Here is a 105,493-nt window from a genome sequence, read left to right on the forward strand (position 1 = left end):
ATTCCTTCAGCCAGAGCTTGTATGGCCTATATGGGTGTTGCACCAACCCTTTCTTGGTGTTGTGCCTGTGGACTGTATAGCGGACTTCCTTGTCTGCTGTACCTGAACCTGTTGGTCTGCTATGACCTCCTGGTCTGCTACACTTCTAATGCTCAAATTGTATGTTTTAACCAGGGATGCCTCCCTAGCCACCATGTACGTCACTTACACGCATGTACCTCACGAGAACTCGACTTTTCTTGTGGTTCAACCTGTAAAATTGTATACAACACACTCACTCACCACATGTACACTTTTGTTTCTATTTCTATTTCTGCGCAGAAATTTCTCTTTAGACCAGATGTGTTACAAATTAGGAGAAGGATCTATTAATTTAAATTTCGAATTTAAAATAAATTTGTGCGATTTATCGCCTTGCGTTATTTATCGCGTTGAGAAGCGAAAAAAAAACTTGTGATTTGAGTTACGTGGGCGTACCCGGACGCTCCGCTGCGTGATATACGCTGCGTGCGTCGGCCTTTGGTTTGCGTACGCAAGTCTCAGTCCTTTGTTAGAGACACGTGTACGCAAAATAAAGATCCACCGTAACACAATTTATACGTTTATCAATGTAGATGATCCTTGATCATCTACCGCGCACCACACTGACTTCGCCTTGTCTCTCAGGCAGAGCTGTGTGTTTGTCTATACTTTAACTATATTACCTTTACTTTTAAACTATGAAATAGCGGCAAATCTCTCTTAGCACGTTTATCAACTATACAATAGCAAACAGGAGAGTGATATATGAAAATACACGAATGAAAAGAAATGCAGATATGCGTGCGTGTGTACGCAAGACAGAAAAATAAACAGTTTTAAAAGAGACTAGCGTGTTGTTCTTACCTCCGGTTCCCGGATTCCTTCAGCACCCTTTACTAAGAGAAGCAGACGCTTATCCAAACAGCACTACGAGGAATATGATCTCCCGCCCTTTGCTGCTGGATAATGTCTGCTGTAATTACCTAGTGCAGATATGTGAAGGACAGGACGAGCCCGCAATTGTTAAAGCAGATTATTTATCTTATATAATACCCTTTATGAGGTCTAAGAACACTGTACGCTAACTACGTATGAAGTACCGTAAGGGTACGCACGTTGCATAACAATCGCTTAGCCGTGGTCGAGACGCTCAAGCGTTACGTTCGCTCAAGGCCAAGAGATCACTGGCAGGCACGCTATTGGCTGCCGACTACCGTAATGATTCGCTATAGCGATGCGACCGCTCGAGACCACGAGGAGATCACCAGCGGCGCATACGCTCACAATGTAAAACCTTTATATCTAAACCATAAACAGTGTATTATGCAGTAAACCCTTTGTGTAGTGATATGGTGTAAATGCAACACAGTATAACCTTACTAGCTTAAAAGCAGTTTGAGCGTCACCGACGCTCTGAGAATACTTAACTCTATAAGAAATACACAGATACCTGGGCTTAGGGTCCAACGCCTAATATATATATATTTTGAATGATATACTTGCAAAAGAATTAATACAAATACAAATCATACACTACAATATAACATAGACTAACTAACCAGTTAACTACACAGTAAATACAATACAATTAAGTTTAAGAGAAAAATGAGAGAAAGAGAAGAGAGAGAAAGATATGGCCCATAATAACAAGAGAGAAACAGTATGATTACGGAGAAAAACTTACGCACAAAGGAAACGATCGCATGCGCCTCTGGACATCCAGCTCCCGATTTTCAGCAATGATAACCGTTGAAGAGTGAGAGCTGGATGTGATCGGCCTTTCTATTTATGCCCCACACACAATGCAATTCAATGGTCCCTACAATCTCATTGTTCATTGGACACAGGAATTCCTCCTTGCATTATAACAAAAGGTCATAGGTTGATTCATACAGGTGGGCTGTGACTATTTCCAACAGCTCAGGTGGGAGGGAAACTGGGTTTCCCGCCGCATGGGTAATAAAGTGCAAATAAAGTAAATGTTCATAAACTTCTTATGTCCATAACTATTCGCACGAGCGATTGATCTGCTTCAAACCAACACCGGAATATTTCTAATTAAATATTCTTCCGATGGATACTAAACACCACTGTATTACTCCTGTCTGACCCTTCGTATCAAACAAAGAGGGATTTCTCTGTTCATGAACATTCTATATTAACCAAACTTTCAGAATCTATCAAAGGGACCATGATCTAAAAAATACATTATATAGTGAAAATATGTAATGATTGAGTCGCACGCTACGATCACATAAACTCTACCGTAAATACGCATACCGTGCGCCTGCGGGTGCCCGCGACTGTGAGTATGCGCACGTACGGGAGAGCGTACGCATGCGCAGCACGGACCCGTGTGAGGTGCAAATATGGTAGTGTGCATAGAGATATTTTTCTGACTTTGACAGTATTAATTGATAAAAATAGACTATTAAAACTAATATTTTGAAAGCATTCTTATTTTGCAGCATTTCTACACCACCACCTAAAACTTTTGCTCAGTACTGTATATATATATTTTTTTTAATGTGAACGTTAGATCACGATTAATAAAATTCCTTGCCACTAACTCATCTGCAGTTAATAAAGGCTTTGGCAATTGTGAGATTTTTTACAAAAATTCTGCTGTAGAATGAACTGCTGATAATTTTACAAATTATTGATTTAAGTCAGTGACTTTGGATCTGGGATGGATTTTCACAGAAATATGGCAGTGTGCAGTCTGCGTAAGAACAACTTTCCTGATATTCAAGAAAAAGACAGAGCTAGTTCGCCTGATGTTCTCTAGTTGATGCAGAGCTAGACAATCCCAGCAGGCCCCGCCAGCCCTTGGAGAGCCACAGGTTGCCTTACCATAAAGTATTAATCATATTTATGTACTGTGAATCCGTTTAGCACCTGCTCACCCATACACGGAATAATTAACCATCATAGGCAAGTAAGTGATCGCTTCTCATTACTATGAGCCAGCATGGAGCCAGGTGGCAGCAGAGTCTATTTGCACGCTCTGTGATGTGGGTGCCAGTTGTTTTGCTTTGTCCGTTTCTCAATCTGTTACCAGCGGATAACACTCCTCTCTACATCACCCCCTGTCCCCTGGGGGATCCCCGTGCGTGATTACTTACAGGTGTGGCTGCCTCAGCTGTCTGGTCTTTTCTCCGTCCAGACACCTGCACATAGGCAGCTAAGAGGCCAGGAATGTGACACAATAAGGAATTAGCATGGCCTCTGGGGGGTCAATGCAGGGCAATGGGGAAGGTTGGGGGGTCCCAGGTGGTCCCTTGGTGCCGGGAATATTGAGGTCTTGTTTTTTTATTTCTTTTTAATAATGTCTAGATGTGCCCATATGGCTGTATAGAACTTTTGTGATGCAGTGCAAAAGATAAGTGCAAAAATACAAAAAGGGGTAAGGGTCCGGTCAAGCTTCAGACCTGACCCCTCCCGAGGCCAGTAAGACCCTTAAAGTGGCAAGGGTCCATAATCTTCTGCCATCCCCACCTCCCGCAGAGAGGGGACGTCAGAGGTTCAAAGGGATGGAACCTCAGGGCCTAAACTTCCCACCTCCCCATGTACTCCCCATGAATGTTGTGAAACAAAACAACAACAAAATGTGATTATAGCCCCAACACAAAAGTAAAAACTCTCCTGCCTTGCCCACTAGTCACGTGAGCTGCCTTCCCCTAAATACCTCAGATTTCCAGGGTATTTTGGGGGGCACAACACCCTGGGGCTGCCTCAGGGTATAGTCTTCCACTCAGGCGAGCAAAGCTAGACCCTCCTGATTAGGCCATTGATTATTTGAAATCATTAATGGTTTGTGGGCGATGTTTAATACTTTTGCCATTAATGGGAGAGAACAAGATGGCTTCCCACCATCAATGGTACAGAAACACCCAATGTTTTTTTTTTTTTTCTTCTACAAGGTGCCGGGACACTGAGCATAGCTCCACCCCCATGATACCTACGAAGCCCTGCCCCCAGGTTCTCATTAGCCCACAGGCCAGTCAGTGATAGAACATTGGTTGTTGAAACCATTGATGGTCACTTACCACCTCTCCATCGATGGTATCCATCGATGGCAAACAAATGGTCATCCCTACTCCTGATACTACCCTTGGGGGATGAATATGCAGTGAACAGAGCGGAGAATTGGCCCAGAGCAACTAATCAGCATCCAGCTATCATTGCGGTCCAAAGTGGGCAAAGGGCAGGGCACATGGCCCAAAGACTAACAGGGCATTTAAAATAGGGGTAGTATCTGTTAGAAGACACAAGGTGAAATCAGGAAGAACTATGAACATTCCATATGGTGGTCCTCCAAAATGAATCTAGTTTCATGCCATAAGTTTAACCCATTCTAAAGACGAAAAAAAAAAATAGTTTGGTTTTTAAAGTGGTTAAGGTAGGGGGTAGGTTTTGTATCCACATCTGGAAGATGTTTTTTCAAGCAACTGCAGAGATGATTAAAAGCAGCTTTTTAGCACCCAGACATGCGAGAAAATGAAGAGATGGAAGAGAGTTGATCGCTAGCTGCTTTCGGTCGCTGCGCAGCGATCAGGCAAAAAAATCGGCACTTCTGCATATGCGTATGTGGCGCAATGCGCACGCGCGTCGTACTATTAAAACGAACAATGTAGTTTCACACAAGGTCTAGCGAAGCATTTCAGTCGCACTGCTGGCCGCAGAGTGATTGACAGGAAGAGGGAGTTTCTGGGTGTCAACTGACCGTTTTCAGGGAGTGCTCAAAAAAACGCAGGCATGACAGGAAAAACGCAGGCGTGGCTGGGCGAACGCAGGGCGTGTTCGTGACGTCAAAACAGGAACTGAATGGTCTGAAGTGATCGCAAGCGCTGAGTAGGTCTGGAGCTACTCTAAAACTGCACGAAATTATTCTGTAGCCGCTCTGCCATCCTTTCGTTCACACTTCTGCTAAGCTAGCATACACTCCCAGTGGGAGGCGGCATAGCGTTTGCACGGCTGCTAAAAACTGCTAGCGAGCGAACAACTCGGAATGACCACCAATGTCCATTCAGGGGAGAGAGGGACATAGTTGAGAAGGTAATTGCATAGTTATAACCCTACCACTAGAAACGTTTAATCAACGGGGCATTCAACAAACAGTGGAACGAAACACCAGCAGCACCACATTCAGACATACATCGGAGTCAGATAGTCCCATGAAACTTCTCCCTTCTTTTCACTGCTTGATACACCACACCCTTCATTTTAGACAAAAGCCAGAGATATCTTACCCAAATCTTTTTACACTGGGCCATTGTTCTCTCTCAGCCACTCTAGAGTGTAAGCAGTGAAGAGCACTTTGGGCCTCAATGATGTCATTGGATCCTAGTGATGTCATCGCAATTCATCCTCCAAGCTGCCCTCTATTGGCTGGACCACCGAAACATGATGGATGAATGGAGTAAAGGAAAAGATCATTGGAAAATGGTCTAACCATAAGGTATCTCATTCATTCACATCCATTCTGTGCCTGGGAATCTACTTTAAATGGTCCCAGGTAACTCCAATGTCGGGGAGGGCGACAATGCACAACTTGATGAAAAAGCAGCATTTTCGGGGTAGGGTGGGACTGTGACGACATGATCCATGGCACTACGCCACTCTTAGTTATCTCTGGGACCACCCCCTTCAGAGTTTCCCAGAGGGGTGTCTCACACAGTTTGCAACTTTGGCGCATCGTACAGACTTTACTGCAGGAACTATCCCAAGAAACCTAGGAGTCTATTTACTAAGCCTTGGAGAGAGATAAAGTGGAAGGAGATAAAGTACCAGCCAATCAGCTCCCAACTGCCATGTCACAGGTTGTGTTTGGAAAATGACAGGAGATGATTGGTTGGTACTGTATCTCTCTCTGCTTCATCTTTCTCCAAGACTTAGTACATATGCCCCCTAGTTGCCCCACCCTAAAATGTCTTCTGCAATCACACCTGCAGAGAGAATGACCCCTTTGTTGCCACCACTCATCTGAGCATATCATGCCCCTGCTCTTGTACAGGAAAACCCGCTCATATACTTCCTGAAACACTTCCCCAAACCCTAAGGATACTCTGATAAACAAACACAAGAGGTGGAAGGCATCAATCACCGAGCTGAGAACATGATCCCTTCTGTCTGTCTCTCTCTCTCTATCCTTTAGCCCCGTCTGGACCAAGAGGTCAGAGGGATTTATTTTAGGAAGCTGGATAGTACAGATCAACAGGTCAGTCTGTCCTACTTAAACAAAAGTTGTTTTAGTTGGTGTAACAAGACCTGTCAAGAGCCTCTTGTTTGGACTGGGCCTCTGTCCTCCATAATTAGTCTGGGCTCTTAATTGCAGCAGAAACTGGTGTTAGAGGTAAAGTGGCTGTTCATGACCTCTGTAGACGAATGTTTACACCACAGGAACCTTGGTTATCTGCGCCATGGTCTACAACCGATGCCGACATCACACCATGGTGTGGTGTCGGCATGTAACACGGACTATAACGTTTGGCCAATCATCGTTCTCCTATATTATCTTGTTTTTACGAATGAATTCCAGGTAACAATCCAAAACGGAAGTAGTATGAAAAGTCAGCATTCAGAACCGACGTTACTTCGACGAGCAAAATGTCAACATTCTTGCATCGTCATTTTAAATATCAACATTAACATATTTTAACCATGCGGACATGTTAATTGTTCAGATTACTAAAAAAAAATTTAAATTCTTCATGTGCCAATAGTTATTTATTTATTTATTAACAGTTTCTTATATAGCGCAACATATTCCGTTGCGCTTTACAATTAGAACAACAGTGATAGAACAGAACTGGGTAAAAACAGACAGAGATAAGGGGATCATTCCGACCTGATTGCGCGCTAGCTTTTTTTTGCTGCGCTGCGATCAGGTAAAAACTCGGCAAAACTGCGCATGCGTATGCACCGCAATGCGCAGGCGTGTCGTACGGGTAAAAAGCGGATCGGTGATGGATTTAACGAAGAATCCGTTCGCACAACCGATCGCAAGGAGATTGACAGGAAGAAGGCGTTTGTGGGTGTCAACTGACCGTTTTCTGGGGCTGGTTGGAAAGACGCAGGTGTGTCCAAGTGTTTGCAGGGCGGATGTCTGACGTCAATTCCGGGACCGGACAGGCTCAAGTGATCGCAGCGGCTGAGTAAGTTCTGGGCAACTCAGAAACTGCACAAAACTTTTTCGTACCGCTCGGCTGCACAAGCATTTGCACACTTGCAAAGCGAAAATACACTCCCCCATAGGCGGCGACTATCTGATCGCAGCGCTGCAAAAAAATAGCTAGCGAGCGATCAGCTCGGAATGACCCCCTTAGAGGTAGGAAGGCCCTGCTCGCAAGCTTACAATCTAAGATGCTACCTATTGCATACTCGTCCACCAGAATGCTAGGTTCTAAATGGGTTGTATGATATGATCACCAGAAATGTTGGCCAAGGGTCAGGCGGGTGTGACAGTAAAGAAAGACAAGATATGTGAGGTTTTGTGTACTATACAGACTAGAGAGGATGTAATTAGATAGGGAAGCACTGAAGGTTATGTGGGTGGGTCTGGAATTTGATAGGCTTGTCTGAAGAGGTGAGTTTTCAGGGAACGTTTAAAGGTTTAGAGACTAGAGGTGAGTCTTATTGTGCGTGGGAGGGCATTCCACAGAGTGGGTGAAGCCGGATAAAGGGACTAATTCAGACCTGATCGTAGCAGCAACTTTGTTAGCAGATGGGCAAAACCATGGAGGTCATTCAGACCTGATCGCACGCTAGGATTTTTCGCTGCGCTGCAATCAGGTCAGAACTGCGCATGTGTATGCACCACAATGCGCAGGCATGTTGTACGGGTACAAAGCGGATCGTTGCTGTGCGATGGATTGTACAAAGAATCCATTGGCACAGCCGATCGCAAGGAGATTGACAGGAAGAGGACATTTGTGGGTGTTAACTGACCGTTTTCAGGGAGTGGTTGGAAAAACGCAGGCGTGTCCAAGCGTTTGCAGGGCGGGTGTCTGACGTCATTTCCGGCCCCGGACAGGCTGAAGTGATCGCAGCGGCTGAGTAAGTTCTGGGCAACTCAGAAACTGCACAAAACTTTTTTGTACCGCTCGGCTGCACATGCGATCGCACACTTGCAAAGCGAAAATACACTCCCCTATAGGCGGTGACTATCTGCTCGCAGCAGTGCAAAAAAACCCTAGCGAGCGATCAGGTCTGAATGACCCCCCATGTGCACTGCAGGGGGGCAGATGTAACATGTGCAGAAAGAGTTCGATTTTGGTGGGTTATTTTGTTTCTGTGCAGGGTAAATACTGGCTGCTTTATTTTTACACTGCAATTTCGATTTCAGCTTTAACACACCCCACCCAAATCTAACTATTTCTGCATGTTACATCTGCCCCACCTGCAGTGCACATGGTTTTCCCCATCTACTAACAAAGTTGCTGCTACGATCAGGTCTGAATTAGGCCCAAAGTCCTGTAATTTTGAGTGTGAACAAGTAATGCGTGTGGATGAGAGACTTAGATCTTGTGCAGAGCGGAGAGGTCGGGTAGGGAGATATTGTGAGATGAGTGAAGAGATGTACGTTGGTGCAGTTTGGTTAATAGCCTTGTATGTCAGTAAAAGTATTTTATATTTAATACGGTAGAATACCGGTAACCAATGGAGGGACTGACAGAGCGGATTAGCAGACAAAGAACGTCTAGCGAGGAAGATTAGACTCGCAGCTGCATTCAGAATGGATTGTAGTGGTGAGAGCCTACATCTAAGAAACATATCCAAAATACGACCATATCTTACACAAGACACAGCAAAAAATGCTCTCATCATCTGAGACTATTACAGTAATCAATGCAGGAGATGATGAGAGCATTTTTTGCTGTGTCTTGTGTAAGATATGGTCGTATTTTGGATATGTTTCTTAGATGTATGTAACATGATCTTGAGATAGATTGAATGTGGGGAACAAAGAAAGGACAGTTCAGAGTCAAGAATGATTCTCAGTTGGTCACCCGTCTCATCAATGAAGAACAAGTCGATCAGGGTGGCACATTTCTTTACGGTGTGTATTGTCGTTTTACATATATATATATAAATCAAGGTAAAGACTTGTTAATTAAAGGAATGCAGACAGACAGACAGAGCGGTGAAGGAATGGTCGGTGGTGGTTTGCATTTGGGGAGGTGCAATGTGTTACTTGTTTAATGCTATGCTGGGTACACACCTATACAATCATACCTTTGATGCAAAATGATTGTAAAGTCCCGACACAGTGCCGATACGTGTGTACACAGCTGTACAGTGACACTTGCAATCTTCACTCCCCGTCTGACCAAGATATCGGAAAGGACTGTAGCACCGTACACACTCTCCTGACTTCAGGCTGCACACTGGCAGCTCTACACAGAATTACCAGAATGGGCTGGAAAAGGGCGAGATTAACAGCACATAAACAAACATACAGCAAGAGAACAGAGGAACTGCAAGCATCCCACTACCCCACGTTATTTTCACTCACCCTTCATAAGTTAGAACCGATAATTTATTGTAGCTATAGTGACAGCATTGAAAGCAATTAGAAAAAATGAAAAAGAGGAGCAAGAATCGTACTCTCTGGACCAAAGATTGACTGCGGAGGCAAAACACCTATTCCCACACGCCAATGGTATAGGAGATTCAGGAGAACAACCCAGAGGACTTCAGGAATTTCTTGCTTTTCGGTGATCCTACCTTCCAGTTTAAGGAGGATTGGCATTTTGGATAGACTGGAGTATATCAGATTTAGGGGGAGCTGTATCAAGCCTTGAAGCGCAATAAAGTGAGAAGTTGCCCAAAAGCAACCAATCAGGTTCTAACTGTCATTACAAAGACCGTGCTAAATAAATGACACAAGCTGATTGGCTGGTTTGGGCAACTTCTCCACTTTATATCTCTCTGAGGTGTAGATTTATTAAAACTTTTCAAACATACAAGTGGAGGTGCTGCCTATCCCAACCAATCAGATTCTATTATTTTCTAGAATGCAAAGGATAAAATTACAGTCATGATCTGGATTGGTTGCTGCGAACAACACTTTTCATTTTCAGAAGCCTCAGTAAATCTACCCCCAAGGCTTGATACATCTCCCCTATATTGAGACAGAGCAATATGAATAGGCTAGAATTTGGTGGCAGAACAGAAGCTACAGGAACATCTTAGGGGTTTTTGTGGGTTGGGTTTTTTTAAGTGTTGACCATAGGCACATTTATTTTATCCCCCAAAGGAACTGCTATGAGACTATTCCATTGATCTATCGCCCTGGTAACATATTCTTCCTGGTGTTACCTGTCACTGTTCCTCCCTCTGGTATCACAGTGTGCACCGCCCCTTGCTCTAGAATTTTTTTGTATCTTTATTTTTTTTAAATCCGGATCTGTAATTATTCCCTTGCTATGTGAATGCTCCTATTGTATCACCGTTCTTCTATGCTGGCCATGGCCCGGGAGGGTAGACCAGCCTCCCGGATCACAGGGAACAGTAGCGATCCAGAAGCTTAGGACACAATTAGCAGTGAATGATGTTGAGGCACACTGCAGCGAATCGCTGAAATGCATGGAGGGGGAATGACACTGCCCCCCCATACTACACCCCCCAAATATCATCTGATGCTGTATCTCCTCATTACATTACCGGTCACTCTCTATCAGTGCCACATCTGCATTGTTCTACTGTGTGTTCAATTTGCCAATCTGCACTTCATCCAGGGCCCTCCTACCTCTATGTCTGTCTAATTTACCCAGTTTTGTTCTATTACTGTTGTTCTAATTGTAAAGCGCAACGGAATATGCTGCGCTATATAAGAAACTGTTAATACATAAATTTACTATAGATCACTACAACTTAAGGCCCGTACACACTGGTCAATATATCGGCCGTTCTCTTGAACGGCCGATATATCGCGGGACCGTCGGCCAGTGTGTACGGCCGATACGTCTGTGATCTCCGTCGTTCACAGACGTATCGCGTCGGGCGCGCAGCACAGCCGACGACCAATATATCTACCGATATAATGGCGCGTCGCTGTGTGTGTACGGGGCGGTCGGCTGACCGCCCCGTACACATGCTGCAGCGGCCGGCGGTGATTGACAGCTGAACTGGGCGGGCGTGTGTACACGCCCGCCCAGTTCATGACGTCAGTCCCCGACGGATCAGGCAGTGTGTATGCTCAACACACTGCCCGATCCGTCCATAGATATATCTGCAGATCAAATGATCTGCAGATATATCTACTAGTGTGTACCCACCTTTAGTTCTAGCCCTTAAGTATCAAATCTGTTACAAATCTTTGTATCATCTGCAGACACACCTTCCCATTGTATTCTACAGTGTTGGCTGACAGGTGAGCATCTGTATCCCAGCAGAGCATGTTATTGTACATTGTATTTGGAGTTTTCTCCCCTCTGAATCACCAAGCAAACAGATGTTTATAATGTAATGCGCCCTCTTCTGGTCACTTGATGGAATTACATGCACGGTAATCTCAAATCCTTTGTTCTTGTTGGACAAAATAAATGCTGGATGCTGAACGTACGTGTCTACGTGTGTGTTACACATATAAAATATATAACAATCAGCATGATATGAAGACAGAAAACACAGACACGCAACAATATCACTATACAATTTTTATATTGAATTGTTTGGAATATACAGAAATCTTATAAAAATAACAACTACAACAAATTGAGGGCCTACTGTTGTGAAACCATATAGTGGATGGAAATGAAAGAATGAAATGCTGCTGCTGTACACACAATGACCACAATGAAAGAGAAGCTACAATACAGCCTCACTCATGTGACATAATGATCCGCTTTCTCTTTTCCCACTTATTTTCCTTTTGCCGTACCTGAATAGAAAGACTAATGTTAAATGGTTTTATTTATTTAAAAAAAATATATATATGTTTTAATCCAACCCAGTTTATTATGATTAGAATGAAACAGTTCAGCTGTTTGCTATGCCAATCCAATTTAATTGAAACACGTTCCTTTATTGGCAAATAACAAATGTACAGATCATTCCTGTTACCTATGAGACTGCAAATGTCTCCGTCTGATAAAGCTGCCCTGCCATACCGCTCAACTTGTCCATGAGTGAGATTTGGACAATGGAGCCGATTCTGAGGCAGGTGCAATAGGCACCCCACGCCTTCCACATGCAGACGCACAGATGTGAACGGGGAAAATAATTAAACAAGTACAAGTGGAGCGTCGCTCACCTAGACTTCTCTGGTGCACCAAGGTTTATTAGCATAAGCCTTTATTCTACCGTTCTCAGGTGCAATACAATACAGAGAACAATACAGCAGGGGATTAAGGCCCTCATTCCATCCCGATAACACGCTGCGCTTCTTTGCAGCGGTGTGATCGGGTCTGGATTACGCACGCGCGATGTTGCCCGGCGCAACGATCCTGACAGCGAAGAAAGCAGTCGCAGCGGCAACCACAAAAAGATTGACAGCAGGAAGGCGTTCCGGGGCATCAACTGACCTTTTGTAGCCGTTTTCGGGGAGTGGTAAGAAAAACGCAGGCATGTCCAGGCGAACGGAGGGCGGATGTCTGACGTCAAAACCGTGGCCATCATCGCTGGATCCGTCGCACGGGGTAAGTAGGTCTGACCCTGGTCTTGTTTTGAATGAAACTTTTTTAGCATAGCAGGGCTGCACAAGCGATCGCAGCCCTGCTATGCAGAAATGCACTCCCCCATAGGCGGAGATTAATTGATCGCACCACCAGCTAAAAGTTGCTTGGTGCGATCAACTCGGAATGAGGGCCTAAGTACGACTGCCCTGGCTCAATTAAGCCTATTAAAGGGATAGATGAGCAGGGCTCCATCTGTATTTAGCATAACGTTGCCAATGGGATTCCACTGCGTCTGACTCAGGATAAGCTCCATTGTGCAAACAGCACAAGATAACAGCATCATGTCCCTCGGAGAGCTTGTCCATTGCCTTAATTTGGGAGTGTCCACGTTAAACTGGGACAGTCAGGAGTTATACCCCTCCTCCCTTCCCTATGACAGAATAATATAAGGCACAGATACCCTGCCCGTTTAAAGAGGTACCAAACTAGTGGATTTCAAGAAAAGTAATTGCACAGACAACATGAGCAGAAGATGGAGACGCTATAAAACACTCCAACTATTTTAGTTTTTTTTTAAAAATGAATAGACTTTGCACATACAGAAGGTTATTAACCATTAATCCTTTTACACACATTTAGGAATGGTCCAGAATGCATTTTGTGCCATCCAGCCATACAGGCTGCGCATAGGCGTTATATTGGGTAAACCTGGAACAGAGACTGGAATGACAGTTCAGTATTCAATGTGAGGCCAAATCCCAGTTTTTTTAAAGTCGGATTGACATTGTCGAAAACGAGGACTAAAACCTGTCGGATTTGGCCGCAAATCCGACAAAACACGTGGATCCGTGGCTAATCTGCCGAGCCACGTGTTTTCCGACTTGGCGGAGAAACGGCAGCCCCACTGAATAGGTTGAATCATGATTTGACATAAAAAAGTTGGAAACTGCTTTCTTTCCGACTAGACGGCAGTTCCGACTTCAATTGAATACAGCTCTTATTCTCCAACGTTCTATCTCTCTATATATACATCTCTCTCTCTCTCTCTCTATAGAAATATACAGTATATTCACGTGCCTATATTGAGAAGGCGTGACCAGTGCCACGTGGGCGGGGTCAGCATGTACCCCTCTACACGATCAGCCCCACTGTCTCCCTAAATATATACAAATTGAAAACTTGAAAACTTGCAAAATTTTGTGAAAAAACAAACTAGAAATACAATTTTAATATGCTCTACAGCCGACCGTGTGGCCAGCTGATCTTCATCATGCAGCCAATGTATTTGTATTTGGAGGCCTGGAGGTATAAGCTCTATCTGCCCTATTGGTAATCTGGCTCTGTATATGTTTATTTAAATGCTCTAGATCCAATCATCCCTCCGCCTACTGCTAATCCTTCTGTCTCTGCAGCCCAGAGTTCTGCTGGCCTTACACTCTCCTCTCTAGGATACACACAAGTTCTTCCCCCATAGCTGCAGACATCGTACAGCACTCACAAGCCGATTCTCCAGATTTTTATTTTACAGTTGCATCTATCCTCCAATTGCTAAGGATTGGTCACTTTATAAGCCCCTCTTGGAGTATCATTTGCAGCAATCTGCAGCCTACTGGTACACAGCGACTCTAGGCTCGGTGACATCACCAATTCCTAGCGAGCGGCACTTACATGAAGCGTAGTTGAGTCAACAAAATAAAACAATAGGTTATGTGCAACACAGCAGCAAATGAGTGACATAGCAGATTGTGTGCAGGCACTGACGGTTTGCAAACGTGACTGTTCATTTAGGAGATTTGTCACCTCATTATGTGAACAGTGGGTGGGTGTAACTCTAGATCTTAATAACGTTGATTTTCTTCTAACTAGAGTTCTTAACTACTGAGTCAGTTTGACATAATGAGGATATTGAACGACAAGTCTATGGATAACTATTTTTATTGGTCCAAAGGGGTCTTACACCCGTTTGCAGCTTTTGTTTTTATCTTCTTGGAGTCCAGAAAGGAATAGTAGGAATTCATTCCCTTATTATTTCTGTGTAAATGAGGCCAGTACCTACTAGATGTAAATGAACAAGTTTTACATTTTGAAGCAAACACAGTACAAATGCTTTGTAAAAAGAATACAACATTCTACAACTATACAGATTGTCTGGTAGACCTCACATATATTACCACACAGTGGTATAGGGCCGGTGGCCGGTACAGAGGTATAATACACAACCGATGATAAATCTGCATTCCCAGCTGGGTATAAGATGCCCGCTCCCTCCTGGCCTGCATCCATGCGGCAGCTATTGTTCCCCCGGGGCACTGCCAACTCCGAAATACGGCCCCAGCGCCAGGCTGACTTAGCGAACCAATTTAAATGGCTGAGGAAGCGCGAGTGGTGGTCGCAGAAGTCACCGTTTATACAGATATTTACAGCAGTTCCTAATACAAATATAATAGATAAGAGATACCAATATGTATAGACTCCCGCATACTTCAGTAGAACCTGTTGTCATCCCATCAGATAGACATTACTATCATTATATTAACATTCACACGCACTAGTCTAATTAGAGAATACTACAGCACCTATACAGAGAGGACAAGCGGAGGTGTCGTACAATCAGATTCTATCTATCTCTTATCTAGTACTTTCTAAAAAAGACAACTGAGATCCGATTGGTTCCTAGGAGAAAGCTGTCCACTTGCGCTCTTTACAAGGTCTGATACATCTCCTCCCCTTGGCCTCCTATATTTGGCTATTCCTACTATATTTTTCATGTATATTAACCTGTTAATTATTCCATGTATAATATGAACCTCCTCACTGTGATTTACAGGGGAAAAAAATTGCATTCCCTTATGAACGAAAGAAAAGGCAGTCTAATTTCCCTTTAATTCCATCTATTCATTTAGTGTCATTATCACATCACTTTCCATGTGAGATATATTCCGGCTCTCCCATTAGTCAATACAATAGCGCTGGGTGCCTCCACAGTAATAGGATACAAGCTTCGTCGGGTGCGGCACTCCAAGCGGCGGGAACAAAAGTAAACTTACATCCAAAGTGAAGACAACGTTTCAATGCGTTTTACTTGTGCACTTTCATCAGGACCTGATGAAAATGCACAAGTAAAACGCATTGAAACGTTGTCTTCACTTTGGATGTAAGTTTACTTTTGTTCCCGCCGCTTGGAGTGCCGCACCCGACGAAGCTTATAATATATATATATATATATATATATATATATATATATATATATATATATATAGAGAGAGAGAGAGAGAGAGAGAGAGAGAAAGGCAGCAGACGCGGCACTCCAGATACACTGTCTCATGCAGTATCTACCATTCACCTTTCCTGCAGACGTGGCATCTGGGGGGTAGGGGGGGGGGGTCTGGGTGTATGCAACATGGTCCAGACAGGAGCACCTTGTGTTTGAGTTGAGTAGGTGGGCACCAGGCCTACACATAGGAACGCATACGCCCGGCTCCTGGAAATGGGGATGCTGCCAATTCCGAAATACGGCCCCAATTTCATTAGATGGTCTGCTTGGTAAATTGTAATCTCTCATCACGAAAAGAGAAGTCCACAAAATGTGGACAATTTCTACGACGGCTGTACATACAGCAATTGATAGAATATTATTCTGCATCTATTTAATAATTAAAGAAAATGGGAAAATAAAAGTGTTCCCTGATTAAGGCTGGATTGCGATTGTAGATGGAGGAGCCCCACCCTTACTTCGGGCGCATTTACAACATTGCAAACAAATTAAGTCAGTTTCCATGAAACCGTTGGCACAAGTGATGGATATCCATTGGTAGTTTTCCAAGAACAAATCCAGCAAGAGGACCACTTAAATAAGCAGCTGGAGGTGACCGTTATGCTTCCGAGATGAATATCAGCGTTCATTGTCGGTACCAGACACCTAACATCAGTAGCGGCCCATATGAAGTCATCCGACCTTTTACATACAGAAGAGCTTCTTAAATATGGAATTAATTCCACCACGGTGGCACAGTTGAAGACATCCAGTCTCACGCGGCAACAGCCAGATTCAGAGGGCTTAGCGTTCTCAGTAGCATACCCAGTTGACAAAAAAACAAATTAGGGACCATAATCTGGGCCCATCGCTGCACCACTGGGCCCTAGCTTGCCTGTTGATTGCTTAGGGAACGATTAACCAAGAAGAAATTATTAATTCAGCTAATTAAAAACTTCCCTTTAAATGCAGGCTCTCCGTACCCGTGGGTGATTGTTCTTGGAAGAGTTGAAGCATTCAGAGGATTGTGGGTAGAAATATGCAAATTATCACCGTTTAAAACAAAAAATGTCACCATCACCTTTTCAACACAGACACAAGCCGCGAGGAACGTCATCCACAACGCTAGACTTATATCACTGATGTCAATTTATCTTCTCAGTTCATGTACTTCCCTTTACGTTTCTTTTAGGCACAGTAAATGTATGAACATCTTTCAATAAAAAATTTTTGGAGGCGATAAAGCATTGCCGTAAGTGTTTTGCCAATGTTTTTTTTTTTTTGTAGTAACAAAAGTTTTTTGTTTTTCTTATTCACAAAGTGTTTTGTGCATGTGCTGGAAAAAAAACAAAACAATAATAAAAAATCCTGAACATAAAAATGGAGACTGTGAAAGACAACAGGTAAACCGATCCATTTTTGTAAACCGTAGAAATGTCACGTTTCATTTTGTGAAAGCCCATAGGGCTGCAAAATAGGAATACAAAAATACACGTTAAAAAAAACAAAAACACACCAATAAAACGAATAGTGTTAACTTGCTTTCAAATGAACCGGTTGAAGGATTTGCAAAAAATATTTTCCAAATATGGCCAATGTTAATCCACAATTCCTTGTTCTCGTGCTGCTCTGTCCTCGGTGTTTGTACTTTACATTCCCAAATCGGATTCAAGTTGGGTGTAAACAGGTGTCAGTAAATTTAATTGTCACGCCGCTATTCGATCTGTTCGTCTGTTCCTCCCCGCTGGCCTGATCTCCCGCACAATGAGTGGAATGATGAATACAAGGCTCATAAGGGTCTGTTGGGAAAGAAACACACGCTGTTAGCAATGGATTTGACTATTTAAAATACCACATAAGGGTTAGGCAGGAAAAGTGAAAGAAAAACTACTATTCAAAAAATTCCCACATAAATCTATCCATTACCCCATCACTTCTAACCACAAAAGCTAGTGAGGTCTGTGACCTGATCTTACCATAAGGATGAAGAAATAGAAGACCCACATCCAGTTCAGGGCACCTTGGATCACTGAAACCAGAACCTGGAAAGTAAAGACAACTAGATTCAGCTATATTCAGTTAAAACTACTACAGCATTTATGATTTTCAGCGTATCCTGAAAGCTGGCTGCCTTATTACTGAGCTCAGGGTGTTAAAGTCCCAAGGTAGAGAACCTGATGCGTTTCGTTGAGGGATAAACCATAGCAGATCAAGTTGTGGGTTAGGTCACAATGAAACGCATCAGGTACGTTACTTGGGACTACCACTGGACCAATCCGTATAACATCCTGAGATTAGTTATTACACAGCGCATGGGGAAGTTGGGAAATAAAAGGTGTTCTGTTATCATGGAAACAGATTTGCCTTCAATTCAGATACGAGAGGCTTGGTTTTGGGTCTTCCAGCCAAGTTCAGGTCAGAGAACGAAGGCAAGCATCATAATTCCAGTGTATTGGATCACATATACAATACACCCTATACACCCGAGAGCTTGTATTTCCGGAAAGATGACGCGTGTCCCCGTTCTCGGGTCCAAACTTGGGGAGAAAATCAGAGCTAAAATTAAGCCATCCATCTCTACTGCCATGTACTGTTCACCAGAGGTTCTAACTGATGGTTACATACACGCCTTATCTGACCTTATTGGCAAAACCATCTGCACCCCACTGGGGATACTTAGAGAATTTCTATACGAGGCAGCGGGAAGAGCAATTACTGACCCAATGAAATAATTCACCAATACATTCTTAAATAAGCCTCCAACAAGCATCGTCGGAAAGGATCCGACAATTAACTTTTTTTTAAAGTCGGATTGACATTATTGTCGGAAGGGACAGACAGACGCCCTCCCCGAGCAGGTCATCGCAGCGGGAGCGGAGAAACCCCGCAACTGCAGCAGCGTATCCGGAGGATGGGGCACCACAGTCAGACCTCACGGCAGCGTCCACCCGCTTGCTGGAGCCGGGTGGATGCTGCTGTGAGTGGCGGCGGTGCCCCATCCTCCGGCTACGCTGCTGCGGGGTTCCTGCTCTCCCCGGTCTCCTCTTCTCAGCTCCCTCATCTCAATCCGACTTTTTTTTTTAAAAGTCGGATTGAGATTGTCGGAAAGGGGGCCAAAACCTGCCGGATTTGGTCCCGTTTCCGACAGAAGCACGTGGATCGGCGGCTATTCCGCCAATCCACGTGCTTTCCGACAAATTCAAATTCCCGACTTGTCGGAAAATTCAGGGCTCTATTGAATAGGTCAGAACCGCTTCCGACCTAAAAAAGTCGAAAACTGCAGTCTTTCCGACAGACGGCAGCTTTCGACTGCGATTGAATATACCCCATGACCTGTTGGGGGTACATGAGGGTTTTAGTATTATCCACAAAAGATTTTGGTGAATGAATACCGGATTTGAGTACCGTGCGGCTCTATATTAAGCGCACAATCGCCAATTCTCCTGGGTGCTCGCACGTTATAGGATACAGTGCTGAAGCCTTAGCGTACACATTACTAAGGCCTAAAAATATGTGCAACGCTACTCTTAATAACACATTATTTTAATATACATACATACATTATTAATACATATCGTTTTCCTACTTAACTCTTAGTCGGCATTACATTTTACAGGACACAGCATAAAATAATGTCAGACATACGTTGTTATTTAAAGACATTTAAAGAAATAGGGGCAGATGTACTAAACCTTGGAGAGTGATAAAGTGGAGAGAGATAAACTACAAGTCAATCAGCTCCTGTCATTTTTCAAACACAGCCTGTAACATGGCAGTTAGGAGCTGATTGGCTGGGACTTTATCACCCACAAAGGCTTAGTCCATCTCCCTCTTGGAGAGAGAGATAAAGTGAAGTTGCCCAAAGCATCCAATCAGCTTGCAACTGTCATTACAAAGACTGTGTTAGATAAATGACAGTTAAGGTGGGTACACACTATTAGATATATCTGCAGATCAATTGATCTGCAGATATATCTATGTACAGATCGGGCAGTGTGCTGTGCATACACACAGCCCGATCCGTCGGGGGACTGACGTCATGAACTGGGCGGGCGGGCGCTCGCGCCCAGTTCACCTGTCAATCACCGCCGGCCGCCGCAGCATGTGTACGGGCGGTCGGACGACCGCCCCGTACACACACAGCAACGGGCCAATATATCGTTAGATGTATTGGCTGTCGGCTGTGCTGCGCGGCCGACGCAATACGTCTGTGAACGACGGAGTTCACAGACGTATCGCCCGTACACACTGGCTGACGGTCCCGCGATGTATCGGCCGTTCAAGAGAACGGCCGATACATCGACCACTGTGTACGGGCCTTTAGAAGCTGATTTGTTAGCTTTGGGCCACTTCTCCACTTTCTCTCTCTCTCCAAGGGTTGATACATCGCCCCCTAATTAAGAATAGGAAGTGCAGATGCTAAAGAGAGCAACAACTCATGGAGGGGGTTCACCAACACAACTCAAGGTGCAAAGCCCCAGTTTTTAGGGCAGGTTGCTGTTTGCAAAGAAACCTCAATGATTTTCCAAGCTTCCAATCACCGACAATTTAGGATAGAACATCACGCGGGTAAGACGAGCAGTCAGGGCATTGTAGAGTAAAGCCGGTTAACGCTTAATCAGTATTATATTCAGCAGCGAGTGCGACTAGATCACAGACCTCCACAATGCACCTGACCCCCATCATCCTGGTCGGCACGAGATGTTTCTGCCAACAAACCTCATGGTATAACGTTCACCTGTCAACGCAGATCCTTCTCTACAGACTTACTTGTCCCAGAGCGGCGCCGACGCTTCCTGTACCATCCACAATCCCAGTAACTGTGGCCAGAGCCTCACTGCTGCCTCTCACCATCTCCTGGCGGCCCAGGTCTGCAGAGATCGCCGAGCTGATCATGTTAGAGGGACCGCCGATGAAGAACCCTGGAAATAAACACGTCACCCGGTGCTCGGTTGGTTGCCTTTTACATTTGTATGTATATATAATTGATTGACTGTGTACAGTAGGTACGCACATACACATATTGTTATTAGCAGAGGTTGCAGCTGGTCGATACGGCACGGCTGTCTGCACTGAGCGGCCAATCAGAGTTGCGCAAAAGCCTTCCCGTAATTGCACTGACAATGCACAGAAATACATGCAGATAATTCACACATCTGTAGAGTTGCACACATTGGTGCAATGACACTACTCTCATCCACCGACCCTGTACCTGGTGCGGGAGAGCAGGCTGAAATCAGCTGCAATTCCGTCTACGCGCCTTCAGAACACCTGGCCTATGTTCCAATGCCTGGTATCACCCAGTTACGCCCAAGTGGCGAAAAGACTGAGCTGTTTACGTCTCTGGATCACCCCCAGTTGCTGCTGAGCGCGGGCGTGCTAAACTGCACAGCCATCCTGCAAAGCAGACTTTGTCGCAACTCTGAAAGAGCCGTAAAAGTGCACCGGTCTACGCCTTTGTGCCAAGTGACCACAGATACAACTGTCTGGATCTATGCATCAGCGGGGACATTTCTTTAAAAAGACATTTAGGAAATGAATTCCCAATAGACGGTGGCAGAAAGTATTTTCTGTATATAAAACAAAGAGAAGAAACCAAAACTTTGTAAGCAATGTGTTTAGTAAAAAGTGCAGGAATCAATAAAGTGTAGTTCTATACAATGGGATGTAATTGGCATCCAAGCACTTGGAATCTCGGCACCGGATTCCAAAAGGTAAGGATGCTAGGGAGTGTGAGGGTTGGGCTCTGAGGGAGGTGAAGGGGGTGTTTGGAGGGTTAGGCCTAGGGAAGGGAGGGATAGGATTAGGCTACGGGGAATGTTAGGGTTCGGGCTGGGGGAGGGAGAGTTAGGGTTAGGCCTGGTGGGAGGAAGAGTTAGTGTTTGACTACGGGAGGGAGGATTAGGCCTGGGGGAAGGGAGGGATAGGGTTAGACTGCGGGGTAGGAGGGTTAGGGTGCGAGGAATGAGGGTTAGGGACACCTGGAGAGGGTTAGGCTGCAGGGAAGGAGGGTTAGGGACTCCTGGAGAGGGTTAGGCTGCGGGGAAGGAGGGTTAGGGACTCCTGGAGAGGGTTAGGCTGCGGGGGAAGGAGGGTTAGGGACCCCTGGAGAGGGTTAGGGTGCGGGGAAGGAGGGTTAGGGACCCCTGGAGAGGGTTAGGCTGCAGGGAAGGAGGGTTAGGGACCCCTGGAGAGGGTTAGGCTGCGGGGAAGGAGGGTTAGGGACCCCAGGAGAGGGTTAGGCTGCGGGGAAGGAGGGTTAGTGACCCCTGGAGAGGGTTAGGCTGCGGGGAAGGAGGGTTAGGGACCCCTGGAGAGGGTTAGGCTGCGGGGAAGGAGGGTTAGGGACCCCTGGAGAGGGTTAGGCTGCGGGGAAGGAGGGTTAGGGACCCCTGGAGAGGGAGAGGCTGCGGGGAAGGAGGGTTAAGGACCCCTGGAGAGGGTTTGGCCTTGGCGCAGGGAATGATAGAGTTAGGCAGCGGGGAGGGATTAGGATTAAGGTTCCCTTACATCGGTGCACCTGTCGGCTTTTCAAGCTGCCGGGAAGCTGGCGTCGGTATCCTGACTGCCGGTCTCCATACAACAGTACTTTTAATAACACGGTGTTAATAGGACCTATGTTGTAACCCAAAGCAACCTATTAAATGTTGATTTTCCATGGTCTTGTACTAGACCGATGAGTGCAGATATCTAATTAGCGTATATATTACTGCGCTGAGAACCGTACTCCGCACATAATTCAGGAGGCGCATTAAAAAAGGTCAGCAAAGCCAAAAAAAGCTACTGCAGCATTTGCGGACGTGCAAATATTTACAGGGACTGTACGATACCGATCCCAGAGGACACACAGTACCTGTTATACTCATGAGAAATGCGTTGAGCGGCTTGTTGTTGGGGGAGCCTGGGGAAAAAAAACAAAAAAAATTATGTCAATTCCCAATTAATATGTGATATAAACACCAATGATCTTGAATATACTTAAAGGAAAAAAGTGTGCTCTTACTAGAGCTGTCTCATTATTAGACTGCTGCTCTCTGGTTAAAGAGACCTTTGGATGCGAATCACTAAACTGTTAGTCTGCCAGCCCAGCGAGAGTTCCTGAACGTTTCCCACGGCTGTCACACAAATCACACTGCAGTCACTTCTAATCTCTAGTGAAACCGCAAACACAGCAATAGAACCTATCTACTTCCTCTTTCTCCTTCCCGCGACAAACACACACGAGGTCAGATGAGCGCAGCTGTGAGAGTGAAACCGTGGTTTACACCAATGCACACGTGAGTGACCTGCCGGAAAAACGTCTCTGTCACCAGTACCGTGCGAGATGCAACAGACACAGTTCTAAAGTATTACACCAGGATCGAGACAGACACATTTTGCATAACAACTCACGGCTGTATCCGAACAGTGCGCCCACGGCACACACCAGACTGACGGCCAGGACGGGGGATCTTTTCTGCATCAAGTCGGATATAAACCCCTGGATGGTGCCACCTGCAGGAAAGTGAGGAAATTAAATCTACAAAAGAAACAATACAGAAAACGTATAGCCAAGGACTATAATAATAATAATACTAGTAATAATTTTATTTATATAGCGCTCTTTCTCCAACAGGACTCAAGACTAGGGTGTAAACAAAGCTCTGAAAAAGTGTCACCAGAGGCAGATAACTCGCTAACCGTGGGGAACCTGGGTACCAGACCGCTATGAATCTAAAGTTAATAGAGTTCTTTCAAAAACATAGCTACATCATATCTTCAGTGTGTGTCAGTACATCCCGAATCTCATATTGGGGGTCATTCCGAGTTGATCGCTAGCTGCTTTCGTTCACTCTGCAGCGATGAGGGGAAAAAAAATGGCACTTCTGCGCATGAGCGTCGTACTGTTGCAATGAACTGTGTAGTTTCACACAAGGTCTTGCGAAGCTTTTCAGTCGCAATGCTGGCCGCAGAGTGACTGTCAGGAAGTGGGCATTTCTGGGTGTCAACTGACCGTTTACAGGGAGTGTTCAGAAAAAAAACGCAGGCGTGCCAGGGAAAAACGCAGGCGTGGCTGGGCGAACGCAGGGCGTGTTCATGACGTCAAAACAGGAACTGAACAGTTTGAAGTGATCGCAAGCGCTGAGTAGGTATTGAGCTACTCTAAAACTGCCCAAAAAAACTTTGCCGCCGCCGCTCTGCGGTCCTTTCGTTCGCACTTCTGCCAAGCTAAAATACACTCCCAGTGGGAGGCGGCATAGCGTTTGCACGGCTGCTAAAAACTGCTAGCGAGCAACTCGGAATGACCACCATTGTTCCCCCACAATCTCCTCTATTACATAGAAGCTGCGTGTGTGAATGAGCCTGGTAATGCAATACAGCTCATCTCGGCTGTCGAAAGCTTTGATGTGCGGCACGTTCTACAAACTTCAAACGGTGACGACAGGAGTCATTATCCCATTACTGTTTATTGCCGACAATTAAAGTCACCTAGGCCAAGAGTTTCACACCCTTTTCTGTGAGATGACACAGCTGCCACGTCAATGTTACAATATAATAAGAGAGAAAAAAAGAATTGTGAATATAAATAGGCTTGAAAACCAAAATGGTTTCAACTTTTTACTTATTTATTTGTAGTTAAACGGCATGTCACTTATAATACCCACTCCATGTCTTCACCGTACAGCAAAAGATTTGTGTGGGTCGCAAAATTCTACTGGTAACCGAAAATGGGTTTTATCATCTAGTATGATGTATCTGATATACGTCTGCACCCGTATATGAAGTTATTAAATATTGTACAAGTCCCCATATTGTTATGCCCCCTTATAGTGATCCATTATTGGGGTGCTACCAATGATATCAAATGTAAGCAGGTAGGAGGAAAGGTGTCGGCTTCAGGTGGTGTGCAAGAATAAATGTAAAACATAACCTTTAGTATATTCATTTGAATAAATAATTGACAAAACCAGCTAAATAGAAAAAAAAAAGGGGGCACAATAAACTTTTGTGAGAAATAAAGAAACTGTGGTTAAAACCGAAATGTGCGGCCGGCTGGGCAGTCCCGGGAGACTCGCCTTCTTTTCCTGGTGACTAGGAGTGTTACACGATTTTCGGGAGCCTCCCAGCCGCTGGGAGAGCAGACAATGACTGTGTGTGGGAGCTGTGTGCCCGACTACCCTCAGCTAAGGTGGGCAAGTGGTGCCACCCATCCAGGTTGCAGGACCTAGGCAGAAGTACTGTCTTTGCCCCATGGCACCTGCATTTGGCTTCCATGGTGCCTGGAACTCTAGGCACTCAGCTGCTTCCTGGTCAATGTGGGGCCACCCCTTGACATGACATCATTAGTATGGGGGGGGTGACAGGTACAGGGTGCCAGCCCACCATACGTATCTGGGATATCCTTTCCCAGAGGATTCTGAAGGAAATTGCACAGGCCATAGCTGATGGGGCTTTCAGAACCAGTGCTGACCTGCTACAAGAGTACCACCATTTACTGGCTGATGAAATTCACTGCTGAATCAGGAGGCTACGGGCCTAGCGGCACCTGTCACGCTGGTGAGTGAGGAAAAGATTATGGTGTCAAACGCTCCTTTATACAAACAGCAGTGCACCCATACACGGATACCACAGATATAAGTTCTAGTTTACACTCTGGGTGTCTGGTGAAGACCACTAGTGTGTGAGTAACGCACTGCTCACCTATAATGCCGCCAATGTCGTACCAGATAGACAGCTGGTCCGCCTCGGCCTCCTTCCAGCAAAAGTTGATGCTCAGGTAGAAAGGAAGCCAGAAGAAGAAGGAGTAGTTCACCAGCTTCAGACAGGCATAGGCCAATGAATACTGCAGGCACATGATAGCGGAGGTTAGAATATGACCTAGAACCACATTCACCGTCCATAAAAGTAAAACGAGCCCTTGTGAGCCCCACAAACATCAGCAGCGGATTCAGTATAACCGAGGTTCATCAAATGTGGAATGATAACTGTATTAGCGAGCCAAAGTCCATTAATGTTCCATAGTAAATTCGTACAGATGGGAAAATGGCCATAGAGTAGAAGCACTGCCATCTAGTGGCCCTAAAAAGGAAGGATTCTAATATCTGTGCACTGAGCAGTTACAGTTTTGTATTTTTTATTTTATTATTATGGAGACAGCTGTTGCATGCAGATAAAACAGCATTAGTGGAAATCGGCGTCTCATTCTAGCTTTATAGTCTATGGACACCCAATAGGAAGCATCTCCCATTTAGCATTAGTGACAAGGAAGATGATAGGTCACACAGAACCCCCACCTATACCTAGTGGGTCCTCACCAGTAAGACTCCAGGTAAGCAGCAGGCCTGCACAAATCCAATGGCTTTGGTAGAACCGTCGTTGTCGGCAGCCTGTATAGAATAACCCGTTTCATTGTCTGCGTCGTTATCCTCACTCATGAGGGGTCTATTCACCTCCTCCGCTTGGCCTTCACCCTCACGCTCTTTTTCCCCGGCGTCCGATAGACCTGTAAGAGTGAACCCGCTTATATAATGAAACTTTGCTCCACAGAAGGCAAACAAGAAAACTAGATATTAATATCAGTACAACCCAATTATCAGAACGTTTCACATACCCAGCTCTTTAGGAGAGGTCACCAGGCCAAAGAAGATAATTAAACCTCCAGCAAACTGCACAGAGGCGGTGACCAGGAAAGCGTACTAGAAACAAAACCACAAAATTAACAACACATTTGAAGAAAGGGACAAACACTTAAAGTCAGGGAAACGAGCATTGAGATAGCAGGACCTCCTGCTGGGTCATGTTGGAGTGAGAGGGGAGCAAAAAGGGGCCCCCACGCATGGCAGAAGATATTAGCCAAATTACACAGATCTGCCCGTTTGGTGCTTGGTCAGAACGGCTGGGGGCACAACTAGAGTAGCGTACTTCCGTTCCCCAGTGATCCACATTAAACAGTACTTGCAACAATACCTGAAAACTATATGGTAATAGAAATTCAGAGATATTTGTTGCATGCATTTGCAAACACACGGGAAGCTGCCGGACCCTTCACGATCAGTCAGTCATACCCGTGTATAAGGTAAATCTAATTTTTGGGAGATTTCCGTTAACGCTAGCAACATACCTCATATCCATATTTTAACACAGAAGATGCAAGAAAGGCTCCTAAAATATTCCCAACAGATGCACAAGCACTCCACAGCCCGAATATAACGCCCCGTCTGCAGGGAACAACAACAAACAATGAAAGAATTAGTACTGGAATTTTCTCAAGTATTTCAATAAGACCGTTCGGCTACTGACATTAAAGGCCGGCATATTGAGGAGACCGCAGCCTATGAAGTCACAAGCAGCTAGTGACACCACTGAGGCACTGCCTGACTAACATGCATGAGCGCCGAATAATATTCATGAAACACTGGATTCTGCAAATTGATAGGATATTCAATAATGAATATTAATTCAGACCACAAAATGGCTGCCTACAATCTGAACGGGTGACATGGGAAATGTTAAACAGCTGCATTGACAATATATATATACACACACACATACATACACACACACACACACACAAATATATACACATACATACATACACACACGTACGTACGTATACACACACACCCACATTATATATATATATATATATATATATATATATATATATATATATACACACACACTAGGTGCTTCATCGCGCCCTACGGGCGCTCTTCACACCGTCGCAAGGGGCTACGCCCCCTTAACCCTTGCATGCCTTTCTGGGGTTTAATATTTGTATTATATGGAGTATTACCTGCATTCCTTTGTTAGTGGTTAAATATTGCACAATGAAAGGACGTGCGATGGTGAAGGAGGCGTAGCCCCTTGCGACGGCGTGAACAGCACCTGCAGGGCACGATGTACAGAATGTAGCGGGTGCGGGGGGGACTGCGGATGGTGTCTGTAGATGCTGCGGGTGGAGGGGAGGCAGAAGTGGGGGTGGGGCCCGGATGGGGAAGGTTCGGGAGGTGCTGCGTGTGGGGGAAGGGCAGAGTAGTGGGGGATGCAGATGGGGGAGGGGTCCGGAGGCACTGCTGGTGGGGGAGGGGCAGGGGTGCCACGGGTGGGAGAGGGGCAGGTGTGGGGATGTTGTGGATGGGTGAAGGGTTCCGGAGGTGCTGTGGGATGGGAAGGGACGGGAGTGCCGGGGGTTGGGTAGGGGACAGCAGGCACCATGGGTAGCGGCAGGTACGGGTGTTGCGGCGGATGGGAAAGGAGGTCCGGAGGTGCTGCAGGTGGTGGAGGGGCAGGTGCGGGGGTGCCATTGGTGGGGGAGGGGTGGGTGTGGGGGGGACCGCTGATGGAGGAGGGTGTCTGCAGATGCTGCGGATGGAGGGGGGCAGGTGTGGGGGGAGACATATAAGGGGGGTGAATGGTGGAAGGGGCCAGGAGGTGCTGTGGGTGGTGAAGGGGTGGAGGAGTGGGAGCCACGGGTGGTGTAGGGGGTCTGGAGGCACAGCATGTGGGGGAGGGGTGGAGTGCCGCATGTGGTGGAGGGGAAGGTGCGGAGGTGTGGTGCATTGGGGAGAGGTCTGGAGGCGCTGCGGGTACTGTACATGCCCTAAAAGGTAGTTGGAGGGTATGCAGTAACAGGGCCAGGACAGGGGTGACAGGGTCAGGACAGGGGTGACGGTGCCAGGACAGGGGTGACGGGGCCAGGACAGGGGTGACGGGGCCAGGACAGGGGTGACGGGGCCAGGACAGGGGTGACGGGGCCAGGACAGGGGTGACGGGGCCAGGACAGGGGTGACAGGGCCAGGACAGGGGTGACAGGGCCAGGACAGAAATGATAGGGACAGGATAGGGGTGACAGGGCCAGGGTAGGGGCGGCAGGACCAGGACAGGGGTGACGGGGCCAGTATAGGGTTGACAGGGCAAGCACAGGGGTGACAGGGCCAGGATAGGGGTAACAGGGCTAGCATAAGGGTGACAGGGCCAGGATAAGGGTGAAAGGGCCAGGATAAGGGTGGCAGGGCAAGGCCAGGGGTGACAGGGACATGACAGAACACAGGGCACGGGAGAGATTGGTATTAGGGACAAAACAGTGGTGACAGACAGATGTGTCTTACCGGAGTCACTGCTGCTGGCTGCTGCTGTTCCACTCCAACCTGTTGGGATCTGCTGCTGCTGGAGACTTGGCATGGCTGACTCTCTCAGGCTGGAGTCCTGCTTTCTCTGCCCGTCCGCATCACTCCCCCCCCTCCTCAGTCACACACCGCAGACCTCGCGCAACTGCCGGGCACTGTGGTAAGGTGAGACTGGAAATGACTGGTTAGCCCCCTGGAGATGCTGCGGCTGGAGGGAGGAGGGGGTCATAGCATGCACGTGGCGCGGACCTCACGGCTTCCGGGCACTGTGGTAAGGGGAGACTGGGAGTGACTGGTTAGCTCCCAGGAGACGCTGCGGCTGGAGGAAGGAGGGGGTCATAGCATGCACGTGGCGCGGACCTCCCGGCTTCCGGGCACTGTGGTAAGGGGAGACTGGGAGTGACTGGTTAGCTCCCAGGAGACGCTGCGGCTGGAGGGAGGAGTGGGTCAGAGCCTGCAAGCAGCTCGGATTTCTGCAGTGCTACCCGCCAGCTAAAGTGTGTGAATGAGCTGGGCGCACTCCACTGCGGGTGGCAGCGCTGCAGCTAGCGGTGGGGTTGCCGGGGCTGGAGATAACAGAGGCAGTATGGAACCTGCACAGCGGCAGGTGCCCCACAAAACTGCAGCTAAGAAGCGTGGAGTGTGCCAGAAAGTGACGCTCCTCTGCACCAGAGAGACCCTGCTGAGTATGCCGATGTGGGGGGTCAAGCACACAGTGAGCCGGTGCCCGTCTGTCTGTATGACATACCCCCTCACACAACCCCATACCTGAGTCTCAAATGTCCCGATTTTTGCGGGACAGTCCCATTTTTTGGGGTCTGTCCCGCTGTCCCACCCGCGGGTCGCAGTGTCCGGCGGTGGGGGGCATTTGGAAAGCTCCTGTACTCGCTGTTCTGCTTAGCAGAGCAGCGGTGAATAGTGGAGACAGAGGGAGAGGGGGCATCAGGGGGTACGGATTAATGGGGGGTTCCAGCAGCAGAGCCGGATTAAGGGGGGGGGGGGCAGGGGATACGTACCGTTGGCCCCACAGTTTTAGGGGGCCCCCCGGCTGGAGTAGCTCTGTCCCAGCTCAGAAGCTCCCCCCGTACTGCCAGCAACAGCGGCAGCATTGTGCTACAGTCAGCACACGCTGCTGCATATTGGCAGGTCTTTGGTGTTGCAGGGAGGCAGCAGTCTCCCTGCTTTCTTCTCCCTGTGCGGGTGTGTAAGGGGGAGCGACCACCCCCTCTGGATTTAGCCCTAGCTGAGGGGCCAAAATCCCATAAAAAAATATATCGGAATTTGCATAAGGGGGCGTGGCCGCGCGGGGCGCGATTAGGCCACGCCCCCAACACCCAGCAGGCACAGCAATGAGATAGGGCTCCCCTGTCTCAAGTGCCCTGGGCCCCCCAGACTCATAATCAGCCCCTGGGAGCATGCCAGCAGCTCACAGAGCGCTGGGCATGCCCCCTCACTGACGAAAACGGGGACCCTCCCGTGAAGCCACGCCCCCTTTTCGCCGAGTGTGTTTCCCTCCTTCTGCCTGGATAAAGCTCCTGCAGAAAGCTGGGAGGTCTGCACCCCTGCCTGTGACATGCCCAATGCCCATGCTATCTGCTTCTGCTCCTAGTCTCCTGTAGATTTGGCCAGATCTCTGTGACTCATTTGACTAACTCCGCCCACTGTTGACTCCGCCCAGCGTTAGCAAATGAATCACAAGGTCACAGAATAGGGCTATTATATAGGAGATTATAATAAGAATTTACTTACCGATAATTCTATTTCTCGGAGTCCGTAGTGGATGCTGGGGTTCCTGAAAGGACCATGGGGAATAGCGGCTCCGCAGGAGACAGGGCACAAAAGTAAAGCTTTCCGATCAGGTGGTGTGCACTGGCTCCTCCCCCTATGACCCTCCTCCAAGCCAGTTAGGTACTGTGCCCGGACGAGCGTACACAATAAGGGAGGAATTTTGAATCCCGGGTAAGACTCATACCAGCCACACCAATCACACCGTACAACTTGTGATCTAAACCCAGTTAACAGTATGATAACAGCGGAGCCTCTGAAAAGATGGCTCACAACAATAATAACCCGATTTTTGTAACTATGTACAAGTATTGCAGATAATCCGCACTTGGGATGGGCGCCCAGCATCCACTACGGACTCCGAGAAATAGAATTATCGGTAAGTAAATTCTTATTTTCTCTATCGTCCTAGTGGATGCTGGGGTTCCTGAAAGGACCATGGGGATTATACCAAAGCTCCCAAACGGGCGGGAGAGTGCGGATGACTCTGCAGCACCGAATGAGAGAACTCCAGGTCCTCCTTAGCCAGGGTATCAAATTTGTAGAATTTAGCAAACGTGTTTGCCCCTGACCAAGTAGCTGCTCGGCAAAGTTGTAAAGCCGAGACCCCTCAGGCAGCCGCCCAAGATGAGCCCACCTTCCTTGTGGAATGGGCATTTACATATTTTGGCTGTGGCAGGCCTGCCACAGAATGTGCAAGCTGAATTGTATTACACATCCAACTAGCAATAGTCTGCTTAGAAGCAAGAGCACCCAGTTTGTTGGGTGCATACAGGATAACAGCAAGTCAGTTTTCCTGACTCCAGCCGTCCTGGAACATATTTTCAGGGCCCTGACAACATCTAGCAACTTGGAGTCCTCCAAGTCCCTAGTAGGTGCAAGGCACCACAATAAGCTGGTTCAGGTGAAACACTGACACCACCTTAGGGAGAGAACTGGGGACGAGTCCGCAGCTCTGCCCTGTCCGAATGGACAAACAGATATGGGCTTTTTTGAGAAAAAACCACCAATTTGACACTCGCCTGGTCCAGGCCAGGGCCAAGAGCATGGTCACTTTTCATGTGAGATGCTTCAAATCCACAGATTTGACTGGTTTTAAACCAATGTGATTTGAGGAATCCCAGAACTACGTTGAGATCCCACAGTGCCACTGGAGGCACAAAAGGGGGTTGTATATGCAATACTCCCTTGACAAACTTCTGGACTTCAGGAACTGAAGCCAATTCTTTCTGGAAGAAAATCGACAGGGCCGAAATTTGAACCTTAATGGACCCCAATTTGAGGACCATAGACACTCCTGTTTGCAGGAAATGCAGGAAACGACCGAGTTGAAATTTCTTTGTGGGGCCTTCCTGGCCTCACACCACGCAACATATTTTCGCCACATGTGGTGATAATGTTGTGCGGTCACCTCCTTTCTGGCTTTGACCAGGGTAGGAATGACCTCTTCCGGAATGCCTTTTTCCCTTAGGATCCGGCTTTCCACCGCCATGCCGACAAACGCAGCTGCGGTAAGTCTTGGAACAGACATGGTACTTGCTGAAGCAAGTCCCTTCTTAGCGGCAGAGGCCATAAGACCTCTGTAAGCATCTCTTGAAGTTCCGGGTACCAAGTCCTTCTTGGCCAATCCGGAGCCATGAGTATAGTTCTTACTCCTCTACGTCTTATAATTCTCAGCACCTTAGGTATGAGAAGCAGAGGAGGGAACACATACACCGACTGGTACACCCACGGTGTTACCAGAACGTCCACAGCTATTGCCTGAGGGTCTCTTGACCTGGCGCAATACCTGTCCCGTTTTTTGTTCAGACGGGACGCCATCATGTCCACCTTTGGTATTTCCCAACGGTTTACAATCATGTGGAAAAAACTTCCCGATGAAGTTTCCACTCTCCCGGGTGGAGGTCGTGCCTGCTGAGGAAGTCTGCTTTCCAGTTTCCATTCCCGGGATGAAACACTGCTGACAGTGCTATCACATGATTTTCCGCCCAGCGAAAAGTCCTTGCAGTTTTTGCCATTGCCCTCCTGCTTCTTGTGTCGCCCTGTCTGTTTACGTGGGCGACTGCCGTGATGTTTTTCCCACTGGATCAATACCGGCTGACCTTGAAGCAGAGGTCTTGCTAAGCTTAGAGCATTATAAATTTACCCTTAGCTCCAGTATATTTATGTGGAGAAAAGTCTCCAGACTTGATCACACTCCCTGGAAATTTTTTCCTTGTGTGACTGCTCCCCAGCCTCTCGGGCTGGGCTCCGTGGTCACCAGCATCCAATCCTGAATGCCGAATCTGCGGCCCTCTAGAAGATGAGCACTCTATAACCACCACAGGAGAGACACCCTTGTCCTTGGATATAGGGTTATCCGCTGATGCATCTGAAGATGCGATCCGGACCATTTGTCCAGCAGATCCCACCGAAAAGTTCTTGCGTGAAATCTGCCGAATGGAATTGCTTCGTAGGAAGCCACCATTTTTACCAGGACCCTTGTGCAATGATGCACTGTTTTTAGGAGGTTCCTGACTAGCTCGGATAACTCCCTGGCTTTCTCTTCCGGGAGAAACACCTTTTTCTGGACTGTGTCCAGAATCATCCCTAGGCACAGCAGACGTGTCGTCGGGATCAGCTGCGATTTTGGAATATTTAGAATCCACCCGTGCTGTTGTAGCAGTATCCGAGATAGTGCTACTCCGACCTCCAACTGTTCCCTGGACTATGCCCTTATCAGGAGATCGTCCAAGTAAGGGATAATTAAGACGCCTTTTCTTCGAAGAAGAATCATCATTTCGGCCATTACCTTGGTAAAGACCCGGGGTGCCGTGGACAATCCAAACGGCAGCGTCTGAAACTGATAGTGACAGTTCTGCACCACGAACCTGAGGTACCCTTAGTGAGAAGGGCATCTTCCTGGTTCGATATCACTGCTCTGAGTGACTCCATCTTGATTTGAACCTTTGTAAGTGTTCAAAAATTTTTTTAGAATAAGTCTCACCTAGCCTTCTGGCTTCAGTACCACAATATAGTGTGGAATAATACCCCTTTTCTTGTAGTAGGAGGGGTAATTTAATTATCACCTGCTGGGAATACAGCTTGTGAATTTTTTTTTTTTTTTTTCCATACTGCCTCCTTGTCGGAGGGAGACCTTGGTAAAGCAGACTTCAGGAGCCTGCGAAGGGGAAACGTCTCGACATTCCAATCTGTACCCCTGGGATACTACTTGTAGGATCCAGGGGTCCTGTACGGTCTCAGCGCCATGCTGAGAACTTGTCAGAAGCGGTGGAACGCTTCTGTTCCTGGGAATGGGCTGCCTGCTGCAGTCTTCTTCCCTTTCCTCTATCCCTGGGCAGATATGATCTTATAGGGACGAAAGGACTGAGGCTGAAAAGACGGTGTCTTTTTCTGCAGAGATGTGACTTAGGGTAAAAACGGCGGATTTTCCAGCAGTTGCCGTGGCCACCAGGTCCGATGGACCGACCCCAAATAACTCCTCTTCCTTTATACGGCAATACACCTTTGTGCCGTTTGGAATCTGCATCACCTGACCACTGTCGTGTCCATAACATCTTCTGGCAGATATGGACATCGCATTTACTCTTGATGCCAGAGTGCAAATATCCCTCTGTGCATCTCGCATATATAGAAATGCATCCTTTAAATGCTCTATAGTCAATAAAATACTGTCCCTGTCAAGGGTATCAATATTTTTAGTCAGGGAATCCGACCAAGCCACCCCAGCTCTGCACATCCAGGCTGAGGCGATCGCTGGTCGCAGTATAACACCAGTATGTGTGTATATACTTTTTATGATATTTTCTAGCCTCCTGTCAGCTGGTCCTTGAGGACGGCCCTATCTATAGACGGTACCGCCACTTGTTTTGATAAGCGTGTGAGCGCCTTATCCACCCTAAGGGGTGTTTCCCAACGCGCCCTAACTTCTGGCGGGAAAGGGTATACCGCCCATAATTTTCTATCGGGGGGAACCCACGCATCATCACACACTTTATTTAATTTATCTGATTCAGGAAAAACTACGGTAGTTTTTTCACATCCCACATAATACCCTCTTTTGTGGTACTTGTAGTATCAGAAATATGTAACACCTCCTTCATTGCCTTTAACGTGTGGCCCTAATAAGGAATACGTTTGTTTATTCACCGTCGACACTGGATTCAGTGTCCCTGTCTGTGTCTGTGTCGACCGACTAAAGTAAACGGGCGTTTTAAAACCCCTGACGGTGTTTTTGAGACGTCTGGACCGGTACTAATTGTTTGTCGGCCGTCTCATGTCGTCAACCGACCTTGCAGCGTGTTGACATTATCACGTAATTCCCTAAATAAGCCATCCATTCCGGTGTCGACTCCCTAGAGAGTGACATCACCATTACAGGCAATTGCTCCGCCTCCTCACCAACATCGTCCTCATACATGTCGACACACACGTACCGACACACAGCACACACACAGGGAATGCTCTGATAGAGGACAGGACCCACTAGCCCTTTGGAGAGACAGAGGGAGAGTTTACCAGCACACACCAAAAACGCTATAATTATATAGGGACAACCTTATATAAGTGTTTTCCCTTATAGCATCTTTTTTATATATTTCTAACGCCAAATTAGTGCCCCCCCTCTCTGTTTTAACCCTGTTTCTGTAGTGCAGTGCAGGGGAGAGCCTGGGAGCCTTCCCTCCAGCCTTTCTGTGAGGGAAAATGGCGCTGTGTGCTGAGGAGATAGGCCCCGCCCCTTTTTCGGCGGCCTCGTCTCCCGCTCTTAACGGATTCTGGCAGGAGTTAAATATCTCCATATAGCCTCCGGAGGCTATATGTGAGGTATTTTTAGCCAAAATAGGTATTCATTTGCCTCCCAGGGCGCCCCCCTCCCAGCGCCCTGCACCCTCAGTGACTGCCGTGTGAAGTGTGCTGAGAGGAAAATGGCGCACAGCTGCAGTGCTGTGCGCTACCTTTAGAAGACTGAGGAGTCTTCTGCCGCCGATTCTGGACCTCTTCTTACTTCAGCATCTGCAAGGGGGCCGGCGGCAAGGCTCCGGTGACCATCCAGGCTGTACCTGTGATCGTCCCTCTGGAGCTGATGTCCAGTAGCCAAGAAGCCAATCCATCCTGCACGCAGGTGAGTTCACTTCTTCTCCCCTAAGTCCCTCGTTGCAGTGATCCTGTTGCCAGCAGGACTCACTGTAAAATAAAAAACCTAAGCTAAACTTTTCTAAGCAGCTCTTTAGGAGAGCCACCTAGATTGCACCCTTCTCGGCCGGGCACAAAAATCTAACTGGCTTGGAGGAGGGTCATAGGGGGAGGAGCCAGTGCACACCACCTGATCGGAAAGCTTTACTTTTGTGCCCTGTCTCCTGCGGAGCCGCTATTCCCCATGGTCCTTTCAGGAACCCCAGCATCCACTAGGACGATAGAGAAATATATATATATATATATATATCCATCCAATAAATGAACGGCACTCAGAGACAGCAGCAGGTCAAATCGTGTATTATTGTCTACGATCGTTTCGGAGCACAAAGCTCCGTCGTCAGGACAAGTATCAAGACAGTGATACACTGTCCTGACGACGGAGCTTTGTGCTCCGAAACGATTGTAGACAATAATACACGATTTGACCTGCTGCTGTCTCTGAGTGCCGTTCATTTATTGGATTTCTACATTTTGACTGTTCTGGCACCTGAGCAAGTTGATTTTTTGGAGGAGCGCCGGCTGCTGCTGTACCTATATTATATATATATATATATATATATATACATACACACACACACTGCAATGTAGCTTGGCACTCAGGATGAATGCTGCATAGAGCTGGGGTGCTTCCCAAAAATAATCAATAGTTACCAATGACTTATCAAAAAGGACGAGGCGGCACTCCCAAAATCCGAATCAAGCTGGTGTATTAAAGAATCAGCATAGTGTCAAAACAGCGTCAACGTTTCAAGGCGTGCAGGCCTTTTCCTCAGGACGGACAACCAAGTAAACTTCTAGTTTATTCACTTGGTTGTCCGTCCTGACGAAAAGGCCTGCGAGCCTTGAAACGTTGACGCTGTTGGATTCTTTAATACACCAGCTTGATTCGGATTTTGGGAGTGCCGCCTCGTTCTTTTTGATAAGACATTGGTAACTACATATATTATATATACACACACACACACTGCTTGCATTTATAGGGGCTTTAAGCCTGCAAGCTCTAAGTGCAGCTAAATGAGGTGGTCGCTATTGCAATCGCAACTGATGGTTTATGCAGCTACCGTACTACAATATGCTAATGCTGGAGCCGCCTGGAAATGGATTGAGACACCCACCGGTGGCCTCGCAGATCCCACCTACTGCGTACGAGCACACAGTGGTGCTCAGAGATACATCCATGAGCGAACATCTGAGTAACCGTATGGTGGCTCAGAATGCACACACGGAGACACTGGCGCCATGGTACCTGATCGTATATGTAGGCGGAGACACGCAGGCATTTTTGCCTTCCCTCCGAGTTACCTCTGACAGACTTGGGCCGTTTTGTGCATCACTTGCGAATAACTTCTCACGCAAGCGTAGTCACATTTGATCGCAATTCAATCGCCATGCGTGCGTACTGCAGGGAAGACGCATGCGCAGTCTGCTGATAACTGCAGAACTGCGTAAGTACCGAAATAGCGACCACGTCTCAATCAGGCCCATGTTCAATTCTCTTTAAAGACGACTGACCTTTTGTATGGTACACACTACACATAGAATGTAAGCTCTCACGAGCAGGACCCTCTCTCCTCACGTGCTTTTCCTTCTCTTCTACTCCATACTCCCTATAATCTCCTATATAATAGCCCTATTCTGTGACCTTGTGATTCATTTGCTAACGCTGGGCGGAGTCACAACAGTGGGCGGAGTTATTCAAATGAGTCACAGAGATCTGGCCAAATCTACAGGAGACTAGGAGCAGAAGCAGATAGCATGGGCATTGGGCATGGCACAGGCAGGGGTGCAGACCTCCCAGCTTTCTGCAGGAGCTTTATCCAGGCAGGAGGAAAACACACTCGGCGAAAAGGGGGCGTGGCTTCACGGGAGGGCCCCCGTTTTCGTCAGTGAGGGAGCATGCCCAGCGCTCTGTGAGCTGCTGGCATGCTCCCAGGGGCTGATTATGAGTCCTGGGGGCCCAGGGCACTTGAGACAGGGGAGCCCTATCTCATTGCTGTGCCTGCTGTGGGTTGGGGGCGTGGCCTAATCGCGGACCGCGTGGCCACGCCCCCTTATGCAAATTCCGATATTTATTTTTTTAATGGGATTTTGGCCCCTCAGCTAGGGCTAAATCCAGAAGGGGTGGTCGCTCCCCCGTACACACCCGCACAGGCAGAAGAAAGCAGGGAGACTGCTGCCTCCCTGCAACACCACAGACCTGCCAATATGCAGCAGCGTGTGCTGACTGTAGCACAATGCTGCCGCTGTTGCTGGCAGGACGGGGGGGGGGAGCTTCTGAGCTGGGACAGAGCTACTCCAGCCGGGGGGGCCCCCTAAAACTGTGGGGCCAACGGTACGTATCCCCTGCCCCCCCCCTTAATCCGGCTCTGCTGCTGGAACCCCCCATTAATCCGTACCCCCTGATGCCCCCTCTCCCTCTGACTCCACTATTCACCGCTGCTCTGCTAAGCAGAACAGCGAGTACAGGAGCTTTCCAACTGCCCCCCCCCCCCCCCCCCACCGCCGGACACTGCGACCCGCGGGTGGGACATCGGGACAGACCCCAAAAAATGGGACTGTCCCGCGAAAATCGGGACATTTGGGAGGTATGGGGTTGTGTGAGGGGTATGTCATACAGACAGACGGGCACCGGCTCACTGTGTGCTTGACCCCCCACATCGGCATACTCAGCAGGGTCTCTCTGGTGCAGAGGAGCGTCACTTTCTGGCACACTCCACGCTTCTTAGCTGCAGTTTTGTGGGGCACCTGCCGCTGTGCAGGTTCCATACTGCCTCTGTTATCTCCAGCCCCGGCAACCCCACCGCTAGCTGCAGCGCTGCCACCCGCAGTGGAGTGCGCCCAGCTCATTCACACACTTTAGCTGGCGGGTATCGCTGCAGAAATCCGAGCTGCTTGCAGGCTCTGACCCACTCCTCCCTCCAGCCGCAGCGTCTCCTGGGAGCTAACCAGTCACTCCCAGTCTCCCCTTACCACAGTGCCCGGAAGCCGTGAGGTCCGCGCTACGTGCATGCTATGACCCCCTCCTCCCTCCAGCCGCAGCATCTCCAGGGGGCTAACCAGTCATTTCCAGTCTCACCTTTCCACAGTGCCCGGCAGCTGCGCGAGGTCTGCGGTGTGTGACTGAGGAGGGGGGGAGGGATGCGGATGGGCAGAGAAAGCAGGACTCCAGCCTGAGAGAGTCAGCCATGCCAAGTCTCCAGCAGCAGCAGATCCCAACAGGTTGGAGTGGAACAGCAGCAGCCAGCAGCAGTGACTCCGGTAAGACACATCTGTCTGTCACAACTGTTTTGTCCCTAATACCAATCTCTCCCGTGCCCTGTGTTCTGTCATGTCCCTGTCACCCCTGGCCTTGCCCTGCCACCCTTATCCTGGCCCTTTCACCCTTATCCTGGCCCTTTCACCCTTATCCTGGCCCTGTCACCCTTATGCTGGCCCTGTTACACCTATCCTGGCCCTGTCACCCCTGTGCTTGCCCTGTCAACCCTATACTGGCCCCGTCACCCCTGTCCTGGTCCTGCCGCCCCTACCCTGGCCCTGTCACCCCTATCCTGTCCCTATCATTTCTGTCCTGGCCCTGTCACCCCTGTCCTGGCACCGTCACCCCTGTCCTGGCACCGTCACCCCTGTCCTGGCACCGTCACCCCTGTCCTGGCACCGTCACCCCTGTCCTGGCACCGTCACCCCTGTCCTGGCACCGTCACCCCTGTCCTGGCACCGTCACCCCTGTCCTGGCACCGTCACCCCTGTCCTGGCACCGTCACCCCTGTCCTGGCACCGTCACCCCTGTTCTGACCCTGTCACCCCTGTCCTGGCCCCGTCAACCCTGTACTGACCCTGTCACCCCTGTCCTGGCCCTGTTACTGCATACCCTCCAACTACCTTTTATGGCATGTACAGTACCCGCAGCGCCTCCAGACCTCTCCCCAATGCACCACACCTCCGCACCTTCCCCTCCACCACATGCGGCACTTCACCCCTCCCCCACATGCTGTGCCTCCAGACCCCCTACACCACCCGTGGCTCCCACTCCTCCACCTCTTCACCACCCACAGCACCTCCAGGCCCCTTCCACCATTCACCCCCCTTATATGTCTCCCCCCACACCTGCCCCCCTCCATCCGCAGCATCTGCAGACACCCTCCTCCATCAGCGGTCCCCCCCTCACCCACCCCTCCCCCACCAATGGCACCCCCGCACCTGCCCCTCCACCACCTGCAGCACCTCCGGACCTCCTTTCCCATCCGCCGCAACACCCGTACCTGCCCCTACCCTACCCATGGTGCCTGCGGTCCCCTACCCAACCCCCGGCACTCCCGTCCCTTCCCATCCCACAGCACCTCCGGAACCCTTCACCCATCCACAACATCCCCACACCTGCCCCTCTCCCACCCGTGGCACCCCTGCTCCTCCCCCACCTGCAGTGCCTCCGGACCCCTCCCCCATCTGCATCCCCCACTCCTCTGCCCCTCCCCCACGCGCAGCACCTCCCGAACCTTCCCCATCCGGGCCCCACCCCCACTTCTGCCTCCCCTCCACCCGCAGCATCTACAGACACCATCCGCAGTCCCCCCCGCACCCGCTACATTCTGTACATCGTGCCCTGCAGGTGCTGTTCACGCCGTCGCAAGGGGCTGCGCCTCCTTCACCATCGCACGCCCTTTCATTGTGCAATATTTAACCACTAACAAAGGAATGCAGGTAGGGGGGCGTGGCCTGGATGCTGAGCGGGCAGGCAGCAAACTTAGTGAGCTCTCAGAGACCTGGGAGCAAAAAACCTTATAAATCCTCCCCAAACCTCCCAAATCAGACCCTGGATCATTTGTCTGCTGAGCTAAGACAGGGAGAAAGAGGGGAAGTAGAGCTGCGGAATCGGGGAGCCGGTTTTCTGGCTCCCGCGGATTGCGGCCTACTCCCTGTCACGAAGCCGGGGCCTCAAGTTTAAATCGCACCCATCAGCTGGGTGGCTACATCGCCGGGACGGTCGGAGGACCCGCTCGATCGCTACCCCCTTGGTGGATCCCCTGCAACTCACCAGTGTCAGTCACCGGGGGACGAGGAGAGAGGAGTCCCGGATCGGAGCGGCCCGACGAGCCCCGCTACGCGAGCGGCGGCCATCTTGTGGGACGGGTGCAGGAGAAGCGACCCGGCGGCAGCGAGGAGGAGACGGCTGACGGCCCCCCGGGTGAGTGCAAACCCCAGACCCGGCTCGGACGAGCAGACGGCGGGCCTCTCCTCCCTCCCAGTGAGCTTACCCGGCGTCCGCCTAGCGCCGCTGTGGGCGCCTTCCCCCTCTACAACATCAGGCTGACTGGGGCTGACTGGGGCACAGTGAGAGGCGACAACTGCTGCAGGTGCGCTTCAAGCAGGCACCTGGCCTACACACGCCGCTGGCCCGGGCCCTGGAGCGAGTACTGCCCTTGGTGGGCTCTCCCCCCCCCCCCCCTGCGAACACCCTTGCACCTCACTCTCCAGGGTGACCCCCCACGGCCGTGGGTAGCTGGCCAGAGGTGCCTGAGGAGCAGCTTGACCTCCCACAACCATCACCCCTCACGGGGCTGCAATATAAAAGCCTCACATTTCAAGGCGGAAAAGGGGTAAATGAGAAGGGAGCAACTCCTGTCCCTACCGCGACTGCTTCATACATAGCCAGCCTCGATTCTTTCCTAACAAGGGGAGTACACCCCCTGGCCCTGCTCCTGAGACAGCCAGGAATACATTGATGAAAGCAAGGGCAACCAGCGCAATGGCCCTGTCTGCACCGCTCATACCGATGTAAACCAAGAGATTTCTCTCACCCCTGCCACTATCCACGTGATGTCTTATTAGCTTCTGGAAAAGTGGAGCCTCCCGGTTTCTCCATCCTCAGTGTTTGGATATATTAAGCTATCTTTATCTGGGCTTTACCATGCCCACTAGGCGCAGCAAAACGGCAAAACCGGCACAGCAGCTTTCTTTTTTCAAAGCATCCCCGAAAATGTCGGGCCCTAAAGCCACCGGGCCCTCCACAGCAGGAGCAGTTTCCCAGACCCCTCCGCCATTAGAGGTGCGTCCGTCAGCCACGTCCTTAGATAAGGTTGGAGATGGGGAGGCCCTTACGGTGGGCACTATGAAGTTGCTTTTGACACGCTTTAAAGAGGAAGTTGCAGCTGAGTTCCGCACCACCTTAACGGCGTGCCAACAATCTATAGATGATCTGGGTGGCCGTACGGACCACTTGGAAACTAAAATGGAGGAGGTCGTGGGGTCCCACAACAACCTACTGGACTCTCATGATGCATTGGAGGCTGAGGTGAAGCTTCTACGGGACAAGGTCACAGATTTGGAAGATAGATCGCGTCGCAGCAACCTCAAGCTACGCGGAGTCCCCGAAACGGTGTCACACAGTAGTTTGCATGACTACACGATGACCATCTTTAAGGCCTTGACGCCTCAGTTTGCATCTACAGACCTCATTATAGACCGAATACACCGTCTACCGAAAGCCAGAGCGGCCCCAGGAGATGCACCGAGAGATGTCCTAATGAAGATGCACTACTTTCATGTTAAAGAGGCCTTATTGAAAGCATCTAGACCGACGTCTGACACATCTTCAGCCCTACAAGGACTTCAACTGTTTGGGGATTTATCTGCGGCCACTCTATTTAAGCGGCGATCATTTCAACAGATCACTACGGCCCTCAGAAAGGCTGACATCCCATACAGATGGGGTTTCCCCACCAAGCTGCTGATCCACCGGGATGGCTCCACTATCTCTGTCTCCACTGCAGATGAAGGAGAAAAGTTGCTTAAATCCTGGAACATCACGGAACCTGCGGAGGGCTCCTCCCCCCGACGTCTCCAGCAGGACTGGACGCCGGTGAAATGAGGATGCCGGCTCGGAGACAGATACCTTACTATCATAGCAATAATGTTAAGACCCCAGTGACTCTTCAGATAGAGACTTTACCCCATGCATAAGGGGCCACGGTATGTTGAGTTGTGGGGCGCTAGACATAGCGAAAGTAATGCGCACGTTTTGAAGCATTTCAATGTCTCCCTGCTAGGCCAAATTAGTTGCTCTTTTTTTTTTTCTCTATGGGGAACTGTGCCTGGCGCGCCTCTGGATTTGACTGTCTATATTATGCTGACCTGTGGGTTTAGTTCTTATAGCGGGGTTAAACTACTCGAGCCACTGGCTTAATCCTCATGTTGGAAGTAATAGCTCTGGGTTTTACTTGACACTTTTTATGTTGGAGCACTTGTGCTCCGCTGTATTTGCTCTCCAGGTTCCGTATGTACAGAAGTGCATACATCTGTTACTATGTTATTAAGATGTCCTTGTATTCTTGAGTTTAAAGTAAATAAGTTTGGCAGTGGGTGGGAGTTATGCCGCTAACCCCTCCCTTAGCCTACACAGCCGCCTTGGTATGGCGACTGGTTGTGATCTCACGAGAGATCAATTTAGTTTAGTTTTGTCCTATATTTTATGTTTGTCTCCCCACATGTATTCCTATATGTTTCCCCCTCCCTATCAGATATGCAGGTCTCAACGCAGGTATTGGACATCAGAGATATCAGTTTCCCCTATAATTGAAAATGGTAAAGATAGTCTCCATTAATGCCAAGGGGCTTAACTCTCCTCAAAAACGTAGAGTAGCTCTGAACTACTTCCACAAGCTGAGAGCACAAGTAGTAGCTGTTCAGGAAACCCATTTTCAGAGCCAAAATCCTCCCCTCTTCTCTAATTCACGCTACCCCCTTTGCTACACTGCAAATGGACCCGCCAAGAAAGCCGGCGTTGCCCTTCTCATAGCACAACACTGCCCGTTTGTCCTGTCCTCTAAATATGAAGACCCCGACGGGAGATACTTAATTCTAGTAGGACAACTAGACAATGTGGAGACCACTCTGGTCTCTTGCTACGCCCCCAATACCAAACAAATAAAATTCCTTAGATCCTTCTGTAAAACCCTCCAAGAGCATACGAAAGGAGCCCTGTTGATCCTCGGAGATTTCAACATGGTGCTAGACCCCAATACAGATCGCTCTCGCCCAACCCGACCTTTACGTAGCAGTCCAGCCCAAGACCCTTCAGGCAGATTCGGCCAATTGTTAGCTGAATATTCACTGTATGATGCATGGAGAGCCAAACACCCTGCAGAACGTGATTACACCTTTTTTTCCCACGTCCACAGTTCATATTCTAGAATAGACATGGCGTTAGTCGATAAATGGACACTAGCTACCATAAATAAGGTGGATATACTACCCATGTCTTGGTCAGACCACTCACCACTAGTTGTGAACTGGGAAGCTACTAAGAGAGTGGTCCCCTATGGCCCCTGGAGATTGGGCCCGCACCTTCTATCCCGCCCTGAGGCCTGTCAGGCCATTCAGCAATCGTTAGACCTATATTTAGCTACTAACTGCCCCAAGGACACAAACGTCTTCAACCATTGGTGTTCTCTGAAAGCAGTGGTCAGAGGCTCTGCAATCCAAATAGCAGCTAGACTTAAACGGGAGTATAAAAGTAGACAGGCCTCGGCCGAGCGAGAGGCTGCGCGCTTGGAAACTGCACACAAAAGTGACCCCAACAATAAACCCCTCTTTAAGGAACTCCTTGCGGCCCGCGACAAAGTGAACGTATTTGCCCTAGCAGAGGTTCATCGCAACCTGCAGCGACTTAACCAACAATATTATAGACTGGGCAACAGAGCAGGACGCTTGCTGGCGCGTAAACTAAGGGGACGTAGAGCTAAAGAACGCATACATGCAGTATATACCGCATCTGGTGTTAAAGTAACTGACCCAGGAGAGATAGCAAATGCGTTTGCCGAATACTATGCACAGTTGTACAACCTTAAAGATGATCCCAATACCCCCCAGCCATCCCTGGTTGATATTGCTGGCTTCCTGGAGAGGTTGTCCCTCCCCACTATCGACCCTCAAACCCTTGAGTCCCTCGGTTTACCCTGGTCACATGAGGAAGTTGTGGCAGCTATTGAATCCTGCCCAGTAAACAAGGCCCCGGGCCCAGATGGATACCCCGCTAACTTTTATAAAACTTTTAAATCTACTCTTGCCCCTCTTTTAGTGTCAGTTTTTAACGAAGCCTCAGACTCCACATGCTTCCCGAAAGAGATGATGGAGGCCCGTATAATCACCATCCCTAAGGCGGGTAAGCCTCCTGCGGTTGTCCAGAACTACCGCCCGATAGCACTCTTAAACACAGATCTTAAATTATTCGCTAAGCTAGTTGCAAATAGGATTTCCCCACTCCTACCCAATCTAATTAACCCTGACCAGGTAGGTTTTGTTCTTGGACGGCAAGCATCCGATAACACTAGGAGGGTTATCAATTTGGTTGAACGATGCCAAGCCCGGGAAGAGCCTCTTCTGCTTCTCTCTCTCGACGCGGAAAAGGCTTTTGATAGGCTGCACTGGGACTATCTAAGGGCTACCCTGGACTGCTTTGGATTTGCAGGCAGGATACTCAACTCCATATTGGCCTTGTACTCCTCTCCATCGGCCTCGGTGTTCACCAATGGTTGCAAGTCACATACATTTAATATCACAAATGGGACACGTCAGGGTTGCCCCCTTTCACCCCTAATTTTTGTGCTGGCTATTGAGCCCCTGGCGGAGAGGATCAGGACACTAGATCCCATTGTTGGCCCTGTGGTGGAAGGGATACACCATAAAATATGCCTTTTTGCTGACGATATCTTAGTATGCCTTAGCGACCCTGAATCGTCATTACCGCATTTGCACTCTCTCTTGGACTCCTACGCAGCGATCTCCTATTATAAACTAAATACCACAAAGACTGAGGCCCTTCCTCTGAACATGTCAGATGGCGTGCTTAGGCGTCTGAAGCTGACTTACAGATACGCATGGCAACTTAGGTCACTTAAATATTTGGGTGTGCAGATCTCCAGAGGGCAAGATTTAATGGGATGTAACTATGACCCCCTTTTTAGAGCATTCGAATTATTCATTAAAGACTGGATGATGCAGGAGGTTTCATGGGTCGGACGAATAGCGGCGGCAAAGATGGTGCTTCTACCCAAACTGATGTACCTTTTCCGTACCATCCCTAGGACCTTTCCTAAAGATATTTGCAATAGATTTAACCGTTTACTTTCAAATTATGTGTGGGGGGGCTCAAGACCGAGGATAGCAAAATCAACCCTAGTTGCGCAGAAGTGTGACGGGGGAGTGGCCTACCCAGATCTAGAGAGATACCATAATGCCTGTTTACTCGCCCAGGCCAGAGATTGGCTCACTCAAGACGCCCCAAAACCATGGGTATCACTGGAACGAAGCGCTGTCTCCCCCCTCACACTATCTGACTTGCTATGGCTCCCTACGGCTGCTATCCCTCCAGATGGGGTGGGAAACTCGGCAGTGCAGGCAACACTATTAGCATGGAAAATCGTAACTAAATCCCTCCCCTCCGGAGCCCTTCCCTCCCCCCAATTATCTCTCCACACCATAGCCACAATGATCCCGGACCTTCACCTACACCATTGGGGTGATAGAGGCCTAACCACCCTGAAGGATGTCCTGCAGGATGGGGTATTAGTCCCATTCTCCCTACTGCAGGAACAATTCCAGGTACCCAAGCAAGATTTCCACAGATATCTGCAATTGAGGCATTGGCTCCAAAGTTTTTCTCCCAACCGAGTCCCCCATACTGGCCCCTCTAAACTGCTGATGTCAATCCTACTGCCGGTCAGGAATAGAGGCGGTATCTCTAGATGGTACCAATATCTCGTGACCGAGGCCCGGCGGAGGCTATTCCCCTCACAGTCCAAATGGGAAAAAGACCTCCCTATGGTTTTCACTGAGGATATTTGGAAAACTATCTTTCAATCCTGCTTTAAAATCTCTAAATGTACAAACCACAGTGAAATGTATTACAAACTGGTTCATAGGGTGTACTTTACGCCGGAACGTTTGCACAAGATTTGGCCTGAGGTTTCCGCCAGTTGCTGGAGGAACTGTGGTATGGTAGGGGATATTCTACACATTTTCTGGCTATGCCCAACAATTCGGTCTCTGTGGAGAGATGTGTTTCTTTTCATGTCGCTTGTCCTGGGAGTTCCCCTTGCACCAGACCCCCTAATAGCACTATTCCATTACTACAGCGGGGAGATGTCTAGCAACGACAGGTACCTTTTAGGCCATATACTCATAGCAACTAAGGCCGCCATTGCCTCCAAATGGAAGACGGCAGTCGTTCCCACGCTATTAATGATAGAACAAAAAGTTCATCAACATTATGTGTTCGAATCGTCAGAGGGAGGATTTCCCCCCGGGACTCCCAGGACGAGCAGGAAATGGGATAAGTGGTTCCTATATAGAGAAAAATCGGGCCAAAGTAGTTTACCTGGTACCGTGACTGCCACACCCGACCCAAATGAGCTTAATTCCCCAAATCAAGATGGCTCCTAACTTAACTTAACTCAATCCATTACGGGTCTCAGACCTCCCCACTTCCATTTCTTTAAGTATACACTCTGATGTTATTGCTATTCACTGATGTCCCCGATACCTAACCCTCCTTTCCCTTGTCTTAATTAGTTATGTTATGTGATGTATTTGTCTGTTCCCCTATTTCTGTTTTATTTTGTCACTTACATGTTCAATTGTATGTATAATTGGTACAAAATTTCAATAAAAATCTAATATTAAAAAAAAAAAGGAATGCAGGTAATACTCCATATAATACAAATATTAAACCCCAGAAAGGCATGCAAGGGTTAAGGGGGCGTAGCCCCTTGCGACGGTGTGAAGAGCGCCCGTAGGGCGCGATGAAGCACCTAGTGGTACCTATAATGGTAAAGCCCTCGGCTTCTGCCACCCCGATACTTATCTCAGTGTCCTGATGCAGCAATGTGTATGTACCTGTCCTATACTGTCTTGCACTGTAAGTCGCTGTTTCCTTGTTATGCTCGTTTGTTTATGTACTTTGGTAGGCGCTGTGGAACCCTTGTGGCGCCATAAAAATAAAGGATAATAAAAAACATAATAATAATGATAATTATTATTATACACAATCCTATATACTATATAGATTTTTGTGCATTGATAACTGCATAGTACCAACCACTTGGTCTATACCAGGCCTGGCCAACCTGCGTCTTTTCAGCTGCTATGAAACTACAAGTCCCAGCATGCCCTGCCACATTTTTACTATTAGGGAGTGCTAAAGCTATGGCAGGGCATGCTGGGATGTGTAGTTTCACAACAGCTGATGAGCCAAAGGTTGGCCAGGCCGGTCTGAACACCAGGATAAGTCTCGTAGGGAGAGATTTAGGAAACCTTCTAAAAGGGAATGTGTTCCCTGTAGTAACCAATAAGAATTTAGCTATCATTTTATAGAATGTACCAGATAAATAATAGCATCTGATTGCAGGGGCGTCAGAACGTTTTTAGGTTGGGGGGGGCAAGATATAATCTCAATTTGGCACCCCTAAATTGCTGAATTGCTAAAGGCCAGATCAACACTAAATTCCCACAACCAGAAAAGCATACTATTGTTTTGGCTTCCTCATGTACAGATGTAGCCACACTCATCATCACGACATGGATGGCGTGCCGAGTGTGCCCGCATCTATGGCGTGCACTCCATAGGCTTCAATGGTGCAATCGCCGGCTGCGACTAGTTGCAGCACGGCGTATACTGCAGCTTGCGGCGATGCGTGTATCCATGCATATGCATCGCGGCAACGATGAGTATGGCTATAACCGTAATTAGTGACCAGAATGTCTGATTGTATGATGTCACTTCAGCTCTCCCATGTCACTCTAGTTTTCTACCACGTGCCCCATGTAGCAGGGAGAGTATATCAAGCACTAGCAGTGACCAGTGCTGGTGCCGAGGTGACTGATAGTAGTGGCCGTGGGAGTTACAGGGAGGGTGAGGGCAGGGATGCTGAGGGAGAGTTACAGGGAGGGCGAGGGCAGGGGTGCTGAGGGAGAGTTACAGGGAGGGGGGAGGGCAGGGGTGCTGAGGGAGAGTTACAGGGAGGGGGGAGGGCAGGGGTGCTGAGGGAGAGTTACAGGGAGGGCGAGGGCAGGGACGCTGAGGGAGAGTTACAGGGAGGGCGAGGGCAGGGACGCTGAGGGAGAGTTACAGGGAGGGCGAGGGCAGGGACGCTGAGGGAGAGTTACAGGGAGGGCGAGGGCAGGGACGCTGAGGGAGAGTTACAGGGAGGGCGAGGGCAGGGACGCTGAGGGAGAGTTACAGGGAGGGCGAGGGCAGGGACGCTGAGGGAGAGTTACAGGGAGGGCGAGGGCAGGGACGCTGAGGGAGAGTTACAGGGAGGGCGAGGGCAGGGACGCTGAGGGAGAGTTACAGGGAGGGCGAGGGCAGGGACGCTGAGGGAGAGTTACAGGGAGGGCGAGGGCAGGGACGCTGAGGGAGAGTTACAGGGAGGGCGAGGGCAGGGACGCTGAGGGAGAGTTACAGGGACGCTGAGGGAGAGTTACAGGGAGGGCGAGGGCAGGGACGCTGAGGGAGAGTTACAGGGAGGGCGAGGGCAGGGACGCTGAGGGAGAGGGCAGGGACGCTGAGGGAGAGTTACAGGGAGGGCGAGGGCAGGGGTGCTGAGGGAGAGTTACAGGGAGGGCGAGGGCAGGGGTGCTGAGGGAGAGTTACAGGGAGGGCGAGGGCAGGGGTGCTGAGGGAGAGTTACAGGGAGGGCGAGGGCAGGGGTGCTGAGGGAGAGTTTCAGGGAGGGCGAGGGCAGGGGTGCTGAGGGAGATTTCAGGGAGGGCGAGGGCAGGGACGCTGAGGGAGAGTTACAGGGAGGGTGAGGGCAGGGACGCTGAGGGAGAGTTACAGGGAGGGCGAGGGCAGGGACGCTGAGGGAGAGTTACAGGGAGGGCGAGGGCAGGGGTGCTGAGGGAGAGTTACAGGGAGGGCGAGGGCAGGGGTGCTGAGGGAGAGTTACAGGGAGGGGGAGGGCAGGGACACTGAGGGAGAGTTACAGGGAGGGCGAGGGCAGGGACACTGAGGGAGAGTTACAGGGAGGGCGAGGCAGGGGTGCTGAGGGAGAGTTACAGGGAGGGGGCGGGCAGGGGTGCTGAGGAAGAGTTTCAGGGAGGGCGAGGGCAGGGGTGCTGAGGGAGAGTTTCAGGGAGGGGGAGGGCGAGGGCAGGGGTGATGAGGGAGAGTTACAGGGAGGGCGAGGGCAGGGGTGCTGAGGGAGAGTTACAGGGAGGGCGAGGACATGGGATGCTTAACTGCTGTGGCAACCCCCCCAATGACTAATTAAGAAATTGGAATTTTCCAATTACCTTAATTAGTCTTTAATTACTCACCTTCCGCAGCACTGCCTCTCCTGCAGATCTCCTCTTCTTCTCACAAAGCGATCTTCCAGGGACCTGCTAGGTACAGGACAGGTACGTACTACCCCTGCACCCCCTCCACGCACACTACACTGCAGCCACTACCCTGAACCTGCCTCCCCCCCCCCCCCCCATACCCCCCATAATTGGCACTAGTAAAGGGACAAATATGCGCCACCAAAAAGGGGGCGTGGCTTCGTTTAAATGGGCGTGGCTTCGCATAAAGGGGCGTGGCATTGCAGGAAAAGACTACCTTATACCCCAGTTTTGCAACCTGCACGCCCAGACGTTACCCACCACAGGAAAGAAAAATAATCCTGATTCATGCCCCTGACATTATTTGCCATTTTTCCTCCTTATAGTAATGCCCAGTATACATTATGCCACATACTGCAATAGTCCCTTAGACATTATGCCACACACAATAATGCACATGACACAATATGCACACACTGTAATGCCCCCGACACATTATACCACACACCGTAATGCCTGTGACACATGGGCCCTCATTCCGAGTTGTTCGCTCGTTCTTTTTCATCGCATCGCAGTGAAAATCCGCTTAGTACGCATGCGCAAAGTTCGCACTGCGACTGCGCCAAGTAACTTTACTATGAAGAAAGTATTTTTACTCACGGCTTTTTCTTCGCTCCGGCGATCGTAATGTGATTGACAGGAAATGGGTGTTACTGGGCGGAAACACGGCGTTTCAGGGGCGTGTGGCTGAAAACGCTACCGTTTCCGGAAAAAACGCAGGAGTGGCCGGAGAAACGGTGGGAGTGCCTGGGCGAACGCTGGGTGTGTTTGTGACGTCAACCAGGAACGACAAGCACTGAACTGATCGCACAGGCAGAGTAAGTCTGGAGCTACTCAGAAACTGCTAAGTAGTTAGTAATCGCAATATTGCGAATACATCGGTCGCAATTTTAAGAAGCTAAGATTCACTCCCAGTAGGCGGCGGCTTAGCGTGTGTAACTCTGCTAAATTCGCCTTGCGACCGATCAACTCGGAATGAGGGCCATTATGACAGGAATCGCAATGCCCGTTATACATTATGCTACACACTGCAATGCCCCTGATACATTATAGCACATACAATGTCTGTGACACAGTATGACACACACCACAATGATCCTGAGACATTATACCACATACCACAATGCCCGTGATATAGTATACAACACACCGTAATGCCCGACACATTATGACACACACCGCAATGTCCGTGATACATTATGCCACACACCGTAATGCCCATTACACATTAAGTTCTACAGTAAGGCTTCTAATTACTTTTAAATTACCTGCTCGTTGCCAGGGGTTTCATGCTCTTGGTTCCATGCACGGTGCCAGGGATTTTCATGCTCAGGGTGTCATGCTCGTTGCCAGGGGTTTTATGCACTGGGTGTCATGCTCGTTGCTAGGGGGTAGTGCTTGTTGCTAGGGCCGTGCTCCCAGTGCCACATATGCCCCCAGTGCCAGATATTCCCCCACAGTGCCAGGTATATGCCCCCAGTGCCAGATATTCCCCCACAGTGCCAGGTATATGCCCCCAGTGCCAGATATTCCCCCACAGTGCCAGGTATATGCCCCCAGTGCCAAATATACCCCCCACCCAGTGCCACATATTCCCCCACAGTGCCAGGTATATGCCCCCAGTGCCAGATATTCCCCCACAGTGCCAGGTACATGCCCCCAGTGCCAAATATACCCCCCCCCCCTAGTGCCAGATATTCCCCCACAGTGCCAGGTACATGCCCCCAGTGCCAGATATTCCCCCACAGTGCCACATATGCCCCCTCAGTGCCTGCTCCCCCCAGTGCCAGATATTCCCCCACAGTGCCAGGTATATGCCCCCAGTGCCAGATATTCCCCCACAGTGCCTGCTCCCCCCAGTGCCAGATATTCCCCCACAGTGCCAGGTATATGCCCCCAGTGCCAGATATTCCCCCACAGTGCCAGGTATATGCCCCCAGTGCCAGGTATAACCCCACAGTGCCTGCTCCCCCCCGCTCCTTTGTGTTGGAGGGACACTGAGGGCACAGCGCGCGCCTCTCCCGTGTCCCTCCTGGCTCTCCGGCCGGTCTAATAAAGGAAGTGCCGTTCGTGAGCTCTGATTGGCTCACGAACCGGCACTTCCTTCATTAGACCGGCCGGAGAGCCAGGAGGGACACGGGAGAGGCGCGCGCTGTGCCCTCAGTGTCCCTCCAACACAGCAGCGGAGGGAAGGAGACCGCAGATTGACATGCGGACGCTCGTCCGCATGTCAATCTGTACAAAGTCAGTGGCGCCCCCGCAGCCCCTCGCCCCCAAGCCACCGCGAGGGCAGTAGTTATGCCACTGACTGCACGGAGCGAAGGATGTAATGTGCGGTCTTTCACCTGACCGCACATCACTCCTCCGCTCCTCCTGGACATGATCGGCGCCTCTCTATGTTTGGGGGGGGGCGAGCTGCCCCCTTGCCCCCCCAGTTCCGACACCCCTGTCTGATTGGTTACTCTGGCTTGTCCTCTTTAGGTTATATACATCTCCCTCATAGTCCCAATTCTTTGTCTCCCTCTGACCACCTTGTAGTACATGACAGACTGAACTATTCTATGACCCCGTCGTACAATGGCCCTCATTCCGAGTTGTTCGCTCGGTATTTTTCATCGCATCGCAATGAAAATCCGCTTAGTACGCATGCGCAATGTTCGCACTGCGACTGCGCCAAGTAACTTTGCTATGTAGAAAGTAATTTTACTCACGGCTTTTTCATCGCTCCGGCGATCGTAATGTGATTGACAGGAAATGGGTGTTACTGGGCGGAAACACGGCGTTTCAGGGGCGTGTGGCTGAAAACGCTACCGTTTCCGGAAAAAACGCAGGAGTGGCCGGAGAAACGGTGGGAGTGCCTGGGCGAACGCTGGGTGTGTTTGTGACGTCAACCAGGAACGACAAGCACTGAACTGATCGCACAGGCAGAGTAAGTCTGAAGCTACTCTGAAACTGCTAAGTAGTTAGTAATCGCAATATTGCGAATACATCGGTCGCAATTTTAAGAAGCTAAGATTCACTCCCAGTAGGCGGCGGCTTAGCGTGTGTAACTCTGCTAAATTCGCCTTGCGACCGATCAACTCGGAATGAGGGCCAATATTTGTTCTTGACTGGAGGTTTGGAATATGCAAAAAAAAAAAAAAAGTATATAGGATGTATTAAAAATCAGTCTGGTTTCATCTGGGACCTTTCAGGTATAACCGCACTGATTAATTTGGGGGAGAAGCCTATTAGCAAGAAGGCTCGCATAAAAGGTACAGTAAGGCCATTGCAGCAATGGCTGATGGGTCTTGTAGTTTCTGTTCCAACTAGCGGTCGGTCACCTAGCGGATGGTAGTACTATAGAAAACCTTAAGAATATGAATCTAGGCAGGAGAAGCTGCACGTGGCTCGATCTTTAGGGGTCATGAAAGGTTCCAGAGTAGGAAACAAGTAAAGCTGAAGGAAAAGTACTTCTGAGAAGGCGACAGCTTCTTTTTATCCAGAGTTCCAGCGGCGATCGCACCAGCTGCCATGTACCCGGGGGAGATTTGTTTGGATGAAGACTCAACAATCTGAGAGTAAACCCGTCTTTAGGGTTTCAGTCAACTTTATCCTCCCTTCTCCTTCTAGCCATGATTTATTTTATGTAAATAAAAAGTTGTGTTCATTACTTTTATCTCCCTCAAGTGACGCTTAAATGGATTACAATAAAAAAAAATTGATTACTGAACTGATAATGTATTTGATAATTAAATAATTGTTAATGGCAATTAAAGTGTTATTCACCAGAACCTCAACACTGTGTAAACTGCTTCACCCCATGGTGCACTAGTGTGTCCCAGATGGGAAGACATAAGAGGTAAGTGAACCTTACAATACATTTGTTTTTCTCTTCTGTCTCTCCAGGTTCCGTCCAGAGGAAGACCAGGTGCAAAACCCCATTCAGCACCAGCCGCAGGGCTTTCAGCATGGACTGGAGAGGCTTTTTGCTCCCCCACACTACCATTCTCCACCTGGCTCTAGATGACCATGCCAACAGATGCCAGCTTTAGAGGTTGTGGGCCATCAGTCTTCAGTCCTGGATAGAGGGTCTTCAACTTTAGAGGGCCTTTAGTCTATGATAAATCTCCTTAGTGGAAAGAGGACGGTACGCTCTCTAGAAGGTGAAGGTACTGAAGTTCTGTGTCTGTAGGACCAAGAAATTGCACAGAACAGATGACCTGTTGTTCCTATGGGATTGTAAACAACACAGGACTGACTGTGTCAAATCCGAACATTGCCAGAACCAGTAATTGGCCAGGCTTCCCTTGTGGAAAAACAGTCTGTCCTGGACATAGGAGGGCACATTCCACCAGGTTGGTGGGTGCTTTTTGGGGGGGTGGTTCATCAAATCGACAGTGTCTAGGTCGACAATGTTTAGGTCGACCACTATAGGTCGACAGTCACTAGGTCGACATGGATGGAAGGTCGACAGGGTTTCTAGGTCGACGTGTGCTAGGTCGACAGGTCTAAAGGTCGACATGAGGATTTTTTTATTTTTTTTGGTGTCGTTTTCTTCGTAGAGTGACCGGGATCCCAAATTAGTGCACCGCGTCCGCTCGCCATGCTTCGGGCATGGTGCCTTCGCTCCGCTACCGCTTCGCTCGGCACACTTTACAGTTCCAATCGTAGTCCACGTGGATCGTAAAGTATGAAGAAAAAAAAAATGTGAAAAACTCATGTCGACCTTTAGACCTGTCGACCTAGCACATGTCGACCTAGAAACCCTGTCGACCTTCCATCCATGTCAACCTAGTGACTGTCGACCTATAGTGGTCGACCTAAACATTGTCGACCTAGACACTGTCGATCTTCAGACCGGATCCCGCTTTTTGGGTGGTGCCACATGGGTCCTCTGCTGGGCTGGATGGCCATCTGGTCTCCAGTGCACACCTAAAAAATTAAATTTATTTTGCAAGCTTTGTACGTATAGTACACAATGTACCCTACTTTAGGGACACCTTCGGGATGTCCCCAGTGTCCTACACTGAACAATCTCTCTGTTCTGTGTTTCTGTTCTTGGTCATTGTTTGTTGCATTTGCTACATTTCTCGTTAGGATGGTTTTTCTCATCAGAGGTTTGTTTTGTTGTTTTCTCCTCTCCCTTTTCTTCTGTACTCTCAGCACCGTCCTTAGTGGCCTTCGTAGTAAAATACTGAGATTCCTTGGCAGCCAAGAGAGAAGGAGCTTGAGCTTTCGCAGGTAAATCTCGATACCTAGATGTGTCCAGACTCCCACATCCACTGCCCCTTGGAGAAGTAGATCTAATGCAAGTATAAGAATCTCATTTTTCTAATATCTATTCTACAACATTTTACACTTAAGTTAAGTAGAGTTCAGCGGCATCAAATGATCTCAGTTTATGTGATGCCTGCAGGAACAGGAATTCAGATGTTTTTCAAAGTAGAAAACTTGTGTAGCAAAGGAATTAGTAGTTAAAAATAAGATTTTACTTACCGATAAATCTATTTCTCGTAGTCCGTAGTGGATGCTGGGACTCCGTCAGGACCATGGGGATTAGCGGCTCCGCAGGAGACAGGGCACAAAAATAAAAGCTTTAGGACTAGGTGGTGTGCACTGGCTCCTCCCCCTATGACCCTCCTCCAAGCCTCAGTTAGGATACTGTGCCCGGACGAGCGTACACAATAAGGAAGGATTTTGAATCCCGGGTAAGACTCATACCAGCCACACCAATCACACCGTACAACCTGTGATCTGAACCCAGTTAACAGTATGACAAACGTAGGAGCCTCTGAACAGACGGCTCACAACAATAACAACCCGATTTTTTTTTTTTTTTTTTTTTTTGTAACAATAACTATGTACAAGTATTGCAGACAATCCGCACTTGGGATGGGCGCCCAGCATCCACTACGGACTACGAGAAATAGATTCATCGGTAAGTAAAATCTTATTTTCTCTGACGTCCTAGTGGATGCTGGGACTCCGTCAGGACCATGGGGATTATACCAAAGCTCCCAAACGGGCGGGAGAGTGCAGATGACTCTGCAGCACCGAATGAGAGAACTCCAGGTCCTCTTTAGCCAGGGTATCAAATTTGTAGAATTTTACAAACGTGTTCTCCCCCGACCACGTAGCTGCTCGGCAGAGTTGTAATGCCGAGACCCCTCGGGCAGCCGCCCAAGATGAGCCCACCTTCCTTGTGGAATGGGCCTTGATAGATTTAGGCTGTGGCAGGCCTGCCACAGAATGTGCAAGTTGAATTGTGCTACAAATCCAACGAGCAATCGTCTGCTTAGAAGCAGGAGCACCCAGCTTGTTGGGTGCATACAGTATAAACAGTGAGTCAGATTTTCTGACTCCAGCCGTCCTTGAAATATATATTTTCATTGCCCTGACAACGTCCAGCAAATTGGAATCCTCCAAATCGCTAGTAGCCGTAGGCACCACAATAGGCTGGTTCAGGTGAAACGCTGAAACCACCTTAGGCAGAAACTGAGGACGCGTCCGCAGTTCTGCCCTGTCCGAATGGAAAATCAGATATGGGCTTTTATACGATAAAGCCGCCAATTCTGACACTCTCCTGGCTGAAGCCAGGGCCAGTAGCATGGTTACTTTCCATGTAAGATATTTCAAATCCACCGATTTGAGTGGCTCAAACCAATGGGATTTGAGAAAATCCAAAACTACATTAAGATCCCACGGAGCCACTGGGGGCACAACCGGGGGCTGTATATGTAGTACTCCTTTTACAAAAGTCTGGACTTCAGGAACTGAAGCCAATTCTTTCTGGAAGAAAATCGACAGGGCCGAAATTTGAACCTTAATGGACCCTAATTTGAGGCCCATAGACAATCCTGTTTGCAGGAAATGTAGGAATCGACCCAGTTGAAATTCCTCCGTCTGGGCCTTCCTGGCCTCACACCACGCAACATATTTTCTCCAAATGCGGTGATAATGTTGTGCAGTCACCTCCTTCCTGGCTTTTACCAGGGTAGGGATGACCTCTTCCGGAATGCCTTTTTCCCTTAGAATTCGGCGTTCAACCGCCATGCCGTCAAACGCAGCCGCGGTAAGTCTTGGAATAGACACGGTCCCTGCTGAAGCAGGTCCCGTCTTAGAGGTAGAGGCCACGGATCTTCCGTGAGCATCTCCTGAAGTTCCGGGTACCAAGTTCTTCTTGGCCAATCCGGAGCCACGAGTATCGTTCTTACTCCCCTTTGCCGTAAAATTCTCAGTACTTTTGGTATGAGAGGCAGAGGAGGAAACACATACACTGACTGGAACACCCACGGTGTTACCAGAGCGTCCACAGCTATTGCCTGAGGGTCTCTTGACCTGGCGCAATACCTGTCCAGTTTTTTGTTGAGGCGGGACGCCATCATATCCACCTTTGGTTTTTCCCAACGGTTCACAATCATGTGGAAGACTTCTGGATGAAGTCCCCACTCACCCGGGTGTAGATCGTGTCTGCTGAGGAAGTCCGCTTCCCAGTTGTCCACTCCCGGAATGAACACTGCTGACAGTGCTATCACATGATCTTCCGCCCAGCGAAGAATCCTTGCAGCTTCTGCCATTGCCCTCCTGCTTCTTGTGCCGCCCTGTCTGTTTACGTGGGCGACTGCCGTGATGTTGTCCGACTGGATCAACACCGGCTGACCCTGAAGCAGGGGTTTTGCCAGGCTTAGAGCATTGTAAATCGCTCTTAGCTCCAGTATATTTATGTGAAGAGACATCTCCAGGCTTGACCACACTCCCTGGAAGTTTCTTCCCTGTGTGACCGCTCCCCAGCCTCTCAGACTGGCATCCGTGGTCACCAGGACCCAGTCCTGTATGCCGAATCTGCGGCCCTCTAACAGATGAGCACTCTGCAACCACCACAGAAGAGACACCCTTGTCCGTGGAGACAAAGTTATCCGCTGATGCATCTGCAGATGCGATCCGGACCATTTGTCCAGCAGATCCCACTGAAAAGTTCGTGCGTGGAATCTGCCGAATGGAATCGCTTCGTAAGAAGCCACCATTTTTCCCAGGACTCTTGTGCATTGATGCACAGACACTTTTCCTGGTTTTAGGAGGTTCCTGACAAGTTCGGATAACTCCCTGGCTTTCTCCTCCGGAAGAAACACCTTTTTCTGAACCGTGTCCAGAATCATTCCCAGGAACAGCAGACGTGTCGTCGGGGTCAATTGAGATTTTGGAAAATTCAGAATCCACCCGTGCTGTTGCAGCACTACTTGGGTTAGCGCTACTACGTCCTCCAGCTGTTCTCTGGACCTTGCCCTTATCAGGAGATCGTCCAAGTAAGGGATAATTAATACGCCTTTTCTTCGCAGAAGAAACATCATTTCGGCCATTACCTTGGTAAAGACCCGAGGTGCCGTGGACAATCCAAACGGCAGCGTCTGAAACTGATAATGACAGTTTTGCACCACGAACCTGAGGTACCCTTGATGTGAAGGGCAAATTGGGACATGCAGGTAAGCATCCTTGATGTCCAGGGACACCATAAAGTCCCCTTCTTCCAGATTCGCTATCACTGCTCTGAGTGACTCCATCTTGAACTTGAATTTTTGTATGTACAGGTTCAAAGATTTCAGATTTAGAATAGGTCTTACCGAGCCGTCCGGCTTCGGTACCACAAATAGTGTGGAATAATACCCCTTTCCCTGTTGTAGGAGGGGTACCTTGACTATCACCTGCTGAGAATACAGCTTGTGAATGGCTTCCAATACCGTCGCCCTGTCTGAGGGAGACGTTGGCAGAGCAGACTTTAGGAACCGGCGAGGGGGAGACTTCTCGAATTCCAACCTGTAACCCTGAGATACTACCTGCAGGATCCAGGGGTCCACCTGTGAGTGAGCCCACTGTGCGCTGAAATTCTTGAGTCGACCCCCCACCGCCCCTGAGTCCGCTTGTAAAGCCCCAACGTCATGCTGAGGGCTTTGCAGAAGCCGGGGAGGGCTTCTGCTCCTGGGAGGGAGCTGCTTGGTGCACTCTCTTACCCTTTCCTTTGCCTCGGGGCAGATATGACTGTCCTTTTGCCCGCTTGTTCTTATAGGAACGAAAGGACTGCGGCTGAAAAGACGGTGTCTTTTTCTGTTGGGAGGGGACCGGAGGTAAAAAGGTGGATTTCCCGGCTGTTGCCGTGGCCACCAAATCCGATAGACCGACCCCAAATAATTCCTCCCCTTTATACGGCAATACTTCCATATGCCGTTTGGAATCCGCATCACCTGACCACTGTCGCGTCCATAAACTTCTTCTGGCAGATATGGACATCGCACTTACTCTCGATGCCAGAGTGCAAATATCCCTCTGAGCATCTCGCATATAAAGAAAAAATAAGAATTTACTTACCGATAATTCTATTTCTCGGAGTCCGTAGTGGATGCTGGGGTTCCTGAAAGGACCATGGGGAATAGCGGCTCCGCAGGAGACAGGGCACAAAAAGTAAAGCTTTAGGATCAGGTGGTGTGCACTGGCTCCTCCCCCTATGACCCTCCTCCAAGCCTCAGTTAGGTACTGTGCCCGGACGAGCGTACACAATAAGGAAGGATTTATGAATCCCGGGTAAGACTCATACCAGCCACACCAATCACACTGTACAACCTGTGATCTGAACCCAGTTAACAGTATGATAACAGCGGAGCCTCTGAAAGGATGGCTCAACAATAATAATAACCCGATTTTGTAACTATGTACAAGTAATGCAGATAATCCGCACTTGGGATGGGCGCCCAGCATCCACTACGGACTCCGAGAAATAGAATTATCGGTAAGTAAATTCTTATTTTCTCTATCGTCCTAGTGGATGCTGGGGTTCCTGAAAGGACCATGGGGATTATACCAAAGCTCCCAAACGGGCGGGAGAGTGCGGATGACTCTGCAGCACCGAATGAGAGAACTCCAGGTCCTCCTTAGCCAGGGTATCAAATTTGTAGGATTTTACAAACGTGTTTGCCCCTGACTAAATAGCCGCTCGGCAAAGTTGTAAAGCCGAGACCCCTCGGGCAGCCGCCCAAGATGAGCCCACCTTCCTTGTGGAATGGGCATTTACATATTTTGGCTGTGGCAGGCCTGCCACAGAATGTGCAAGCTGAATTGTATTACACATCCAACTAGCAAAAGTCTGCTTAAAAGCAAGAGCACCCAGTTTGTTGGGTGCATACAGGATAACAGCAAGTCAGTTTTCCTGACTCCAGCCGTCCTGGAACCTATATTTTCAGGGCCCTGACCACATCTAGCAACTTGGAGTCCTCCAAGTCCCTAGTAGGCGCAAGACACCCCAATAAGCTGGTTCAGGTGAAACACTGACACCACCTTAGGGAGAGAACTGGGGACGAGTCCGCAGCTCTGCCCTGTCCGAATGGACAAACAGATATGGGCTTTTTTGAGAAAAAAACCACCAATTTGACACTCGCCTGGTCCAGGCCAGGTCCAAGAGCATGTTCACTTTTCATGTGAGATGCTTCAAATCCACAGATTTGACTGGTTTTAAACCAATGTGTTTTGAGGAATCCCAGAACTACGTTGAGATCCCACAGTGCCACTGGAGGCACAAAAGGGGGTTGTATATGCAATACTCCCTTGACAAACTTCTGGACTTCAGGAACTGAAGCCAATTCTTTCTGGAAGAAAAATCGACAGGGCCGAAATTTGAACCTTAATGGACCCCAATTTGAGGCCCATAGACACTCCTGTTTGCAAGAAATGCAGGAATCGACCGAGTTGAAATTTCTTCGTGGGGCCTTCCTGGCCTCACACCACGCAACATATTTTCGCAACATGTGGTGATAATGTTGTGCGGTCACCTCCTTTCTAGCTTTGACCAGGGTAGGAATGACCTCTTCCTGAATGCCTTTTCCCTTAGGATCCGGCGTTCCACCGCCATGCCGTCAAACGCAGCTGCGGTAAGTCTTGGAACAGACATGGTACTTGCTGAAACAAGTCCCTTCTTAGCGGCAGAGGCCATAAGTCCTCTGTGAGCATCTCTTGAAGTTCCGGGTACCAAGTCCTTCTTGGCCAATCCGGAGCCATGAGTATAGTTCTTACTCCTCTACGTCTTATAATTCTCAGTACCTTAGGTATGAAAAGCAGAGGATGGAACACATACACCGACTGGTACACCCACGGTGTTACCAGAACGTCCACAGCTATTGCCTGAGGGTCTCTTAACCTGGCGCAATACCTGTCCCGTTTTTTGTTCAGACGGGACGCCATCATGTCCACCTTTGGTAATTCCCAACGGTTTACAATTATGTGGAAAACTTCCCCATGAAGTTCCCACTCTGCCGGGTGGAGGTCGTGCCTACTGAGGAAGTCTGCTTCCCAGTTTCCATTCCCGGAATGAAACACTGCTGACAGTGCTATCACATGATTTTCCGCCCAGCGAAAAGTCCTTGCAGTTTTTGCCACTGCCCTCCTGCTTCTTGTGCCGCCCTGTCTATTTACGTGGGCGACTGCCGTGATGTTTTATCCCACTGGATCAATACCGGCTGACCTTGAAGCAGAGGTCTTGCTAAGCTTAGAGCATTATAATTTTACCCTTAGCTATATTTATGTGGAGAAAAATCTCCAGACTTGATCACACTCCCTGGAAATTTTTTCCTTGTGTGACTGCTCCCCAGCCTCTCGGGCTGGCCTCCGTGGTCACCAACATCCAAAACTGAATGCCGAATCTGCAGCCCTCTAGAAGATGAGCACTCTGTAACCACCACAGGAGAGACACCCTTGTCCTTGGATATAGGGTTATCCGCTGATGCATCTGAAGATGCGATCCGGACCATTTGTCCAGCAGATCCCACTGAAAAGTTCTTGCATGAAATCTGCCGACTGGAATTGCTTCGAAGGAAGTCACCATTTTTTTACCATGGCCCTTGTGCAATGATGCACTGATTTTAGGAGGTTCCTGACTAGCTCGGATAACTCCCTGGCTTTCTCTTCCGGGAGAAACACCTTTTTCTGGACTGTGTCCAGAATCATCCCTAAGCACAGGAGACTTGTTGTCGGGATCAGCTGCGATTTTGGAATATTTAGAATCCACCCCTGCTGTTGTAACAGTATCCGAGATAGTGCTACTCCGACCTCCAACTGTTCCCTGGACTTTGCCCTTATCAGGAGATCGTCCAAGTAAGGGATAATTAAGACGCCTTTTCTTTGAAGAAGAACCATCATTTCGGCCATTACCTTGGTAAAGACCCGGGGTGCCGTAGACAATCCAAACGGCAGCGTCTGAAACTGATAGTGACAGTTCTGTACCACGAACCTGAGGTACCCTTAGTGATAAGAGCAAATTTGGGACATGGAGGTAAGCATCCCTGATGTCTCGGGACACCAGATAGTCCCCTTCTTCCCGGTTCGTTATCACTGCTCTGAGTGACTCCATCTTGATTTGAACCTTTGTAAGTGTTCAAAAAATTTTTTTTTAGATTTAGAATAGGTCTCACCTAGCCTTCTGGCTTCAGTACCACAATATAGTGTGGAATAATACCCCTTTTCTTGTTGTAGGAGGGGTAATTTAATTATCACCTGCTGGGAATACAGCTCGTGAATTTTTTCCCATACTGCCTCCTTGTCGGAGGGAGACCTTGGTAAAGCAGACTTCAGGAGCCTGCGCAGGGGAAACGTCTCGACATTCCAAACTGTACCCCTGGGATACTACTTGTAGGATCCAGGGGTCCTGTACGGTCTCAGCGTCATGCTGAGAGCTTGTCAGAAGCGGTGGAACGCTTCTGTTCCTGGGAATGGGCTGCCTGCTGCAGTCTTCTTCCCTTTCCTCTATCCCTGGGCAGATATGACTCTTATAGGGACGAAAGGACTGAAGCTGAAAAGACGGTGTCTTTTTCTGCAGAGATGTGACTTAGGGTAAAAACGGTGGATTTTCCAGCAGTTGCCGTGGCCACCAGGTCCGATGGACCGACCCCAAATAACTCCTCTTCCTTTATACGGCAATACACCTTTGTGCCGTTTGGAATCTGCATCACCTGACCACTGTCGTGTCCATAAACATCTTCTGGCAGATATGGACATCGCACTTACTCTTGATGCCAGAGTGCAAATATCCCTCTGTGCATCTCGCATATATAGAAATACATCCTTTAAATGCTCTATAGTCAATAAAATACTGTCCCTGTCAAGGGTATCAATATTTTTAGTCAGGGAATCCGACCAAGCCACCCCAGCTCTGCACATCCAGGCTGAGGCGATCGCTGGTCGCAGTATAACACCAGTATGTGTGTATATACTTTTTATGATATTTTTCCAGCCTCCTGTCAGCTGGCTCCTTGAGGACGGCCCTATCTATAGACGGTACCGCCACTTGTTCTGATAAGCGTGTGAGCGCCTTATCCACCCTAAGGGGTGTTTTCCAACGCGCCCTAACTTCTGGCGGGAAAGGGTATACCGCCCATATTTTCTATCGGAGGGAACCCACGCATCATCACACACTTCATTTAATTTATCTGGTTCAGGAAAAACTACGGTAGTTTTTTCACATCCCACATAATACCCTCTTTTGTGGTACTTGTAGTATCAGAAATATGTAACACCTCCTTCATTGCCCTTAACGTGTGGCCCTAATAAGGAATACGTTTGTTTATTCACCGTCGACACTGGATTCAGTGTCCCTGTCTGTGTCTGTGTCGACCGACTAAAGTAAACGGGCGTTTTAAAACCCCTGACGGTGTTTTTGAGACGTCTGGACCGGTACTAATTGTTTGTCGGCCGTCTCATGTCGTCAACCGACCTTGGCGCGTGTTGACATTATCACGTAATTCCCTAAATAAGCCATCCATTCCGGTGTCGACTCCCTAGAGAGTGACATCACCATTACAGGCAATTGCTCCGCCTCCTCACCAACATCGTCCTCATACATGTCGACACACACGTACCGACACACAGCACACACACAGGGAATGCTCTGATAGAGGACAGGACCTACTAGCCCTTTGGAGAGACAGAGGGAGAGTTTGCCAGCACACACCAAAAACGCTATAATTATATAGGGACAACCTTATATAAGTGTTTTCCCTTATAGCATCTTTTTTATATATTTCTAACGCCAAATTAGTGCCCCCCCTCTCTGTTTTAACCCTGTTTCTGTAGTGCAGTGCAGGGGAGAGCCTGGGAGCCTTCCCTCCAGCCTTTCTGTGAGGGAAAATGGCGCTGTGTGCTGAGGAGATAGGCCCCGCCCCTTTTTCGGCGGCCTCGTCTCCCGCTCTTAACGGATTCTGGCAGGGGTTAAATATCTCCATATAGCCCCCGGAGGCTATATGTGAGGTATTTTTAGCCAAAAAAGGTTTTCATTTGCCTCCCAGGGCGCCCCCCTCCCAGCGCCCTGCACCCTCAGTGACTGCCGTGTGAAGTGTGCTGAGAGGAAAATGGCGCACAGCTGCAGTGCTGTGCGCTACCTTAAGAAGACTGAGGAGTCTTCTGCCGCCGATTCTGGACCTCTTCTCGTTTCAGCATCTGCAAGGGGGCCGGCGGCGAGGCTCCGGTGACCATCCAGGCTGTACCTGTGATCGTCCCTCTGGAGCTAATGTCCAGTAGCCAAAGAAGCCAATCCATCCTGCACGCAGGTGAGTTCACTTCTTCTCCCCTAAGTCCCTCGTTGCAGTGATCCTGTTGCCAGCAGGACTCACTGTAAAATAAAAAAACCTAAGCTAAACTTTTCTAAGCAGCTCTTTAGGAGAGCCACCTAGATTGCACCCTTCTCGGCCGGGCACAAAAATCTAACTGAGGCTTGGAGGAGGGTCATAGGGGGAGGAGCCAGTGCACACCACCTGATCCTAAAGCTTTACTTTTTGTGCCCTGTCTCCTGCGGAGCCGCTATTCCCCATGGTCCTTTCAGGAACCCCAGCATCCACTAGGACGATAGAGAAACATCCTTTAATTGCTCTATAGTCAATAAAATACTGTCCCTATCCAGGGTATCAATATTTTCAGTCAGGGAATCCGACCAAACCACCCCAGCACTGCACATCCATGCTGAGGCGATGGCTGGTCGCAGTATAACACCAGTATGAGTGTATATACTTTTCAGGGTAGTTTCCAGCCTCCTATCAGCTGGATCCTTGAGGGCGGCCGTTTCAGGAGACGGTAACGCCACTTGTTTTGATAAGCGTGTGAGTGCCTTATCCACCCTAGGGGGTGTTTCCCAGCGCGCCCTAACCTCTGGCGGGAAAGGATATAATGCCAATAACTTCTTTGAAATTAGCAGTTTTCTATCGGGGTTAACCCACGCTTCATCACACACTTCATTCAATTCCTCTGATTCAGGAAAAACTACAGGTAGTTTTTTCAGACCCCACATAATACCCCTTTTTGTGGTACTTGCAGTATCAGAGATATGCAAAGCCTCCTTCATTGCCGTGATCATATAACGTGTGGCCCTACTGGAAAATACGTTTGTTTCTTCACCATCGACACTAGATTCGGTGTCCGTGTCTGGGTCTGTGTCGACCGACTGAGGTAAAGGGCGTTTTACAGCCCCTGACGGTGTCTGAGACGCCTGGACAGGTACTAACTGGTTTGCCGGCCGTCTCATGTCGTCAACTGATTTTTGTAACGTGCTGACATTATCACGTAATTCCATAAACAAAGCCATCCATTCCGGTGTCGACTCCCTAGGGGGTGACATCACCATTACCGGCAATTGCTCCGCCTCCACACCAACATCGTCCTCATACATGTCGACACACACGTACCGACACACAGCAGACACACAGGGAATGCTCTTATCGAAGACAGGACCCCACTAGCCCTTTGGGGAGACAGAGGGAGAGTTTGCCAGCACACACCCAAGCGCTATAAATATATAGGAACAACCCTACAGAAGTGTTGTTTCCTTTATAGCAGCTTAATATATCAATATCGCCAAAAAAGTGCCCCCCCTCTCTGTTTTTTTACCCTGTTTCTGTAGTGCAGTGCAGGGGAGAGTCCTGGGAGCCTTCCTCGCAGCGGAGCTGTGCAGGAAAATGGCGCTGTGTGCTGAGGAGATAGGCCCCGCCCCCTATTTCGGCGGGCTCTTCTCCCGGTGTTTGTGAGACCTGGCAGGGGTTAAATACATCCATATAGCCCCAGGGGCTATATGTGATGTATTTTTAGCCAGAACAAGGTATTATCATTGCTGCCCAGGGCGCCCCCCCCCAGCGCCCTGCACCCTCAGTGACCGCTGGTGTGAAGTGTGCTGACAACAATGGCGCACAGCTGCAGTGCTGTGCGCTACCTCATGAAGACTGAAAAGTCTTCTGCCGCCGGTTTCTGGACCTCTTCACTTTTCGGCATCTGCAAGGGGGTCGGCGGCGCGGCTCCGGGACCGGACTCCATGGCTGGGCCTGTGTTCGATCCCTCTGGAGCTAATGGTGTCCAGTAGCCTAAGAAGCCAATTCATCCTGCACGCAGGTGAGTTCACTTCTTCTCCCCTAAGTCCCACGTTGCAGTGAGCCTGTTGCCAGCAGGACTCACTGAAAATAAAAAAACCTAATAACTTTTTCTAAGCAGCTCTTTAGGAGAGCCACCTAGATTGCACCCTTCTCGGACGGGCACAAAAACCTAACTGAGGCTTGGAGGAGGGTCATAGGGGGAGGAGCCAGTGCACACCACCTAGTCCTAAAGCTTTTATTTTTGTGCCCTGTCTCCTGCGGAGCCGCTAATCCCCATGGTCCTGACGGAGTCCCAGCATCCACTAGGACGTCAGAGAAAAGAAATCTAGCAGGCTTTGAAATTATTTTTATTTCAATTATATTTTTTAACCATATTAATACCAAGATTTATCAAGTCTTGGAGAGTGATAAACGGCACGGTGATAAAGTACCAACCAATCAGCTCCTAACTGTTTCAGAGGGAGATGTACTAAGCAGTGATAAAAGTGGAGAAGGGAGCCAGTGGAGAAGTTGCCCATGGAAACCCATGGTGGGTTTCCATGGGCAACTTCTCCACTGGCTCCCTTCTCCACTTTTATCACTGCTTAGTACATCTCCCCCTGAATTTGAAAAATAAAACAGGAGCTGATTGGTTGGTACTTTATCACTCTCCAAGGCTTAGTAAATCTGGGCCAAAATATAAAAAAAAATAAACTTACAATAGCACATAAAACACCACTCAACAGCAGATGTGCTAAAATAATTAACAGCCACACATAAAAAAATAGCTAATGTAAATGACCCAGAAAATAATTTGAATATTCGGCGCATTTACATCGAATGTCGATTCATTTATTACTGCCCCCTTTCTCTAAAACGAATGATTAGGACAGTGATTTTCAACCTTTTTTTTTTTACTCGCGGCACACCGAACAACTATTTAAAATTGCCAAGGCACACCATCAGTTCACCACAGAAAAAAACAAAACACACACATTGGCTCTCACAGTAAAAACAATCCCATTGCGATCCACATAAATCATGTTGCACCTTACATAAATCCAATTGCTCCCCACATAAATCATGTTGCGCCTTACATAAATCCAATTGCTCCCAACATAAATCATGTTGCGCCTTACATAAATCCAATTGCTCACACATAAATGAATCACATTTCTCCCCATATAAATCCTATTGTTCCCCACAGGAGAAATAACATAACAAATATTAGCCCCTACCGGTCAGCTGTCCTCCTCCCTGTCCCTCAGTGGCGGGGGCTGTTCATAGTGGATTGCTGCGAATACTGAGCAGTGGGCGGGCGGGCAGGCAGGCATGTGTGGATGTGGGTACGCAAGGAAAGCTATGGACGCAGGCGGGAACTGGAAGATGTGTATGCAGGCGGGTGGGCTGGCTGGGTGGTGAGATGTGGCGGCCGTGACCTATGATATCACACCGCTGCGTCATCAAGGCATAGGTCAGAGCCGGAGCACGACTGATCCTCTAAGAAGAGCCCGGGCCAACAGTTCACTTTGAAGGTGCAGGAATCTACTCTGGCTCCGCGGCACACTAGTTGAAAAAGCCTGGATTAGGAAGTTGTGTATATCTTCCACATGTGAGCCAATATGCCACGAGCACATTCAACTTGACATCTTGTGTGACAATTGAAGAGTTTAAGTTGGCCGTCAAGATGATGCCATGGGTGTATGTCCGCTAGTTGTTTTTCCTCTGAAATGCTTCTTTGGAGTTGAGAATCACAGAAAATCAAACTTAGACGCAGTAATTCCAGACGACGGCGAAAAGAAGACACTTTTCATCCTCACATAGTCATGGAATTTTTCCACCGTTTTCACGAATATCTATCGGTTAGTGTGAAATGCCCTTTTGACAGTCGCTCTGAAATTAGGGGAAACACCCAGTGTCCTCACTGGAAGACGCATGATAATATTTTCCTTATTATCATACTAGAGACTGAAAATAGCATCGGAGTCGTAAGGTGTAGGAGAATGACACCCATTTAGTAAAAATGACCTCACCACAAATAGGTCTTCCAGAAAAGGGGGGAAAAAAGGACGTGGAAACATGGGATAATCCAGAAGCATGTAGATGCTATCTGTAACAATAGTAGATGCCTAAACGCTGTGTTTATACATTTACAAGCAATGCGTACAAAGTCATAGACACCTACCACGTACAGACAGGTTGTAATCAAGATACCAGTGGTCAGGATCCAGACAGTCACAATGCAGTCGGAGAGCATTAAGGGTAGTTTTAGGGTTAGGCTGCGGGAGGGGACGGTTCAGGGTTAGGCTGCGGGAGGGGACGGTTCAGGGTTAGGCTGCGGGAGGGGACGGTTCAGGGTTAGGCTGCGGGAGGGGACGGTTCAGGGTTAGGCTGCGGGAGGGGACGGTTCAGGGTTAGGCTGCGGGAGGGGACGGTTCAGGTTCGGGTTAGAATACTCACCTGGATCCGTTGGCATTGTGACCGTTGGGATTCTCCTGTCGAGATTCTGACCGTCAGCATTTCAAACCCAACCCGTACAGACATACAGCTGGATTCAATTACGCTCGATACTTACCGCCCAAGGAAAAGGGCTTGTCGCTTCGGACTTTTACTACCGAAGCTATTCAATCACAAGTCCTTTTTCCGTCAGCATTAAACCACAGATAAATGCCTGGAGCTATGGTTTAACTGGTTCACGACACCCGGAATAATAGCAGAGAGCCCTACTTACCGCAGATATCTGTTCCAGCCTCTGGAGGGGGTGAACAGATATCTGCATTAAGTGCAGCCTGCGGGCTTATCGCAGGTTGCTGTGGGCTGCAATTGAATAGCCCTGGGCACTGCTTCGGGGCTAATTGAATCCCGCCCATAGTGTGCGAATGGTTTTGCCCGCAGTAGTAGTAAGAGGGAGATAATTGGGGATATCCTGGAGCTAGAAAAGGTTCAGAGGCGGGCGACCAAACTAATCAAGGGCATGGAGACGCTGGAATATGAGGAAAGGCTTGCAAGGCTAGGCATGTTTACATTGGAAAAGAGGAGATTAAGAGGGGACATGATCAACATCTACAAATATATAAGGGGTCAATACACAGAGCTTGGGAGGGACCCGTTTTCTATAAGATCAGCACAGAGGACACGTGGTCACTCGCTTAGGTTAGAGGAGAGGAGTTTCCCCACATTGAGGCGAAAAGGTTTTCACAGTAAGGACAATACGTGTTTGGAATTCCCTGCCTGAGAGAGTAGTAATGGTGGACTCAGTCAACACCTTTAAGAATGGGTTAGATAAATTCCTATTGGATAAAGATATTCAGGGTCATGGTGCGTAGGCACGCATTATAGTTAATATAATTAGTCCTAACAAAAAAATAACTAGTCTTATAGTAAGACTACATAGGAGACCACAAATAGGTTGAACTCGATGGACAATTGTCTTTTTTCAACCTTAGTTACTATGTTACTATGATATTTGTGAAAATGACTGATAACACAATGGCATTACCCATTGAAACCAATCAGAACCGTGCAAGGGAAATGACAGAACCCAATTGGTTAGAATAACTTCCTCAAAGCAAAAAAATAAATAAATCCAGAAACTGAGGAAATTCATTGTTGACAATGAGGCAGAAATTGGAGCCAGCCGGGCAAACTAAGGATACATAGAACCCTATAGGGCTGCAGCAGAACACACCTACCTTACCCCAAACTTCCCTTCTCCCACCCTCAGGACATCTCACAGAGGCGGTGTGGATCAGTAGCAGTCAGGTACGTAGTTGGGCGCCATCTGCGTCACAGAAACACACCTCCGGGCCCCTCACCAGGCTGCCACCCAAACATGCAGAGTATGGTGACACTGGGATAACAACAGTGCCGCCCCCTTGTCCTTGTGCCCTGGGCAGCAGCACAGGTCTCACACCTCTCCTTACGGCCCTAACACCGTTAGTCATTTTGATTCCAATTATGGAATCCAGCAATTTTACATCTTTTTTCATACACAAGACAAAAAATAGAAAAAGCTTATTTTTGTTATACCCATGACAACTGTTACAGGTGTAGCGTTATTACAGATTCCCCATAGTAAAATGAGAACATACCCAGATTTCCCGAACCAGTTCCCCATGACTGCTACCACGCAGGGCCAGCCTGTGGACTGCAGCAGACCATTAATCACCCACATCAGGCAGTAGAAGATCTTGTTATAGAAGTGCAGCCACTCAGTGACCGTGCCAAACACGAACATCTGAGGGGACAGAAACAGAAGATTGTAATAAGCGCACAAGGGGTAGAAAAACAATCCTTACTGAGCGCAGTCCCGTCCACCCAACGTCCAGTACCAATGTATACAATCATTACAGGAATAAGACTAAAAGCTGACCTGCTATCCCATTCCTAGTCTTCATATGCTTTTTTGCTACTAAAAATACGGTTTCAATATAAGATGATTAGCAGCGGCTTCCTATATATGGTGGCGTCGCTTCCCTATTACACTTTATGGCCCAAATGTATTAAGCTTTAACAAGCGATAACGTGGAGATGGATAGAGAGAGATAAATGTCCAGCCAATCAGCTCCTAACTGTCATTATTCAAACACAACCTGTAACATGGCAGTTAGGAGCCGATTGGTTGATACTTTAATACTCTTTATCCGTCTGCACTGTCTCTCTTGTTAAGGCTTAATACATTTGTTCCTATGGGGGTCATTCTGAGTTGATCGCTCGCTAGCTGTTTTTAGCAGCCGTGCAAACGCTATGCCGCTGCCCACTGGGGAGTGTATTTTAGCTTAGCAGAAGTGCAAACGTTTTTATCGCAGAGCGCCTGCAAATTTTTTTTGTGTAGTTTCAGAGTAGCTCAAAATCTACTCAGCTCTTGCGATCACTTCAGACTATTCAGTTCCGGATTTGACGTCACAAACCCGCCCAGCCACGCCTGCCTTTTTCCTGGCACGCCTGCGTTTTTCCGCACACTCCCTGAAAACGGTCAGTTGCCACACAGAAACGCCCACTTCATGTCAATCACTCTGCGGCAAGCAGTGCGACTGAAATGCATCGCTAGACCCTCTGCAAAACTACATCATTCGTTGTGCCCGTACGTCGCGCGTGCGCATTGCACCGCATACGCATGCACAGAACTGCCGATTTTTAGCCTGATCGCTGCGCTGCAAACAAATTCAGCTAGCGATCAACTCGGAATGACCCCCTATATTGCTTGTGGGCGGTGAAGAAGCCGCGGCAGTGTCCTAGCACCCTCAACGTGGTATCAGTACCGTGGACTGAGCTGGTACTAGCTAATCATCGGAGAGACGGGAGAAGATGCATCGTGTGCAGAGGGACCGACACTCACAAAAGAGACATTCCTGAGAGCATGCATCTTCCCACCATTAAACACGCCAGTATACATCATCATCCGAGACCTTCTTACAGGGCAACCGGGCAGCCGGAGTACTGCTCACAAGTGCACACGTTACAAATTATGGTTATACAAAGACGAACGAGCTGACAGACACATCATTACTCACCGTTACCGCTGAGGAACACATGCCAAAGGTCAGCACGTATCGCATGTTTAGCCGGTCTCCTATGATGCCGCTGATGAAGAGACCCTGTGGCCGGGCGAAACATGTCAATGTATAAAATCATTTCTAGTTCACCATGAAAATCATTGTCATTAAGAGTTCACAGAATTAGAAATTCTCTACGTTATAGAGAGTAGTAGTATTATGAATGACTGCTAAAGTGCTGTCTCAAAGTCATGTCTGACTGAGATTGTAATTCTGGTCTCCCTCCATTAAAAAACAAAAACTCACTTGCAATCACTTAGAGGGGTCTTAATCTTCCAATAGCAAATAATAGTACACCCCCTACAAAGTTGCAGTGAAATCACTATTCACTACTGTCTCTAGTAACATATACTGAGCATTGCTGTTACCTATGAGACTGCAAAGCAAACACACAGAAGCACATTTCATAATCATACAACGTAGAGTGAGACTCTCGCTGTTAATTTTTCCACGAGGGAATGGAACAGATTCAGAATGCTGAATATGTAAATAAAACAGAAAAAAAAATATTATATATATATATATATATATATATATATATATATATATATATATATATATATATATTTTTTTTTTTATTATATATAACACACAATTAAATCTGACATAACCCGGATGCCAGGACATAGAAACACAGATTTTGATGGCAGATAAGAACCACTTGGCCCATCTAGTCTGCCCCATTTTTACCTCAAACCTTATTTGATCCTTATTCCCTGTCTTAAAGGCGCTACACACTGGGCGATAATACTCAAAGATATGAACGATCTCGTTCATTAATGAATGAGATACCGTTCATATCTTTGAGTGTGGAGGCACCAGCGATGATTGATGCGCGGCCCCGCGCTCGTTCATCGCTGGTGCCCCGTCGCCTGTGCATGCAGGCCAATATGGACGATCTCGTCCATATTTGCCTGCACTTCAATGCAGCCGCGTGACGGGGGGAGTGAAGAAACTTCACCCCCCCCCCCCATCACTGCCCCCCTGCCGCCGGGTCGCCCGTATACGCCGTCGGGCAGCTTGGCGGCGGATCACTCAATGTGTAGGACCCTTTAGCCTCTACCACCTTTAATGGGAGGCTATTCCACTTGTCTACTACCCTTTCTGTGAATACATTTTTCCTCATCCTGTAGGCAAATTGCATATGAATGGCCGATGGTAGAATTATTATTAGAAACCATAGGTATGCCTACTAAGCAAGCTAAAGACCTCTGAAAGAGTTGGGTCTGCATCCGCCATCTGTTCTTTGCCATATATTTTCGGCCCTGTCCTCATCTGCCCATATCAGCAAGTATGTCATTTCCTTTAGAGCTTGTATTGCCTGTGGTTGGATGGCGTCTGATACCGCCTCGCTCTCCTCCTGGTTAGCATTAGTTAATGTTACCGTCTCCCATGAAAGATTTATGTATCAGAAGAGGAAGTGCCCCTCAGTGTGACGAGGTCTGGTTGTTGATTCTTCCATAGACCCTCCATCTGGGACCTAGATTCCTATTTTGCCTATGTCTCTCTGTCAGCCCATGCCTTTAATACGTATACGGTCGGTTGGTGATACAGTTTGATGTTGTGAATCTTATTTCTGCTCAATATCCTATATAATAAAAGGCTGCTCCTCACCTGTATGGGGGGAATTCAAGTGTTTTGCACTTGAATTCGGCCACTAGATGAAGCAATTCAAGTGTTGCTCTGTCCAGTCATGCACAGTCTCCGGTGATGACGTTACTTATGTTGTAACATCATTTTGGCAGGCTGGTAACTAGTCAGCGTATAATTGATGTTATTTGTACTGTTTATTTACCATTTCAAAGTTCTGATATGTACATAGGCTCTGTTTGTTGGATTACTCCTATGGGGTATATTCAATTAAAGTCGGATCCATTCCGACATGTATTTGTTGGATCCGACAACCCCTATTCAATCCCATCTAAAATTTGACTTTTTCAAGTCGAATTTAGATGGGACGCAGAGGAGGAGAAGGGGGGCGAGCCGCGGGGAGACAGCTGGCGGGCATACAGGGAGATCAGCCGCCCGACCTCACGGCAGCTTCCTCCCGGCTCCAGCAGTGTGCTGGAGCCGGGAGGAAGCTGCCGTGAGGTCGGGCGGCTGAGTGACATCCAGCTGCAGCACTACTGTAGCGCTGATCTCCCTGTATGCCCGCCAGCTGTCCCCCCGTCTCCCTGCGGCTCCCCCGCCTCGCCTCCTCTGGGTCTGCATCTCAGTCCGACATCATTTTGATGTCGGACTGAGATGGTCGAAAAGGGGGCCAAAACCTGTCAGATTTGGCCCCGTTTTCGACATCAACACGTGGATCGGCAGCTATTCCGCCGATCCACGTGCTTTACGACAAGTCGAATTTATCGACTTGTCGAAAAATGTAGCAAAATATTGAATAGGTCGAATCAGGATTCGACCTTAAAAAGTCGAAAACTGACGTCTTTTCGACAGACGGCAGTTTTCGACTTCAATTGAATATACCCCTAAGTGTTAGTAAGGTTTTGTATCTGCTTTTTCTTTGTATTTGTTATAAAATTGTTTTGAAAATGAATAAAAATACTTGTCAAAAAAAAAAAAAAAAGCACTATGTAATTCCCTTTCCTCAACGAGGTCACATCTCTTACCACTTGAATGTGAAGGATAAAAAGCATTATGGGGAAGTGAAGAAAAACAATGGTAACTGAACTGAATCGTTAACTCTGAAAGCAAGTTCACTAGAACAGCCACAGAAGCTAGATAAAGTCCTATAACAAGATTATATTTTATTCTTTCATCTCTTAATATTAAAATTAGACACATACAAATGGAATACAAAAAAAATAGGCTTGGAGTCTGTAACAAATAAGATTTGTAACATTTTGAAAAACTACAGTAGTACAGTAGTGATCATGTAACAAATGACCTGCGTAGCTGCTTACAATGTAAATTAGTGACTACGAGGATACAAGCAACTCACCACTGCATACGAGAAGAGGAAGATGGTATCTAGTAACCCCAGGAAGATGGTGGCAGATTCAGGGTTAGGGAAGAGATGATTGTCATTCCAAGTCTGATGGAGGAAATAAGAATATATGTGAGAAACGTTTATTTTTCATGAGCAGCAATTAAAGGGGGGACTCTAACCCCAAACACAGTTATGTACAATGGCCTGATACCATGTTCTCCAGGATTCTGGAAATTATCCCAAGCGTCATGGGGTCTGCCTGACGGGACAAGCCATAGCCAGCCGAGTCCTGACAGTGTCAGTATGTATCCGACCACAGCGGACTGGTAACACATAGGGGGTAATTCAGAGTTGATAGCAGCAGCAAATTTGTTAGCAGTTGGGCAAAACCATGTGCACTGCAGGTGGGGCAGATTTCACATGTGCAGAGAGTTAGATTTGGGTGGGTTACATTGTTTCTGTGCAGGGGAAATACTGGCTGCTTTATTTTTACACTGCAATTTAGACTTCAGTTTGAACACACCCCACCCAAATCTAACTCTCTCTGCACATGTTACATCTACCCCACCCCCCCGCGGTGCACATGGTTTTGCCCAACTGCTAACAAGTTTGCTGCTGCGATCAACTCTGAATTAGGCCCATAGTCGGTTGAGATCCTACACACACACACACACACACACACACACACACACACACACACACACACACACTCAGTCAGTCAGATCACTGTGACTGTTTTCCAGCCTCTGCCCCCTGGATAATATGCCTAGCACAGGAAGCACCAGGGGTCAGTCTATGACAAACAACGTGATCTCCCATCCAGGATGTAATATGGTTTTCAGAGACGACAGGATTTCCAACCTGCCCCGTGTTGTATATATAAGGGTGGTCTCGCCTGACAAGTAGCTCCCTCTTACCAGAAGCCGAGAGCTGAATTGTGAATGATTTCCCTGCCGCATGTACACAGCTCTATAAGACGTTCTACTGTCAGTTTTGGATGAAGTTCTGTCCTCTTCTCGCTTCATGCAACAGGGGATTTCGGCCATCCTTATATACTATAGGTTTGGGGAAGGTTTATTGAATGAAGAAGGGGGTTATCAAAAAGGTACACGCCCCTTATCACCTACTACTATCAATATTTTTCCACTTTAAAGATGTTGGACTTCACTTTATCGCACATACTGAGTGCCCTCTCCAGCCACTCACTATGACATAACCCATCACATGTGGAGTGTCACCTCTTGTCTAATACATCTTACTGGCCCGAATGCAACAGTCACCCCACAGTAATATAGGAACAAGGTGCATTATGTGCAAGTATGTTTCATTTGATATATACAGCAAAAGATAAGCTTAGTGACATCCTCACCTTGTTGGGGTCCACATTGTACACCGAGGTGTTTAAACCGGACGGAGTCCACTGATTACTGATGCTGACCTTCACGTTACTGAACGCCTTCCTGGACGCGTGCAGAAGGGCGTAGCTGGTGGGACAATCCGATAAACAACCAATAACAAGGAAATCACAGAGCTGATAAAAGCCAATTACTATTTATAAACATTTACTCATAAAGCGCCAGAATACTTCATTGTGCATTACAATTGGAAACAAAGCAGTAATATAACAAGACTGGGTAATAACATACGAAGGGGTGAGATTTTCTAAAGGCCCATACACACTTGACGATAAAATGAGCGACGTCGTTCATTTCAGCCCTCATCAACGACGTCGCTCATTATATCGTCAAATGTGTATGCATCCGACGACCACCGATGCGCGGCCCCGCGGGACGTTAACGACCCTCGCTTATCTGTGGAGCATGTATGCTCAATTTCCACTATGGTCGTTACCGACCAGAGACGTCGTTGAATGTGTATGGTGTGAACGACCAACGACCAAGCCACTGTTCACCAGCTCATTATTTTAATAAACTGTTCAGCTTGGATGCTTCAACGATGAATGGTCTTTGGTCGTTGGTAGTGTGTATGCTCATGTCGTTTGCTCAGCTGTTCAAGGGAAGTTCAAGGGAAGTCGTTAACGACGTGTGCATCGTCAAGTGTGTATGGGCCTTAAGTTTACCTGTCATTAAGCTAGTAGTTAAAGGTAAACTCCGTTAGTATCAGTTAAATAGATACATAAAAGTATCTAAAAAATTGCGCCCACCCTCTCTGTATAGTACTTCTTGCTGTAATGACTTATAATTAATTAAGAGGTTATTGCGGGGGTATGCTGCAGGCTGGAAACCATGTGACGAGCTCATGTGATCACTCAGGGCCAATGTCCTGAGAGCTGGCAGTATGAGGATGCCACAGGATGCTTCTCTGGGACACACGGAGCATGCTCCGGCCAGTAATATGTTACTCCAGCGATTGGCAGCTGCCCAGAACAAAACCCATGTATGAAGGCTGAACACAGTTTATACATAACAGTTGTGGTCTGATTAATAGTCCGTTACATGTAGGTGTAATATCAAAAATGTTACATTATCACTATTGCAAGTTTCTTACAGTCTTTCATTGGTGTGGATTTTTTATTTTATTTTAAAAGAAATAATGTGTGGAGTTGTCCCCTTTGTTCACCTCCTGTACACAGGCCCTCATTCCGAGTTGTTCGCTCGCTAGCTACTTTTAGCAGCCGTGCAAATGCATAGTCGACGCCCACGAGGGAGTGTATTTTCGCTTTGCAAGTGTGCGATCGCCTGTGCAGCCGAGCGGTACAAAAACATTTTGTGCAAAAATAGGATTTTGGTACTTACCAGGTAAATCCTTTTCTTTGAATCCATAGGGGGCACTGGAGTACTCTTGGGTTATGGACGGGCGCAGCCGAACAAAGGCACTGAATATTTAAATTTAGGACTCTCCACCCCTCCATATCCCCGAGTACCTCAGTGTACGACCTCAGTGTTTTTTACTGAGCGAACAGGAACTATATAGAGAGGTTGACAATGGAGAATTCCTATAACATAACGGACAACAACAAAGTTGACCCATAACTTTACTGTCAACTAAACAGTTGACACCATAACCGACAGAACTTTATAATTTGAACCAATCGGTGAAAATGTGTTACCATAAGCTCCTCTGAGCTTAATACCAACTAGGTAAAACGTGTTACCCTAAGCTCCTTTGAGCTTAAAACAACCCAGGTAAAACTGCTCTGGGTGGGCGTCCAGTGCCCCCTATGGATTCAAAGAAAAGGATTTACCTGGTAAGTACCAAAATCCTATTTTCTTTTTCATCCACTAGGGGTCACTGGAGTACTCTTGGGACGTACCAAAGCTTCCCTCGTGGGCGGGAGAGCTGTTTGATACTTGTAACAGTAGGCAGCCAAAGCTAGATGCTGATGCCGCCACCATTCATAACGTGTAAACGTGCACAAACGTGGTGCACTGAAGGCTATGTAGCCGCGTCGTAGACGCTCCACGACCCGCTGGGTCTGACATTCCCACAGAACCTGTGGGATGAGCTATTACTGACGTAGGCGATTGTAACTTAGCCTTAAAGTAAGCCTGACTTGTAGTCATTATTATCCAACTGGATAATGTCTGCTGAGAAACTGGCTAACTCCAGTTGGCAGCATCATCGAGAACAAACAACGTATCCGTATCACGTACTGTAGACGTTCGGGACATATATAAACGCGTAATGCGTGTACCACATTCAGAATTCTAGAATGTGCTGTCCACACAGGAACCACTATTGGTATATTGATGTGAAGAATACGAAAGCGGAATTCGTCCGAAGATCTGCTTTGTCATGAGAAAACTCAAATACGGTGGCTTGGAATACAAGGCACCCAAATATGAAAACAAAACCCTTGCCGAAGCCAAGGCTAGAAGAAAAATGTTTTCCAAAGTGAGAAACTTAATCCCCATTTGTTGTAAGGGTTCAAAATATGAAAACTGTAAGAAATCTGAACCCAACCTCAAGTCACCTGGCGCTGTAGGTGGGATAAATGGAGTCTGAACTTTGATGACACCTTGTAGAAAGGTGTGTACAGACGCAATAGAGTCAAACGTCTTTGAAATAAGTTTACCACACAGATACCTGCACCCTCAGTGCAGATAAACGCAGTTTTCCATCCCACCCCGTTTAACAGAATACGGGTAACTTGAAGGATGATGTCGGAAACTTCCGAGCTTTACCACCTATGTAAGCACACGAACTTTTGTAATAATGAGCTGCCTTAAGCGGCTTACTAGCTCGTAACATGGTTGGTATAACCAATACTGTAATGCCCTATTTCTTAAGAGGGAGGTCTGAACCCTCACCCCGTCAACCGCAGCTGCGGTACATAGGTAATAGGTACATAGGTAACTATGGGTAACAGAACGTTCCCTGTTGTAACAGGTTGGACGTATTATGAGCGGGCCAAGATCGTGTGCAAAGTATTCCTTGGAGATTCGAGAAGCAAGCTCTCCGAAACCCATGAGATATCACTAGTATGACTGTGACAACTGTCTTATGATCCGTTTTGGCAACGGAGAGAGCAGCGGAAAAATGGTGGAGCCAGATACACGATGCTGAATGACCACATGAATGTGAGAGACTCCACCGCCACTGCCCTTGTTACACATACTGAGCTTTTGTAATTGTGGCGAGATGCCATCATGTATACATGAGGGTAACCCCCTTCTGTGGACTCACATATGAAACACCTGTGGATTTAATGTCCAGTTTTCAGGATCTAAATCCTGACGGGTGAGATCATCTGTGTAACAGATGTCCACTCACGGAATGAACCTCGTTGACATTTCCACATAATGGTGTTCTGAGCAATTGAGGATTCGAGTTACCTGCCGCATTGTCATGCGGCTTTTTGGTTCTCCCTGGTTGTTGTGTATGCAACTGCCGTTGCGTTGTCTGACTGCCCCTGGTCAGACTGAAAGCGAAGCATGTAGTGCATTGTAAAATGCACGGAGTTCCAGGACATTTATCGACAGCAATCTGTCGTAATCCGTTTTAGAACCTTTGTCGCTGATCTTTTTTAACTACAACTCCTGAACCTCTGCGACTCTCGTCCAGAGTATATACACCCTCGGCCCTCTGTGGGAAACGCGAGTGAAGGGCGTTGAACTAAATCGCTTTGAAACACATCATTATTCTTAACAGGTGAATACACCAATGTACCGCTAGTGTGCGTGTTTTGCACTAATTACTAGATGTACATTTGTTCTTACTGGTGTAGTAGGTAAATGTCTTTGATTTACCGTATTTATAATCTTACCTAGGAATTGACATCGTTTAAACGGAATTAGATGCGATTGTTTTTGAACTTGATCTGCCACCGCAGTATACATTAGTAGCGCAAGTTAGAGGAACTTTGTTGAGACAGTTCTTATGAGCAGATCATCTAAGATAAAGAAACTCTGTTGAGACAGAGTTCTTATGTGAGATGAGCTATCATCACCAACATCACTTTGGTAAATACCCAAGGCGATAAGAAACGGTAGACCTGAAATGGTTAATGGTTGTGGCGATTTGCAAACGCTAGAACCTGTGATGAACAAACCGGAATGGGTAAATACGCATTGTGAAGATCAAGTGCAATTATGCCATTTTGTGGCTCCAATAAGCAAATACTAACATGAGAAAATCCATTTTCCCACTGCAGTAAATGACTTGCTGATTGAGATTGCGACGGAGCTGTCTGGTTTTTTCAAACAGAGAGGAATAAGTAACCCTGACTCTGTTGGTGTACTACTGCCTGGATTATAAAGACAGCTGAAAACCAGCAGAGACTAAATGGCAACCTGCCAAACCGTTCGACAGAGGCAGTCTTGTCTTTTAATCTGTAAATAGCTGAGACATCCATGAGTTGAAGTCTGGAAACCCCGCAAATGTAACATGTAAAGACGCGCTTCCACAATTGGAAAAGAGGTCATCAAACCACTGGCTTGCTGACTGTAGCGTCCTGTCGTTACAAGGCGTGACTGTTTTGTTTTGAAAAAAAAAACCTGAAGTCTAAAGGGATTAAACGCCGGTACAAGTATTTGCGTTTTGATACTGGATGCGGTAATGGCTGAATATCAAATTTAGGAGCAAACAAGCTCTGGCCTTGTCGCGCTTAAACTAGCGACGATGAAAGTAACCGGCGTTAGCAGAAGCTTTACCGATATACTCTGCAGCTTCTTTTAACAGTGATCGTCATTGTTTCATACATAGAGTCTAGTGACCCAAATGTATCCTGGGTTTTTATAATGTTTGACAGAGACGCATTTACCAATGGCGGATCGCGTCATTTTGGAAACGATTATGTATGGTTGTCAAAAACCCCGCACTATCTGAGTGCTGGACTAATGTACCCTTCTCACTCGTTCGGTGTGAGATTTGACATAGAATCGTGCATTAAATTATAAGACCAGTCAAATAAACACTCTGGTACCCAAAGGGAAATTGGCCCTTTGGAAAGACTGTCTTTTGTTAGAGCTGGCGGAGTAACTTCCGAGACTCCGATGTTACCGCTCCTTTAATTTGAATTGCCAATGTTTAAAATTATTATTTTTTTTTTTTTAGTCTGCGCTAGAGCCTTACTCGCTATGTAGACAGACACCACAATAGGCAACAGACAGACACTTGCACGACCTATTGAAGTTATTATGTGTCATATATATATCTTATTGCTGAACAGCATATTGATATGAAACTCATGGTTGTTTCTCTCTACGGAAATCTTTAGTAAAAGCGAAAGATTTCTTCGATGTGAAGAGAAACCAGAGTATTCTTTATGTGAAAAGCAGTTCACATGGGCATGTGAAACCCGAACCAAATTCCCACTAACACCCCTGCGCCTCTGGTGGCTTAGAGATGTAGGGCAGGAATGTTCCAGAATTATGTCGAAATACAGTTTACATGGCTAACTTATGTGAAACCTGAACCAAAATTCCCACTAACACCCCTGCGCCTCCTTGTGGAGTAGAGGTGTATGGCCGGAATGTTCTGGAATTATAAACTGGAAGAAACAGTAATGGTTAAAATGGCCCCCATGCCATGCTTACACTGAAAATCACAGGACAGGTTACAATACCTGCTGCAGTGTTAATATAGGCTTAATAGCCTATTATACAGTGATAATCACAGGTCTAGTATACAGTAAAATACATGCAGTTTACAATACATGCCTTTAGTTAGCCTTCCAGTTAATATAAGCACTGCCTGCAGTGAATTTTGTATTAACATTATATGGCAGCCTTAACAGAAAAACCAGGAAACATGGTTAAAAATGGCTGCCATGCTTACAGTTAGAAACATAGTTTAGGTTATGACACTGATAGCCTATAACTAACTGTCTGTTTAAAAAGCTGAACAGCCTATGACTTCTTACCCCATGCAGCCTTGCTATATGGTGCTGCTGCTATGGGCATTTACTCCCCCTCACCCCCCCTGCAGCTGCGCTGCTTGTGAGGTAGCCCCCATGTTACCTGCAGCGGACGGGAGCGGGTGCAGGGAGCCTAGCGGAAGCAGGGGAGCGCTGTGTATAGCGCCGGGGAGCTGCGTCCGGAAGAGCGGGCGGCGCCTCTCCTACAGCAGTGGCCGGGTAATCGGCGGCGGGCTGCGGTGGCCGGGTAATCAGCGCTGGAAGAGCGGCCGGCGTCTCTGAGTGACGTGCGGCCGCTCCGAGCTGTTTCCCCTAGATAGCGACAGCGTAGAGTGGCTGGCTCGGGCGGCCTCGCACAGCGGTGGCTGGATAATCAGCGGCGGCACCTGTAAGCAGCGGCGGGAGTATGTATCAGCGGCGGCCATCGGTAAAGGAGCACTTTCCCCACACAGCAGGGCGGCAGCGTGAGCTGACCGCCCTGACACCCCACCATACCTTGCTCGTCGTGCCGCATGTAGTGAGGGCTATGACAGGGCTTCTTCCTGTAAGCTCCGTCCAGCTTGTTCCTGGCTGTGACGGGGCTTTCTTCCTGGCTGTGACGGGGCTTCTTTCTGTAAGCTCCGTCCAGCTTGTTCCTGGCTGTGACGGGGCTTTTTCTGTAAGCTCCGTCCAGCTCTTTGCAGGAGACAGTTGGCTGCCTGTGGCTGTGAGGGTGCTCTTTGTGAGGACCGACACGCCATGCGCTGCCTTGCAGCGGCACCATCCCGGACCCATGTTTTTCTAGAAACTGGGAAGGGAAGTGTAAAAATAAAAAGTAAAAATGAAAAATTTAATAAAATCTTCCACCAAATGTGGGAATCTTCCCACAAGCCGATGTTAGTGCTGTGAGCACCGAAAAAACACTGAGGTCGTACACTGAGGTACTCGGGGATATGGAGGGGTGGAGAGTCCTAAATTTAAATATTCAGTGCCTTTGTTCGGCTGCGCCCGTCCATATCCCAAGAGTACTCCAGTGACCCCTAGTGGATGAAAAAGAAACAAGACCAGCCCTGTAGTTACTTATCCTGTGCGATGATCCTAGCGACGGAGGTCCCGGAATTGACGTCAGACACCCGCCCTGCAAACGCCTGGACACGCCTGCGTTTTCCCTACCACTCCCAGAAAACGGTCAGTTGACACCCACAAACGCCTTCTTCCTGTCAATCTCCTTGCGATCGACTGTGCGAATGGATACATCGCTAGAAGCACTGCACAGCAACGATGCTGTTTGTACCCGTACGACACGCCTGCGCATTGCGGTGCATACGCAGTTTTGCTGTTTTTTTACCTGATCGCTGCGCTGCGAAAATCGGCAGCGAGCGATCGACTCGCAATGACCCCCACAGTGCACTGCAATGTAGCATTCCCCATTATAAAGAAGAGAATGATGCAGATTATTAATATATTATGTTCGGTCATCCTGCTGTTAAAGGACTGCCAGGACTTAGCATATAGTTTATATAAAAGCTGTGTGACCAGACACATGGGCAGAGGTTTTTTAGCCCGAGGAAGGCATAAAGAAGTGATAAAGCAGTGATAGGTGCAAGGTGATAACGCACCAGCCAATCAGCTCCAATATGTAAATTAACAGTAAGGAGCTGATTGGCTGGTGCGTTATCCCTTTGCACTTATCACTGCTTTATGCCTCCTCCAGGCTTAATACATCTACCCCATTTTCTGCAGTGTCCTCCAGTGGGACCATTCTGTGGGAATGCTGGTGCCTATTAACCTACAGCTAGATGAGCACTTACCTACCTTTACAATAACTTCTAGAAAAATTAAACAGGTCAGAAAGGGCTGGATAAAATAATGCAGTATTCCAGAATCGGACATTTAAATCTAAAAGCCTAAAACCTGTCATCATGCAAAACGTCCACTATTTATTGGCCAGTCCAACCTGTCCGTCCAATCGAGTGCCCCCGACTGCGGGAAAGATCCGCCTGCTTCTAACAAACAAAACAGTTTTGCCACGGAGCTCAACACACGCAATTTTGCAATCCAGTGTGCACAGCAAACACTAAATAGCTAATAAAATGACAACTCCATCACTTCTCAGCGCACCGTTGCCAGCTGTTGTATTCCTATCACGTGCCTCACTCCTAATTAAACAGCTAATTATACAGCCGGTAATATGACCTCTATATCCTGGACAAACCTGTAATTCTGGTCAGATCAAAAAAAGAGAACTCTGGGATTCTGGCCAGACAATGCAGGAAGAGTGTGTTGGTAACCTGCTGTACTGCAGGAGAAATAACTGGAGTTGCTCAGGAAAGCAGGCAAGCCTGTAGTAAAGATTTAAGAGTGCACTGTGTATAGGCTTAGCATACTATCCATTTAAACTGGGACACTTGTGAATTACACAGGTTCCGTGGTTGGCTTAATTCAAGCCTGCATTTCACCTGGTTGTAATCAGCCATAGAACCTGTGTAATTCACGAGTGTCCCGGTTTAAAGGGACAGTACGGTTAGCCTAACTATGCAACACTTTTCCAGCAATAAGATAGTTTTCGAAATTTGGAATAATGGATTCAATTAAAATCTTTAGACCAAAGGGTTTTTTTTGGGTGATGGGCAGCTCTGAAAAGTTGTGTGTTAAATACACAAAATCAACAGTTATGCCAACAGAACTTAGAGGGACTTGGCCAAATTTGGGGGTTTAACAAAGGCATTACATATAGGGGTATATTCAATTAGGGTCAGATCTATTCCGACATGCATTTGTGGGAATGGATCCGATAACCCCTATTCAATCTCATCTCAATTCGACTTTTAAAAAGTCAAATTGAGATGAGGGACCCAGAGGAGGAGAGGGGGGTGGGGGAGACCAGCGGGGACAGCCACGGGCAGACGGAGGAGATCAGCGCTACATTAGCGCTGCAGAAGGATGTCACACAGCCGCCCGACCTCACGGCAGCGTCCACCCGGCTCCAGCAAGCGTGGCCTCACTTGCTGGAGCCGGGTGGACGCTGCTGTGAGCGGCACGGCTGTGACACATCCTCCTGCAGCTCTGTGCTGTAGCGCTGGTCTCCCCTGTCTGCCCGCGGCTGTCCCCCGTCTCCCTGCGGCTCTCCACCCTCTCCTCCTCTGGGTCCCTCATCTCAGTTCTACTTTTTTTTATGTTGGACTGAGATGGTCGGAAACGGGGCCAAATCCTGTCGAATTTGTCCCCGTTTCACTCAAAAGTACGTGAATCGGCAGCTATACCGCCGATTCACGTACTATTCGACAAGTAGAATTCCCCGACTTGTCGAATAGGACTGAATAGGTCGAATCATGATTAGACCTTAAAAAGTCTAGTCAGATTGCTTAGATTTTAAGCACGGATCTCTCCGTGTGTACCCCCCTTTAGACAGGAAAAAACAGACTCCCAACTGACTTTTCAAACAATTGAATACCCCCCCTTAGTTTATTTGAAATTAGTTTAACCAGCATTTTAATATCTGAATTCAGTGATGCAATACAGCACTAATGTGGAGTCTTTTCAGCTTCTGGGAATTGTAACGATCTGTACCTCTATCATTTTTGGGGTAGTAGTCTTCTACGATGATTACATTGAATAACCTTTATGACTGTTACCAGTGGTTTAAAATTATAGTGTTTGCTGCAAGACACACAGATTTGTTGTGTTAAGGGGGGGTACACACGGAGCGATCGCTGCTTAAAATGTAAGCAATCTGACTAGATTGCTTAGATTTTAAGCACGGATCTGCCGTGTGTATGCCCCCCAGCGAAAGTGATGCGCGGCCCCGTGCATTGCTATGGCCAGTGCTAGATTGAGCCTGCATGCAGGCTCAATCTAGCGGGTCACTCACTTCACCGCCGTGTGAAGTGAGCGGCCCCTCGTCCATCCGTCCCCTCGCTCAGCACATCGCGCTGTGCTGAGCGTGGGAAGAGACGTATGCTGAGCGGTCTGTGTTAAGATCGCTCAGCGCACATCTCTCCCGTCAGTACCCCCTATTAGGCCCAGTGTATAGTTATCACATCTCTGTACACAGACCTTGTTTTTGTAACAGAATGACAAACAGACCAGGCCTTGCAGTGTCTGTGTAGGCCCCAAGAAGGAGCCTGTACACATACTTCAGACAGCAGATAAACAAACCCTGAAGATAAGGGAATGAGTCATGGTGTCTGAGTAGATTGCTTAGAAGTTAAGCACAGATCTCTCTGTGTGTATGCCCCATAGCGATGTGCAGCACCGCGAGTCGCCAACGCCGGTACTAGATTGACCCGAGCGAGGGGGGGGGGGGGCACTGTGCTGAGCGGGGGAGAGATGTGTCCTGAGCAGTCTGTGCTAGATCGCTCAGCACACATCTCCACGTGTGTACCCACCCTTAACACAGTGGGGACACGGAGTAGATCTAGATACAGGATACATATGATATCCTGGCAGACTATACTGACAGTGGCATCCCGTCCGTCAGAATCCCAGCAGGGAATCCCCTCTAGGGCTTGCTAAGCACTGGGCACGGTTTCACTCGCCGCAGGTTCTATTCCCACTTGGATGGTACCATGGACCCACCAACCGAGTGGGTATACCAGCACGTGTGGGGATTCCGGGCGTCGGTATTTCACCAGCTGCCGGGATTCCGAAGTCAGTCTCCTGAACGCTGGGATCCTGACAGCCGGTACATTGATTGCATGCCCTAGATACCTGTTAGAATGAGAGTATAGAGGACAGCTCTGGAAGCAAAATACAAAAAGATAGTGTATGATGGGAGGGGATACTGTCGCTAGGTCGACAGTCATTAGGTCGACAACTGAAGGTCGACATGCATTAGGTTGACAGGTCAACACGAGTTTTTCACATTTTTTTCCCTTCATTGTTTGGATTTTTCCATACTTGATGATCCACGTGGACTACGATTGGGAACAGTAACCTTTACCGAGCGAAGCACCTTGCCCGAAGCAAGGGGACACCGGGCACTAATTGGGGTTCACCATCACTTTACGAAGAAAATTACACCAAAAACAGTCCAAATACCCATGTCGACCTTTTCACCTGTCGACCTAATGATTGTCGACCTAAGTTGAGTCAACCCAACGACCCGTACCCAGTGGGAGTCTCCCCTGCGTTTACTTGGAATGCGACCAAGAGCCATGCGACGCGTTTCGCTGCTTAGTATGTCTGCTGTGAGATCTATTCTAAGAATCATTCGATAACTGGTCCCCCTCAGATTACTGAAGAGACGAAAGACATATTCAAGAACTTTCACACATAAGTGGAGTATGGATTCTGATATTGCTAGTCATTCCCGAATTCCAGGCTGTGTTTTGTTAACATCATTTATAGGCACCGTGTAAATGTTAATAGAACACTCATTTTCAGAGTATATTTACTGATTGACATAGAACAAAAGTGATGAAGGATAATAACCCTTTTCCACTAGCTCTAAAAACACGGGTAAATGCGCGGGGGCGCGCATTTACCTGTGTTTTTTCCTAGTGGAAATGGCCCCCCCTGCAAATTCCCGGATCCTATCCAGGTAGTTTATCGGGTTGAACACGTGTTCAACCCGGTAAGCTGTGTAGTGTAAACGGAAGCGGTGTCGCTCCCATTCACAGTGTATGGAAGGACGGCGCTGGGAGATCATGTGATCTCCCAGCGCCGCCCCTGCCGCGTCAGCAGCAGCGTCACCAACCCGGCAATATGCCGGTTTGGTGGAGCTAGTGTAGAAGGGGGCTGTAGCACGGATCGCAGCCGTGTCAGGCTCCCGGCTGCGACCCGTGCTACAAGTGGAAAAGGGGTATTACAGACTGGGGCTAAATCAGTCTAAAAAGTCGTGTAAAAGTTACTAGTAAAGCCGCCCGAGCCTTAATCACGTTAGGTCTTAATTGCTTCTTCAGCCCAGGAAGATGGGGGAGGGGGCAAACAGTGATCCTACCATTTCAGAAGTAATAGAGGGTAGTTTCAAATATTCTAAAAAGGAGTTTATAGCTTCTGTTGAGAGTTGCACCGATTAAGTTATATTATTTTTCATGCAAGGATAACAAATTTGAAAAATGTACTAATAAAATATTTAAAAGTTTCAATCGGTTACCTGCAATCTTAAACCATAGATTGTTAGTGAGCCATCTGCCAGCTGTGTGTAATATTATATATATATATATATATATATATATATATATATATATATATATATATATATATATATACAAAGAAATTAGGTGGCACTCACAGGCTTGTAATTAAACGTGAAAACAACGTGAAGAGATTTATTGTGCAAACCAGTACTGGTTTGCACAATAAATCTCTTCACGGAGTTTTCACGTTTAATTACAAGCCTGTGAGTGCCACCTAATTTCTTTGTTTGCATACTGGTGGACCTGCCGGCCCACAAGGAAGGGCACCACAGCCAGCTACTTTAGGAGGAGTGACGGGGCAAGTGTTGGAATATATATATATATATATATATATATCCTGGAGTGTCGCTTCATTGTGCTTAAATCTTTAACTTGCAAAGTTGATTTAGAGGGCACCGGGCAAGCTGACTGTGATTTTTATTTGAGTGCCGAATACAATAATATATATATATATATATATATATATATATATATATATATATATATATATATCACCATAGCAAGCTCACTTATCCTCACAACATCAATAAATAAATGATGGCGGTTTAGTTAGTGAATTGGCCAATGCACGGAAGCCTGAAAACCGCTCGCCAAGGTACCCCACCTTCATGCAGGTCCTACACTATCACAGAGTCTCAAAAATTAAAACCTGCCAACTCTATCTAGGCCACCGATAGGGAGGTTTATTCTGGCATCTAAGAGGTGCGCTTTTAATTTTGTTGCTTGAGGGGCTTCTCTTATTTTGAGATTCCAGAGTTATTTCATTTTCTTGTATTCTAAAATGACAGGTCACACCCGGAAGCCATACACAGGTGCTTTCCAGGTGTGACCCGTCTAGAGACCCCTTTCAGAAAGCAGCCCGACCCGGCATATTGGCGCGTTGGTAATGTCACCGCTGACATGTGCGGAAGCGTCGTTTGGAGACAGCCTGTGGAACCAGGTAGCCATATAGCCTGAAATGTATTCCTAGGGGCTAATTCCTCTAGTGCAAATAGATTGCCTGCGGAACCAGGGAGCCTGAAATGTATTCTTAGAGGCTGATTCTGAGTTTGTAGCACAACAAAAAGGAGTAACTGTGCACCTGGACAAGCCATGTTTTGTTGCAAGAAGTGAAAATACATTTACGTGTTTTGCATGCAGGGTAAATACTTACTGCTTTTGCATGTAACCCACACATGCTGGACAGCTTTATTTTTACAATGTTTCAGCTAGGACACGCCCCTCTCCCGTTTTCATTTTCATTTATCTGGTGTGCTATAGCCTATAATCGATGTATGGATTGTTATCATTACTTATGATTAAGACTGACCAACACGGGGGTAGAAAAGCCAAAACCATATCGCCATATGTCACAAGGTCATGTGACTCAACAGTGTATATTCTGCAGTGTGGCCCTGAGCTCTGCGCTGGACACGTCCTCGCTACTCACCTGAAGAAAGTCAGGAGGAAGACGGCCAAGTGGTGATGTGTGTACCGTGCAAAGAACCTCCGAGTGGCGGACGCACTACGGGGGGACCCCGGGAAATCCATGGCTTCAGATCCTGCGGGCCTCACATTCGCTTCCTCATGAGCGGCAGCCTGTATTCACTGGTAATGACAGAAGACACTTAGTACAGGGAAGAACCTGCGTTTCCCATCACATTCCTCCCTTGTAGAGCTATGGAACGAGTAGCTAAGAAAATGCAACGCTAGATCCGCAGACATTGTTACTCTGCTCCGGATAGTGGTCTATCCCCCATTCATGGGTGGAAAATGTTATATCAGGACAAGTATATATAATAACACTGTACCTCTAGGGCTGCCACACCATGCATATATAACACAGCACCTTGAGGACTACCATGCCAAGCTTACCTCCATAATAACACAGTACGTCTAGGACTACCATACCAGGGATACCTCTATAGTAACAGTGCACCTCTAGGACTACCACACATACACCTAGTAACACTGCACCTCCAGGACTACCACATACACCTAATGACACTGCACCTCCAGGACTACCACATACACCTAATGACACTGCACCTCCAGGACTACCACATACACCTAATGACACTGCACCTCCAGGACTACCACATACACCTAATGACACTGCACCTCCAGGACTACCACATACACCTAATGACACTGCATCTCTAGGACTACCACATTGTGCATACCTCTATGGCCAGACATACAACCTGTACTAGCAAGTCACTCTGACCATCGTGCATTACCCGTCACCGGAGACTCCTCCGACCCCCAGGATCCCCTCTATAACCCCGTCTCATCTGCCCAGGACCAGCAGCTGCCGACAGCGAGTGCGGACGTCAACACTCGTGCACATCCGGCATCACGTGGCGGCTCCTCCGCGCGGGGTATGCCGGGAGTTGTAGTTCCGGACTGTGGGCGAGGCTGCCAGGTGTCAGGCCGGCTAGTAGTTGTGCTGCTAAGTTCTCCCCAACCGAGTCCCATCAGAGCCAGACTCATGTTGTGGCTGCTGGACCTAGACATGTGTCACACACTCCTTCCTTCCCTCACTCATTCCCCCACTCCCTCCTTCCCCCACTCACTCACTCCTACACTCCCTCCTTCCCTCACTCACTCATTCCCCCACTCCCTTCTTCCCTCACTCACTCACCCGCTCCCTCCTCCCCTCACACACTCCCTCCTTCCCTCACTCACTCATTCCCCCACTCCCTTCTTCCCTCACTCACACACTCCCTCCTTCCCTCACTCCCCCACCCACTCCCTCCTCCCCTCACACACTCCCTCCTTCCCTCCATCACTTACCCCCCACTCACCCACTCCCTCCTTCCCTCACCCACCCACTCCCTCACTCACCCAACCACTCCCTCCTTCCCTCACCCACCCACTCCCTTCCTCCCCTCACCCACCCACTCCCTTCCTCACCCACCCACTCCCTTACTCACTCCCTCACCCACTCCCTCCCTCCCTTACTCATCCACTCCCTCCTTCCCTCACTCACCTACTCCCTCCTTCCCTCACTCACTCCCTCTCTCTTTCCCTCCATCACTTACTCCCCCCCTCACCCACTCCCTCCTTCCCTCACCCCCCCCCCCCTCCCTTACTCACTCCCTCATCCACCCACTCACTCACCCACTCCCTTCCTCAATCTCTCACCCACCCCCTCCCTCATCCACTCCCTCCCTCATCCACTCCCTCCCTTACTCATCCACTCCCTCCTTCCCTCACCCACCCCCTCCCTCACTCACTCACTCACTCACTCATCCACTCCCTCCCTTACTCTTCCACTCACTCCTTCCCTCCCTCACCTACCCACTTCCTCCCTCCCTCCCTTAAACATCCACTCCCTCCTTCCCTCCCTCACCCACCCACTCCCTTCCCTCTTACTCACTCCCTCACCCAATCCTCCCTCCCTCACCCTCTCTTACTCACTCCCTCCCTTACTCACTCCCTCCTCACCTCACTCACCCCCCTCCCGTCTTCCCCCAGTCTGCACAGCACATTGCTTATTGCCTGTATGCTATCTAGGGTTCTCTACTCCTCTTTACAGCCTGTGGTGTCTGTTACACTGTGTATTATTTTTAGTGTTAAGGCCCATACACACTGGGCGATGTTGAGCTGAGAGCAGGTCAGTTTTGGTGTGTTGAGCTGCTTTCAGCTCAAAGTCGCCCAGTGTGTATGCCCAGCGATGAGCGCTGATGCGCGCTCCCGCTTCATCGCTGTCGGCTGCCGTTCATCTACTGGTATTACCAGTAGATAAACAGCGGGGTGAGCGGCTTTCCATAGCGTCCTGCTATGGAAAGCCGCTCACCCCGCTGACATCGCTGGGCAGGGGGGGAAAGCGTTCAGAGTGTATGCACCTTTATTAATAATAACAGATGCTACAACCTTGATTTACAAGTTTTTGTACAATTGCTCTGTAACGGACGCAGCCCCAGCTGGCTCATGGGGAGTACTTTTTGCCAGCCTGTTTCTGGATTCAGTGCGTTAGTGTAAAGAGACCGGACAGAACTTGGTTATCACCTATACCGCATGCTGCCTGGATTCCCAATAGAACTGGACATCACATATTATTGTGAAACATTATCCCTCTGTTATATGTGTTTGTGTTTAACAGGGAATAATATGTCTAGCCTGATGTTTTGTACAGAATGCATATGAAGATGTATATATATGAATGTACTGGTTATTGTATTATAGTTTGTAAAATAATGTGTGTGTCCCCCCCATGTGGCTGCTTTGATAACCTGTGTGTTTGCTGTTGGAGATACAGCCAGTCTCAGATGTCAGTCCATACACCCCCCTCATTCTTCCCCACACAATGGATTCCAGGCCACACAATCAGATTAATTAAGGTTCATTTAGTTAACATCTATTGTGTGCTAGAGGACATGCCTGGGCATGTTAAAGTAGGTCTATCTGAAAGTGTTCTGTAGTCAGCCCCTTTAATGTAACCCACCCATTACAGAGCCAGAAGGTGTCGCCTTATGGTAGGACAGACAAAGGTTTGAGGATAACAGAGGCTATTGAAACAGAGAGTGCACGGAAGTTCCTGGCCTGAGAGGAGTGATGTGTTTGGCTTCTGAAAGCTACTGGGAAGATAGTGCTGCCAGTGTGCTGAGGCCTAGAAGCATCATTGGGATCTGCTGGTTTCAAGAGGCTACTGGACGTGCACTGAGGGTGAGATCTACACAGAAGGACAGAGAGAGTGGATGTACCTCTGTAGTGGAGACACTGACTAGGCATTGCGGTGCCGTCAGTGGCAAAGGGCACTGTGTGAGCTGGTAGTCTAGACCAGGGGACACAGCACTACTGCTGGTATGTGACATCAGGAGACTGTAATTCTAAACTACTGTGGGGACTTAGTAAGTAAGATACCATCCTGGCATGTAATAGTTACTGTTTTGTGTACTGTGTGTGTATTTTTACAATAAAAGGCATTTGCCACTTTACTAAACTGTTTACCTGAGTGATCAGAGAATCCGTATCTTCACATGCTCCTCCCGGCCTTTGTCCATGAGTGTCACAACTGAGGGCCTGAGCTGACGGAAGGCAGCCTCAGTTGTAGGGGCTGAGATGTACCGGAACCTGGGAGGTTGTATCAGACCCCTGGACATGTAAGTAACATGAAGAGAAACCGCCCGAAGGCGTGACCACGACAACTTGAGTAAAAGTCAATGATATTTATTTATGACAAACTCCATGCATCACAGTAGCAGTAAAAAGAAACATAAAAATCAGCAGAGAAATAATAATACAGTTCCTGGGTACTACAGGGTGGCAGGGGCCACAGAGCTCTGGTGGTATGAGACAGTTCTTATTATCTGCAAGTTGGAAAGTCCTTACCAGGCTCAACTGTAGCAATGAGGAAAGCCCAGGGTCGTACCAGCTGGTGTTCCAGGGAAAGCTGGACTGCTGTAGATAAAATGCTGCTGTGGGTACTGGTTAGAACTAGAGATGAGCGCCTGAAATTTTTCGGGTTTTGTGGTTTGGTTTTGGGTTCGGTTCCGCGGCCGTGTTTTGGGTTCGAACGCGTTTTGGCAAAACCTCACCGAATTTTTTTTGTCGGATTCGGGTGTGTTTTGGATTCGGGTGTTTTTTTCAAAAAACACTAAAAAACAGCTTAAATCATAGAATTTGGGGGTCATTTTGATCCCAAAGTATTATTAACCTCAAAAACCATAATTTACACTCATTTTCAGTCTATTCTGAATACCTCACACCTCACAATATTATTTTTAGTCCTAAAATTTGCACCGAGGTCGCTGTGTGAGTAAGATAAGCGACCCTAGTGGCCGACACAAACACCGGGCCCATCTAGGAGTGGCACTGCAGTGTCACGCAGGATGTCCCTTCCAAAAAACCCTCCCCAAACAGCACATGACGCAAAGAAAAAAAGAGGCGCAATGAGGTAGCTGTGTGAGTAAGATTAGCGACCCTAGTGGCCGACACAAACACCGGGCCCATCTAGGAGTGGCACTGCAGTGTCACGCAGGATGTCCCTTCCAAAAAACCCTCCCCAAACAGCACATGACGCAAAGAAAAAAAGAGGCGCAATGAGGTAGCTGTGTGAGTAAGATTAGCGACCCTAGTGGCCGACACAAACACCGGGCCCATCTAGGAGTGGCACTGCAGTGTCACGCAGGATGTCCCTTCCAAAAAACCCTCCCCAATCAGCACATGATGCAAAGAAAAAGAAAAGAAAAAAGAGGTGCAAGATGGAATTGTCCTTGGGCCCTCCCACCCACCCTTATGTTGTATAAACAAAACAGGACATGCACACTTTAACCAACCCATCATTTCAGTGACAGGGTCTGCCACACGACTGTGACTGATATGACGGGTTGGTTTGGACCCCCCCCAAAAAAGAAGCAATTAATCTCTCCTTGCACAAACTGGCTCTACAGAGGCAAGATGTCCACCTCATCTTCACCCTCCGATATATCACCGTGTACATCCCCCTCCTCACAGATTATCAATTCGTCCCCACTGGAATCCACCATCTCAGCTCCCTGTGTACTTTGTGGAGGCAATTGCTGCTGGTCAATGTCTCCGCGGAGGAATTGATTATAATTAATTTTAATGAACATCATCTTCTCCACATTTTCTGGATGTAACCTCGTACGCCGATTGCTGACAAGGTGAGCGGCGGCACTAAACACTCTTTCGGAGTACACACTTGTGGGAGGGCAACTTAGGTAGAATAAAGCCAGTTTGTGCAAGGGCCTCCAAATTGCCTCTTTTTCCTGCCAGTATAAGTACGGACTGTGTGACGTGCCTACTTGGATGCGGTCACTCATATAATCCTCCACCATTCTATCAATGTTGAGAGAATCATATGCAGTGACAGTAGACGACATGTCCGTAATCGTTGTCAGGTCCTTCAGTCCGGACCAGATGTCAGCATCAGCAGTCGCTCCAGACTGCCCTGCATCACCGCCAGCGGGTGGGCTCGGAATTCTGAGCCTTTTCCTCGCACCCCCAGTTGCGGGAGAATGTGAAGGAGGAGATGTTGACAGGTCGCGTTCCGCTTGACTTGACAATTTTGTCACCAGCAGGTCTTTCAACCCCAGCAGACCTGTGTCTGCCGGAAAGAGAGATCCAAGGTAGGCTTTAAATCTAGGATCGAGCACGGTGGCCAAAATGTAGTGCTCTGATTTCAACAGATTGACCACCCGTGAATCCTTGTTAAGCGAATTAAGGGCTGCATCCACAAGTCCCACATGCCTAGCGGAATCGCTCCCTTTTAGCTCCTTCTTCAATGCCTCCAGCTTCTTCTGCAAAAGCCTGATGAGGGGAATGACCTGACTCAGGCTGGCAGTGTCTGAACTGACTTCACGTGTGGCAAGTTCAAAGGGCATCAGAACCTTGCACAACGTTGAAATCATTCTCCACTGCACTTGAGACAGGTGCATTCCACCTACTATATCGTGCTCAATTGTATAGGCTTGAATGGCCTTTTGCTGCTCCTCCAACCTCTGAAGCATATAGAGGGTTGAATTCCACCTCGTTACCACTTCTTGCTTCAGATGATGGCAGGGCAGGTTCAGTAGTTTTTGGTGGTGCTCCAGTCTTCTGTACGTGGTGCCTGTACGCCGAAAGTGTCCCGCAATTTTTCTGGCCACCGACAGCATCTCTTGCACGCCCCTGTCGTTTTTTAAAAAATTCTGCACCACCAAATTCAAGGTATGTGCAAAACATGGGACGTGCTGGAATTTGCCCATATTTAATGCACACACAATATTGCTGGCGTTGTCCGATGCCACAAATCCACAGGAGAGTCCAATTGGGGTAAGCCATTCCGCGATGATCTTCCTCAGTTGCCGTAAGAGGTTTTCAGCTGTGTGCGTATTCTGGAAAGCGGTGATACAAAGCGTAGCCTGCCTAGGAAAGAGTTGGCGTTTGCGAGATGCTGCTACTGGTGCCGCCGCTGCTGTTCTTGCGGCGGGAGTCCATACATCTACCCAGTGGGCTGTCACAGTCATATAGTCCTGACCAGTGTCGGACTGGGCCATGAAGGGCCCACCGGGGAAATGGAGTGATATGGGCCCATACTTAAGGGTGTGGTCAGCCTACAAAGGGGGTGTGGCCAGCCTCCACAGAGGCTTGAAATACACAATAGTCTAGTGCAGTTTAATGCAACATATCTACCATGTATAATACAAGTGCACAGTCTGGAACCTGATCCCTAGAGGAAGGAATGGGCCCTCAGGCAGTGGGGCCTACCGGTGGTTTCCCTGGTACCCCTGTGGGCCAGTCCGACCCTGGTCCTGACCCTGCCCTGCTCCACTTGTCCACATGTCCGTGGTTAAGTGGACATTGGGTACAACTGCATTTTTTAGGACACTGGTGAGTCTTTTTCTGACGTCCGTGTACATTCTCGGTATCGCCTGCCTAGAGAAGTGGAACCTAGATGGTATTTGGTAACGGGGGCACACTGCCTCAATAAATTGTCTAGTTCCCTGTGAACTAACGGCGGATACCGGACGCACGTCTAACACCAACATAGTTGTCAAGGACTCAGTTATCCGCTTTGCAGTAGGATGACTGCTGTGATATTTCATCTTCCTCACAAAGGACTGTTGAACAGTCAATTGCTTACTGGAAGTAGTACAAGTGGGCTTACGACTTCCCCTCTGGGATGACCATCGACTCCCAGCGGCAACAACAGCAGCGCCAGCAGCAGTAGGCGTTACACGCAAGGATGCATCGGAGGAATCCCAGGCAGGAGAGGACTCGTCAGAATTGCCAGTGACATGGCCTGCAGGACTATTGGCATTCCTGGGGAAGGAGGAAATTGACACTGAGGGAGTTGGTGGGGTGGTTTGCGTGAGCTTGGTTACAAGAGGAAGGGATTTACTGGTCAGTGGACTGCTTCCGCTGTCACCCAAAGTTTTTGAACTTGTCACTGACTTATTATGAATGCGCTGCAGGTGACGTATAAGGGAGGATGTTCCGAGGTGGTTAACGTCCTTACCCCTACTTATTACAGCTTGACAAAGGGAACACACGGCTTGACACCTGTTGTCCGCATTTCTGGTGAAATACCTCCACACCGAAGAGCTGATTTTTTTGGTATTTTCACCTGGCATGTCAACGGCCATATTCCTCCCACGGACAACAGGTGTCTCCCCGGGTGCCTGACTTAAACAAACCACCTCACCATCAGAATCCTCCTGGTCAATTTCCTCCCCAGCGCCAGCAACACCCATATCCTCCTCATCCTGGTGTACTTCAACACTGACATCTTCAATCTGACTATCAGGAACTGGACTGCGGGTGCTCCTTCCAGCACTTGCAGGGGGCGTGCAAATGGTGGAAGGCGCATGCTCTTCACGTCCAGTGTTGGGAAGGTCAGGCATCGCAACCGACACAATTGGACTCTCCTTGTGGATTTGGGATTTCGAAGAATGCACAGTTCTTTGCTGTGCTGCTTTTGCCAGCTTGAGTCTTTTCATTTTTCTAGCGAGAGGCTGAGTGCTTCCATCCTCATGTGAAGCTGAACCACTAGCCATGAACATAGGCCAGGGCCTCAGCCGTTCCTTGCCACTCCGTGTGGTAAATGGCATATTGGCAAGTTTACGCTTCTCCTCCGACAATTTTATTTTAGGTTTTGGAGTCCTTTTTTTACTGATATTTGGTGTTTTGGATTTGACATGCTCTGTACTATGACATTGGGCATCGGCCTTGGCAGACGACGTTGCTGGCATTTCATCGTCTCGGCCATGACTAGTGGCAGCAGCTTCAGCACGAGGTGGAAGTGGATCTTGATCTTTCCCTAATTTTGGAACCTCAACATTTTTGTTCTCCATATTTTAATAGGCACAACTAAAAGGCACCTCAGGTAAACAATGGAGATGGATGGATTGGATACTAGTATACAATTATGGACGGGCTGCCGAGTGCCGACACAGAGGTAGCCACAGCCGTGAACTACCGCACTGTACTGTGTCTGCTGCTAATATATAGACTGGTTGATAAAGAGATAGTATACTCGTAACTAGTATGTATGTATAAAGAAAGAAAAAAAAACCACGGTTAGGTGGTATATACAATTATGGACGGGCTGCCGAGTGCCGACACAGAGGTAGCCACAGCCGTGAACTACCGCACTGTACTGTGTCTGCTGCTAATATATAGACTGGTTGATAAAGAGATAGTATACTCGTAACTAGTATGTATGTATAAAGAAAGAAAAAAAAACCACGGTTAGGTGGTATATACAATTATGGACGGGCTGCCGAGTGCCGACACAGAGGTAGCCACAGCCGTGAACTACCGCACTGTACTGTGTCTGCTGCTAATATAGACTGGTTGATAAAGAGATAGTATACTCGTAACTAGTATGTATGTATAAAGAAAGAAAAAAAAACCACGGTTAGGTGGTATATACAATTATGGACGGGCTGCCGAGTGCCGACACAGAGGTAGCCACAGCCATGAACTACCGCACTGTACTGTGTCTGCTGCTAATATATAGACTGGTTGATAAAGAGATAGTATACTCGTAACTAGTATGTATGTATAAAGAAAGAAAAAAAACCACGGTTAGGTGGTATATACAATTATGGACGGGCTGCCGAGTGCCGACACAGAGGTAGCCACAGCCGTGAACTACCGCACTGTACTGTGTCTGCTGCTAATATATAGACTGGTTGATAAAGAGATAGTATACTCGTAACTAGTATGTATGTATAAAGAAAGAAAAAAAAAACACGGTTAGGTGGTATATACAATTATGGACGGGCTGCCGAGTGCCGACACAGAGGTAGCCACAGCCGTGAACTACCGCACTGTACTGTGTCTGCTGCTAATATATAGACTGGTTGATAAAGAGATAGTATACTCGTAACTAGTATGTATGTATAAAGAAAGAAAAAAAAACCACGGTTAGGTGGCATATACAATTATGGACGGGCTGCCGAGTGCCGACACAGAGGTAGCCACAGCCGTGAACTACCGCACTGTACTGTGTCTGCTGCTAATATATAGACTGGTTGATAAAGAGATAGTATACTCGTAACTAGTATGTATGTATAAAGAAAGAAAAAAAAACCACGGTTAGGTGGTATATACAATTATGGACGGGCTGCCGAGTGCCGACACAGAGGTAGCCACAGCCGTGAACTACCGCACTGTACTGTGTCTGCTGCTAATATAGACTGGTTGATAAAGAGATAGTATACTCGTAACTAGTATGTATGTATAAAGAAAGAAAAAAAAACCACGGTTAGGTGGTATATACAATTATGGACGGGCTGCCGAGTGCCGACACAGAGGTAGCCACAGCCGTGAACTACCGCACTGTACTGTGTCTGCTGCTAATATAGACTGGTTGATAAAGAGATAGTATACTACTAATATTATATATACTGGTGGTCAGGTCACTGGTCACTAGTCACACTGGCAGTGGCACTCCTGCAGCAAAAGTGTGCACTGTTTAATTTTAATATAATATTATGTACTCCTGGCTCCTGCTATAACCTATAACTGGCACTGCAGTAGTGCTCCCCAGTCTCCCCCACAATTATAAGCTGTGTGAGCTGAGCAGTCAGACAGATATATAATATATATAGATGATGCAGCACACTGGCCTGAGCCTGAGCAGTGCACACAGATATGGTATGTGACTGACTGAGTCACTGTGTGTATCGCTTTTTTCAGGCAGAGAACGGATATATTAAATAAACTGCACTGTGTGTCTGGTGGTCACTCACTATATAATATATTATGTACTCCTGGCTCCTGCTATAACCTATAACTGGCACTGCAGTAGTGCTCCCCAGTCTCCCCCACAATTATAAGCTGTGTGAGCTGAGCAGTCAGACAGATATATATAATATTATATATAGATAATAGATGATGCAGCACACTGGCCTGAGCCTGAGCAGTGCACACAGATATGGTATGTGACTGAGTCACTGTGTGCTGTGTATCGCTTTTTTTCAGGCAGAGAACGGATTATAAATAAAACTGGTGGTCACTATCAGCAAAACTCTGCACTGTACTGAGTACTCCTAATGCTCCCCAAAATTAGTAAATCAAGTGTCTCTCTAATCTATTCTAAACGGAGAGGACGCCAGCCACGTCCTCTCCCTATCAATCTCAATGCACGTGTGAAAATGGCGGCGACGCGCGGCTCCTTATATAGAATCCGAGTCTCGCGATAGAATCCGAGCCTCGCGAGAATCCGACAGCGTCATGATGACGTTCGGGCGCGCTCGGGTTAACCGAGCAAGGCGGGAAGATCCGAGTCGCTCGGACCCGTGAAAAAAAACATGAAGTTCTGGCGGGTTCGGATTCAGAGAAACCGAACCCGCTCATCTCTAGTTAGAACCAGACAGGTGTTGGCACGGAGTGGATACTGGCTGGAACCAGTTAAATAATAAATAAAGCTTGAGAGCGATACAATATAGATGAAATGTAGAATTTGAGAGCGGAGAAATAATAATACCGGTGGAGAGTGGTAAACTGCAGAAAGGACACCGGCCCTTTAAGAGAAGCTGTACACTGCTGGAAGCTGAGCTGGAAGCAGGTGATGTTGTAGCTGGAAACAGGTGAGTCCAGAATGGATCGGAGAGTCAGGCTACACCGCAGATGGAATGCTGGTGCGGGTCTCTATAGCAGAAGTCTGGAGACAGGAGCTGGAACCTGGAAGACATTCACAGGAGAGAGACAAACTGGAACTAGGTTTGACAATCAAAGCACTGACGCCTTCCTTGCTCAGGCACAACCTATTTATACCTGCAGCAAGGAAGGCATTGGCTAGGCAATTATGCAAATTAATAATACAGACAGCAGATTGGTGAATATGATCAGATGACAGAATCCAAGATGGCTGCGCCCATGCAGACACTTGGAGGGAAGTTTGGTTTGTAATCCATGTGGTCTGGAAAACAGTAATGGCGGCGCCGGCCACCGGAGACAGGAGACGCCAGGCTGACAGGTGCACATCCAACCACGCGGACACAGCGGAGGTCGCGGCTGACGTAATCGCCACTCTGAATGCAGAAGCTCAGGAACGGCGGCGGAGGCCGCGGGAGACGCCATGCCAGATGTATAAGGCGTTACTGTGACAGCGTCCAGAGAGACAGGAGAGGATGCGGGAATATGCACATCAGGATAACAGATGGGATCCGGTCCTGGAGCGCTGAGCCAGCCTTAGGAGGCATCTGATGGGTAAGAAATGGCATCCAGATACCCGGATCGTGACAATGAGAACAGTAGGCCTGTGGTTGGTGCAGTGTGGGGGGAGCGTTGCACTGGTGGCCGCCCAATTATTTCCTTTATGTCTGACCCGTGGTCACTAAACAGTGACGGTGAAACTGCGCAGGTTGTTACAATGAGAGATATTTAGGGTGAGGCTGCAATATGACCTACGTCCACCCTGCTGTAAGCTTATAAAAGGACTCAAGCTTTCTGTTACCACCTGTCTGTCTCCCAGCCTGTGACGCCTTACGCTGCGTGCCACAATTATAGCCCAATAAGAATAATTAGGAAAAATATCAATGTCATGGTGTATCCTAAAATCTAGTCCAATGCTTTCCAGCAAGTCGCTGTGTGTATGCGTACAAAGGTTTAATGTATATGGATGAATGAAACAGCCACTGGCGGTGAACCTGCTTTCTTCACTACACTTTGCTGATGTGCTCAGAGATGTCCATTTGCAGTAAAAGAGCAATCAAACCATTTTTATTGCCCAGCTAGAAGTGACATTTGGCCAGCAAAGGTAAGAGCCATCTGTCTGTACCTTCTGCTGGCAGGTTCACGGAAGGGACACTCTTGCCAATAACATCAATATTACGTGTGTGTACACCTGATGAAGGATAGAGACTTCCTTCATTCAGGATGTGCACCCCTCCCACTGCCACTGAGGCTTTTAAATAGGAACCTAGCATTTGCTGGCTGCACAATCTGTATAGTAAAGCCACATGTAAGATCTTTATAATTATATTGGCAAGAAAAAGAAAGAAGACTTCTTTGTGGGCGCACTCTTGAAATAACTGATTAAGAAAAATTAGTTTAGAGAGTAAAACTTAACTTTTAATAGAGCCGTTAAAGAAATAAACCTCCTATGATACATAGACATGACATACATATAACACAACAAGAATTAAAAAGGCGATTGCCAGTAGGACTCAAATTAGTCCGAGATATCAGATCCCTAATAATTGGGAAATCCCCGGCGGAGAGAAGCCACGTAGATAATGTTATTATTGTGGGGACCAGATATTTACTGAGTATTGGCTATGCTAAGAGTCAATAAAACCGATGAATGGTGGGGTACCGGGAGTCACAAAGATCAGATGCAAGAAAAAGTGTGATTCTGCTTTCAATGTTACACTGGAGTTGTTCCTAGGTTTACAACCTACTACACCGAGTCTTCCCTGGTAGTGTAGTCACCCACCGGGTACTGACCCGGCCCTCTACTGTTTAGCTTCCAAGATCAGAGGAGATTGGGCACAAGCAGCGAGGTATGATGGTAGGTTATGAGTGTATAATATGTCCGTCTCCTGAATCATTGAGAGTTCAGAAGGAAGTAATTGAAGACTGGAGAAAAGAAGGATCTGCTTTTGGTGTTAGATGGTGAGCGAATGTCCCATCAGTTGGAAATCTGCCATGGGAGAACGTCCCCCAAATCACCAATGAGAGTCCTGAATAGGAAAAATAGGGGAGTGGATCATTAGATCTACAGTGTCTAGGTCGACAATGTTTAGGACGACCACTATAGGTCGACAGTCACTAGGTCGACAGGGGTGGAAGGTCGACACGTGTTAGGTCGACAGATCAAAAGGTCGACATGATGGGGGGTTTTGTGTCGTTTACTCCGTAGAGTGACCAGGAACCCCAATTAGTGCACCGTGTCCCCTCGCATGACTTGCTTCGCTCACCATGCTTCGGGCAAGGTGCCTCGCACCGCTACCGCTTCGCTCAGCGCAGATTACCGTTCCAATCATAGTCCACGTGGATCATTAAGTATGAAAAAGTTCAAAAAAAGTGAAAAACTCATGTCGACCTTGTGACCTGTCGACCTAGCATATGTCGACCTAGAAACCCTGTCTACCATCCAACTCTGTCGACCTAGTGACTGTTGACCTATAGCGGTCGACCTAAACATTGTCGACTTAGACAGTGTCGATCTTCAGACCGGATCCTAAAAAATAGATGTGCTCCAAGCGTGGTGCCCCTGTTACTATATAGCAGAGTGAATGTATTATTAGGATATATCCAAGTTGCTCTGTATTGCTGGTAAAGCCTGTTAGTAACAATTGTTGCCTTCAGTATAGAATAAAGTATCAAAAGGTAGACAGGCTCAAACAAAACATGATACAGTGACGAAATCTAATAAAACGGCAGATTTATAGAGCAATGAAAGAAACAGCAGGCCAATGTATAATCTTGGCTTTTAGAAGTTGCTGGCAAATTTAGGCTCACGCCATACTAATAGAAAACATTCAATTTCCACCAGTTGAAAGTGAGCTTATTAACACCGTACTGGCTCATTAAGCACCACTAAATCATGGAAATAAATCAATTAAAAGAGAAGACACATATAATAAATGTTGTCAAGTACCAGTGGCCAACCTAAAATGTGTTTTAGGTTTCTAATCACACAGGCTGATCTATCATCCGATCAGTCTGGTAGTGTTATGCTGCTTTCACATCGCAAACCCTGCTTTTGAAACGGTTCTTAAAACGGGTCTGAGCAGTTAAACCCCCTTCACATCGCATGTTGTAACCAGTATATTACCATTTCATTACCGTTTTGGTACCTTTCACAGTGAACCCGTTTCTCCCATAGAAAACAGTGGTTGTCATTATAAATGGACTTTTCTGGCCCACACATTATTAATAATTATTAATTAATTATTAATAATTTGGCTAGTCATACGATGGAACCCAGCAGCTTCAAGCATCTTTACCATGTTTTTGTAGATTACTGCATCCTTCACTGTCCCAGTGATTTGTCTAGCAATTTCTTCATCCCCTCTCATCTTAAGCAGCTCCCTAACCTCCTCATCACTCCAATTTGCCATTTTAAACTGTATTCTGTATAATAAAATGCTTCTTCACTCTCATGTGTTTCCTCCAGTTTATTTCCTGCTTCTGCCTGGTGACATCACGTATGGAGACAGCCTATCACCTTCTGTGGTTTGGAAATACCGTTTCAGAGCCTTTCACACTGCACAATGAAACGGGTCTGAACCGCGTAGGACCCTGCTTTTTAACCGTTTTAAAATACCAGTAATCTGTAACCAGTAAATTCAAAGTGGCCCTTTCACACCGCAGCTAGAACCGCTTTGGAAGGCTTAAAAAACGGCAATTTACCAGGTTATAGCTGCGGTGTGAAAGGGGTATAAGTTATATGAGCCAGGGCTAGATAACCAAAGAAACAGTGAGCATGGGTGTACAAACTGATATGCAGCTTAGAGCATTCACCACACAGGGCATCACACTAATAATCCTCCTGAGTATAAGGTATATAACAACATTAAACCCTTTACCACATGCGTGATACTCAAGGTCATAGCTACCATAGGTGCAGGCAGTGTAGCTGCTATGGGGCCCAGAGCTGAGAGGGGCCACCTTCCCTATCACAGTTACATGTGTTATATACAGGGTGTAGCTACCATTGGTGCAGGGAGTGCAGTTGCTATGGGGCCCAGAGCTGAGAGGGGCCACCTTCCCTGTCACAGTTACATGTGTTATATACAGGGCGTAGCTATCATAGGTGCAGGGAGTGCAGCTGCTATGGGGCCCAGAGCGGAGAGGGGCCACCTTCCCTGTCACAGTTACATGTGTTATATACAGGGGTGTAGCTACCATAGGTGCAGGGAGTGCAGCTGCTATGGAGCCCAGAGTTGAGAGGGGCCACCTTCCCTGTCACAG

The 105,493-nt window shown here is 48.0% G+C and overlaps 1 protein-coding gene and 1 non-coding gene across 3 annotated transcripts; both read right to left on the minus strand.

The window, feature by feature from the left end:
* Positions 1-17,028: 17,028 nt before the first annotated feature.
* SLC37A3 (solute carrier family 37 member 3) lies at positions 17,029-91,106 on the minus strand. 2 transcript variants are annotated; one of them, XM_063928944.1, is made up of 15 exons: positions 90,853-91,106; positions 90,063-90,220; positions 76,566-76,680; positions 75,209-75,301; positions 72,220-72,303; positions 70,798-70,943; positions 26,999-27,095; positions 26,489-26,573; positions 26,193-26,380; positions 25,579-25,720; positions 23,290-23,391; positions 22,751-22,798; positions 20,668-20,819; positions 17,874-17,939; positions 17,029-17,696 (listed from the first exon to the last, which is right to left on the minus strand). In XM_063928944.1, the coding sequence occupies exons 2-15, from the start codon at positions 90,161-90,163 to the stop codon at positions 17,604-17,606; spliced, it is 1,512 nt and encodes a 503-aa protein (XP_063785014.1). In that variant the 5' UTR covers positions 90,164-90,220; positions 90,853-91,106; the 3' UTR covers positions 17,029-17,603. The 2 variants fall into 2 exon arrangements, with proteins under 2 accessions (XP_063785014.1, XP_063785015.1); XM_063928945.1 differs by having other exon boundaries at positions 90,796-90,856.
* On the minus strand, positions 81,799-81,918 carry LOC134938746 (U5 spliceosomal RNA). The gene has a single exon (XR_010181237.1). It is a non-coding gene; the product is annotated as a U5 spliceosomal RNA (small nuclear RNA).
* Positions 91,107-105,493: the final 14,387 nt, after the last annotated feature.

This window comes from Pseudophryne corroboree, chromosome 6 (assembly GCF_028390025.1).
Source record: "Pseudophryne corroboree isolate aPseCor3 chromosome 6, aPseCor3.hap2, whole genome shotgun sequence".
NCBI lineage: Eukaryota > Metazoa > Chordata > Amphibia > Anura > Myobatrachidae > Pseudophryne > Pseudophryne corroboree.

Excerpts from the sequence above, each read along its gene's own strand:
- SLC37A3 (XM_063928944.1), bottom strand. The coding sequence starts at position 90,163 with ATGGATTTCCCGGGGTCCCCCCGTAGTGCGTCCGCCACTCGGAGGTTC. Across the intron at positions 76,681-90,062 it reads TTCCTCCTGACTTTCTTCAG|CTACGCCCTTCTGCACGCGT; the intron begins GTGAGTAGCGAG and ends TTGTCCCACCAG. Across the intron at positions 17,940-20,667 it reads TCGGCGCCGCTCTGGGACAA|GTTCTGGTTTCAGTGATCCA; the intron begins GTAAGTCTGTAG and ends TTTACTTTCCAG.